The 144,179-nt window shown below is 36.4% G+C and overlaps 4 protein-coding genes across 4 annotated transcripts; 3 read left to right on the top strand and 1 right to left on the bottom strand.

Annotated features, from left to right (window-relative positions):
* Window positions 1-27,179: 27,179 nt before the first annotated feature.
* On the top strand, window positions 27,180-29,766 carry LOC140163493 (uncharacterized). Its single transcript, XM_072186807.1, has 2 exons — window positions 27,180-28,173; window positions 29,717-29,766. The coding sequence occupies exons 1-2, from the start codon at window positions 27,180-27,182 to the stop codon at window positions 29,764-29,766; spliced, it is 1,044 nt and encodes a 347-aa protein (XP_072042908.1).
* A 51-nt stretch (window positions 29,767-29,817) lies between these two features.
* Window positions 29,818-59,747, bottom strand: LOC140164375 (uncharacterized). Its single transcript, XM_072187652.1, is given in 15 exon segments — window positions 29,818-30,482; window positions 32,014-32,133; window positions 32,688-32,748; window positions 33,698-33,787; window positions 34,104-34,323; window positions 37,889-38,234; window positions 38,237-38,719; window positions 40,804-41,115; window positions 42,017-42,157; window positions 43,115-43,164; window positions 44,657-44,752; window positions 51,172-51,255; window positions 52,184-52,247; window positions 53,124-53,282; window positions 59,539-59,747. Coding segments are annotated over 15 exon segments (2,484 nt in total). The 5' UTR covers window positions 59,637-59,747; the 3' UTR covers window positions 29,818-30,322.
* A 6,229-nt stretch (window positions 59,748-65,976) lies between these two features.
* Window positions 65,977-124,798, top strand: LOC140164374 (katanin-interacting protein-like). Its single transcript, XM_072187651.1, is given in 43 exon segments — window positions 65,977-66,161; window positions 75,176-75,234; window positions 76,991-77,064; window positions 77,706-77,866; window positions 78,383-78,507; window positions 79,192-79,255; window positions 80,736-80,869; window positions 81,754-81,921; window positions 83,240-83,296; window positions 84,357-84,537; window positions 85,153-85,183; window positions 85,558-85,673; window positions 86,348-86,544; window positions 87,338-87,540; window positions 92,480-92,672; window positions 93,047-93,271; window positions 93,938-94,084; window positions 94,733-95,354; window positions 96,219-96,348; window positions 98,279-98,386; window positions 99,111-99,161; window positions 101,298-101,368; window positions 101,688-101,751; window positions 102,088-102,170; window positions 102,662-102,874; window positions 103,660-103,729; window positions 104,179-104,320; window positions 105,124-105,176; window positions 105,178-105,319; window positions 105,818-105,912; window positions 106,924-106,966; window positions 107,413-107,556; window positions 108,554-108,743; window positions 109,184-109,361; window positions 109,916-110,081; window positions 110,802-110,977; window positions 111,794-111,858; window positions 112,867-112,977; window positions 113,948-114,087; window positions 116,918-117,019; window positions 119,702-119,862; window positions 122,109-122,209; window positions 122,833-124,798. Coding segments are annotated over 43 exon segments (5,616 nt in total). The 5' UTR covers window positions 65,977-66,154; the 3' UTR covers window positions 122,886-124,798.
* Window positions 124,799-132,183: 7,385 nt separating this feature from the next.
* Window positions 132,184-144,003, top strand: LOC140163934 (uncharacterized). Its single transcript, XM_072187236.1, has 6 exons — window positions 132,184-132,375; window positions 139,484-139,656; window positions 140,066-140,150; window positions 140,847-140,996; window positions 141,617-141,729; window positions 143,812-144,003. The coding sequence occupies exons 1-6, from the start codon at window positions 132,264-132,266 to the stop codon at window positions 143,860-143,862; spliced, it is 684 nt and encodes a 227-aa protein (XP_072043337.1). The 5' UTR covers window positions 132,184-132,263; the 3' UTR covers window positions 143,863-144,003.
* Window positions 144,004-144,179: the final 176 nt, after the last annotated feature.

Below are 144,179 nucleotides of genomic sequence, written 5' to 3'. Positions count from 1 at the left end.
AAATCGGGGTTTAATTGTAAGATATGAACATTTTTCAGCTTTTTCAGCTATTTTTCAGTCTTAAAAATTCCAAAATACAATGGCATGCATTCCTAAAATAAAGATGTGAAAATGAAACATCAACCTCATCATGTTGAGATGATACATCGGTCTTATGAAAAATTTACATTTGAGCTTGGGGAAAAAACATCTGTTTATACAGTGTTGCCAGACATTTTCCTATTTTTTCGAAATTCAGCACAAGTCTTACCTTAAGTTAAATGATGTGAAAATGAAACTTCACCCTTTCAAGGAACATTTTTTAGAAAGAAAGTTAATTTCATATCAAATTTGATCAGTTATTAGGTCAGTGTTGTTCCAAACCACATGGGTGTTGCCAAAATCGGGGTTTAATTGTAAGATATGAACATTTTTTCAGCTTTTTCAGCTATTTTTCAGACTTAAAAATACCAAAATACAATGGCATGCATTCCTAAAATAAAGATGTGAAAATGAAACATCGACCTCATCATGTTGAGATGATACATCGGTCTTATGAAAAATTTACATTTGAGCTTGGGGAAAAACATCTGTTTATACAGTGTTGCCAGATATTTTCCTATTTTTTCGAAATTCAGCACTAGTCTCACCTTAAGTTGAAAATGAAAGTTTATTAGAAAGAGAGTTAATTTCATATCAAATTTGATCAGTTATAAGGTCAGTGTTGTTCCAAACCACATGGGTGTTGCCAAAATCGGGGTTTAATTGTAAGATATGAACATTTTTCAGCTTTTTCAGCTATTTTTCAGTCTTAAAAATTCCAAAATACAATGGCATGCATTCCTAAAATAAAGATGTGAAAATGAAACATCGACCTCATCATGTTGAGATGATACATCGGTCTTATGAAAAATTTACATTTGAGCTTGGGGAAAAACATCTGTTTATACAGTGTTGCCAGATATTTTCCTATTTTTTCGAAATTCAGCACTAGTCTCACCTTAAGTTGAAAATGAAAGTTTATTAGAAAGAAATTTACTTTCATATTAAATTTGATCAGTTGTATAAATGGTCAGTGTTGTTCCAAACCACATGGGTGTTGCCATAATTAGGGTTAAATAGCGATATGTGGTTATTTTCAACTTAACAAGTTTTAAAAATGCCAAAATACCATGGCATGCATTCCTTTAAAAATATGTGAAAGTAAAACATCAACTTCACCATGTTGAAATGATACATATTTGGTCTTATGAAAAATTTACACTTAAGCTTGGGGAAAACATATGTTTATACAGTGTTGCCAGATATTTTCCTTAAGTTAAATGATGCGAAAATGAAACTTCACCTTCACAAGGAAAGTTTATTAGAATGAAATTTACTTTCATATTAAATTTGATCAGTTGTATAAATGGTCAGTGCTGTTCCAAACCACATGGGTGTTGCCATAATTAGGGTTTAATAGTGAGATGTGGATATTTTCAAATTTTTATATGTCTTAAGGTTTCAAATAGCGACGTTTTCACATATTTTTTGTGGACCTGAGAGAACATCAGACATATATTGAAATTTGCGATATAATACAAATTTTATGGCAAATGATTAAAAATTGATATTTTTGAAATTAAACAGATCTCAAAAGTAAATTGTATAAATCTAGTGATATGTACTTAAAGTGTATGTAGCTGGAATGAAAAGCCGTCCATCATATGAAAATTTGACCTTTCGTATTGAAGATATAGATTTTGTCACCAAAACACCTAAAAATGTAGGTCTTTTGGGAAAATATCTATATCTTCACTATGAAATGTCAAATTTTTCAATTAACATTAATTAATTGATTAGTGGTCGGCTTTTCATCCCAGCTACATACACTTTAAGTACACATCATTAGATTTATTAAGTTAACTTTGAGGATAATGTCAAAAAATATAAAATATTCAATATACATAATTTACCCTAAAATTTTTATTGTATCGTGAATTTAAAAAAAAAAAAAGGACATTCCATTCAAAATGCAATTTGGTATGTCTGATGTGCTCTCAGGTCCGACAAAAAATACTGTGCAAAGGTGGGTGACCAACACAGAAAACATATTGAATATATGTGATAATATCTGGCAATACTGTATAGAAGGAAATATTTTTTCCGAACTCAAATTCAAAATTTAAATTCACATACTAAGTGTTCTTAGGTTAATTTTTAACCTTAATATTGCGTTCATTCCACAATAATTGTAAGGATGTGTACTATTTTTAAGACTTGTAAAAAGCTGGAAATATCTAAATTGTCATATTAAATGCCAGCTATGGCAACACCCAGATGGCTTAGAATAACACTGACCATCCCAGATGATCAAATTCTTTCTAAAACGATATGTTCCGTATGAAGGTGAAGTTTCATTTTCATATCTTTTAACTTAGGGCGAGACTTGTGTTGAATTTTGAAAAAATAGGAAAATATCTGGCAACACTGTATAAACTGATGTTTTACCCCCCCCCAGATCAAAATAGCTTTTTCATAAGGCCAATGTATCATCTCAACATGACGAGGTCGATGTTTCTTTCTTTATTATAGAAATGCATTTTGGTATTTTTATGACTTGTAAAAAGTTGAAAATATCCACACCAATTATGGCAACACCCATGTGGTTTATCTGATAACACTGTATAAACTGATGTCTTACCCCGCCCCCAGATCAAAATAACTTTTTCATAAGGCCAATATATCATCTCAACATGACGAGGTCGATGTTTTTCTTTATTATAGAAATGCATTTTGGTATTTTTATGACTTGTAAAAAGTTGAAAATATCCACAAATCACAATTAAACCCCAATTATGGCAACACCCATGTGGTTTAGAACAACACTGACCATTATAACTGATCAAATTTGACATGAATAAAAACTCTCTTTCTAATAAATGTTCCTTGAAAGGATCATGTTTCATTTTCACATCATTTCACTTAAGGTGAGTTTTGTGTTGAATTTCGAAAAATAGGAAAATGCCTGGCAACACTGTATATACAGATGTGTTTTCCCCAAGCTCAAATGTAACTTTTTCATAAGACCAATGTATCATCTCAACATGCTGTGGTCGATGTTGAAATCGGAGCACTACCATATAGTTTATGAGCTATACAAAGTTGGTATATTTTCATACTTTGAAAAAATTGAAAAACACCCTATTTCAAATAAATGGTATAACCCACCCTGACATCTGGTGATTATTTTTTTACTTTCAATGCGGCATCTAAGGTTTTACCTATTCATACCTTATAAAGAAAAAATTATATATATATTGTGTATATTAGTAACACTGGCTTCAAAACTTGACAATTTGACTGCTGAAAAATGCAAAAATTGTGAAAATAGGCCTAAAATTGAAATTTGCCTGTTACCATGGCAACGGGGATATTTTTCCGAAATTTATCCCATGTGTGTTAGTTTGAGGTCAAGGTCCATCAAATATGAAAGTATAAAGAAAATCCATTTTTTGACCGTGGCAACTCTATTCTCAAAAATAACAGATAGTTCCTCTTAAGAACCTGCTGTATGGATGAGCCGCAATGAGGAAATACTGTCAACACATTCCAAAAACTGAAGAACGCACTCCAACCGTCCAATCAAATCCATTTCCAGTATATAATATCAAGATAGTGTTAATCCTAACAATCTGTCTTGATGAAGTCTGAACGAACTATTTGGGCTGAAAGCTTGACTGTCTCTGATACATTGCCCCGAAGGCCCGTATCCACTTTGAATACAACGAAATATTGGTTCTTGTTTATACAACACAAAGATAAAAACAAATATGGCTTATGGATCAAGTTTTATTCCGCCAATTCACTTTCGACAATGTAAGCAATAAATATTTGATTGTATTTTCAAAATCGTATAACGTCCGTATTAATGAATGTTTTTCAAAAAAAACCTTACAATTAAGCACTTAAAACGAATTAATGCTTAATTCAGCAGCAGACGAGCAGAAGTAATTCAATGAAACGGGCTCTTTAAACTACATAAGTGATTGCCAGTCACTCATATCATCCAGACGATCATATAATCAAAATGCAGAAGAAATATTTACTTTAATAATTCAAACAAAGCAATAACAAGCGAAGTACCATGATTTGCATTTCCTCCTCACACAGATCACTTTAATTTTGCATTGCAATGCGTAAATTTTCAAAGGTCATCTGGAAATATATAAATAAAAAGTTACAACTGCAATGCTCAACCACTTTCATGCTGGATACGCAATTCACTTGCGAGGATTTCACACAATGATAAACCAATTTCACGACGCAATGACAGATATGTTTTTCCTGTTACAAACACACTGTAATGTACGGCATTTAATGATAAGCCGAGGTGTTAAGTTAGATGTCAATTGGCAAATCTCGTGTAGCCAATAAAATCCGGTGTAGCTTTAGCTAGGCAAGGTTCTCTAATAGAATAAAAAATGACACCTCATTACAGATATATAGGCGTAGAAAATCATCAATTTGTCAGAAAAGTCGTGACATTCAATCTGTTTAAATCCTCATATATCTGTTCAATTAAATCTTGACCAAGAAAGAGTGTAGATTGACGTGTAGAGTTTCGCGCCAAATTGTATCCAATCAATTAGATCATAGTCATTGAAACACACGATGTTGATGAAGAACTGCGAACCGTTTATTACGCGTCCAATACGGATTTAAAAGTGTGTATTTATTCCGTTCACGAAATTCTATCCAGGGTAGGCCCTACTTCCTACTCGAATGTATAGCCGACCGAGTTCTGCTTGACAAACAAGTAATAAAGCATCAAGAGTCTGGAATATGCTATGTTCCACCAGCCAGGCGAATAAGCATCGTGCACAAGCTAAACACCGACTAGCTTTCTATTATGGCTAAATCGAGTTTTATTAAAAGGCGGTGCCTGTCTCCGCTTACAAAATCTCTGATATATTATGATTATTATGACGAGAGTGTTCAGAGATTGACAAGGAAGGCCGGCTAGGGCACATTTTACTAACAATCCAGACTGATTCGTAGAGGGATACATATTACTTTTACAAAATACAATGACAAATACATGTAAGCACAAATAAACCATCAAACACAGAAATGTTCTTAAAATGCTTATTCAAAACGTTTTAATAACATTTAAATCTCAGATTATATAAAGGTCATTAAACGTTTTTAAAACGTTATTGTAATATATTTTGGGCAAACATGTTATAAATATAAATAAATTTTGGATTTATAAAGCGCCTTTCTCCAGATCTTAGAGGACTCAAAGCGCTGTAATTTTGCTGCAATGGTGAATCATCACAATCAGATCGCATCAACTTATCCGCATTTAGATTGTAACATCCACCAATTATCTGTGCAGCTCCCCAAATTCCATTGGGTGAAGGAAGTTTTTGATAACCAAACAACTAATCACCGATTTTTGCGATACAGGAGGAAACCGGAGATCCCGGAGAAAACCTGCGAGAGCGAGCATGGAATCGGGATAAACCAAGTGCACATGAGTCCTTGGGCCGCGCCGGGGCTTGAACCCGGGACCTCAGTGGTGCAAAGCGAGGGAATTACCGCTGCGCTAACTCGCCCTCCCATGTTTGCAAAATATTTCGTCAACAGAATGCTGTTTAATTATGTTTTTGAAAGTTTTTGAACGTTTTTATACACTTAAGGGCTGGGGTATGAACGTTTGGACAGTATTTATTGTGGGACATTAGAGCACATCAGACATATCGAATTGCATTCTGAATACGAAGAATGTCCTTCTGATATCAAATAATTTTGATTTTTTGAAATTCGCAATTTAATATTTAACAGTACTTGAAGTAAACTTTATAAATCTGATGATTTATACTTAAAGTGTATGTAGGTGGGATGAAAAGCCGACGATCAATTGAAAATTTTAACCTTTCGTATAGAAGATATGGATTTTTTCCCCAAAAAACCCAAAAAAAAATTAGGTCTTTTTGGGAAAAAAATCCATATCTTCAATATGAAAGGTAAAATTTTCAATTGACCGTCGGCTTTTCCTCCTGCTACATACACTTTAAGAATATATCATTAGATTTATATAATTTACTTCGAGGACTGTTATATATCAAAAATTTGAAAAATATCAATTTTTTATAATTTGTCATAAAATTTGTATTATTTCTATATTATGATTTTCAAAAAATGAAAATTATTTGATATCGGAGGTCTGAAGTGCTCTCATGTCCCACAAAAAATACTATCGAAAAGCAATAAACGCTCATTTTAGATCCCTTAATATAACCACACATTTAAACGTTTTCGGTAAAATGTTTTGTGTTTGCTGGGAAGTAACGACTGGTTTCCAGTATACGATAAATCAGTTAAAATGTTAAAAATAAATGTTGGTATTTATACAGCGCCTTTCACATGTGAACATGTACCAAAGCGCTTTACATTTATTCCGCCGTCGTTAGAATATGTCAGCTGCCATACAATGCCCAAGGCATACTCATACCTTTGGGCGGCGCTCAATGGACAGTATTCATAACAGCTCCCCATTTCACACCTGGGTGGAGAGGAGTAATCGAGATAAAGTGCCTTACTCAAGGGCACAACACGATGGCGTCGCCGGGGCTTAAAAACCCCACTGTATAATATAAAAGGATTGAAACCAACTTTTATAGTACTTTCCGAGTCAGTAAAATTCACACGGCTGAACACGTGTCCGTCCAGAGTTCTAAGGTAACACACGAGAAGCAATTTTAATTATTAATTTTTTTGGTTCTGTTACAGATATGCGCATCATTATTCTAAAAATTCAATAGCCATGTGATATTCCATGAGACTATGAATAATACATTCTGAAAGCTTTGCTCACCACTGAATTCTGAAGCAGTCCAGAATAAATGGGTAAGCACTTCCCGATAATAGAAACGCATTCAGCAGTAGAATGGTAAAGGAAGTTTAATATGCGCATATCAAAATGGTTTGAGTGGTTGAATGTGCCACACAATGTGGCATCGTGTGGGACGTCGTGATATCTTAGAGACACTTGACTATACAAATGGTTGAGTATTTTAGCATTTTTTTAAAGTTGACTCTGATTCTACCATTTCTTTTTAAGCGAATTTCAAGTGATTGTACTTTTGAAACAAAAACATTTAAATAGTTGATCAATGTCTTCATCGTGTGTTGTTCTTGTGTTTTTGTATTCTGTTTTCATTCTAAATCTTCTATTTACGTTCTCATCAATTTTAACTTATAATAGGTCACCTTGTTGTAACAAAACTAACAGCTACTAATATGGCTCCCGTAACTTGACATGCTTAGAATAATAATTTTTAAATAAGAGTGTTTGTATAATTATTTAGATGTGAAAATAAGTTCTTTTAAGAACAATAAGATGAAACGTCTCTTTAAAAATAAGATAACGTCTCTTTAAAAAGAGACGTTATCTTATTTTTCAAACAATAGGCATTGTACATCAAATGCCATTCTTACTTTCATCTTGGTCGCACGTTTTACAACCATACCTCACAAATAAACACCCACTCTATTTTTGTATATTCAAAACTTTTCAAGTGCTTTCATTTTAAGTTATTATCCTAGTCTTTATGTCTCTCTTTACTATATAGGCTACCCTTCACCTTCTACTTTCATTTACAAGGTGTCCCTGAAAGAACTCCATCATCTGAAACTTTATTGGTTGGGTATTTTAACGCCACAACTAAACATAACTAAATTACAGGTATAACAGGAATAAATCAGTATTCACATACCTTTTGAATTTTGACAATTAACCACCCGTTCTTAAGAATTTTACGAAACTCCCTCATTTTCAAACCTTTCCACGGATTTAAATATAGAGCAATCGATGATCTGAACTAATCACTGCGCATCATCAGCACATGAAGCGTCGAAACAACAACACTTTTCTAAAACGTACATAACTCATTAACAACAATAAATCAAGCAAGTTTTCGTTTTCAAGCATATGATTTGTAGAATGAAATTTTACAAAGTGTTATTTTTCAATAATATATTGATTTAGATAATGAAAATAGATTTTTCTTTTGTTACTGCTTCGACCAACTATACCTAGTCAACCCTTAAAGCGTACAGTATTAAATATACATTTGTTTCAAGAAACTAGTTGGTCTCGAATTTATATCACATTGTTAGCAACTTTGCTCTAGATAAGATTTGAGAAAGTCTCTCAAATGAGAATAAATTCATTCAGAAGTGAAAATAGTTTTGTCATGTCATATAAAAAGGATTTTTCTTAAAGCGCTGATTATGTACTTTATCTCCCATACGTTTATTGTTCATAAACAAACATTAAACACCGCCATGAAAACCAATGAATAAATGAACCAATGAATCAATGTGACAATATGAAAGACACGTATATTGAGTGTATTGCATGGTGACTTCATTGTCAGATAGCATTTCAGTCTGATTTTGAAAGAAAATATTGTTGAACTTCACTCAATACGATCAATTTCCAAACAAATAATGTGGTTTACGTGTGCGCTAAAATAGCTCATGCCTGTCAGTCGGACTGTTGAGGATAAACTCTTATAAGGCGTAAAAAAATGTTTGCTTGCCATAACCCGACCGACCATAGAAAAAACACGCAACCTAAATACTTTTTATTACTTTTCAAGAGAAAAATTGATTTTTTTTTCAATAAGATATTTTTATTTGAGCATGATTTTATATTGTGTTATTTCATTGCATTTGTAGATTGTGAGTACTTTTTGCGAGTGTTATACAGTCCATAGTATGTGTATTACTCTTTACAAAACACATGCACAGCCGAGACATTGATTCCTTTAGCGAACAGCGACCGACCAACCGATCTAAAGTTCTTTGGCATGTTACGCCAATTAAGCAATATTTCTATGTATAAATAAAACTGAAGTGTCCAAAAGCCTTCAATCGGTCGTTTTAGGTTATGAGTTTCAGGATTGGTTTTGGTTTCCTATTATCCTGCCTAAGCTCTTGACTGATGTCATTACCGATACCGTTGTCTGTGCCCTCTGTTAGAAACTTAAAACTTGTAGAAAGTAGTTTCGGTTTTCATTTCAGTTTGTTACATAATCGTGTGACCGCAGAATACCAGGTTTGAAGTTACCTGTCAAAAGAAGTTTTTAAATTTTGCGGTGTAAAATTCACGAGCAGAAAAGTCGTACAACCCAATCTACATTTGAAAGCGTGGTTTAGATCGCCGAATAATCCAAGGGTTATTTCCCAGTGAAAAAATACAGACCACCGAGATTATAAAAGAATAGACACTGCAAAATCTATTCATATGAATATCGCATGCATGAGGATCGATTGAAGCTATATATATCTTTATTTTTCTTTTGCCTGACATTTATACAATCCGGTGCGCAACAAAAAATGCGTTTCTGCTCAAATTGACGGGCTTAGCGTCATCAATGGCGTGTCGTGTTTTCTGCATATTTTGTATTTCATTTGTGCGTCGGTTTTAGAGAACGTTTTTGACACTCAAACTGCTCCGCATTCGTTGGAAACCCAACTGCTCCATGTTCGTTGGAACCCGCTTTTTATTAGACACCGTGTATAGGAATCAACGGCTAAAATAAAAATTGAACCAAATTTAGACGTTTTGATTTATATTGGTGTTAATGGAGTTGGAATTATAATGAACACGTTGAAAGGTTCTTTAAAAGAAAGTACATGCACAAAGCTAAAAAGCTAATTATAGCATAATGCAAGCTCGTTTGTTGAGTGATTTTACATTTTAATATAAATTATAATTTATTACAGAAGGATATTCAAAGAAGCTTTCTAAATATATATTTCTTGTTTCTTTCAAAGACAGAAGTTCTTTAACATTTCCCAGTAGTTACTTTAATATGTCATACAAATGACTGCTACTTAAGGGCTGGGGTATGAACGTTTGGACGGTATTTATTTTGGGACATTAGAGCACATCAGACATATCGAATTGCATTCTGAATACGAAGAATGTCATTCTGATATCAAATAATTTTGATTTTTGAAATTCGCAATTTAATACACATTTTATGGCAAATCATTAAAAATTGATATTTTTGATATTTAACAGTACTTGAAGTGAACTTTATAAATCTGATGATTTATACTTAAAGTGTATGTAGGTGGGATGAAAAGCCGACGATCAATTGAAAATTTTGACTTTTCGTATTGAAGATATGGATTTTTTTTCCCAAAACACCAAAAAAATTAGGTCTTTTGGGGGAAAAAATCCATATCTTCAACATGAAAGGTCAAAATTTTCAATTGACCGTCGGCTTTTCCTCCCTGCTACATACACTTTAAGAATATATCATTAGATTTATATAATTCACTTCGAGGACTGTTATATGTCAAAATTTGAAAAATATCAAATTTTTATAATTTGTCATAAAATTTGTATTATATTGTGATTTTCAAAAATGAAAATTATTTGATATCAGAAAGACATGCTTCGTATTCAGAATGCAATTCGATAGGTCTGAGGTGCTCTCATGTCGCACAAAAAATACTGTCGAAACGCAATAAACGCTCATTTTAGATCCCTTAAGCCAGGCAGCAAAGGTAAATACATGCTCGATGGAGTTGAACACATTTTGTGCGATGTTGTTCAAATCGGTATTTCCCAGTTTGTTGAATTTCCTGAACACGTGCTGACAGTTACAAGGACAATTCAAATGCTTTGTGAATTTCAATGTGGTATTTGTCTTTACGTCAATGGCCATTGCAGCCTTTCAGCTTCTTTACATAATAGCAAATGTACAAAATAAAATAAAAATAGCTACATCTGAAAGTGAATAGACAATTTTGAAGAAAAAAAAAGGATATGGAATATCTTCCAACTTACATACAATGTCATACGTACATCGTCCCCTTGATGCATCCATGTAAAAAACGAGAACATTATTCATTGTGAATTCTGTTTGTATCCGGTTACGTGACTTAATAAAACATTGGAGCGATTTAAAGAATTACCAGATTGCTTATACATAGCTCAATATATCACGTGATCTTCTTTAAATATCAGGAACTGTACTTTTGATATGTGCCATGCTTCTGGACTTGTTGCTGCGTCTTGTTTTATTAGCGTATAAAAGATTAAATTTACTAGGAACATCACAAAATACTATATTTGTTCGATCTATATCATTATTTTGTGTCACGGAACGTACAAACCCCAACACCCCACCCACCCCATCCCACATACAAAAACTACCTACGTTCAATATTTCAAGGACATATGCATCTAATATCACAAAGTAATGTAGTGTTTCCATCTGTTGGAATATCATAGAGTCAATATTATGATCTTGTAGCCTATCAACAAAATACACAACCCAATACCCAATCAGCACACACTTCACGATGTTCAAACTTCCATAGCCACCCCAGACACTACCAATCGATACGCACCCAACCAACCCCATCACCCAACCAGCAATGACACTCACGCTGCCCAAACATCCCCACCTATCAAACCCAGACACTACCACACGATACACACCCAACCCCAACACCCAATCAGTACACACTCACGCTGCCCAAACATCCCCACCTAGCCAACCCAGACTCTACCACACGATACACACCCAACCAGCAGTGACACTCACGCTGCCCAAACATCCCCACCTAGCCAACCCAGACACTACCACACGATACACATCCAACCCCAATACCCAATCAGTACACACTCACGCTGCCCAAACATCCCACCTAGCCAACCCAGACACTACCACACGATACACACCCAACCCCAACACCCAATCAGTACACACTCACGCTGCCCAAACATCCCCACCTAGCCAACCCAGACACTACCACACGATACACACCCAACCCCAACACCCAATCAGTACACACTCACGCTGCCCAAACATCCCCACCTAGCCAACCCAGACACTACCACACGATACACATCCAACCCCAATACCCAATCAGTACACACTCACGCTGCCCAAACATCCCACCTAGCCAACCCAGACACTACCACACGATACACACCCAACCCCAACACCCAATCAGTACACACTCACGCTGCCCAAACATCCCAACCTAGCCAACCCAGACACTACCACACGATACACACCCAACCCCAACACCCAATCAGTACACACTCATGCTGCCCAAACATCCCCACCTAGCCAACCCAGACACTACCACACGATACACACCCAACCCCAACACCCAATCAGTACACACTCACGCTGCCCAAACATCCCCACCTAGCCAACCCAGACACTACCACACGATACACACCCAACCCCAACACCCAATCAGTACACACTCACGCTGCCCAAACATCCCCACCTAGCCAACCCAGCCACTACCACACGATACACACCCAACCCCAACACCCAATCAGTACACACTCACGCTGCCCAAACATCCCCACCTAGCCAACCCAGACACTACCACACGATACACACCCAACCCCAACACCCAATCAGTACACACTCACGCTGCCCAAACATCCCACCTAGCCAACCCAGACACTACCACACGATACACACCCACCCAACCCCATCACCCAACCAGCAGTGATACTCACGCTGCCCAAACATCCTAACCTAGCCAACCCAGACACTACCAGACAATACACACCCAACCCTAACACCCATTCAGCACACACGCCACACTGCCCAAACATCCAGCCACCCAGACGTTTTGCCAGACACTGTACCACACAAATAAACACAGGCACATCCTAAAGTACTGTAGTTTTTGGTCTATTGAGTACCGTAGATAAAATTATTTTGTATCACGAAAAACAAAACTAAAACACCCCATCCATCCCTACCCACCCCATACACACAAATGACTAATATATAAATATCCAAAACAAACCAGAATAATAATAATAACAGATTAACAGTTATCGTCAAGGTTTCAAGGACAAGCAACATCACAAAGTAATGTAGTTTTTCCATTTCTTGGAATACCATAGAATAACATCCCAATTCCAACAACTACACAGCACACACCCTCACGCCGCCACAATACCCCCACATAACCACCGCACAACACACACTCTGGCAGATACAAAATATATTAAAATCTAATATTAGTGAACAAATTCTGAAAACCTACCGATCTTGCTCCAATAGCAGCAGGTTGACATCTCATCTTGACCAGTCGAAAGAGTCGAAGATAAGTGACCGTCATGATTAAAATAGGTAGGATGACCAAGAGACAAAGCGCTACCATCATGCTCACACCAGTCGGTATCTTGGAAGGGAGATCGGCGTGTATTCTACCCACATCAAACAAGACCATACAAAGAAATGCTGAACAGAACACCAATCCCCAAGCGAGGATAAGAAACTTCTTCACTCGTAGCCTCGATGTTTTATCATTTGTACTTGGTTTGGCAACGACGTAGTACCGATTTAATGATATCACACAGAGACTCATGTTGGATCCGCCACCAAGAAGTACCAGCAGACCAAACTGGATTGTCACCACAATTGGGTGTACGCACGGAGTTGCTGCAACAGCCAGGATGAACACTGTATTAATGGTTGAATGGAGCAGATCGCAACATGCTAAAACAAAGGCGAGTAGATTCCCAGGTTTGGTACCTGCTGTGTTCCAAGTCCGCAGTAAAGTCCCAATAACGACGCCATTGCAAAGGATTGCAATGACCGTTAAAATGGAGAGAATAGTTCCCCAGATTGCCAGTACAACTGGAGAAGGATCAACGATGATGCCGTTACTGCAATTTCGAAAGTCCGATATCTCCTGCATTTTCTGTGTCTCCGTATAGAGCGTGTTATCTATATGGTTTATTGGATGTTTCTAATTTAAAAATTCTCTTTTAAAACACAATTGCTGGATGTATTTTTAATAGTCAACCCGTTGATTTCTCAGTGCAATTTTGTTCTTAATAAAAATACGCACACGTTGGCGTATCCGTGATGAGCACTACGTCAAACCCTGAGGGCATCAGGACACTTAACTCATTGTTGGTAATCCTGGTGGAACAAGTCTTAATTGTGAATAATAATAATATCTTTCCGTTGTCAACAAGTCTCGCTATTGTATGTTTATGAGTGTGTTCATACGTAAAAAAATTCTCATTTCAAATATACAATTCGAAGTACAAAAGAAATATTATAATCGTCGTGTAAGTTCACTATAAAAAGAGACGAAGGACAATATCTTACGTCACGTGATGAGTCACGTATATGATGTAAATAGGAGATCATAGATTAAGAGGATTTGTGTGTAACGAATTGTCCAATGGTAATCTGTTGAATCAGATCCTAAAGAACAGAATCCGTAAGAACCTGCTGTAGGGGTGAGCCACAATGAGGAAATACTGTCAACACATTCCAAAAACTGAAGAACACACTCCAACCGTCTTTATTATTTTATTCGTCACAGCATTCAACCTGCTTAAAAAGCAGCAGTTAAGTCATTCTATTTAACATGGCCATATTCAAATCCATTTCCAGTATATAATAACAAGACAATATTAATCCAAAGAATCTGTCTTGATGAAGTCTGAACGAATTGGGCTGAAAGCTTGACTGTCTCTGATACATTGTCCGAAGGCCCATATTCACTTTGAATACGACGAAATATTGGTTCTTGGTTATACAACACAAAGATAAAAACAAATATGGCTTATGGATCAAGTTTTATTCCGCCAATTCACTTTCGACAATGTAAGCAATAAATATTTGATTGTATTTGCAAAATCGTATAACGTTCGTATTAATGAATGTTTTTCAAAAAAAACCTTACAATTAAGCACTTAAAACGAATTAATGCTTAATTCAGCAGCAGAAGAGCAGAAGTAATTCAATGAAACGGGCTCTTTAAACTACATAAGTGATTGCCAGTCACTCATATCATCCAGACGATCAAATAATCAAAATGCAGAAGAAATATTTACTTTAATAATTCAAACAAAGCAATAACAAGCGAAGTACCATGATTTACATTTCCTCCTCACACAGATCACTTCAATTTTGCATTGCAATGCGTAAATTTTCAAAGGTCATCTGGAAATATATAAATAAAAGGTTACAACTGCAATGCTCAACCACTTTCATGCTGGATACGCAATTCACTTGCGAGGATTTCACACGATGATAAACCAATTTCACGACGCAATGACAGATATGTTTTTCCTGTTACAAACACACTTAGTAATGTACGGCATTTAATGATAAGCCGAGGTGTTAAGTTAGATGTCAATTGGCAAATCTCGTGTAGCCAATAAAATCCGGTGTAGCTTTAGCTAGGCAAGGTTCTCTAATAGAATAAAAAATGACACCTCATTACAGATATAGGCGTAGAAAATCACCAATTTGTCAGAAAAGTCGTGACATTCAATCAGGTTGAATCCCCATTTATCTGTTCAATTAAATCTTGACCAAGATAGAGTGTAGATTGACGTGTAGAGTTTCGCGCCAAGTTGTATCCAATCAATTAGATCATAGTCATTGAAACACAAGATGTTGATGAAGAACTGCAAACCGTTTATTACACATCCAATACGGATTCAAAAGTGAGTATTTATTCCGTTCACGAAATTCTATCTATAGGGTACTTGCTACTCGAATGTATAGCCGACCGAGTTCTGCTTGATAAACAAGTAATAAAGCATCAAACGTCTGGAATATGCTATGTTGCACCAGCCAGGCGAATAAGCATCGCGCACAAGCTAAACATCGACTAGCTTTCTAGATGGCTAAACCGAGTTTTATTAAAAGGCGGTGCCTGTCTCCGCTTACAAAATCACTGATATATTATGATTATTATGACGATGGTGTTTAGAGATTGACAAGAAAGGCCGGCAAGGGCACATTTTACTAATAATCCAGACTGATTCATAGAGGGATTTATATTCCTTTTACAAAATACAATGACAAATATATGTAAGCACAAATAAGGTCATTACACGTTTTTAAAACGTTATTGTGAAATATTTTGGACAAACATGTTTGCAAAATATTTTGTCAACAGAATGCTGTTTAATTATGTTTTTGAACGTTTTTGAACGTTTTACACACTTTATATAACCAGATATTTAAACGTTTTCGGTAAAACGTTTTGTGTTTGCTGGGAAGTAGCGACTGGTTTCCAGTATACAATAAATCAGTTACGCGGTATTTATTGGCGGATTTCATATTAAAGAACAATATACACCAAAACTTAATGATTTTTGCATTTTTCGTAATTTAGTTTTACAAAAGAACTTGAAATAAGACACTTTATAATATATGAAAAGGATTGAAAGCAACTTTTATAGTACTTTCCAAGTTAAGAAAACTCACACTTCTGAGCACGTGTCCGTCCAGAGTTCTAAGGTAACACATGAGAAGCAATTTTTAATTATTAATTAATTTTTAATTTTTTTGGTTCTGTTACAGATATGCGCATCATAATTCTAAAAATTCAATAGGCATGTGATATTCCATGAGACTATGAATGTTTCATTTTTTCTGAAGCAGTCCAGAATAAATGGGTAAGCACTTCCCCATAATAGAAACGCATTCAGCAGTAGAATGGTAAAGGAAGTTTAATATGCGCATATCAAAATGGTTTGAGTGGTTGAATGTTGAAACAAAAACATTGAAATAGTTGATCAATGTCTTCATCGTGTGTTGTTCTTGTATTTTGTATTCTGTTTTCATTCTAAATCTTCTATTTACGTTTTCTTCAATTTTAACTTATAATAGGTCTCCTTGTTGTAACAAAACTAACAGCTACTAATATGGCTCCCGTATCTTGACATGCTTAGAATAATAATTTTTAAATAAGAGTGTTTGTATAATTATTTTGATGTGAAAATAAGTTCTTTTAAGAACAATAAGATGAAACGTCTCTTTAAAAAGAGACGTTTCATCTTATTTTTCAAACAATAGGCATTGTACTTCAAATGCCATTCTTACTTTCATCTTGGCCGCACGTTTTACAACCATACCTTACAAATAAACACCCACTCTATTATTGTATATTCCAAACTTTTCAAGTGCTTTCATTTTAAGTTCATTATTATCCTTTTCTTTGTGTCTCGAATAGCACGTCTTGTTCTCTTCACTATAGGCTACCTTTCACCGTCTCCTTTCATGTATTGGGGAATAACTGCAACAACGTCAATGCCCATTGTTGATTAAAATATCAGCAGGCATAAAAATTATTTTTTATAGAAATAGTTAACAAAAAAATAAAAGTAAAATTCAAAACTATGCAATAACTTGTTGGTTTATATTGTGTTGCCATACTAGAATGGTTCTATTTTGGCAAGCGGCAAGTTCGCCTAAAAGCTTTCAACCAAATTATTTTGGTTAATTCGGGTATGCTAAATTCAAAAATTTGTCTGCCAAGCTATATAGGAACTCCGGTACTCTTGGAACACGACCCCGCAAAAACCGTTCAAAATTCACTAAAAAAACATGACAAAATATTCGTCTGGGTGTAAGGATCACAAAAATATAATAGATTTCGCGGTTCTCGGGTTGGGCGGTTCTCGTGATAGGCCTAGGCCTATCTCTAATTACCCAACACCCGTTACCCATAATTGTCCTGACCTTCCAATCTCCTACGATATACGTCTCTCAATGATTAAGACACAACTTAATCAACTCTGTTTTGTAGCTGTGACGCTTACTTCGGTACCCATAATCTGGTAACCCATCGTTCGCCTCTTCCAAGCCCTGTCCTGCTACCACATTGGAGGACCCAAAAATACCCCGAAATTCTAGTAGAGTCGGGATGTAGGTCGTTTATTCAATCGGGAGAAATGTTAACGCAAACGGGTTATATAGGCCTTACCATAACTGATGGTTTTTATGTTAATCATGTCTTGAAAATAGGCCTATTGGTCCGATGAGATGCACCTGTTAGTCACACTGTAATGCTTTCCGATGCGGTACTCTGCTCTGCGCACACCCAGTTGATACTCCGCGATAGCACACCGCGAGCACGCGATATCGCACCGCGCGTATGCGATAACGCACAGCGCGAAAGCACCCCGCGAACGCGATAGCTCGCAGATGGACGGACGGACGGACGGACGGACACTTTGTGATTAGTATTAAGATATTTGCTCGCAGGATAGCTACTAAATTACGATGCTCAACAGTTCAAAGTCAATTTGCATGTTATACAGGGGTGAAAATTAAAGTTGCTCCGGTTTTCGTAACAATGGATGCAAATTGTTCATCAAGTTCACGGGATTCAGAAAAAGAATCTATACGGTATTTTTCAGTGTACTGAAAAGGGAAAGAAAATAGATCATTCAACGCTTCAAGCTGCTTCAATAAGGTATCAAGAATATCCAATACGGTTATGAAGTCCTACAACTCGCGTCGTTTAATAACTGTTGCACGCCTGTAGCTGTGACACGGCTTCGCATTACAATCCCTTTTGAGCATGTTCAGCAAATTCTATCAAATGCCCCTATATCTAAGGCCACGGGATATTTTGTCAACATCTGTCCTCAATTTGATATATACAGGTAGCCACCATCAAATTTATGATTTTTTTTCTGAAAATAAATATCCCAGGAAGAAAATTCATAGTGCATCTACAATGCAAAGGATTCTTATTTCAGTATAAATATTAATAACAAACACCTCAAAAAAGTAACCACCCTCTTAAATAATGGCCATTATTAAAAAACGGGCTATTGTATTACAAATCTGTAAAATGCGTTGGAAGCAGAATTTATTTCTGCGCATTTTGACACCTCACTTGGTACGATAGCCCAGAAAACAATCAAACACCCGTCAGTTTAATGTAGCGAGGTCCAGATTTGAAAGTTGCACTTGCATACAATACAAAAACACTGAGATATCATTACACAGATTTCCTTCAATTATACTGTATACAAAATCAATACAATAATTACTCCAACTTTCAAATCTTGGGTTACATTGATTTAAATGTACGCTGTGACGTCAATATTTAGTCAATTGCAACAAATGAGGTGTCAAAATGTGCAGACATACATTCTGCTTCCAACGCAATAGAATCTCCCGTTTTTGAATAATGGTCATTTTTTAAGGGGGGGGGGGAGTGGGGGAGTAATTACTTTTTTGAGATGTTTAGTTTATTCTGAGCCAAAGGGACACCTTTATTGCAAGTGTTTAATATTTTACAACTCTGGTCTTTTTTTTTTCCAAATTCACTTCATTTTGGAAAGCTTACTTAGCATCATGGGATTTTGGATATACGTCGTCAACATAATTTTATTAGAAAAACAATTACTGTTAATATGATAAGTATAGTTCCTGATTTGTTTATGACTTCCCGATTTTCAGTTTGCAAAGCTTGGCAAGAAAAAAAAGAGAGGTATTGATGGAAATAATGTCAGTCCGTATCCTTAAAATGTGGATGATTTCTTAGAAACGCCGAGAGACGCTTGGGGAATGAAATTGAAATGAATGCAATAAAAACTAGCTGTCTTGACCGAAATCTCAAATAGTACAGTCTTTTTAAAGCCTTTCTCCCTAGAGGGATTCTCTTCAGAGCCTTTTCCATTTGAAACAGTGTATTAACGTATTCTCTTCAGAGGTTTTTACATTTTCCCTTATTTTCCTCAATATTCTTTAGGAAACATATATTCTGCATTGTATGTTCTTTGCATATAAATTTAGTTTAAAATATGCATTGCAAGACACTTTTTATGCTAAACCATAATTACTATGTTGTTTTTTAAACTTTGCTTGTGTGAATCAGTTTAACTTACCTATAAGGCGACAAAAACAAAAACAAAAAACAAATAAACAAAAAAAAACCCTGTTCTACGGGCACGGTTGTTTGATGGCATGTAACCTGTTGTCATTGGCAAGGAAATAAAAAAAACCGTTTTATCAATAAATGTGAGGCATTACTCATATTATTTAGCTAATTTAAATTTAAAATGTATGTAAATAGCGCCCTCAATTTTCACACAAATGTGCAGTTTATAGAATAAAAATTACAACAAAAAAGCAGAAATAGCGTGAATTTATGTTAAATATAACTATAAAGTATAATGTATATCAGTGGGATAACTGTTGGTATTGGCCAGGTCTAGAATTGAGCATTATATAATGTTTTGTTAGAAAAATTAATAAATAAATGATCACATCAAACAACCGTGTGGGTCGACCGACCCAGAATTTGCATTTTTGGAGATTTTTTTTTAAATGTTGCGAATGTTATTTGACATTTTTGCTGAACCATGAAATGGTATCAGCCTATATGAGTGAATGTTACTAGCTTACTTACTAGCTTACTAACTGACTAACCATGAGTGGTGTCATATGAAAGAGGAAAACATAAAGAATATAATATAACTATTTCCAAACCTCAGAGGTCATCCAGGGGTCACAGGGGTCGAAAAAGGTCATTTTAACCGAAAATGCTCCGATTGAGCTTAAATTTAAATGCAATGATCCTTATGACATTTTAAACATGGGGTCATAAAGGCGTCAAAGGTCAAGGTTTCCAAAATGCTCCAATTGAGCTGAAATTTAAATGCAATGATCCTTATGACATTGTAAACATTTAAAAGATATGTTAATATTCATTTAAGGGGTCATAAAGGGGTTAAAGGTCAAGTTTTTCAAAATGCTCCAATTGTGCTGAAATTTATATGCAATGATCCTTATGACATTCTAAACATTTTAAAAACATTTTAAGGTTCATTTAAGGTCATTAAGGGGTCAAAGGTCAAGTTTTCCAAAATGCTCCGATTGAGCTGAAATTTAAACATAATGATCCTTATGACATTCTAAACATGTTTAAAATATTTTAAAATTCATTTAAGGTCATTAAGGGGCAATAAAGGGGTCAAATGTCAAGTTTTCAAAATGCTTCAGTTGAGCTGAAATTTAAATGCAATACTGCCGAAGCCACATGGTTCAGCTATGGTGCGGTTTTCGCTCTAGTTTAAAATATTATTTTGACCTTATTTTTAAAACGTATACACGCCATGTTATAAAATTCATTCCTGCCGTTTGTTTACTTGCCTGGTTTTTTTTTTTTTTTTGGTTTTTTTTTATTTTCACCGAGGTGAAATTGTATAGTATTTCACAAAATATATAAATTATTATACATTTCTGACTCGGCATAGAAAGCTATTAGTAAAGCACGGTAATGTAGATTTTAAATGGAGTAGCCCAATTGATGTTATTTACTTGTCAATTAGAAAATATGGTTTAACTGTATGCAATTTTAAAATGCACATCTCCCATTACCTGACCATTTATTTGTTACTCTGTTTTTGAATTATTATGAGCTTATGAGCATCTGCGTGGAATAAAGCCCCTCTACATGCTCTATAGAGTTAATTATTTCCCATTTTGATGGAATATTAGCTTGATTACTAAGAAAGACCGACCTCACCATTTTTCCAAGCCATTACTTGCAAATTGCAATAGCTTTTCAGCCTGATGGTCAATCATTCAGGTAGATCAAATTGTTGTACCAAATTATAATTCTGTTGAACTGGACTCACTATTTTTGATAACAATTCAACACCAATCGGCCTGATGATGCGTCATGGAGATGACGTGATACTGTAGCCATCAAAAACAGTAAGTCAAGTTGAACAGAATTATAATTTAGTACAACTGTTCCTCAATAATATTATGATCAGCTACCTGATATGAATCTAAATACCCATAAATACCGCACTAGCTTTCTAATTTTCAAGAACAAATGTAATCGGTAAAATTTCAGTATACTTTTCCAGTATTAACTTAAGAACAACACTGGGTAAGTTTAACTTTTTAAAGACACATTTTTCATTACAGATGAAAAGTAAGCAAAACCAAAATAATTATAATAGTAGAAGATATAAATTTATATAGTTCCTTTCTGATTATTTTATTTTAGATGGCTTTAAGGTGGCACTACACCCTTGATACATTTGTGACTATTTTGCATTTTTCTCAAAAATAATAACACACTGGTAACAAAGTTATGTATATTATAGGGGCAAGGAATACAATTACTACACTGGAATTTCAGCGACTCAAGACAAGCGGTACGTTATTTATGATAAGGAAAGAGGTACCGCTAGAATGTACCTCATTTCATAACATATAATGAACCACTTGTCTTGAATCACTGAAATTTCAGTGAAGTAATTGGATTCCTTACCCCTATAATATACATAACCTTTGTTACCAGTGTGTAGTTATTTGTTGAGAAAAATGCAAAATAAGTCACAAAATTTATCAGGGGGTGTAGTACCACTTTTGTTGCCACCCTAAATGAACAACAATTTGAAAGTGCAAGAAATGTGTACAACAGTGAAAAAAGAGGCACTAAATTTGAACAGTCTCCTTGCATTCTGACAACAATCAATTAACACAGAAAACTAACAACCTGTAAGTACAGAAATATATCTGTTTATTTTGTGTCATCTCACCACAATTTCAACAAATCAAATAGTCTGACAATCATTATTCAAATACAAATGTTCAATGTTGGAGATAATATACTTATAATTCCAATTATGATCATGCTTAATACATAATGATGGGATCGATTTGAGTCATTGAATAGTTTGTACTATTCTACGGCTGGAAAATAACTTGTTTTGTATCGTTATATAAAACAAATACTGCCTGCCTACGTTTGTGCAAAAATGGTATAAATGTATCATTCGGTAAAAGTTGGACTATTCTATTTTACTCGATCGTGAAAATGGAAAAGTCCAAATTTGACTTTGTGCTAAATTTGTACATTAATTGCACACTCAGGCATTCAAAATTTGTATAACATTGACTTATTGTTCATATTAATTTTGTGAAACCAGATACCATAAAACAAATGCTGTCATTCACAAAGCTGAACACAAAGCTGGACTTCGGGCCAATATGTAGTGTGATCAAGCAAAAGCAGTCTGAAGTCAGGCATATTCAATTTTCAGTTTTTAAATGATTGTATAAAGCATTTGCAATGCTATATTTTGCAGAAAACCCCATTGAAATTGAACATTTAGCTCCAAAGATATGAACAGTTAAAGTGTCTCCAAAACCATATGCAACAAAAACAAATTATTCTCTAATCCAACTTCTGACTGATTTTGCTTGATCACTTCACATATATAGGCCTACTCCATATTGGAAGTTGAGTATTCAATGTATGATGCCTTTTTGTGTCATCAAAGAGTATTAATGAAATTCACTGACAAGCCAAGTCGCAAGAGATTAAACAGTACACTATTGATCCTTACCAGTGTTGCCAAAACTTTTCAGCTCCAAGGCGCGGCACATTGGCTCGCCAAGCCGCGGTAAATAAGTTTCAAGTAGCCCAATTTTTAAACTTCCTAAAAAAGCGCCCAATACCAGGTATTTGGGCGGATTTACCCGAATTTAGTACGCTAATCACCCAATTGGGCGGGAAAACACTTGACTTGGGAAGTTAAAGGACCGATCAATAATTGGTTACAAAACCCATTGTATTGCAATTTTGAGCTTCAGAGACTCAAAACCTTTATAAATCGGCTAAATTGAAAGGAAAATACATCAAATTACTGCCGCGGCTTGACACTGGCAAAAGTATTCCAATTTTAGGCAAGTAGCGGCATGCTTTTTTGAGTAGCGGCAAGTGATCGCCAAGTAGCCCAATTGTGCGCCTAAGGCGCGGCATTGGCATCACTGATCCTTACATCCTGTCCCTTCTGAATCCAGCCTTGTAAATATTTACTCTATCAGCTTATTGTTTTTGTTTGATGTTAGGCAAAAACAAACAGTATTACTCTCAAAGCTTGTGACGACTTGAACCCCATTTTTTTCCTTCTTTTTTTTAATCTTTCATTTCCTGAAACTCAATCAATAATCTTGAGATGCTTGGACCTTTCAAAACTTATGTATACATTAAATATTTTCACTAATATGTAGTGTTATTCACATAATTCTTTCAACAAATGCTTTTAAAATGTATTTTTACTGCAATATTGCTAAAAACCAAAAAAAAAAAAATACAGAACTGTGTAAGTGGTGGTTTTATTTTCGCAAATTCCGCAAACAGAGGTCAAATCTAACAATATGCGGATAAGAAATTTGTCATTATGATAACATTGGTCAGGTAGGAAATTTGTGAAAATATCAACATGCACAAGAGTCTTCTGTGTTGGAAATCGCAACTTATATATCTGCACGCAAAAATGACCACTCATACAGTATAACTTTTGTGAATCCAAAGGGCCAATTTCTCAATGCTTGGGCAAGTCTATTCAGTCCTACCGCTTTAATCCCATATTCCCAATACATCATTCCTGTGGATTATCATTATGGTCTGTGCTGCGCTAAATATCCAGAGGTGAGTATTGTGACGCATAATCTGGAAAAGTACTTGATAGGAATGAAGGAAAAAGGTTTGGAGGACAATTTCTATAGTTATTTTTTTATACTATTTAAACATATAAAACGTACTGATGATAATGTCATATATATAACTTTGTAGCTTGTCATATCTTTAATGATGTACAAAATACAGGAAAATCCAGAAAAAGTCCAGATGATAAAGCTAGCCATTAGGTCTATGAAACCATGTCTCCAACTTCAAAAACCATAATGACCATCCATCCACCACCAATGTGCCGTAATGTTGGCAGAACTTGTTCTGAGATATACATGGTCCATTTGAACCTTTCAATGAACAATAGAAAACAAAGCATTTCTCAACCTATTATTGATTTTACTACCTTCCTATAAATAAGCAATATGACATGTAATATATCACTGTAAAGCTTATTATGAGGAGAATTCTCTTGTGCAGTATCTCAGAAAGTGAAAATGATGACTTTACAACTCATTTGTGGTGGACGGTCACCTATGTGTTTTTCCCAGCAACTTGATGGGCTCGATGGTTGAATCAATTAAAACACTTTAAAGTCATGGATACTGGATAACATTGTAGTGACAATACTATAATGTGGTAGCATTTTCCTGTAAATTTCCACTGAAAGATAAGTTCAAAGTCTTCTACCAATGGTCTTAGATTCAAGAGTACAAACCTAGTCTTTTCAGCAGAAAATTGCAGCTAAAAACAGAAAATGCACAATTTATCGCAAATGCAAATATCCACCCACAATGTTGGAGAATAAAAAGTACAGTCCGACATTTCCGTGGATCATGTTCATTGCAGCCAGAGGCGTCCGACATTTCTGTGGATCATGTTCATTGCAGCCAGAGGCGTAGCAAGCAGATGGACAGGGTGGACAAAGTGCAAGGGTTCAGGGCCCCAGGCAAAAGTGAAAATGAAATAAGGCTGATAAAGGAGATGTTAAAAGGGCCAGCATTGCTCTTTGTCCATGGGCCCCCGAGGCTCTTGCTACGCACCTGCTGCGTTTCTGTTCTCCACTCTAATTTTTTTCTCTATACTGCAAATTTTGGTTCTCTGCGGCAGGTTTCTACCGAAATGATTAGGTTTGTTTGAGGCTTTATTCCTCTTTTCAATCTAACATTGCTTCTGATTGGTCAATTTCATGATATTTTCATTTAAATCACTAATCAGAATGAAGCTTTGCAAAAAATTCACCCCAAATTTTCTTTTTGGCCAATCAGCAGGTAATCCTCATGGGGTTAACGATGGCAAAATGCATGCAAACCACTGGAATATATATAAACTACTCTAAAACTATCACAATCTAATACGTTGAACAATTTGTACTTGTTGATCTGTTTTTCAATAATCTGTTATCAACGGTAACACAAATTTACATTTCCACGATTTATCTCCATTCACAAAAGTGAGTATTTTGTTACAGATCATTGATACACAATTGACCTTTTCGGTAAATCACATAAACCTTTGTGAGTACACCTGAGATGTTGTCATTTGACGTCACGCCAACTTGCGATGCACAGTAATGATGTTCGCTAAATAATGTGCACATCGACCAGACGCATACTGACATCAGATGACGTCACCTCAGGTGTACTCGCAAAGGCTTAAAAGGTCAATTGCAGTAAACTCACCAACAAGTTTTCTAACTTACACTTTGTAGACATGTACCCATTAGCAACACTTAGAAACAAATAAATACTGAACAGTGGCGTATGACATGTATGAGGGCTTTTTGAAGGGGGTGTGGTACCGGGTCTTCATGGATTCCACCACAGATCCTCCTCCACTGACTGAATTTTTCTTTCAAAAGTTTTATTTTTTCATTATTAACTACTTTTAACTAAAGAATAATAGCCCCGTAATTTTTTCATTCGATTAGATGCATTTCCACAGAATTTTCCAGCATTTCCCCCAACTGGATCATTCCCAATTGAATGATAAAAAAAGTGTGGCCCCTTTGTGTACGCCACTGATACAGAATGGTCACATCAATGATATAATTTAGCAAAATAAATTCTTGTGCATACTATTTACAAAATATAAAATACATAATTCATTTTCTTCACAAATGGAATAATTACAACAAGATCTTCATAATATAACAATGTACAAGGCTAGCATGAAAGTTCATCTGTGTTGGTAGACATCATAATTTATGATTTTAAACTTTTGATCTCAACACAAGATTAGACATACCTCAAATTTTCGGTCGTAACTTCGACCTTCATCGGCAGACTGGCAACCCAAGTTTGGGATCAATGACCTTTTGGACACTTGACCCCAACACTTGGTCTTTCCGACACCAACACTTATAAGAACTTGGGAAAAAGAGATCCAACAAATAAATTTAAGAAGGAACTTATATCTGTACTTTTTGATATTGAGAAAGAAGGTGGTATTAATCGTGTAGAGTACAGGCAGTTGTATCCCACCACTGAAACTTCGCCAAAATTCTACGGTTTACCCAAAATCCATAAGAAGGACATTCCTCTGAGACCCATTGTCAGTAGCACCGGGTCGATCACTTACAACTGTGCAAAATTACTTGCTGACATTTTGTCACCTTTAGTTGGCAAATCAATCCATCACGTTGCCAATTCGCAGGTTTTTGCTGATCTAATCAAGAACGAGAGAGTTGAAGAGGATGAGGAACTAAGATCATACGACGTCACAGCTCTTTTTACATCAGTGCCAGTTGACAAAGCGCTAAAGATTATCTTAGCTCGATTGGAACTTGACGACACACTTAGCGAGAGAACCCGCTTGTCTGCGATTCAAATTTCCAACCTTCTTGAAGTGTGTATTAAGTGTACTTATTTTGTTTACAATGGAACTTTCTACCAGCAAATCCACGGAGCCGCAATGGGTTCACCCGTTTCTCCGATTGTATGCAATCTGTACATGGAACATTTAGAGCAGGAGGCCATAAAATCAGCGCCCCACCCCCGTTGTGGTGGTATCGTAACGTGGATGACACGCACACAAAGCTTAAGAAACAGTACGCGGAGGAGTTCACTAATCATCTGAATTCCATTGACCCGGACATAAAGTTCACCACAGAAGGAGAAGAGGATAGAGCGCTCGCGTTCCTGGATACACACACGGTTATCCAAGCGGATGGTAGCCTGAGGATCAAGATCTATCGCAAACCAACGCACACAGATCAATATCTCAATTTCGAATCAAATCATCCAGTTCAACATAAATTAGGTGTCATCCAGACCCTACATCACAGGGCAGACAGCATCATCACTGACCAAGAGGAGAAATTACACGTCAATAAAGCATTGGAGAAGTGTACATTTTGTAACTATCCCAAATGGGCTTTTGATCGTGCAAACAAGCCTAAGAAAGCGAGATCTGACAATAACAAGGACAATGCAAACGTAGAGACTAAAGGGCAAATAGTGCTACCTTATATTAAGGGAACATCTGAGGCCCTCAGAAGAACTTTCAGTAACTACGGTGTCAGGGTTTGTTTCAAACCTACTCAAACCCTTAGACAGTTACTTGTGTCACCAAAAGACAAGACTGAAAAAGAGGACATAGCGGGACCAGTGTATTTTATCCCTTGTCAGGGAAAAACACTTAAAGGCCAGTGCTCGGAATCATATATTGGCGAAACAGAACGATCCTTGAAAGCCAGATTCCTGGAGCACCGTCGTCCAAGTTCCAGCTCGTCAGAAGTCTCCAAACACATCCACATCGAATCCCCGGGGCACCAAGTCGACTTGGAGCAAGTTAAGATCCTCGACCGGGAACCTAAGTATTTCGAAAGGGGTGTCAAGGAGGCTATCTACATTAGAGTCAACCAACCTTCACTTAACCGTGACGGGGGCCGATACCAGCTACCAAGAGTCTACGACCAAGTGTTGGGGTCAAGTGTCCAAAAGGTCATTGATCCCAAACTTGGGTTGCCAGTCTCCCGATGAAGGTCGAAGTTACGACCGAAAATTTGAGATATGTGTTGAGATCAAAAGTTTAAAATCATAAATTATGTACAAGGCTGCTTGCATAACAATACATGATGCAGCAAGATAAATTTCTTTTGAATAAAACCAAATATTTACTCACTATTGACGGTTTCGCCTATCATGGTCAATAGGCATCATCAGAATGATGTTGGTATAACCTTACTTCCGGTAAGACGTATCCCGACTGTAGAGGGTGTATTTACAGTCAGGAGAGGATCATATATGTGACTTAGGTAATGGGCCCCTCGTCTCTGTTCATGACGTTGGGTCCTCGTCTCCTGATCCATATTGATTCCTTAACAAATCTGGCATTTGCATCACACTCCTTGCTAAGGATTTTTGCATTGTCCCAATAGAGGTTATCCGTGTTCTATAAGCTGCATATCCTATCAGCCACTGCTATACCTTGTTTAGGACTTTCAAAAGAATTACCTACATGTGCAACCATGACTGTTTCAAAATAGCCCGCCAAAGTCACGCAGGTAACTCAGAGGTCGTGCATTGAATTGGTTTGAATGAGGAATACTACGGGAACCAGCACCTTTTGTTAGAAGTCACACATGAGTAAAGTGGATAACCTCTATTGATAACATGGTTTTGTTGTACTGCATGGTCTGTTATGGCTGACTTAGATTGTTCATTCTCCAATTGTTTTTGGTTTTGTTCAAAAGAAATTTACCTTACTGTATAGCTACAAACCCGATGAATCTATTTAATAATACATGATGCATGTCAAATACATGCATATGCCTCTCAGAAAAACAGGCATCTTTGAGTATACATATATCTACAGGAAAATTAAGTAATTCTTGGCCAAGCTGGAACATGCGTGTTGCGTCCATGTAGCGTGCTAAGCGTGTACGCAATGTAAGGCGTGTGTATGCTTTCTACTGTACCACGCTATCTTCACATGTGTTTATCGCGGAGCCACTAGCGTTCATAATGTTTGAGCTTGGCCAAGAAGTATTTAATTACCTCTACATATAGTGTTTATGAGTGAGATGGTTTTGACATATAATCAAGGTAAAAGTTGGACTGTTCACTAAATAAAACTAGAATTATGCGGTTCGTAATTAAGGTGGCCCCCACACAAAAGGTATGTAAATAACAAAGGTTTGTAAATACAAATAATATGCAATATGCAAATAAGCTCATTACTATTCAGAAATATGCACATAACATGACACAAAACTATGCAGCACATCAGGCCACCATATACTATCACAATGCCAAGTTTGAAGTTGATCGGTTATTGCGTTGGAGCTGCACGGTGGATTAATGAATTTGCTTTCACCCCGGACAGCCAAACACACAGGCAGACAGACACACAGACACCCCGGCAGGCAGGCAACCATTTGATGATAACATAAGCCCCACATATGTGTGGGGCCAAAATAACAAATTACACACTGACATTCCGATTTGCATTTTGTCTTTTTCTGTTATCAAAGTGTGTTTCAGTGTCATGGGACTTCATTTACTCAGAAGTGCAAGTGTCTGAACATTACTGAATTACACTCATCCGATTTACAATATTAATGCTGCCAATCTTGAGATTTGGTTAAATGAGGAGTTAAAAAGTGACGGTTATGAATTTGGTTAGAACATTTGCATCAGTTATATGTCAGGCATTGTGAAAATTCTAACAATTTTGCTTTGGACCTGTGAATATTCCTCGGGCGCAGTCCCAAAGGCAAAATGTTTAGATAACAATGTTTCAAATAACTACACGGTTTAGATTGGGGAAATAAGTAAACTATATTTCATCCGCACTGGCTATGGGCCTATCACCCACAAGTTCAAGGAGATACGCTTGTAGCCAGTACCTCAGGAATAGTTTGCAGTATATAGTATCTTTTGAACTATACTCCTGCGATGGGGATTATTAATTGTAATGTTGCAATGCACATATACAAATATGAGTAAAATGGTATTACGTTAACAGCCCACAGTGACTTGACCAGTTTGGCTTGCCATAGAATGTAGGTGTAACCTACCACCCTGTTAGTAATGTCCAATAGTAATTTGACCCGCTTGGCTTGCTATAGGAGGTAGTGCTACCACCCTGTTGTTATGTCCAATGGTAATTCAACATCTTGGAGGGAGTAGAAAGATATATCACTGTTTGTGTCCACCACAGCCCAAAGTAATTTGACCGGTTTGGCTTGCCGTAGAAGATACGATTGGGTAGCAAGGTCTGGGACAGGATCTTTAACACTGCAAGTATAAACACACAAAGACAGAAGTCATGTTAACAAGATTGACTACTTGATTTTGATTAAAACTTTTGATCCAAACACAAGAAATTAATTCCTACCTCAGAATTTTCAGATGGTACTCCATCTTTCATCAGTGAATGAGTGACCGTATCAGGTCGTGATCTTTTTTACCTTTGACCTGATAACAGACTTGAAGGTTGGCTTTGATGTGAACTGCTTCTTTGACTCCACGTTGGAACCACCTGCTGTCCCTGTCAAGTATGTGAACGAAGTGTCCATGCAGGAGACTCAATGCGAATGTGGTTCGAGACCTCAGATGCTATACTACTAGGCCTCCTATATAAGTTCAAACGTTTAGGAGTCTCTGAGTCTGTTATCTGGTCAAAACGATCACAACCTGATACAGTCACTCACTCGCTGATGAAAAATGGAGTACCATCAGAAAATTCCGAGGTAGGAATTAATTATTTGTGTTGGGATCAAAATTTTAAATCAAAATCATGATTTATACCAACACAGATGAACTTTCATGAAGATTGACTACTGATAGATCATTAAGCTTCATAGTAATAGTTTATAACAGATACACAAAGATAGAAATTTGTTCATTTACATGCACTTTTGCTGGCAGCCATAGTAGAGACTTTCAAATTTTGAACCTTGCTGTTCTACACTACCTGTTTCTTATTATGTCCACCATCGTCAAGGTACAATGTACTAGGCTGGTATTGTGCAATACCAGTTGAGTACTGTATCAGTGTAGTGCCAGTGAAATACCACTGCTGGTAGGTCCTGTGCAGTAACAGCATTGGTACTGTGTAGGTACTCTGTGTGCACCAGTCAGGTACTTTGGCAATGGTGTACCTGTGCATGCAGCTGCAATAGGAATCACATAGTGTACTTGTTGACAATGTACCCAAGTCAAAACTTGTCAAATTAAGCTTTCCACCACTATGCATGAATCCCCAGCATTACAAATGTAGAGATCACAGTTGTATAAACTGTATTTGAATAATGAGGGCAAATAATATATTTATCGTTTACTTTTATACTATATAAGCAGAGAGGGCGGCCTATCTGCTGTGTCCTAGCAGGACTATAATAAAGGAGAGAAAAAATCAGAACCGTTCGGATTTGAACCAGCGCGTACTCACGCTTACATGTCGTCGAGGTCACCCCACATGCCACAACATCTTATTGGGGATCAGCCGGCGAATTAAACAATGATTTTATTCTCTCGGAAATATCTCATGGCTATGTAAATTAATTATATAAACAGAGAAGGTGGCTTATCTGCTGTATCCTTGCAGGATATCAGTCAATATGAGACATTTCCGATATAATAAAATCATATCTTGTTTAATTTGTCGGCTGACCCACCATGAGCCGTTGTGGCGTGTGGGGGTGAACTCAAAGACATGTAATCATGAGTGCGCGCTGGTTGGAATCTGAACAATTCTGATTTCCTCTCTCCTTTATTATAGTGCCAGTTTGCTTGAGCTTCATTTGTTTACTTTTATACCACATACCTAGACACAACAACTTTGAATCCTGGATGTCCTGGTTTAGACTTTTTGTAGCCACAGTCTGGTTGGTAGACATCAAACGCAATTCTACAGTCTTCTGATGCCGAGCTGGAATAGGGCCACCTAAACATATCATAATAAAATTAAACGAGGATGTCAATGTCTGTTATGTTTTAAGTTAGCACTAACCATGAAAAATCTTACAAGGAAAACCAATGCGCAAGCATGCATCTGACATGGTGCCATGAAGCAATCACCCTAAGTCATATATGCATGGAATCCATGTTCCATTATTGGGGGTACTAAGTGACTTCTTTGTTCATCTTCTGTCATTTTTTGTTCCTTCATTGCCTTATGATAGCAAAATACCATGGGCAGGTTATAACTCCAAGGCCATGGCTGGATGTTTGGGTGATGGGCCTCAATGCGAGATAGAAAACACAATGTGTTACAATCAGACCACAATCTGAAGAGAACACAGCCATGCGTCAACTAAAATATGCTCAAAATAGGCCAAATTTTGCTATATAAAACCTGTCGAGCTCCTAAGCCAACCCTGCCTTCTTTGTACATTACAATAAGATTGAGCTTTGAAAATTAGATTGACAAAACCAACATCACTGGATGTTAAACTGGTATTTAGAGAATTCTGTTAGTCACCCAGAATATATACATACCTGACATGTTGAGATGTGAGGTTGGCACTCTGTATGATCTGTAATTTATGCAGTATATAACCTGTGTGAACAAACAAACAAATAAAATTAAGACAGCCCAAATTTTAACAATGATTCCAATGTATTGTCAGTACAGGTGAACATAAATCTAGTCTCTATTCCATATTCTCAAAGATTCCCCCAACTGTATACATGTAGTGGGCATTTTTGATTTCCCATTTTGCAAGGCTATATATAATTCCAGATATTTATTCAAAAGTACCTGACAATATTTTTGACCCATAAGATTGAATGTGTAAATCTTTGAAACAATGGATGAATATACAGCACATCTGATCTGTACACCTAAAATCCCTCAAAATTTAATGTCCAGATGTCAATCTCACCTAAAGGGAAAAAAATATCCCTTAAAGGTGGGTGGTCATATATTTTTGTGTTGTGTTTTGTACCTCAAATTGAAGCTTGCACTAAAATAATCCAATTCCCAAGTTTTGAGGTAAATTGCATTAGCCGTTTTGATATTATAAGTAAAAAACATGTTTCAAAACAGCCCATGCATAGAACAGTGTGTGTGATATACCACAATTTGGGATTAAGCTATCACTTTTTCGTTCATAACATCTAAATGGAATATATTTTGGGCCTAAAAATTTCACCGGGATTATGAGAAAAATATGAGATTTCTTCAGACACCAAAATCTCCATTTTGATAGAAAAAATGGGAGGGTGGGGGGAGTTGATGAGGCTGTCCATTAGGTCACCCATCTTTAAATCCAGTGCTGTGTCTAGGACATTTTGAAAATTAGCAGTTGGGCCTATAATAGCGGAAGATGGACTTGCACCATACAGTTACATTGCTTAAAGGTGCAGGAACTTCCTCACACCAGCCAGCATATTGTTTAATGGTAAATCTAGGCGATTCTTATGGCGTTTGGGTTCATCATGTTTTTGTTGCCACTAATGATGGATGGGAAGGATTGGATTACAATTAACAGGTTAAATGCTCTTACTTGTTGAGACAGCATCACTTGGTCTAACCAGGGGCTGTACCTCTCCTCGCCATAGGTGGGTAACAGGGGATTGAATTACATCAGTTAAACCTGCAATATAGAAACACAAATAATTTATATGTAAATTAATTAAAGAAATGAAAGAAGAACAGGATAAATAAAAAATATATGCAAATTAATTATTAAAGAAAATAAAGAAAACAACAGGATTGCTTGGCAAGTTATTAACCTTCCCTTCAGGTAATCCCATTTCAAATTCACACTCCCTGTGTGGGAGATTAAGACAATCTACTTTTTTAGTTCCCCGAAAGAATCCTAGAGAGGGGATTCACAAAGCATATGTGTATGGAATCTATGGAATCCAACTTCTCTTCCTTTAGTTCTTTCTTTACACAATAAGACCTACCTTTCAATTGGTCAACATTAGTACTCAGCCTCTTGTACTCTCCCCAGTTTGCTGCAGCAGGCTTTGCTGGAAACAGTCGACGTACATTTTCAATGTTTTCAGAGCCAATAGTAGGCACCTGTGATGGTTTCTGTTCATCGCTGACTTCTTGATTTTCCATGTTCAGCATCATTGAGGTCGATTCCATGAGTTCTGTTGATGTCTTTAACAACTGATTTACCTAAAATGAAAACAAAAGGTAATTATACATTCTAAATTTAAACCTCTCTATCTCTATCTAAAATAGAAAAGACAATGACGATGATGATGACAATTTTTGATTGTACTATTTTTAGATGGTACAGACCTCCTCCCTATTTAGCACATTTTATAATTTTGTCTATTCAATAACTAAATTAAGCGAAGAATAAAACACAGAAAATGGAAATGCGAAGAAATGGAAATTCACACCAGTTCAATCATATCCAAGCAAGCCATGCATTATAATCTGGCCGTTTTAATACATATATATACAATATGTGGTGTGATCAAACTATACTAAAATGCAGAAAACCTTTTACGAGCGCGTATTGTAAGGATACATCGCGTATGTACTGCGTTGTACGCACTTGTCTCTGATTGGCTGCTAAGGTGATATCTTGTTGCTGAGTGGAAATTTATGAATGAACTGTGCGCCGTACGCGTTGTTAGCGCCGAATTTGCAACATCACGGTAGTCGCGCTCGTAAAAGGTTTGCTGCATTTTAGTATAACAGTCTGAAGAAGGGCATATTCAATTTTCAGTTTTCTACATGATTGTTTTAAGTAATTTGCAAAGTATTTGCAGAAAACCCCATTGAAATAGAACACTTGGCGATGGTGTATCCAAAGATATGAACAGTTGAAGTGTTTCTGAGAAAGTTTTTCCTTTGTTTGTCTATATCTGGAAATCAATATTTTTGACTTCCGACTGATTTTGTTAGTGATCACATCACATATGAAAAACATATAAACCATGCCAGCAGATTAAACAAGATAACAATGCAATACAAAAGTATACAGCATAGGAGCTGCTCACACTATATTCCCCTAGATCAGCTTACATGTTTTATAGTGATTGTGCTCAGGTGTTTTCAATGACTTAATGTTTTGTGTGCGGGCCATAATAGGTCTCAATATGAAAGTCCAAGTTTTCTCAAAATATCAAGAGCTATATCTCAAGAACCACTGAAGCAATACTGTGCTTGTTTGTACACACTTTAATGCATTTTCAAGCTGATTCCAAATATAGACATTCAAATTGACAATTCCGAAATGTTTGAATTTGTAAAGAAAATTTGGAACTTATCATCTGCAGTCGACACCCACACGATTAATAGTATACACCGTGCACCCATCCAGTCAGACAGGTAATTAATCACTTCACTTCAGCTAACAGGGAAAGAACCCCAGACCTCTCGCTTGTCCGGCGAGCAAGTCCCCACACAGGCAGGTATATCCGGAGCTTTTACTCTGGTATATCTGCCTATGCATTATGTTTCCATATGTAAATTCATGTTTAAATGTGCTAGTGTGCGATGCGTTATTCTTCTTTCCCCTGTATATTGATATATTAAGAATTACAATTAAGCATCATTAATTTGATCTTGTGCGCTAGTTTGTAATGTTTGAATGTTTCCATGTTCCAGTGTATGATGCATAAGCCTCTTCCTCTGTTCACTTCAGCTGAATTTAAAAGTGATCACTTGCAATTGGCAGTTTCATCTTGCAATTCATCACTTTTGTTTTAATTTGACCAAGGACAAAAAGGCATTGAAATTAAAACTAATTGCTGAAATGACATCTGTGAATATAGAATTTGAAAGACAGAAAAAGAAAATTAATACAGGTATCACATTCAGAAATATCACTGATACCAAACAATTTGTCATATTTGACAAATGTGAAGGCCGTGCAAGTCTAACTACTTATATAAAATTGTACTATTTATATAATTGTAATTTTTATATAACTGTTTTGTACCTCGTCCATTGGAGACACCATTACTTACTTTGTATTTATAAAAACAAAGTTCATCCCACAATGAGGAGATTTTCTCAAAATCACACATGTGGAAAATAATTTCAGGGAATTTGTCACAGAAACAACAACTGGGAGGCTCAGTTCTCTGATACAAAACATTTTGTCAAATTTGACAAATGTGAAAGCTGTGCTACTTATATAAACTTGTACTATTTATATAATTGTTTTTTTTATATAACTGTTTTGTACCTCGTCCATTAGAAACAACATTATCTACTTCATATAAAAACAAAGTTAATCGCACAATGAGGAGAATTCTCACAATCACACAACATGTGGTAAATAGTTTCAGAGAATTTGTCACAGAAACAAAAACTGGGAGGCTCAGCTCTGTGAATTTTATAAAGAAAGTAATTTGTACAGTCATATATAATACTGAGAACACTTTGCAATGGTGCAATGATTGTCGATCAATCATTTAGATGCTCTAAAACAGGATATATGTATATCATGGGTGTGAATTTTGCTTTTCTGTAAGTGATCATGTATAAATTCAACTTTATACACCCTATGCATGCAACCTGGTTACAAGGGACACAAAAATGCACAGGCAATTATTATTAGCCTCATCAACCCTAAAAATATATGCCAACCCATTAAGTTTCTAACAATTTCAGGATTTGTTTTTTTCCTCCACCCAACTCCAACTGCAAATCTTCTAACACAAAAGCAACATTTCTTTTAGTATTTGTCTGATATTCAACCCGTAAATATGAATATTTGAGTAATTGTTTGCTATTTTCTACAGAGAGATATCCGATATATCACTCTCAAAATATTGATTACTGGAACAGGAGTGTTAAAAAAATACAAATGGACCTGTTAAAGCAAACAAACAATATATACTGCACACAAAGAGTACCAGTACACTTAAAACAAAAGCAATATCTTATACACTATACACAGTGTATAAACTTAATTACCAAATCAAATAATCAATTAGATGAGAATTTTATTCTGTATGTTTTGTTACTTCATTCAGCAAAATCCAACTTTGTTCCCCCCAAGTTATACCAATTTGAATGGGAAATGAGAGTATTTTAGAAGTGACAAATTTGGAATTTTTCCTCCTTCAGGATGATTCCTATTAACACTCACTTGCTGTGCTCATAATTAGCGTGTTTTGAGAGAAAAGTCTATGTAAATTTTTGTCACTTTTGAAATGCTCTCTTTTTTCATTCAAATTGGTTTCAATTGGGAGAATAAAGTTGCACTATTGCGAATAAGACATTAAAATACGCAGAACAAACTTCTCTGTCTATTGACTGCTTTATGTGGTAATTTAGGTTTAGCATCTGAGATATTACTTTTGTGTAATACTACACCCCTGGCCAATTTTGTGCATTGCATTTTTCTCAAAAATTATAGCACATTAGTGACAGGTAAGATATGTATATTATAGGAGCAAGGACTACAACTACTGTAATGAAAATTTAGCAACTCAAAGCAAGTAGTTATTGATTTATTGATCAAATATTGGTTTTCCCTCATTTTTGACTGTAACTCCACAACTGTTGTCTGTGCTGAAATATAATTTACAGTGCAGTAGTTGTAGTCCTTGTCCCTATAATATACATATCTTACTTGTTCCCAATGCGCTGTAATTTTGGAGAAAAATGCAAAAACAGGCACAAAATTGGGCAGGGGTGTAGTACCCCCTTAAGTATACAGATACTTACTGTGTGCACTATATTTTTAGGCCTTAGTTATCATAAGTTTGCATACCTTCACAAGTTCTTGAAGAATATCTGTCTGTGCCACATGCGCTGCTGTTTCCTTTTGTTTCTTCTTTTCCTCCTCCTCCTTTTTCATTTCTTTCTCCTTCACTACCTGTGCAATCGAATCCGGTAGATACTCCGGCAGCGGTAGGTGCAACTTTTTTTCTTGCGCAAGATTCGGCAGTTGGATCTGTTGGAAGTTCCAGTGAGTGTACTTATACCCTCCTTTCCCAGCTTCTAACATGGAGTCATTTCTAGGCGACGATGGCGAGAGAAGACCCAGGACATCATCGATGTCCACGTCGATGGACGACGGAGACAAAGACAGATCTGTTCCTAAATCTGAGCTTTTAGCCTTCATGGATTTGTCTTGGCCTTCGCCTGCCTTGTCGCGTAATTATTTTGACTGTGATCCGGCGTGCTCTCCATGACAACGCCTTCACAGATGGCGGCTTCTTTTGGCTTCATGGGGAAGTCTTCATCGCTAGACCTTCTACTTTCAGAGTCCTTTCCACTATCATCTTTGGACAAAGTCTTGGCAAGTTTCTTCGATGGAGAACATGACACTTTCAGGAGAGGATCTGTAATGCTTCTATTTTTCTCTCCAATTACAAACTGTTGTTTGTCTTTAGTCCCATTTACTGTAGCCATCGCTGCTTTGTGATCTACTATTTCCACTGCCATCTTCTTCTTTGGTGTGTCCTCGGCCTGATCATCTGTGCTGGTTTCTTGATTTGAGAAGTGTTTGAATTTCCTCTTCCTAGTCTGCTTCATTTTGGATGAGTCTGTAGCTGTGTCTTTTTCCTGTGCTTGTTTCGTATTCATGCTGGTTTGCAACCTATAACATGGATAACCAGATAACACACACACAAATTACCATATGATAAATACAGGCTACACCTTTCCTGGTTTAAGACCGTATTTGAAGAAACTATACGCATTCAAAGCTATACTGAGATATCATGTATTCATTTATATATATATATATATATATATATTTATAGATTCAGTGTTGTAGCTATACCATTTTTCACCCTGATGTGGCAGTGACGTCAGTGCGCATTTCATTGGGTGCAGTCTCAAATTGCTAGCGTTTGCTAAAAGTGCTGGTGTACACACATGCTTAAAGATGCCACATAGATTATGAGCAAGTGAAACAGCTGCTTCAACATCACTGCCACATCAGGGTGAAAAATGGTATAGTGTCCATCCTAATTAATTATTACCTATATCCTAATTAATTATTACCTAATTAATTAATACATGTATGTGTTTCATTATAACATTCAATTGATACATTATATTTTGACCACCCATTTTCTTAATTTAGAAGATGGTTCAATTTCATCAGCTGGTTGGTTGTATGCCCTTTGCGTCTACTCCCCTCCTATTGGACTTTCATGCCAGTATTTCCATCCATGTTGATGTGAGTAGAGTAAATAATGTGGATTTCAAGGTCCCATAGAATACCAGAGGATAATTTGCAGCCATTCCATAATGCAATAAGATTAAAAACAAAATTGAACCTAAATTAGGTAATGTAACCTGACTTAGACAACCTATATTTTAGACAATAAACTGTATTCTATACAGAACATCAAAGTTGTTTTCCTACATTGGGTTTATTTCCTAATTGCATGTGTTTTGAAGTGAATTGATAGCCTGAATATAGGAGTAAATTCATCACACACGTCAATAGATGGTGTGGCTGACCTTGGGCAAGGAGTGGGCTTCACATAAGCTTTCATAAACAAGTAGGGCTAAAACTACAGCATATATAGGGCTAGACTTCTCCGTAGTCCACTTGCCAATTGTTCACTACTCTGGCTATTACATTTAAGCTTAAAACTCTGATTTAATTAATGAGTGCACAATTGATAGATTTTCACAACTGATCTTTTCAGTCACCGTCGCCCTCTGTTTGTTAGCTTCCCAAGTGGACTACTGACTTTGCCTTGAGAGTTAGGCCAATTTCTGGCCTAACTAAAATTGGTGATGATGTAATGCATCTTTAAAAATGAATCTGGCTTGTGATTGGTCGCCCAGATCTCGTTATTGTTTAAATCCTCCCAACGCGTACTGGAACCATTATAACTATACATGGTACACAACTATCTAGGGAATGCGGCGCTTTTGTGCTGGTGGATGAACGTATGCATCTAGCGCGTATTGTACCACCATGCTTAGTCTTGTGGTTAGATTTTATTGATAAACAAGTATGATTGACAGTGTGTGAGTCCCGGGTAAAGTTCTGCTTAAAAGTGAAAGTCCATAGTCGGTTTTTCGATAATAAACTGGCAGATTCTAAAATTAGAATTGTTCAGTATTGAAGTGTCATTATAATTATGCCATTATGATATGTTGCATTCAATAATATAAGCCTACGTAGGGCCTATACTTTACTTTTACTGTCACAAATATAATTATATAGCCTAAACTTTTTCATAACCATTTTATACTAGTATTTTGATGTAGGCCTACTAAATATCAGTATAATTTTGAGTTCAACTGAATGCGTTCATCATGATTAATAACATTTTTATTTATCAAAAATCGACTATGGCATAGTCTAATATAGGGCTAAAGAAACACAGAACATCTATATTCCATTCTGTTTTAACAATGCTACATACTGTGACAACAAATGGAAACCCTGTTCTACAGGCCCACCAGAGATTTTGCATTTGGTGGACTTTTTTTAAGCTTGGGATATTAAAAACAGCTGCTTTTGGCCCAAGTAGATTGATTTTAACAGAAATTTTGTGAACAAACTCAGAAAATTTCCAAAATATGTTTGTAAAAAAATTAATGTCATTTAGCCTCTTCCATAAAAAAAAACCTGACCGCCCAATTCTACATGGCATGTCTGCCCGAAAGTTTTCTTTTTCTGTCGTCTAAAGTACTGAATTATTCCCGCCTTACCTCTGTTTATCCATACTGCCAGTAATGGATGTATCCGAGATGTACTTCTTGTGGAACTCTAATAAATTGATGCTGGGAACATCCGATCCCTTCTTGGGTTCTACCAGCCCGTCTGAGTACACTGAGCTGTCGTCGTTTTCTGCGCTGCTATCAGTTGACACTCCGGAGCCTGGGAGCATTTGAGTCTTATCACCGCTAGAGGAGGATCTGATTTCCGCCTCGATGACTGCTTGACCTGAAACTCCGCTTCCATGAAAACTCATGCTGCCGCTGGATTTGTTACTCTTGATATCCCGTCCACTGTCACCATCACTGAAATGGAATAAAGGTAAGTTTTCCAACATTTAGAAATAGTTTAAGGATTAAGATTTGGATTAGGAATAGAATCAGAATGAACCCCATAAGCACTACTGTCTTTCTACAATGCCATTGATTGGTGAATTACATGATATAATCATGAGTAACCATTCAGCCCTACTGGCTATTCTTACTATACATGTATCTCTGATTGGCTCAATACATGTGATAGCCCTTTTGCAACCAATCAAATTAGTTCTTAGATGCTGATAAATTGGCTGGTAGTGCCATGGGTTAAGATCTCTGATTGGCTCAATACACAAAATAGCCCTCTTTGTAACCAATCAAAATAGTTCTTAGATAAATTGGCCTGTAGTGCCTATGGGTTATGAGATATTGTCAATGAGAATTTGTGATAACAAGTAGCTTAGGGTTAAAGAGGAAGTTCCACCAGAGCAGTTCTTCTTGGGTGAACCAATCCTGCCTGGTTATCAAATTAATCAGTGACAAGGTTATCTCTGAATTTGACAGGTGCTAATTGATGAAACAACATTAAAACATCAATTAGCACCTGTCAAATTCAGAGATAACCTTGTCACTGATTAATTTGATAACAAGGCAAGTTTGGTTCACCCCAGAAGAACTGCTCTGGCAGAGCTTCCTCTTTAAGGGCCAGGTTAGGATTGAGACTATAGACTTGTCTTGTCTCAATTTGAGAGAAGACAAGTGTAATCACTTCCAGGCATGAGACTGCACTTTTCTAAAAAAAACTGAAAATTGCAGAAATTTTGACTAAAAACCCCTGAATTCAGTTTTAAAACTGAAAATTCTCATGCCTCCACTTCTTACTCTGGGGAAACAAACAAACAAACAAACAAACAGACAAAAACCCAAATGCAATAATTGCATAACCAACCTGACTTCAACATCCTGCTGTGTTACATTGGTGGTTTGGTTCATCTGCTGGAACCAGCCCTGTACTTTCTTGTAAGCTTGCTTTTGACGATGACGAAACTGGTCCAGATTGATGCGATACTCATAATCTGATACATCACATCTGTGCAAGAGAGGAAACAAACAGGTTATACCATTTAATATTAAAGTTGTTATAAATCTGAACCGCCTAATTTGAATCGGATGTCTTATGTAAAAGAGATACTGAAAAAGTTTGTTTTATTGATCTGATTTCCCCTTGACCTGGATAACAAAACCGGTTCAAATTGATGTTGTACTCATAATTCAATTGATCACAGGTAAATAAGAAAGAAAGAAAAAGTTGTCTTTTACTTTTTGTTATTCTGAAACCCCTAATTTGAGCTGGATAACAAAACTTGTCCAACTTGCATTGATGCAGTATACATTCAAACTTTGATACAAAGTAAGGAAAAACAATTGTCTATTGATTCCTAGTTTTGTTCATTTTGATCTCATCCATCTAATTTGAGCCAGGTGTCTTTAATGAAATTGGTCCATGAAACTGGTCCAGATTGATATGATACTCATAATCCAATAGAATAGAAATAAGGTGTAATTTTTTACAAATATTAAAACAACAAATGAGCCAGATGTCCCTACAATTAATTGCCAGACACAATTTGTATATCAGGATTGAAAAGTCAAGTATATAGCAGCAGTTTTCAGCATTCTAAATGGAATAACTGATTGACTTGTTGCTGTTGTTGCAAATGTTTTGCAAAACACTAGGGTCATATGCACAAAAGAGTTAGACCGGGTCTAAAGTTAGACCTGGTCTAAGTTGTATCAGGAATGGTCCTTTTCTTCCAATAGTAGCTAGCAAATTAAAAAGATTTTAATGCAAAGTTCAAAAACAATACAAAATAACTTAAGCAAATGCAAATGAAAATGTCTTTTCTCCTGAGACTAAATTCCATTTAGACCAGGTCTAACTTTAGACCTGGTCTAAATTTTTTGCGCATACCGACCTATATGTTTTCCAGGAGAGGTTTTTTGTGTGTACCAAAATAGAGTGAGATTTGTCCATTTTAAAACTTACTCTTTATGTCTTGTAGTAATGTATCCCAGCCTCATCAGATGACAGTAAACCTGCAGACAAATGGTACACGAATCCATTTACTACCCTGGCAAATAAGTCCGTAATAAGTGTATATATTTGACGTGAACTTTTACCAATTGGTTCTATAGGCGCATGGTGGACAACCAGTATGGGCTCAGACACATAATTGGAAGGTTGCGGGTTCGAGCCCCGACGAGGCCCTTAACCTCTATTGCCTCTCTCCACTCAGGTATATAAATGGGCACCAGCATAATATAGTTCTGGGAAGGTAAATCAGACTCTCTGGGCAGGAGGAGTGCATGACAACCTCCTCCCTTCCACAACAATTCAGGGAATCTGGCGAAAACGCCAAGGAAAAAGGAGATGGGCACTTTGGCACCTGAGCATTGCTCTGGCATGATACCTACCCGTGATTTACCCTCAACTGGGAATATCCCCACCTGGCCACCTGTTAAATGCAGTTTCCCAATTATGTGTCAAAACATCCCCAGTTGACAAGCAAAGTTTTACAAAGTTCACACAAAAATGAGACCGTTCAGGCCAACTGGGTATAGTACCGGGGTAGCTCGATCTCCTATATCCTTTTCAAGTGTTTCAACACACACGCACAGACCCATCCCATAGCTTTAAACACAGATCTCTGCTTTAAGGGTACACGATGTATTGTTGGTCGAAGCAGCAAAAAAAATCAATTTTAATATCTAAATCAATATATTATTGAAAAATAACACTTTGATGTTTTGCAAAAGTTCATTCTACAAATCATATACTTTGAAAACTTTCTTGATTTATTGTTGTTAATGAGTTATGTATGTTTTACAAAAGTGTTGTTGTTTCAGCCTTTCATTACAATATAACTCAAGAACCACAGGACATACAAAAGTATATCTGTGATATTTGAATTCTTATACACACTCGCTATGAAATGATCAATGCAATTTTTGCCAAAGCTCACTGCCATTCGCAAGATGCTGTGAACTACCAAATCGCAACAGTTTCAAATAGTTGCTACTAAATGGAACCACAGATATCTTGTTTGACTAACTTGCAGGCTAATTTGTATCATTCATGTCCCCGATTGAACAAAGAATACAAGTTATTTTAGTGCACCCACATACATTTTCAGCACACATTAAGGGTGTACTACACCCCTGGCCAATTTTGTGCCTATTTTTGCATTTTTCTCAAAATTATAGCACATCGGTGACAAGTAAGATATGTATATTATATGGGCAAGGACTACAACTACTGTACTGAAAATTCAGCAACTCAAAGCAAGTAGCTATTGATTTATTGATCAAATATTGGTTTCCCTCATTTTTTACTGTAACTCCACAACTATTGTAAATGTGCTGAAATAAAATGTCCAGTGCAGTAGTTGTAGTCCTTGCCCCTATAATATACATATCTTACTTGTCCCCAATGCGCTATAATTGTTGAGAAAAATGCAAAAATATGCACAAAATTTGGCAGGGGTGTAGTACCCCCTTAAAAGATCAGTACAATATAAAATGTAGTTACCTGATAATGTTCCAATGAAAACTGATAGGGGATCATCAACTCATAGGCTTGTTGTACTGAAAGTGGTACCTTGCCATGTCTTAGTTCCATTATATTCTGTATCAACAAAGAAAATATATATCAACAAAAACTGTATAGATTCACTCGGTCGGACATCCAGGAATATTGTCCCCTTTGCACAAGCAAGCACATAGCAACCAGCTCGAGAAAGGGGAACTGCACATGCGCACACTGGTTTCACAAGGCTATTTCCCCTTTGTGATGTCAGCCTGAGAAAAAGAATGGTGACCTTTTGACCAAACGCAGGGCTTCCAGCCATATCACTTAGAAAATATAAGACAAATTTAGGACAATGGAAGTGGATATCAGTAACTATTGTTAAGGGAAAGTCCCAAAGATATCTTTATGGTATAGGAAGAGTTAAAAAATATAAGAAAAATATTGGAAATATAGAGATGCTTGGAGCCCTGCAAACATTATCTGACATTTGCCTTGATTCATTACATTAAACTTGCAAATTTAAACCTAACAACTGCAAAAGAGATAGGAAACAATCTGATGTAGAAATATTGCAAAATGCTACGGTCAGTAAGACCCCTGGACTTGGCACTGACCACTACAGCCATAGATGAAAAAGGTTTTGATATATTATAATGGGCCTTCTGTGTTATTAACCTTCATCAGTCAGCAAAACATCAAATTTTACAGTCATGTAAATACTATACTGCGCCAATAAAGTATCCTTACACTTGGAAAAATAATCATAATTCCAAAACTGAACAATATTGGGGTAAATTTGTTTTTTTAATAGATGCACTATCTAATCCTGCACATTATGACACCACATTGAATCCAATGTGACCTCTAGAAGTAAAGTTACAAGCAATTGAATAGACGAGGGTCCAGTTTTAAAAGTGACAAACTGGCCTATACAAGGCGCAAAAAGATTCCAACAAGCGAAACAAAGAGACAACACAGTTTCTATTTTCATTTTATTTGTCAGTTCTTTTGTTTCAGTGTTCTTTTGTTCCTTTTGTTTAAAATTAAAGTCAAACGCATAAATTAGCCATTCACCACTCTCAAACCAGATGTCTAGTCTGTGGAGTTTTGAATAGGCCAGTTTGTCACTTTTAAAACTGGACCTTCGCTCTAATCAAATGCTTGTAACTTTGCTTCTTGAAGTTGCATTGTATTCAATGTGGTGTCATAATGTGCAGGATTATGCAGTGCATCTATTAAAAAAACAAATTTACCCCAATATTGTTCAGTTTGCAAATTGTGATTATTTTTCCAAGTGTAAGGATACTTTATTGGCGCAGTATATATGACTGCCCCTGTATACAAACACGTCGACAGCGACATGTACATTTTAGGATGAATTAAGTCCAACCCATCGAATTAGAGAAGGAGAATCGGGACTCGATCGCCATCTTTTATACAGGCATGGCGCAAAAATTGGGGGTATTCGGTTTCCCTCGGAATGTGCTCGAGGCATTCGTTGTCATGCAAGCGCAACATAGATGATGGGCGCATTTGAGAGATGCACTTGATGTGACCTGCACACGAGTACCAAGACGCTTCAGATGAGACGCAGAATTGCTTTCGTTTGTTTCTGCGCGCTGTCGGCAAAGACCTGAATACCCACAATTTTCCCCCCATACCTGACAGCGCGATTGTATTATATGTGGTGGTATAGGGAGTCCCGGTTCTCCTTCTCTAATTCTGTGTTCCAATCTCTCTTATCCGAACCTCTTTAATACAGATCTCTCTGTTATCCAACTGTGAAATCTTTGCAAGAAAACATGTTTTTAATGATTTGACATGCTCTGAATACTTAGAATGACATATGTACATGTTGCATAAAGCACTCAAGTACCATCTTTAATGTTATTGTTCCAAGTTGAAATGCAGAATTACATTCACTAAGCCAGATTTTTTCTCTTATCCATGCAATGCTTGGACCCATCATGGCCATCAAATAAAAGAGGTTAGATTGTACATCTATTATGTGCCCCATCACATCAAAACCGATTTCAACAAGTAAGGTGTCATTTTAAAGCTCAAAATAAATATCCTAGTTTTTAAATCCCCATTTTCATTTCTGAAGACAAATGGTTAGTTTTGATGTGATGGGTCACATACGTTTGTGTATCTATATTCTAGACCGTTTTTTGTAGTTTTTAAAATTATGTTCAATTTTTATTACTTTGGATATTTTTGTTTATTATCTCCTTCAAATCTACCACTCAGAATGATTTTAACCACCCCATACCCCACAATAGGGATACATAATCTGTCTTCCCCTTTTACAGTGGGCTCTTTAAACACTGCATTGCTTCCAGTCAAAGTTAAAGAGAATTGTTTGTGCCATTGTCAATATTCTCACTAATACATGTAATGTAAGTAATACAATGTACTTTTCATATTTTCGGTGAAAACATTTTCAATTCATCCTCATTTATTTTGTGATTTTACGTTTAACATTTTTCTGCGTAAACATTTTCAAGATAATTAGGTAGCTGATATTGTAAGGCTGCAGCAGCTCATTCATTTTAACATATACATATCTATTTAATTAATTTGAAGAAACCTTCCAATTTATTTTCATTTGTGTTATACAAAAACTGTTTTGTTGTTGCTGTTAAAATGCGTCACGTTTCTACAAATGAATTAGAAATGATACCCACAAGTGTTTTAACCCCCATGGACACTACTGGTTACCTAACAGTATTTCTGATTGGTTAATTATTTAAAATGCTCATTTCAATTGCCAATTATGACTAGGCTTTTAACTATTTATGGTCAAACTTGCATTTGCAGGTGATCATATTATTAAATACCCTCCTTGATTGGTTAAAAATTGGACACATCATTTATTTTGGCCAATCGGCAGGTAGTTCTCATAGGGTTAATACTCATAGACTGTATAGCATTTTTAGCCCAGTGAAAATTTGGCGCGCAAGAAATTGCAAATATGCATTACATATTGGCCCAAAATCTGGCCAATTTGGTTAAAAAATACTTTACATGTATTTGGTACACCCCAATTCCAGAGAGCAATCACTGCCACTGAGGCAATGGCTAGTCCCATAAATAAAACCACAAGTAGAGTCAACACTAACTAGAAAATAGATGACGAGATGAAACAAAATTGTGCTTATTTGAACATTTTCATAGTCTTTTCTTTACCTGTGTAAGAGCATAAATTAAAATTTAATACCATTGAAGTTAAAATTGAATACCAAAGTGATTTGCCTAAAATTGCTCCCCCACTTTCAGCATGCCAAATATACATTTTCCCCTTAATTTTCCCCTACCCTGGGGCACACAATTATTGCACAGCCCCTTCGCTGGTGTTATTTTGTCATCCATTTCAGATAACACATATGTGACATGATCTGATCCATGGGGGCCAATTAAAGGAGGCATTTTTGAAAATTTAGTTACTGTAATTATTACATTTTACATACAATATGCTATCATTTACTGAAAACACCAAAGGTCTATCATAAACTTGGTTCTAAAGTTATGAAGTTTTTAAATAATGTCTATTTTCTTTTGTATTTTATTGTTTTTTTACTCGACTCCACATTTTTACCTTTATCTCAGTTTCAAATTTGACGCCTTTGGCCCCCACATATAATATGTGACCGTACACCACGAATGAGCAGTAAATGTCCTCAATTGTATTCTGAGTTACAGTGTAAAATGGGCATGAAGGTCATATTCATAGGTATTTCAATTTGGTGCTACGTGTATCTCATTAAATGCGGTACACGTAGCACCAAATTGAGGTACCTATGAATACGACCTTCATGTCCATTTTACACTGTAACTCAGAATACAATTGAGGACATTTACGGCTCATTCGTGGTGTACGGTCACATATTGTTTAATTTGTTTGAAATTTGGAAGAGTAAGTAAACAGACAATACAATTCAAATAAAGAAATCCCTGTGGTGGATGTCGCTTTTCCAAACCTGGATGATTACTGGACAAGTACCCCCTTTGGCCAATTTCACTCCCAGCTGGCCAGACCCGCCCCCAATGTACGTAAAACCCGGGGGTTCTCAGTACAAATGACCATACGGGACGTGCATAAACATGGGTAGCATTTTCAGCCTTCTGGTATATCAATGACCCCTTTTTCAAAGCCTATTTTGGTATATGAATGGGTCCTTTTTCAAAATTTTCTCAATTTTTTTCGGAAAACAGCCCAATTTTTCCGTAATCTAGCCAAAATTTCCCAAATTTTCCCAAAATTTTTGGAAAATTTGTAAAAACTACGACAATTTTGGTTAAATTTGGCGAAAATTTTGACTTTTGGTATATAAATGGGTCCAAATTTTTTGAAAAATTGGTATATTTATGGGTCCACTTCCAAAATCTAAGCGGCATGTCCCTACCAAAACCAAACTTGAGTACCCCCCCCCGGGGTTAAACCACAAACCAACTGATACAAAAATGTTACTCAATGTTTATCTGTTGGCACACTTTTGTCACACCCTGTTGACAGCCCTGTCAATAGGGGATCAGTACATGTAGGATAATTGGGAGTGATTATTGGTTTTAGGTTTATTGCAGATTCGCGAATATCGCCGTTTCATTTAGTGACCCATCTGCGTCACACATTGTATTAGATTGTATCCCTTTAACATAATGGTGTATGGTCTACGTAAATTTTGTAAAACAGTTTCACAGTGTTGACCATTACACAAATTCAAGTCAGTTAATATAAATTATAACACATATATAAATTCTATTACTTAGGTAAGAAATTAATTTTTCATCATCAATTTATGAGAACACCATGTTTTGCTGTGACACATTTTTGGGTCCACCTCATAACTAATTAGCTAAGAAGGAAGGAAGGAAGGAAGGAAGGAAGGGAAGAAGAAAGGAAGGAAGGAAGGAAGGAAGGAAGGAAGGAAGGAAAGATAGAAGGAAGAAAGAAAGAAAGAAAGAAAGAAAGAAAGAAAGAAAGAAAGAAAGAAAGAAAGAAAGAAAGAAAGAAAGAAAGAAAGAAAGAAAGAAAGAAAGAAAGAAAGAAAGAAAGAAAGAAAGAAAGAAAGAAAAAAAAACAGGGAAAGCATGACAGGAAAAAAACACCTATTAGCTAATCAAGTTTTCACATCTCAAAAGCAATTACACCATAAATCAAGGCTATACTGCCAATGGATATTCTATTCTCTCCAACATCGTTTCTCACAATTTGATTTGCCTTTCCAGTGAATCCAGCTATTTATACCATTACATTTCACATCACATGTTCGTTACAGGTGTCAGTCACATTGACAGTTGGCAGATCTTTGTCTATGATGTGGAATTCATTTGAATTGAATCAGGTCCAAAATTGAGATATTCTATTTCTATTAAACAAGGATGAATGACAATTGCTGATTCCTTTTTTTTCACAAGACAGTCCAATTTTCATTGGGATGAGTTTTTCAACATATTGTAACTTAGAAGATGAATCAATATTAGATGATGTTTGCCAGTGTTTTAACCAGTCCTGTTTAATGCAGCCAGTACCCCAGCAAACCTAACATTTTTGGGTTTTTTTGGTCAAAGTGTTTCATTAACGAATGAAATGAATGCGCCCTGTGGGATTAGGTTAGTGTGAGATTCTAATCTGCCACTGCAAAATCCAACATGGCATTATTCTCAGTCTCAACTTGAGACAAGACCATGGACTAAGGAGACAAAATCCAAACAGTCAAAGTCTCAGCATCACCCGATAATGAGGGCCGATATTGTTACATGAAATGTGACAGGCAAAACTGCTATGCACGTACTGCATATTTTTGCTGTCTTTCATGGAAATAAGAAGAAGGCACGCAAGCGCTGGTGTGATTGTTAGACACGGCACAATCGAATGATCGGCCGGATTCGGCTCTCAATAATATGCAAGAATTCACAGCAGACAATGTACAGGGATTTTAACTGTTGGAATATAGTCTGTATTAGTTTGTGGCCGAGACAGACTATAATATTTTTAAATGCTGCATACCCATTAACCAATCAAATTTAGCAATGTAAACCAAGGCCTCAAGTAGACTGCTGCCCTCAGTCGTCAACCATCTGGATTGACAACTGAAAAAACTATGTGGAAAAAAAGTGACGGATTTTGCAACAGGATTCCTGTGGCATAGAGCATGCGCAGTTGTGTTCAAATTGACCTTTTGACCAAGCTTGTTGTTTTAAGAACTTCAGAGCGCGATCTTGTCACAAATGGCACGGTACAGCGCCGCTAGTCAGTCACGCTATAGCGCACAACCAATGTTGCATTTAATATTTGCAGAAGTCTGTCACGATATGGACTGTAAGTTAATCAGTCATCACTACGAAGCATAAACACAGTACATGCAGAGTTTAGACGGCTGATTGGAATTAGTCTAGGACTCAAGGAGACTGTAACATAACAACCCCTTAACGTAAATCCAAGCTCACTGTGCACACTTCAATACATATTTTGTCTACTGATCTATATTAATTAATGGTTTAAAATACATTACCATTTCTAGTAGAAACAAGCCTTCCTCGGGATACAGATACTTTTTGCCATTAGAATTGTAGCCCATTGTCTGCCAGAATTTGCCCTGAAAATAAAATAAAATATTGCAATATATGGACCATTAAATAACAAGCAATATAGTATAGAATGTGTACTGGCCTGGGAACTCGTATAGAGATGAGGCAAAAATAAAGTGAATGAATGAATGAATGAATGAATGAATGAATGAATGAATGAAAGACATGATGCTAAATAATGTTCCACAAAAGGAATGTGAATTTCAAAAGACGCTACCTGAATGGGTGGCTTTATTTGAAATTCATACACCCCCTATGAAAGACATGGTGCTAATCTTCCACACAAGGAGTGTGAATTTCAAAAGATGTTACCTTACCTGAATGGGTGACTTTATTTGAAATCTATACCCTGTGTGGGAGATTAAGTACTACACCCTGCCCAATTTGTGCCTATTTTTGCATTTTTCTCAAAAATTATAGCGCATTGGGGACAAGTAAGATATGTATATTGAAGGGGCAAGGACTATAACTACTGTACTGAAAATTCAGCAACTCAAAGCAAGTAGTTATTGATTTATTGATCAAATATTGGTTTTCCCTCATTTTTGATTGTTACTCCACAACTATTGTCTGCGCTGAAATAAAATTTCCAGTGCAGTAGTTGTAGTCCTTGCCCCTATAATATACATATCTTACTTGTCCCCAATGCGCTTTAATTTTGAGAAAATGCAAAAATAGGCACAAAATTGGGCAGGGGTGTAAAATTACCCTATAAAGGCTAATCCAGTTGAAATTCATACACCGGTCCCCAATGAAAGACATGGTGCTAATCTTCCACACAAGGAGTGTGAATTTCAAATGTCATAACTGGAATGGGTGACTCCATTTGAAATCTCTACACCCCTGTGTGAGAGATTAAAAGGGTCTAGCCTGCATTCCATAAGGGGAGGGGTATGGATTACAACTATAGCCCATTGAAGAAGGAAAAATGGTTACCTTTTCAACTTTGACCTCTACAAGCTGTTTACTTTGGTTCCATTCTCCAACTGCAACTCTATTTCTGTGGACAATTAAGTAAAGATGTGAGTTCTATGGGAAAGGTTAATAACTTGCATAAAAATTGGCATAGTAGTGCTCCAGTTGTTTCCGAACTTACATACACTTCATCAAACATCTAATTGGTCATATGACAAACTACAACTATACCAAAATAGTAAGATTTGAGTACAATAATTTTGTATTTTAGAAAAAAAACTGAACTTTAAGTTGGGTCTATAAAATACAGGTTCGATCACCCAATGCAGATTCTTAAGTTGCCCATTTTGTGACTAGTGTGCAGCAAATGTTATGTTGCATCAGTGTGTATTGCTTTTAAAGCCATTATTGTCAAATTTTCATAAATTCCATAAAAGGTTAGTTTTTACTGTCAGATATGTCCAAGTTTTATTTTGAGCTGAACAACTAATAAGATCAAGCAAAGAAAATTGCAATCTATTCTAATTCCAGCGCCGAATTCATCACTGTGTGTCATTACATTGATTGTGCTATGGTTGATTCTTTTATAGTGCGATTTGACCATCCCTTGCCAAATACAAACGGCAGAGTGTGAATCAGGCTTAACTATAGCAAGTGCACCGTTTTCTTGGCAGAGTGCAAAATTAGCAACTGATTAATAATGTTCAACATCCAAAAACTGTTTATTAAATATGTACATCATCGATCACCCACAACAATATTACTGATAAAGGTAAATACAAGCAATTTGCACAAAAAAGAAAACAAACAATACACAATTTCACTGGAGACATCATTTGGTATTTAAGGTGAACCATATAAAGCTGTTGACAGGAATGTCCAGACACAACTAGTTTTTAAATTTCTATCTATTATCATAAACAAGAATCATGTGATAGTAGAGCATGGATTATATACTTACACCTTAACCACCCTCTCCTCCTTGAGTAGTTTGTCCTGTTGATCATAAAGTCTTTGTAGTTTTTGTTGTTGGTTGACAGAGCCATTTGGGATTACCTCCTTCTTTCCTCTTGTTGGTAGATTGGCTGGTAGGTTGCAATGATCAGGCAGTTGCTCAGGGCTATACATGTCAAAGAAAATACATAGATAATTCATAACCTCATTAATATACGCGATACATGCGATCCAATCATTTATATTTATTTGGCAAAAGGCAAACACCGTCACTAATAAACAACAGTGGACCTCCGCGCCGTCAGCGTAAATATTAGTAACCTCCACGCGTGCCGTGTTGTGCGTTGTGTCATGTAATCTCGCGTTTTGTTGCACAATTTTTCGCGTTTTAAATTTAGTATCGCGCGTTTTTAAATTTAGTGACGCGACGCGCGCCGTATTTTTTATTTGGAACAGCAGATCAAAAGATGAGTCGAGAGTCAACACACAGTTTTAGCGGTAGGCCTTTTCCAATATGCAAATTGCCTTTTTTACATGTTTCTGAGAAACAAGGTATGTTGAAACTTATATTTAATGATTACATATAAATAGATTTTGTAGATTCTTTTCCTAATTGTGTACTATAGTTAAAATCATTGAAATCCGTATTTTTAGATCATCTCCTGATGTGACTCGTATTTTATATTTAGCATGTTTAGCATTGGTTTTGCATTGCAAGCTTAAATTCATTGTAGCAATACCAATTTCACTTTTAGTCAATTAATAGTTATTTTATGAATATCTTAGGAAGATTTAATTTATTATTTCATTCAGTTCGTGCAAGAAATTGAAAACATTGTATTTTATAAGTCATTCTCTTGTGCATAATTTCTTTTTATATTATTGTTTCAGACCTAAATCACAGTTGTTTTAATAAATCATAACAAGGAAGTAATAAACACACATGCTTCGAAGTTAAATTAATCAACATGAAACAGTTAATCAAGTTTGCCACCGCTATCATCTCATGACAGCATTGAACAAATTGCGAGAGCGCTGGCCGTCATATTTGGATTGCGTGCTACGATATTTGCACAGATTGTGATACGCACTTCTGGTCGTCCTGTTTTAGCCTGATCGATTTTTGAAAAGGCAAAACGTAAAAATTGTGTGATATTTTGTAAAGTGAAGAGATGAAAGTGACAGTTATGAATGAGGTTAATAACTTTGCATCGGTAATATGTCGGGCATTGTGAAAAATCAAAACATTTTGCCAGGCCCGTACGCAGGATTTCATTTCCAGGGGGGTTGCTGATTTTGAAAAAGTGGACCTTTTTTTCCAAATTTTGTGAAAAGTGGACTTTCTTCCTAAAATTTGGACCTTTTTGGTCCAAAAAAGCGTAAAAACCCTGATTTTTTTGGCTCGCTACGCTCGCAAATTCTGAAATTTTTGGACGTTTTTGAATACTTTTCCAAATTTGCGTCGCACTCCCCTGCGTACAGGCCTGTATTTTCCCTTTGGATATCCCTCGGTTCCAAAGGCAAAATGTTTAGATTTTTCACAATGCCCTCCAAATAACCGATCTTGCGCAGTTATTATCTTCTAAATGGTACATAAAATAGGCCTACATGTAAATGAAAACATGTAACAATAAAAGGCAAAAAAAAAGAATGTTTGCTTAGCTTCCATCGACCGACCCTAATCTGGAAAATCTGGAAAAAAGTCTTTTTTGTTTTACTGTACAAATGAATTTATTTTGGAAATTCCAGAAAATTCCTGAAAAGTTTTTTTACAGTGCACTTCTAAACTGTTGAAAGACATGAATGAAGTACTAGTGGTATATACAGTACGAGAAATATCTGAATTCACAACTACAGGGTGAGTAAAAAAAAGTGCAATAGAGAGAAGCATTAAGAACCGAGTCGAACCTTTTAGGTTTCAAAACATTTTATTATTGATATATCCGTCAGTGACCTTGTGTGAACAAATAAAGGAATTAGCATTTACCGTTTTGTTATTATGACACATTTTGTAGCGATACCCAATTTTAATGTTTGTCCAACTAGAGATATAAAATTTGAATGTCTGTGTAAGGTGCATGTAGGAACAACTGCCATTTTTAAACCTCATTGGCATTGAAATAAAATGGAGCATCCAAAGTGTTATTGCCCGTGGTCTTGTTTAAGGAAAAGAAACATTAGTTGTTGTTATTTTCATTTTACCTTTACTTAAAAAGATGTTTATTCTCTATCGAAAACATACAAATTTGTAGGTGGGTTTTTCAAATGTCAAAATTAAATGCGCGCAAATTGAAGTGGAGTGAATTACAAAATAAGTTGGACATACTAGTATTGGGATTAAAAAAAGTTGGAGTTGAGTGCGTTATGAAGGACTTAAAGTAATGTTAGAAAATTTGTTTGAACAGAAAAAAAGAAGTTTAAATAACGCAAAAATCAACCTTATTTAAGTTAAAGTCAATTTCAGAGCTGGTGCCTATAACATGCATTGTGTGCTCTCATTCAAAATACATGGTACCTCGTGGACAAATAACGAAATTGGGTATCGCAGCAAAAGGACATATACAAATTAAACGTAAGTCATGATTCACTTCATATTTTCATAGAAGGTGGCAATTGAGTGTGGCATTTATAGAATCTTTCAATAATGGGAAAGTTCGACTTGGTTCTTGCATAAATATTGATTCTTTGCTCTATTGCACTTTTTTTGACTCACCCTGTATTTGGGCTATTTATTTAAAAGCTAATTTTAAGCATACATGTGCAGTCATGTTTTGGCTATGACCTTTAAAAAGAATATTTAAAAAAAATCCTGATTGACCGACCGACCCAATTCTGAAAAGGTTGTGGAGGATAAGCGAAAAATCTTTTTTTTAAAACTAAGCTTGGTATGGGAAATAGAGCTGCTGCTGTGGCTCAAGAGTCAAGAGCCATAATGAACAATGTATTATTAGGTCAAAAAATATGTATGTTTGGTTGCCCTCAGAGATCGACCCAAAAAATGGAAATCTTGGGTCAGGGTGTTTTTTTTCAATCACTTACTTAGAAAAAACCTTAAATTTGGATAGTATCAAGGGCATTTTATATTTGTTATTCACTTATCGTACTTTATTTATTTAAAAATGTGTAATATAAATAATGATTAAAAACGATTACGAAGTACCGTACGGCTATTTCCATTTAAATTCAGTCCAAAAATGCACAATTTTTTACCATAAAATGATCTAGCCTTGGTCCAAGACTTGGGGGCTCTAAGTCACAGATATTATAGGTCTATCATCATTGCTTGTACCAAAGTATATACCAATATTATACAACCCCCTCATTGCATTGATCAAATCACCAACAAATGTGCTGATAACTCACAGTGGTTTCTTGGATATTTATCACTGTGTAATAGGTAGTCTATAATGGAGCCCATGTTGCACCTAGCACCACTTCTAATAGTTGCCCAACAACTGGTCAAACTCAACATATGGCGTTAGATCTAGGACAAAGTAAATAGGGATAAATAGTGCCCTCATACATAAAGTTTACAGATCAACTGCAATTCTACAAAATGGTCTAGGACAAAGTAAATAGGGATAAATAGTGCCCTCATCATGCTCATAGGCCCTTTAACTCAATATCCAACAACTGGTCTATTTAGGACCAAGTAAAGTGCCCTGGCAAGTACAAATGTAGGCCTATACCTTTATCTTATAATTCATAATGCAAGATATTTTGACTTAATTTTGGTATCTTATAAGGCCTGCATAAATTAAGTATATTAACCATATATAGGCCTATTTTACCATAGTATGCCACATACCCCTCATACCTTAATAATTAAGACATACCGGTAAGGCCTTCATGAATTTTCATTGATTAAATTGTACTATCTTAAGAATGTCAAAAAGACTTGGTCAAGTCTAAAAATGATCAAGCATTTGTCAATTTACTAGCCTTTTCAAAATGTAGGAAAAATGAAGGAACAGCCTAGATTAAAAAAATTATAAAAAAAACACTAGCATTTTGTGGTTCTCGACACAAAGCGTTGGCATAATTAATGCCTCCACCTTGATGCCCAAAAAATCCTATGGAGCTCAAACTTGGTGGGTGGGTGGACCTTGGACTAACAAACAAAAGTTTCCACTGTGACCTTTTTTGTCATACCTCCACGGTTTTAAAGAGGTCATACATGTAGGTCAAGAAAGGTAACAATTTCAAATTGCTCCCATTGAGCTCAAACTTGGTGGGTGGGTGGACCTTGGACTAACAAACAAAAGTTTCCACGGTGATCTTTTCGTCCATGAATGATCCTAGCATTTAGGTCTAGGTCCAGGGACACTACATGTACAAAACCAAAAAAAGAAAAAACGGTAGGTCTCTACACCTTGTCGTTTCGAGAACCGGCCTATTGAAAATTGGGCCAGACCCCTCCTTTTTGCTCACGCGCGTCACAACGTTAATTTTCTTCCTAGTTTAGACAAATTTATCCATATCTTCCCCTTGGGGTAAGCTACAGGGCTACAAATTGGAATTGAGGGTGTTTTTGACCCAAATAACCAGATTCTGGACTCAAAAAAAATGTATCTCACCCCCATTTGAACCCTCAATGGGCTGTTAAGGTCTGGAAAATGTTTTAAATTTCAAATTTAAGAAATTAAGATGTCCAGGCATTTTGATTCAAATGACGGGCAAACCTCAATTTCTAGCTAAGACCCTGCTTAGTGCTGCTGCGCCTGCAAAGTGTGCTGAGGCTTGTGGACCAACATCTATTCTAGACATTGTGTTTCTTTTTAAACCCCAAATTGTACCCCATCCCATGAAATTCACTTTGCCCCCCCCCCCAGCCGAAAAAAAAATTCTGGCACCGCCACTCACTGCACCCCTGGCCTCTGGTTTATATGCAATGCTTCAAAATGAACGCTTCACATGTTTATGCTTACATACATGTTCACTTTTCAATATAGGCCTTTACTATTACTATGTACGATATCACGCAAACATCACGAACGTGCGTGGTACCGTTGTCGGTATCAAGGCGGTAAAGGTAGCGTACATCCTCTTGTTACCCAAGACAGATTATAAGAGATTAAAATCCTTGACCATCGATCTCTGCACTGAGCCCCTGCTGACTATCCCATTTAAACTGACGACATCATGTCATACCCGTGCATCATGAATTAAGTAAATAAATAAATAAATGAATAAATAAATAAGAGAGAAAATAACATGCACTTGCACAAATTTAAACAAATAAATAGGCCTAAAAAATAAATAAATTAGGCCTAATTAATAAGGCTAATGTAATTATGTAAATAATGAATTAAAATAAACAAAATTTAAAGAAAGAATAACATACACATATGCAAATTAAAATAAATATATATAAATAAATAAATATAAAATAAATAAATAAATATAAAATAAACAAGATTAGTGAGCACCCCCCCCTTCCCTTGTCTTTTGGTTATGTTGTGATGTTGATTTATTTTGTTAATTTCATTTGATTTCAGGGAAAGGCTAACTTTCAGACCTTTTTGGTCTTCCAGCCTTTTCCTCCATATGTACCGTGTTTATATATATATATTTTTTTTTTAACGTCTTTGATTTTTATGGAAATAAAATATGAATATATATGAATATGATTAATTTTTAATATTAATATATATATATGCTAAACATGTAAAACAAATGAACAAATGAATTATGATAAAAATAAATAAAGAGAGAGAGAAGAAGATAAACATTTAATATTAAAGCACATAATATGCACAGAACCCGGGCACAATTATAGCTCTAGGAGAACGATGGTCAATATAATCTCTAGTATAATCTGTATTTAGTTCACCACGTAAACTTATGGCTCAAAATTCGGACCGCTCGCCAATAAGTTTACTGCTTTCTATGTTTTGAAATTTGTTGACGTTTTAACGATCCCCGATTCCCGGTCGCTTATTTTAGCCGTGTCACGTCACATGCATGACGCTGGTGGGTACCAACCAAACTTCAGAAAAAAAAACCCTCGATCGTCGATAACGATGTGATATGGGACTTACATAGGATTACACAGAGATATTTCTTGCTAAAATTTGACCATTTCTAGGCAAGTTGGCCCTACTTTGTCTGCGTTATATGAAAAAGGACAGTCTTAAGTAAGTATAAGTTAAACTATTTTGATTTTTTGAGAGATTGAGAAAAAAAAAAAAAAAAAAATGATGGAGCCTATTCTTGACTGTGTAATATTCCTTCAACCAGTTGCCGTGCGGTAACAGTCTTATACGATGGACAGATAGCATCAGTTTGTGAATGAGGACATCGTATAAGTTCCTTGTACTAATCTGTATTGGATAACAAGAGGATGTACGCCCGGGATGTACGCTACCTTTACCGCCTTGTGTACGGTAAAAAAAATTATAAGAAGCCATTTTTAAGCTTACCCCAATATTGGAACCATAACATCAGCCCTCAAGTTCTGCTTCTTTTCCTGGCTATCCTCTTCCATCTCTGTACTATTTGCGTCCATTTCCTCTTCCATTCTGTCAAATTTATGACATTTAAAAAGCAAAAACACACAGTAAAATATCGTAGTACTGTTCTGTGCAGTGTTTATGTTGAACTTGCTGCTTCATACAGCCCGTATTCACATGTTGACACACGTGAATTCCCGTGTAAATCCATTTACGCGCTGTTGGGCAGATTAAAGACTTGTAATTATATCATGGCTATTATGTGAGCTTATGTGCCAAATGGGTCTGGTCACTTCTGGTCCGGCTGCAAACTATTTTTTCCATTTGTATCAAGTTGTAATTTCACGTTTGTGCTAGTGTGCGTCGCACATCCGCACCCCCCCCCCCCTGCGTACGGGTTTGATCATGATCATAGCTTATCATGTTAGGCCTATTATAGGGGCTGTGCAATAATCATGAGCCCCGAGGGGGAGGAAAAAATTGGATACATTTTTGGCCAGCCGAAGGGGGGGAGGGGCAATTTTTGGTCAGCCAAGGGCAGGGGGGAGCCGATTTTTGGCACACATTCATAAACGCTCTAAAAAGGCTTATCAGTACGAAAACGTTTTGATATCCTGCTCGCTGCGCTCGCAACATATATATCTAGATCATTTATAAAGGTTTGCAAATTGGAATCCAAACTAGTGGTAAATGGTGGTCATAGACCACAAACCTAGGTGGGGCATATGTTGTGGAGGTATCTGACTCCTGGAAAATGTTCCAAAAATGTTCCCCTAGTCATGAAGTTTGTTGTCACCGAGTTTTGAGTCCTGTAATCTTTACAGGTGTCCAGAAAATGCAATTCTAAGATTTGACCCCAGATGACCTTTGACCTGCAAGATGTTCCATAATTCCCCCCTGGTCATGAGGTTTGTTGTCAACGAGTTTGAGCCCTGTACCTCTTACAGATGTCCAGATAACGCAATTCTAAGATTTGGCCCCAGAGTGATGTCCTTTGATCTGACCCCTGCAAAATGTTCCAACATGTTCCCCTTGTCATGAGGTTGTCACCGAGATTGAGCCCCGTACCCCTTACAGATGTCCAGATATTGAAATTCGAAGATTTAACCCCAACTGACCTTTGACCTGACCCCTGCAAAATGTTCCAAACAAATGTTACTCTTGTCATCAAGTTTATTGTCACTGAGTTTGAGCCCCGTACCCCTTACATATGGCCAGAAAATGCAGCATTTCTAAGATTTGACCTCTGCATGATCTATGACCTGACCCCCTGCAAAATGTTCCCCTGGTTGTGAGGTTTGGTGTCACTGAGTTTGAGGAGGAGGGGTCCCAAATATACAGGGGTCATAAATTTTGGAAAGAAAAAAAATACGGGGGGGCATAACATTTTGATGACCAAAATGTAGGGAGTCACAAGATGACCACAAAAATAACAAAAAATAATAATGACTGCCCTCGATTCCTCATCATGCTATCATTTTCATCGGATGGGAGGGGGTCCCATATTTAAAAAAATGCAGTTTCAAGTTTGGTCGAGATCGGCACAAGTGCCTGACACTAGGGCTTGACGAATAATAGGTCACACCCCTCATTGACTCGGGGGGCACTTAACACAAATTGTCATACGGGTATGTTCCCCCGAAAAGACCCCCCTTTTTGGATTTCGCAGCTCCGAAAGACCCCTATATTTGACCAAAATAGAGCTCCGAAAGACCCTTGATTTTGATAGTTTCAGCTCTAATTGTACCCTGGCTGGATTAGCCAATATTTAGTAAACCTCCATGCTATTTGTCCCTGTCCCACAAAATGGGTACAAATTCAAAAAGACATACTACAAGTATGCCTGTAAAGCCGCGATTTGTTAGCAAATATGTGCAATTTTGGAAAAGACATCATTAAATTTTAGAAACCAAATCAAAACCCATGATCTACAAATGTTTGGGGCACTGACTGAAAAGCTATTGAAGTAGCTACAGGAAAGAACAAATACTTGCTTAAATAATTTGAGGCTAGACAAGCCAATTGCTAAGCCACCCGTCGAGAAATTCGCCCACTGAGACTGCCCACAATATTAATTAACCCTCGCAGGTTCTAACACACACTATTACCACAGAGGAACAGCCTCTAGTAAACAAAGGCAAAACAAATTTCCATGACATCAACTTGGGTTTCATACTTTAACCCTCAATAGAAATTTTTATAGCAAGTCAAATGTGTACACAAAATTTTGTTTGGGGGTCTCTAGAGACCCAAACGATATGTGATGCGATCAAGCAAAATCAGTCGGAACTCGGATTAAATTTCAGTTTCTTATAGGACAGTAAAAAGCATTTACAAAGCTGGATCATGCAGAAAGCCCCATTGAAATTCAACATACAGTTCCAAAGATATGAGCAATTATAGAGCTTACAAAACAAAAGGAAACGAAAGGAAATATTTCCTTTGTTTGGCTATATCTCAAAATCAATATTTCCGATTTCGGACTGATTTTGCTTGATCGCATCACATATAAGGGGCTGTGCAATAATTATCAGCCCCCCCGGGGGGGTAAAATTTCCGAACAGCTCGCCAAAAATCGCTTGCCCCCCCTCTCGGCCTGCCAAAATTGCTTGCCCCCCTCTCGGCCCGCCAAAATTCTTTGCCCCCCCCTTGAACATGCCAAAATTTTGGGATCCCAAATTCCAAACTTTAAATGGTCTAGATGTATGTTGCGAGCGTAGCGAGCAGGAAAATTTGCATATTTAAGCGTTTCCGTACCGTTTTCCTAAGCCTTTTAGAGCGTTTTGTTAAAAGGCGCCCCGTGAATGCGTGCCAAAATCGCTTGCCCCCCCTCTCGGCTTGCCAAAAATTGGTTGCCCCCCCCCCCCAATTTTACCCTCCCCCAGGGCTCATAATTATTGCACAGCCTGAATGATTTATAATATTCCTTGTATAGCCTGACCCATTGACCCCTTTTGAGCAACTCAACTCAGGCAGAACTGAGAACAGGGAATACCAAATATATAACTTTGTGACCTCCAGTTAGAGAGTATGAGTTTTTTGTACCCAAATTGTCAGGTTATTCAATGAATATATATATATATTGGGGTTCAAGAACTGATAGATGAGCAAAAGGACATATGCATTTTCAATTTGTTGCCAGCGGAAGAACTGCAGGATTATAAAACCTGGGTGGGGGGTGTACCCCCCCCCCACCTAGGTAAATTCCCGGGGGTAAATTTGGCATGTGTAAAGGGGGGGGGAGCAAAGATTTTTTGGCAGGCAGAGAGGGGGCGGCAAGCGATTTTCGGCAGGCCGACTGGCCGAGAGGGGGGGGGCAAGCAATTTTGGCGGGCCGTTCGAAATGGGTGGAAGGGTGCTAATGATTGCAATTTGCACAGCTCCTAATTTCCTTGACCATCTTGACCTTTGGGATGTTACCCGTAACGATACTAACGAAATACCTGATATATAGCATTTATTTATTTATTTATTTATTTATTTATTTATTTATTCATTTATTCATTTATTTATTTATTTATTTATTTATTTATTTATTTATTTATTTATTTATTTATTTATTTATTTATTTATTTATTTATTTATTTATTTATTTATTTATTTATTTATTTATTTATTTATTTATTTATTTATTTATTTATTTATTTATTTATTTATTTATTTATTTATTTATTTATTTATTTAACTTTATACCACAGTCACAAAATTACAAAAATATAGTATTGCACATAAGTTACATCAAGAATAACACAATATAATATCATAAAAGTAACATGAAAAAAAGTCCAGTGAATGGCTGGAGCGAACATGTGCTATGCACCTCTAAAATCACCGTCACCAAAACCAAAAAGAAGGGAAGGGAGAAATAAATTAGAGGGGAAAATTGCAGGTTAAAGGGAGTCTCCGGCAAGCACAACATTATGACTTATACAGGGTGTCCCAGAAAAAATTACCGAGTGAATAAAATTGAACGTAGCTAGACATCAAAATCAAATAATTTAAAATGTAGCGCATAGCCTATTTTATTGTGCATAGGAAAATTTTGCTTGATTCAGCTGAATGATTGCAAAGAAATAAACAATTACATAGGCGCATCAATGCAGTTCATTCAAAGTTTGATCAACAGTCGCTTTTTTATACTCGCTCACCGCTTCCTAAATTAAAGGTTATGTGTCTCATTAAATTAGTCCACTGTTTTCACTGAAGATGAATAACAGTTTGTCCGAGAAAACTTTGATTTCTGCAATTGGAAGCTTTCTAACTTTAATTCTTTAGGTTGTGCAAATATATGTTATATTTTAACTTTCCAAAGAACATTTGAGTCAAGAATGACAAATTGACAATGAACAAGTGCTGACAGCTTTACGTGTGATTTTTGATACCATGCAACATTAATGTTGAAGTTTTAAAAAAGATTCATTGCATTACAATTTCTTGGAAATATTCCAAAAACATTAATGTGTGGGAGAAATTTTTAAAGCCAGATGGAATTCTTTATGCAACATTTATATCAACATTAACGAAAACAGATATTTACAAGTACCGAGCATCATCTTACATTCAAGCTTTCATTTTCAATCTTTCAATGTCGTGCAGGTTTTCAAATTTGAACAAAACCTAATCAAATACGTTAGGCCTACTTGTTTCAATAAAATGACGTTCCAGTCGAAACAATTTGAGACCACTTTGAGGCTAGGGGGCCCGAAGTCACGTGCATCTTATACCTGCATGGTTTTAGGTTAATTGTTTCAATTTTGGCCCAGTGATCATTGACCCATGGCATGTAATGTTGGCATTAAAATTATTACATTTTTGTCGTGGAAATGTCAAAATGGCCAGCCCAAAATGCTTGCCCCTTCCACTTTTGCTCGATGCCAAAAATCTTACCCCTCCCCTCGGCATGACAAAATTTGTTTGCCTATCCCATCTTAATGTTTCTAACAAAGTCCCGTCCCTTTAAAAAACTAATTTAAAGCCATAATGTATATAGATTTTCTTAAGGGCTCGCATAGCGACGTTATCATGGTTATCACTTATTTTTGTGGGACCTGAGAACACATGAGACATTGCATTTTGAATACGAGGAATAAATGTCCTTCTGATATCAATTTTTTTTTTAAATTTGCAATACAAGGCCAAAAAATGTTTGTTTGCCCCCAGAGACCGACCCAAAAATTAGCAATCTTGGGTCGGTTTTTCCCCCAATCACTTTTTTAGGAGAATCCTTAAATTTGGACAGTAGAAGGACATTTTATATTTGTTATTCACTTATTTCATTTATTAAAGGCATATTAATTAAAAGTATTTCCATTTAAATCCAGTCTAAAAACACACAATTTTTTACCATAAAATGATCAAGCATTTGTCAATACTATCCTTTTTAAAATGGAGGAAAAATCAAGGAAGAGCCAATGAAAAAAAATGATCGACCTACCGACCCTCCAAATTTTTGTCTTTGAAGGGCAACCAAACTATTTTTTGGCATACACATATTATGGCAAATGATTAAAAATTTATATTAAAAAAAATTAACAATTCTCGAAGTAAATTGTATAAATCTAAATATGTACTTAAAGTGAAGTTTTTGTAGCTGGGAGGAAAAGCCGACGATCGTATAAAAAGTTTGACCTTTCGTATTGAACACCAAAAATATCTTCACTAAATAGATTGATCAGGTTTGTTGGTCAACATCAGCGTTGGTATTAGTGGCTTGGTGAAGCAAAATAATGCTACTCAATTTTAAATTTGCTACAAAATTTTGGAATTGAATAGCATTTAATCTGTCATAGATTATAGCCTAACACACTGAAATGTGTCAAATATACCAAGAGATATTTTGACAGCAGATTTTGCTACGCATAAAAAATAGAATTTATTTGGGGGAGGGGGGGGCTGATTTTGAAAAAGTGGATGTTTTTTTATCAAAATATGGACTTTTTGTTTTTGGACTGGTGGGGGCGGCGGATTTTGAAAAAGTGGACTTTTTTTTCCAAAAATTGGACCATTTTTGACCAAAAAGGCACAAAACCCCCAATTTTTTCGCTCGCAAATGGGACTTTTGGGCCAGGGACCAGTGATTTTGGGATTGGGACAGGCCGCCCCAGCCCCCCCCTGGTTACGGCCTGTCACCCAGTGACAATTTTGCTATAGCATGCTTATATTGTCTTTTTATGATTTTCTAGTGGATTTTCTGTCTCGAAATTTATCCTGAAAATATTTCTCCGGAGGAGCAGTCCCCGGAGCAGTCCTCCCCTGGTTCTTGTTACGCCATTGAGTTTAAGCTAGTCGACAATCTTTCGCATAGCTTAATTGAATGACAGGTGAAAAATATGGTTCCTGTGTCTGAATAAGCTCCTACGGCAAAAGGAAAATTCTACTGTTGGGTTATTTAATTGCCACAGTTAACCAGCGAAATATCTTGCATACCAAAAACTGAAAACACGAAAGGATTCGATCAACATGAAATGATTTATTCTGTGCCTCAAATCATTTTCAAATGTAGTGTTTTGCTCACCAGTTTTATGTTGGTGTGGTAGCTGAATAAAAGGAAACAAATGAGCGTATTTTGCAAAGAAGCACATCGACCATGGATCGTAAGTATCAAGCCAAAATTACATGACGATTGACGTATCCAGGAACGCTATATGGCCAGTGATGCCAAGGCTTCATAATTTGGAACCCAGTCCCAGTTAATAGTTTGTAATTATTTAAAAAATAAATATAGTTCTTATTGCAGTTTTCAAGTTGTAGCCCGTTGCGTGCAGGCTTCCCGTTAGTGTGCTTCATTGCGTCCAGACGCGTATTTTACAAATTTGGAAGCAAATTCACATGGGATGGCTAATCAAGTAATGGTATTTTATGTCCATGTGGAAAATTTTGAAAATTCATTACCGGTAGTAAATTTTATGGCGATGTTTTTGAAAAAAATTTTGAGGGGAATTAGATCGAGTTAAAAACAGTTCCAAAGCTTACAAGGTCAAGTCAAAAGGTTGAACTTGATCATAACCCGGAAGAGGTCAGATGATTCGCGTGGTCGCGGCAAATTTTGGCGACTTTCTAGTGGGTTTGAAAGTGACGATTTCGATCTAATTTTTTCGGAAATTACTCTCCAAATATCTAAATAACGGAGTTGAGCGGTAAGTTAAATGGAGCACGCGGTGAATAAAGGTAGTTTTTTGTACATAAAAATGTTTGGTTTGATAAGATTGGATGGATGCCTTACGCAAAAAGTGAGTGAACTGGGGACTTTGTGTAGTACGAATTCGACGACTTTTGCCAGTGAGTGAACATGTTTAACCCGGCATGGTTTGCGTATGGTCATGTGTTATATGGTGGGACCCCAAAATAGTGGGAGGTGTTACATTTTTCTCTCCTCTTCCAGATTTAACTTGTTGGTATGTAGCTATTCTTTGTCCAATTGCATAAAGTTTGGGCTCATTATACAGCTTGATTATTCTACTTTTCAAATATGTTTCACAATTTGAAATTATCATTTGTTTAATTAGTGAAAAATATTAAAATGTTAACGAGGATAAACCTGGAGGATAAGCGGTAGAGGATAAGCGGTAGAGGAGTATGTGCAATCTCTATGAGAAATGTTGTGGAAACATGATATCTTTTTGAATTTTAAATTTTATCATTGCCAAATTCTGTGCTATACATGCAAATCATATCTCAAATCAAAGCTTGTTCATTCATTATTCATATTCAACTATTAGTTTGATCTATTTCATGTTTTCAAGTACTCACTGAGAACCGCAAGTCACAAGACCCACAATTTTTCCCTATTCACTACACACAAATGCCAAGATTTTCAGTCACAACATGCGTTTTGGATTTAAATTGTTGTTACTTGAGAATTATACACCCTAAGATAGGAAAAGTATGGTCGTGCGTCATGAATTGGGGTATAGGAAAAGGTGGAGGCGTTACATTTTTTCATTTTATTTGGGACGTTTTGTCCCAGATCTCAAGAATGGAGAGGGGTACTGTTCAGTTTTGGTCTCATTTTGTTGCTTATTTATCTAGCTCAACTTGTGGAAAGAAAGAACTTCACACTTTATTTACTTCTTGAGATATTGCAATTCAAACAATGTGAAGTCAGGGGTGGAGGATCCTACGGTTGAGGATCCTACGGTTGAGGCATGTGTTAAAGTATAGGGAATGTTGATTTTTAGCGGCTCACAAATATATTTTTTACTGCAACTTCATAACCCAGCAAAGTATTGAGATGGATTATGTACCATTGTTTTGGTATTTATGTCTAGTTTGAAATGTGACCAGTTTTACTCCAAGCTAAGTTCATTTGTTGCAAGTGTGCTGCATTTTGTGCCATTGGTTCTAGGCTTTTCTTGTACGTTACTGTGTAAAGTATTCATTTATGCGCCGAAATGTTCTGAAGGTCATATTTCTTGAAAGAATTACCCCACTGCTGTAAAAGTTAACATTTTTTGGATGGAAATTTGATAAGGAATTCAAATATGCCACTGGTTTTTGTGTGGGGCATGGAGGAAAAAAGTTGTGATTGAAAATGTAATAAAAATCATTGAAATTATGTACAACTTTTGAACACCCTGTATCTCAGGTAGGCAACATAACTCATCATTACAAGTTTGCATTTTTTGAAAGCCTACAATGTTATTAGCACATCTAAAAAGGTTTTAGCAGAACAGGTGTTTATGTTAGTAAATAAGAGAGAAACAAAATAGTATACTTTTTGAACCAAAATTCAACTTTCCACCCTATATGACATTTGTGGCACCCTGTATATTGACCTATTGTTTGTATGTGTGTATTCCTGGTACTCTAAGCTTTACAGTGATATATAATTTTATAGGGTTTTGATGAACAGTTTATGAATTAGATCAGTTTAAGTACAAAAACATGTAAATTGCTCAATTTTTTAGTGTGTAACGCATTTGGCCCCCAATTCATGGCGCACGACCGTATACATTTTTGGAAAGCATTTTACCCAGGGAATCCAAATATGCAGTTAAAATAAATGTAGGATACACTCTAAAGAAAATATTTTCAAAAATGTAATCAACATTTGCGCGTAAAGTTATGTACATTTTCACACCCTGTATCACCACTTTGGCCAATCATAACATAGTAAAAGTATACATTTTATTAAAGCTCATAGTGTTGCCTGCCACAAAATTAGATTACATTAGAGGTATTCCATATCAGTAGCAAATGCAATAAATTATCAATTTTCTAGTAAATTTTTTTTTTTTCATGATATCACCCTATATATTTTCTTACACACCCTGTATACCAACATCAATTTTGCATTGTTGGATTCCTTGGAACATTTAGCTTTCCAAAAATGTATAGTTTTGTTGGTTTGAGATGTATAGTTTTAGACATGCATCAATTTAAATGAAAATGAAGACAAATGATCAAAATCAGTGTTTGTAACGCAAATATGCCCCACCATATGACACGTGACCGTATATGGGCTCATGCTGTGGATGCTGGGATAGATTCTCATTCTGTGCCGACTAGAGTCGGGGGAAGAAGCAAATTTGGACCTTTCCTATTCCTATCCCATCATGCTTAGCGCTAGCAGATTTTTGCTATGATAGATGCATGAATGACTGTGGGCACATCGGGTATGATGGCCGGGGGGTGGGTGGACACAGTGTTCGATTTACCACCTGCATACCTGCACCAGTGCATGTAACATTCCCTCTGTGCATGCAGCTTTTCACTACCTGCCTGCACGCGTGCATGTACGATTTTAGCGCTAGCGATATGACAAGGCAATATACAAAAGTAAACAAGCAGTCAGTCCGATTTGGAAAAACCCAATCTATTTTTAGCGCAACATCCTGACTTCATTAGAAGGGCTCGCGCAATTGACAATTCCCGATACCCCTATCACGTGAGAACTGTCACTTTTTTTTCATTGACTTCCCTAGTCTCCTACACAGCCAGTTTGCGTCGGTCTGATACTTGTCGATCCTAACGAACATTCGAGATAGCCACATACAGTCTGGTCCGAGAATATGACTTCCCTTAGAGGGGCTAGCGTAATGTGACGTCATCCACCAATTCCCGATACCCTCGCACATGTAGAAGCTGTCATTTTCATTTCATTGAAAAAAAAGAACCGGAATTTAAACCGTGGGAAATATTTGTTTACGTACGGAAAATAATCATAATAATGTCCAGCAAAAAAGGAAATAGCTCAAAAAACACTTGCATCATTCTGGAAATCGTGCACCTCGTCGGCGACTAGTATTAGAACAGATGAAGCCACAGCATCCAGTGTTTTGGCTAAGAAATCGGCGAGTGATCGGCATAAAAATAACAATGACAGTGGAGCCGGGAATATTATTACAAGCTTAACTGACAATGATCGTGATTCAATGTGATTTTATGTTTGCTTTAATTTTGGTGCATGCACACTTTTTGCTGTGCATGTAGAAATTTTGGGGTACATGCACCAGTGCAGGTAGGAAAAAATTTGTAAATCGGACACTGGGTGGACACATGCCGTTTTTTGGTCATTTTCCTATTTGATTTTCTAGATGTTCAAATTGATGGGGGCGATTCTCCTACATGTATGACGCTACGTCATGGGGGGGGTAACTTGAGCAGGAGTGACCCCATTCTGATGATCAAGTGAACTGGCCCTCGAGTTTCCGCAATGATCTTTGGAATAGGGAGCATGCGCCAGCCAGTGCTCCAAAGGGTGCCTGCTCAAAAACAAAACTTACGCTGGGGGAAAGGGCGGGGTTCATACTTGAGCAGGAGTGACCCCATTCTGATGATCAAGTGAACTGGCCCTCGAGTTTCCGCAATGATCTTCGGAATAGGGAGCATGCGCCAGCCAGTGCTCCAAAGGGTGCCTGCTCAAAGCCAAAACTTAAGCTGGGGGCAGGGGGTTCATACTTGAGCAGGAGTGACCCCCTTCTGATGATCAAGTGAACTGGCCCTCGAGTTTCCGCAATGATCCTCAGAATAGGGAGCATGCGCCAGCCAGTGCTCCAAAGGGTGCCTGCTCAAAAACATTTTTGTGGGGGAGGGGGTGAATGCATCAGCAAGTGCTTATAATAATTAAACATTTTAAAGAAACAAATTACCCCCCCCCTCCCTCCTTGTATCAGTGAAAAGGTGTACTTGGGTGGGTAGTATCAAAACCGTGAGTTTTTCAATGACAAAAAAAATAAAAAAATAAGACACTTCAACACAAATTTCATCTTTTTGAATAAGTTTTTCTTTATTTTTGCATAATTTGCTGTTGGCCCTCACTGTAGTTTCCCAGGGACTGCCTTTTGAGGAGAGCGAGAGCAATCGCTCTCTACTGCTCTCCTTAAATCGGATATAGGAGAGTGATTTTTAGCTTTCCTTAGTTGACCATTCTCTCATTACATTTTATTGTAAATATTCTAAACAGCTCTTGAAGGCTTCAGAAGAGCTATTTAATGCTCTCCTGCAAATTCCAAAAGACAGTCCCTGGTTTCCATCCTCTGTCAAACCTGGAATCTGCATCAAAAAACAGAAATAAAACAAAATGTTACTCATACATGTTCATTTGTATATTAGGGGGCTATCATTTTCTGCGGGGCTCCCAAATTACAAAAAGTGGGCATCAATAAAATTATGACCCCCTATTTCGCAACAAAATTTTATGACCCCCTCCCCACCACCCACTGATACACCTTACATGTACCCCTGAAGAGGCTAAAATTGTATTCAGTCTTTTTGAATAAGATAAACACACTATCTGCACGGTGGTCATCTCGCGACTCCCTACATTTTGGTCATCAACAATTTTATGACCCCCCGTATTTTTTCTTTCCAAAAATTATGACCCCCCTGTATATTTGGGACCCCCCCATTCCAAAGAAAATGATAGGCCCTTAATGTTCACATCAATACAAATTCAATCAATCTAGGATTACATTTACAGTTCAGTACCAGTAAATAGCAAGACAGTTCTTGTTTCTTAAAATTGTGTACTCACAATGCACCGTATAGGCCTATAAAGCATTTTAATATGTGCATGCACAAAAAGTTTGTACAGAAAATTGGCTGAAAAATTGAGCCATTCAAATTAGCATATATCCGCAACCACATGTCGTATGACATTCATTTATGCCTCATCAGTTTTCTTTCATTTAGCTCTTTAATATGAGATTACTTTGATGAGAATCAAAAAAAGTTCAATTTTTTTTGTATTATACCTAATGTGGACACAGACAAAACTTCGAAATTTAATCATTTTTTTAATTGATGATAAAAATAAGACATTTTTATTCTTTTATATTTTTAAGATAATAAAAGCCCCAAAATTTTGACCCACCTGCTTAGAATTGTAGTATATTCTGCAATATTTGTAAATGCAACGTCAGGAAATCGTGCACTTTTTGCAAGCTTTCCGTACGATCGTTGTTTGATGGGAAAGTCCCCATTGATGCTTTGCTGGAGTGATGACGTATGCACCGTGGCAGTTGCTGTTTTATTTAATTATTTATCACAAGCTGACAATATTCAGTTTTTAATGTTTTAAGTTTATTTTCTCATAAATAATCTATGTTTCCTGTATTAGTATTATTGTTACGATGAATAAAAGCAATTTTAAAGACAAAATCCAAATGATAATCTTTTTTTGTATTATTTGTGGTAGCGCGTGTTTTAGCTTTTATATCATCAACAACACGTTTTAAAATTAAAGAAACCCGGAAGTAAAAGTACGAAACTTGGCGAATGTTTTTGCAGCTGTTTCTGACCACGTTTCCGACCAAAACTGACACAGAAATGACAAAAATTATCATAGCGACTGGAGATGGAATATCATGGCAAAAATGCACTTTTATTTTATTTTAACAAGCAACATTTGATGAAGTGTAGACCCGGGGTACGGGTACGTGTGTTAGCAACAAGGGGCTGCCGTTCTGACCATGAAATTCCGCGGCGTTTCCCAGTATGATTGATCGTGAATTTCAGATGGACGCACAAAAATATGTCTGGACGCAAGTTTTTTCAACCTTGTCAGCAAACTTGCGTCACACATGACGCACATTTTAAAATCCTTAACGGGAACCCTGGTTGCGTGTATATGACTCCGGCATTAAGATCATGAGATATTTCAAAATTTGCATTATAGCCAAAATAATAAATTCTCGATCATGAGAGCCAACTTGGGAACGCACAGTAACAGTTATTTGCGCCGAGCGTACTACGCAAAGACCGGCGCTTACAGCGCAAACACAGCTTTTGAGAATTAACCAATCACGCGGTCGTTGCTAGGCAAGGACAGGTCATGGTTCGGTCATGCAGGTCGGGCGATCGTGTTTATTCTATGAAAAATACGCTGACGTAGAAGGTACATCCTCTTAATCTTATGATCGAGAATTTATTATTTTGACTATAGTGTATCCATTTGCTAATCTGGGTCTATTTTTTATTTAATTAAATGTAAATTAAAATTTTTATATTCTCTTGGTCGGGCTGACGTCACAAGTCAGTCAAAGGTGAAATAGCCTTGTAAAACCCAGAGGAGGCTTAAAGGCATTCCTACAATGCACTATGATTGGGAAATTTGATCAATATAACCTAATTTTAAAGGCAAAGTCCCCATTGCCACACACACAAAATGGTCATTTTAAAACTGCAGCCAACAAGCTAATAGTTGAGACTTAGGACTGATATTTGATTTTCTTACAGGAAACATTCATATTGTCCCACTGCATTAATTTTATTCCTAAGTCTCGATGTTATGAATGTTAAATAATAGGATGAAAACACCAGATATTTGCACACAATTCCAATGCAAGGCATGATCAACTGTACCATATGTGTACAAAAGCCAGACATACAAGGTCAGAAACCCCATTGGGTTGTGGGAATGTCTTTAAACATCCTCTGTGTAAAACCAGTGTGTAGGTATGCCAGGTGAATTCAAATTTGCCATCAAACTGCATCATTTAATTCATTTTATATCAAATTAAAGCCCTTGACTCGTAAAGAAAGCCAATATTGAAAACCTTTTTGTCATAGCACTTTCCGTAGCAAAGTTACATCTAGTCAAAGATTGACTTTCATGAAAAAGATTCTGAAAATTCCCCAAAACAGCATTACGGGGGTGTTTCTAGATCTTAGTCTCATGACGATAGCAGCTTTTTTAATGGAACTGCTATCAAAATCCCCAAATCCTCTGAAATTCCATGTGCTAGTCTCTCATCACCAAAAAAATCATATATTTGGGTCAAGTGAAGTATAGACAACATATTTATGAAGGTTTCCTTGAGCAAGCGGTTCTTTTAAATTTCAATGTAAATTTGTATTGCCGGTTTAGGCCATTTTGACTGACTAGCAAATGTGTTAACTGAGGTTTCCCTGTCATACCTACAGTGTGCGCATGTGCAGTTCCCCTTTCTCGAGCTGGTTGCTATGCGCACGTTTGTGCAAAGGGGACGAAGGGGACAATATTCCCGGATGTCCGACCGAGTGAATAGGGAGCCAGCAGTGCAGTGTGCCAGTGATCGAGTCATGAATTTACTTTTTTTTTCCATATGCTAGGTATAGTGTTTTGGGAAAAAAATCCATACCGGTATCTTCAATACGAAAGGTCAAAATTTTCAATTGATCATCGGCTTTTCATCCCACCTACATGCACTTTTTATCATCAGATTTATAAAGTTTACTTCGAGTACTGTTAAATATCAAAAATATCAAATTTTCCGCATGAATTGACTTTCAAAAATGACCCTAAGCGAGGAATGAGGATATCAAAATTTTGGCAAACTAACCCTAAACAAGGATTTGACTGAAATAAAAACACACTAAAGCTGAATTTATACTCAATCGCTTTTGCAGAAAAGCGATTTTCACGCATGCTCAATGTTTACTTACATTTCCAGAGCGCTGTCGATCAATCGATTCAAATCGCAGAGGCAAAAAACGACGTCGCTTTTGCAAGTTGAAGAAATCTCAACTTCCCAGCGATATCGCTTGACACGTGAATGCGTCAACCAATCATAAACAACCATCTGGATCTATTATTTTGCTAATTAGTTTACCTCTCTTGATTATTAATTTTTGGGGACGAATTAATTCAAAGCAATAATTATTGACACCAACTGATGTTTTAAAAATGTATTTTGTGGCATTTTATTCCCCGCATTTAGAATATTTTAATTGTCGTCTGCAATCGCTGTGATAAGTATAAATGCAAAAGCGACGAGCGATGTATCGCAAAATTCGGCGATTGCCCATCGCTTTTCAAAAGCGTTTAATCGCAATCGCTCGGCGATTGAGTATAAATTCAGCTTAAGCGAGGATCATTCTTTAAAAAAACCACCTCTTCTTCCATTAAAATGAGTGTTTTTAGACCCTAATCGTGGATCCGCGGATCCTAATGTTGCTTTTCAAAACCACCCTAAATCCATGAGTGGCCCCCCGGGACCCAGACATGTGACACAGGGCACATTATGAGGGAGCCAGGCCAGGCCCCTCAAGTCAGATAAGTTTGGGGGACTGCCCCTGCCCCCAGTCCAAGTCAACCTGATTCAGCTAAAGTCCAGCCTCATGCCATGATAATTTTTTAATTGAGCATACCATTGATGCTTTCACTTTTGGTTTTTGAATAATTTAGGTGAACATAGAAAGAAATGGAGTCAAAGTGATGTGCCCATGCAACTACCCAGTGATCAGGTAAGCTAATTATTTTGAAATTGCATGAATTATTTATTTAGAATTTGAAAAATATGGTTTTCATCCAAACTCTTAATAAATGAATTGGGATAGAGGGGTAGGGGAGATTGGGGTTAGTTGAAACATTTTTCACAAAATCGTCTTTTTAACGCAAACCGATTACTTTCAAGAAACACTAACCATATCAGTATAAACATATACATACATGCTACAAATACAGGCTTAAACTTTATTGGACCTGCTTATGATTATTCATATAATCCAATTTGAAAAAAAGTGTTTCAACTAACCCCACCCCTGGGGTAAGTTGAAACATAGGGTAGGGTTAGTTGAAACATGGCTTGTAAAAATTTCAAAATAATTATTATTGTGTTGTTAGGGTTATACTTCCCTTGAAGGCACCCTTTAACATACAATCAGTGTGAAAAAATGAATAAATAAATATGTGGAGTGCGGGTCAATACTTTGGACACAAGGTGATGAGTGTCACCATGGACCAAAATATGAGAAGCCTAAAATATTATAAAATGTACTTTCTGTGTGCACTTTTTGTTTGTATTATTGCTTTTTAACCATATTAAAGCAATATTGAAGAAATGGTAAACATGTTACAAATTTTTAAAAAGTCAAATTTTTAACCATATTTTTCTATGCGATTTTCACGTGTCAACTAACCCCACCTCAAAAGTTTCAACTAACCCCGATGCCTATTTTTACATTTCAAAGTTCATTACACAAAATAAGAAATACAATAAAACTTTTATTTAACATTATTCTGGGACTTACTACTAGTGCTTATGATACTCAAAAAAAACCCTGAATCTTCAACAACATGGAGATAATGCATCTTTTCTGAGGGGTATAAAATTAGTCAGTAAGTCAAAAACAGATATTCCTTTCCCAAGCCAACACTGGTGGGGCATCAGTGCTGTTACTAATTTGGTGGATGACCCTTACTAATACCTATTACTAGGTGCCAGTATTTTACCAAATTAATTTTTTGTGTCGGAAAAAAATACAATGTTTCAACTTACCCCGCGTTCCAACTAACCCCAATCTCCCCTATCTGTATTAATTAGCACCCCTACCCTGCAGGCTTGGGCAAATATTTTGATCAATTGAAAGTAATCGATTTATTTTTAAAATCAAGTTTAAGTACCATAATCGATTATTTTAAAAGACCGTACAGTAATCAAAGTATCAACATTTTGATTTTATCAAAAATAATTGATTGTTTTCCTAGAAGAAAAGATTTTTAAGTTTTGTTTTTCAACTGTTACAGTGAATCAAAATCATATTTTGTTTTAAAAAAAAGCCCAATTCTACCAGTACAAGAGTGGTTACTGTATTTACTTTATCTCTGATGCATACCTAAAAATAACTGACTGAGGGGTGCACCTAATAAATAAGCTCATTGAGATGGTGAATGTTTCCAGACCTGTGTATTGCTATTCATTTTTTCCACAGTTCATAGTAAATAAAAAGGCAGTGGGCCTAAAAGGGAACAAGCAGGATGAAATGAAAAATATGTGTCTATTTACTTGCAATTTTCCTTTTTTTTAATACAGTATTATACTTTTTTTTTCATTTTATCCTTTTTTAGCTCACTTTCTTAGGTCCATTTCTCAACTTATTTTTCACTTAATTGTATTCGTAATGGGTTAAACAATGAATATATTGCATAATTTCATTCTTATTATGTTTACCCTTATTAAATTAATATTTTGCATTGTTCTTTGTTTGTTTTTCCAAACAGATGACAACAGTTCCCAAAGAGGCAGTACCTGATAAACTGGATGAGTATCTCTTGAAACTTCAACATAAAAATAGGTAACAGTACTAGTCTGGGATTACACCCAGGGCCACTTGATCAGGCTGTATCAAAATGATTGGTACCCGAAAGTTTCCACTGATTATTAATAAGACTGCCGTATCAAAATACAATAAAGATTCAAATAATATGTAGGTAAATGGTATAAATGGTAAAAGAGGATCCAATGTTATTATGTTACATTTGGGAGAAGCAGGCTTTTCAATAAACATTAAAACTGGTGGGTAACAATCATTTTGATACAGCCTGTTGCCAATACATGAGGCTGAGAGTGATTAGGCCAAGTAAAATAAATAAGCCCCAGCAAAAAATGCAATTTTTAAAGGCAAAAAATAAGATCTATAAAAATAAAAGGCAAGATCCTGCCCCAAATTGCTTTACAAACCGAGATTTTCCCGAAAATCACCACGAAAAAAAAATCCCTGAATATTAAAATTAAAAATAAAATACTGCCCTCTGGATGTCCATTCAGTCCAATGTACAAACATGGCGCCGATTCATGATTGTAGCATGTCAAATTCAACAACCCCGATCGCCAGAATAGTCAGTTTGCTAGAGCATCCTTTGATTTCTAAATTCTGATTTATCTTTGTTCAGATTGTTGATCTTTTCTTTGTTTTGTTTTTATTTTCAAACACAGAGTACTGAAAAAATTAAAAGCTAAAGATGACAAGCAGATTGAGATGGAGCGACGTGAGCAAGGCTTCTCCTTGTACATAAATGGAGCCAATGTGGGATTTGGTGAGACACCAAGGTTTTCTCCAAGAAGACCAACTGCAAAGAAACCTAAGACAGCTGGAGGTATTGGCAGACTTTCGTTTTATTGTAATCTAGTTTGATTCAGGTCCATGTGGATTATATTTTGCAAAGTAAGATAAAAAAATAAAATAAAAAGGCACAGTGATTTATAGTCCGCTACGCACAGGCACAACGCCTAGACGTTGATCCATAAGCCTCAGCACACTTTACAGGTGTAAAGAACATAATTGCATGATTCCCAACCTTATAGCAACCAAGGCACGCCCAAGGCTCGAACTCTCACAGATCGTATTCTTATGGCCGACAGCGCAACGCCATAACCACTCCGCCACCTCACCATCCATGTAGGTTGACATCACCTATAATGACCCACACAAGAATGTTGAAAGCATAGGGCTGTCCACATAACACCTTGAAAACGCATCACCCATAATGTGTCCACACAGAAAGGCAGAGAGGTGAATGAATAAAGTTAGCACACCATTTTCCCATCTTTCAATAATATTTTTTTTCACTTAACGTCTAAAGCATCTACTTTTTTGCTTATATTTATTTCAGATCGGCCGCACAGAACTTACATTGGTCATATGCCTAATCAAGAGGAAGCTAGTGGGGAGCTAGACAGAAGTCCAAGAGCCATCAAGACAGCTCCTAGCAAAGTACACAGAAAAAATTGGGCCAAGGTATGATTGTTATAAAGTTGCCTTACATTTAACAGTCATGCTGCTACTGGTGTTTGAAAATATTCATAGGGATGTCTATGTGCCATATACATGTATGTCAAAGGTCACTAGTGCCTAGGGCCCACATGTAAATGTCAAATAAATGTATTGTTTTCAGTAACTAATGCTTCTCTGCATTATGTGTACTGATTTCACATTACATAATACAATAATTGGAGTGCATGTGCTACATACATGTAGGTGAAAGATCAGGGACCACAGAGACTCAAATGTAAATAATTATTACTCAGCAAATAAAGCGTCCTCCACTTCCAGGCTTAGTATTATACTGATAGCACATACTTCTACTTGGGTACTTAACAGGAGACACAAGGCTGGATGTGACGTCTATGAAACGGGATCATACATGGTGCAAAGTCAAGTAACTGTGAGAAGTTGAAATTTTAGCGCTACATAGCCTACATTTTTTTCGCGCTTTTTGCATTCCAAGCTGCTACCGCGAAAATAACAATGCACAAATATATTCCTTTTCTGTATAGGCCAATGTAAGGAAACTTTTTTGCGAAAAATCAATCGCATGAAAATTTCCACTTTTACAGTACAAAGCCTCAAAACATTTGTAGGATTGGTATAATTTCATTGTATTGTTCAATGTTCATGTAATTTGCCCGTTTTTTTTTTCAGGAATCCATTGACATCAAAACCAACAAAGGTGAAAAAGTGAGAGTGAAGTCTAGGTGGGGAAACAGTAAGTACTCTTATCTTTCATTCATAACCTTATGAAAATATGTGATGTGTGTGATCCAATCATATTTTATTATTTGTAAAAACGCAAAAGCAAGTGCAGGTCATTAGTATCTCACAATTGCGTACTTTTTCCTGCGTAAATATTAGTAATCTCTGCATGCGCTGTGAAGTGCATCAAACAAACTGCACGTACATTGGCCGCCGTATTTGGATTGTGCAGTACCATATTTGTACACATTGTGATGAGCACTTTTGTTATTGGTCGTCCTGTTTTAGCCTGTTTGATTTTTTGGAAAAGGAAAATATAAAAATTGTTTATTTTGCAAACTTTTGAGGATAATTTTGTGTTATTTTGTAAAGTGAAGAGATGAAAGTGATGGTTATGAATGAGATTAATAACTTTGCATCGGTAATATGTCAGGCATTGTGAAAAATCTAAACATTTTGCTTTGGACCTCGGAATATCCCTCGGGCGTAGCCCCTCAAAATATTCCTCAGTTCCAAAGGCAAAATGTTTAGATTTTTCACAATGCGCTCCATATAAGGCCAAAAAAATTGTTTGTTTGTCCACGTCCGACCGACTGCACCCTGGTCCCGACTGTCTTTTTTTTTTTAAATTTTAAATTTACGTTGATTGTGCTTGTAAAACAGTGGTTAGTATAAATTTAAAGAAAGAAAATGTAAAGAAAATGAACAGTAGGGGCCTATAACATGCAGAACCATCTCAAGAGTTAAACCAGTAAAGTGCTGTGTGTTTTGACTTATTTACCAGTCTTCAAATTGTCAGTTTCAAGTGCAATATCTGTAAAAAAAAAAAAAAATTTGACCTACCGACCCAACTGTTTCATAAGCCTCTATGGACAAACAAACAATTTATTTTTTGGCCTAACTGATGCGCAGTTATTAACCTCTAAATATTGGAGGGTCTCACAGACCTGATGACAACATTGCTTTGTCAAACATTGAATTGGGGGGAGCGGGGGAGGCAGAGATTCACCAAAAGACAGTCAAAGTGTGCCAACATCTTTTTCACTGATTGCAGGTGTATTTTAATCATGTTTTTTTTTACTTGTTTGATCTTAAAACGGCATTTCATGATCCACAGCATCATCCCCCCACTTTTCTCCAGTTTGAGATTTTTATACCACTGGAAACCTCTGGCTACATAATGTTTATGTACAAAAATTTCTTGCAGATTAATTCGTTTAGCAAAAATATCATGCAATTTGAATTACGTTCTGGTACACCAGAACGAAATTACAACACATTGTCTATGGAGTAGTGTAATACACATAATCATGCATAACACGCAAACGCAAAATCAGGTAGCAACTGAAATTTTTGGAATAAGCTTTTTTTTGTGGATATCTACTGAAAAACGTCATAAAAACAGGATGCTAGGATCACAAAGTACTCCTTTAAATTGCTGTTTAAATACACCTGTAATGAATGAATGAATAAATATTATTTTGACATCTCAGGAGATGGTGAGGCAGATTACTCTGAAGATTTTGAGCTCTATGATAGCTTACAGGATCAGTCTATCTCAAGGAGTAAAGATGATGGGATGGAGGACAAAGAAAATGATGAAGATGAAGAATTTGATTATGAAAAGGTAAGTGTGATGAAAAATAATCATGATTAAGAATAAGTAAAACTTTTCCCTAATTCTAATCCAAAACAAACAAACAAAACCTTGTGATCCAACATATGCCTCATGCAACAAACAGACACACCCCTGTATGTGTTTGCCAGCATCCGCGGACATTATGTATTGCTTTCAAAACAAGGGCATCTAAATCAACATTTAATCAACAAACGAAGACCAAAATGGTGATTTTTCATCTGTATAGCTGTGTCAGCTGATACACAGTACCAAATACACCTACCATCTGAAGTCGCTATATTCAATGCACAATAGCAGACATATATATGTAAAATATAATTGGCATGTTATTGCGACCTACTGCAGACCTCTACAAAGCGAGGATGGTGCTTGTTTGCAGGCAAGTCCACAGTTTAAATATGGAAAATCTTGTGTGTGTCCTCATTTGCAGGCAAACACTGACACACACCACATAAACACTGCATTCACACACATACACAAACACCTCACTTAATGGAGATCACACACTTGTAATATTTTTTCAATTTTTTTTCCTTATGGAGCAAAATTATCTCTATAAAGTTATACCTGAACCCATAATTGGCTCCAGGGCATACCCAATGGGACCACACACACCATAAAAATACCCACAACCCCACAGGGTATACCCTTGGTGACCTTATCTTTATTGGAGCAATCAATTTATTACAGCAATTTCCAATGCCCTGTGGAACATTTTCCTTATGGAAACAATGCTCTGTGTCTCCACAAGGAAAATTATCTCCATAAGGTTGTTCCAAAACTTATAATTGCCTCCACATGGCATTGGAGATAAGACCATGTTCCATTATACAACCCATACTGATTATTACATTGAATTCTTCTCCTTCTAGATGACTCAACATATGACTTTGATCCTTGAAGGTGCTTCAGATGGTGACAGTGATATAGAAATAGATGCTACTGCCCATGAAAGCAAATCACGCCACCAAGAGGAGGATAGTGATAGTGATGATGAGGAGACCAGTGAACATCTCTTGCTGAGTATTGAAGATGTCAAAGTAAGCATGTTCTGGCGCAGCCATCATTTTATTGGGAAAATCCCATGGTTTGGTGTTGGAATCATACCTGACTGCCAATCACAGTAGTGCTCCTGTAGGGATATACAGTCATTATGCCAGCCAGTAAAATATTTTGATTTTGACATCCTTATTTTAAAACCAAACATTAGAGCTTTTAGTAGGTCACAGTCATGCGCTTATATGTAGGACAGAAAGTCATAACTAAATAGATATAGACTACCCACAATTAAGCAGCCAAAGTCCCTGTGTTTTGTAAGCAGTGTATTTTAGGTGTCAACTGAAATAACTGTATATCCCTTTAAATTTGGATCTGAAGATGAGGTTTACAGAAATTACAGGGAAGACAAACTTGGACAATATTATTATAGAACTAGACATCATTGCCCAGGCAGGGAAGAATTACTGACCCAACTCTTCCCTGTTTTGTGCTGAAGCTTTCCCTGGTTTCCCTCAAAATATTTATTTTTGGGATGGCAATGGGTAAAAGCCAAGGGACATCTCTCTGCTACATGTATGCTTCTTCCCTAAATGACACTTGATGAATTCACCTACCCTGTTAGTCTCTGCCAGCCAGTAACCATCTGTTTCATTCCAAAAATAGCAATAAAATATTTTAAAATTTAATTAATAAAACATAATACTACATGCTCCCTTTATAAACTTTTCCCCAAAATTTCCTTAGCTTCATTTTATTTTAATTATTAGTCAGTCCTGTTGATTTCTTCTTTCTTTCTTCCTCTCTTTTTGTTTCAAAACACAAAATTAAAATTATTCCCTCCCCTTTGGGGGGCGAATAACGGAAGAATAGACACCCCTGAATTCAAAGTCCATAGAATATCTCTATTGGTAGAGGTGGTGGTGTCAAATAATTAGTTATCAATTTGCAATTTATTTATGTTTATACTAGTGTATGCTGTCGCTTGTGTAGGTAAAAGGGCCATTTTATGATCCACAGCCTCATCCACTCACTTTTCAACAACAAAAATTGAGATTTTTATACCACTGGAAACCTCTGGCTACATAATGTTTATGTACAAAATAATTCTTGCAGATTAACTTGTTTAGCAAAAATATTTGTTCTGGTACACCAGAACCAAATTACAACACATGTGGCCTATGTTGCAGGGTAATACACATAATCATGCACAACTCATAAACACAAAATCGGAATCAACTGAAGCTTTTTTTGTGGATATCTACTGAAATGTGTCATAAAAAGAGGATGCTAGGATCACAAAATACTCCTTTAAACAGGTGAAAAGTTCTTTTGATTCTACTTTGTTTTATATTTTCACAGACCCTGCGACAAAGCCTTGAAGCCAATGCTGACATTTTAAAGAGTTTGTCAAATAATGTAAGTATCAAGTTCTACTGTTTTCCAAATTCTGCTCATATTTGCTTAGGAATGGCTTCAAAACCCAACCACCGGGTGACTGCCAGTTCCCTGGCCAACTGCATTTCCTGTACTGTTACACACTTTTAGTTTTACGTATATAGATTGAACACAACATTTTCAATGCACATATGCATCAAAATGTTATGCGTGGCTGAGTAACCCTAGCACCTGTTTCTTTATCAATCTTTGGGTGACCCTGAAAAGATGAGAAGATGTTTTGCAGATTTAATATGTTTATAATTGATTCCATAATTCATTGGAGTGTTGGGAAAAGGTTAAAGGTCATTGGACCTTGTCCATTGTGCGAAATCGGTAACAGAACTAAGTATAGAGGCTCTGCATGCTTTTATCTATTGACTCCAAACAAAGGATTTGAACCGGTGTCCTTCAACGTAATCATGGCACAGTGCAGTCCATTCAGTCAAATGTTGTCATCAACCTATTTCATCATAGTGCAATTGTTATGTGTGTGTGACGAACTGTTGCCGTAGATTGCAATCATGCTTTTGTTCAATGCATTTGAGCCATATTTACGGTATGATACATCATATGCACAACCTCTATTATTGATCTCTTCCTAACTGCATAGTGTGGAGTCAGTGATTCCGTTAATTGATAATAATACCTGCACAAAAATAAAGGTTACGCCAACAAACAGTTGTGGAACATATAATAATAATGTAATGCGCAGAACGTAAAATAATAAAGTAATGTGCAGAACGTATAATAATAATGTAATGTGCAGCATAAATTTGAGTTGTAATTTCTTGTTCGCTCTTTAATTCTGCTACTTGTAGTAAAAGGTAAACCATATTGGTTGCTGTTACACCCGATGACATGCTATCCAGGGACCCATTGTGTTGTTTTTTTTGAAAATTCGGATTGATTTTCATCCCCGGTTTCATGTTGAGAAGTAAACAGAAAAAAATCCAACTGACAACCCTGTCTTCCACAGGGTGTTCGAGGGCAACCAAACAGGTTTTTTTACGTTACTCTAAAATCTTGCCTTTTTTCTTAGTCTGATTCAGAAAGAGACGGCTCATCAAGTTCAGATGAGGACGTTCAACTGGACCAGTCTGGAGATGAAGGCGATGATGAGGAGATAGAGGAGGATATAGCCAGTGATAGGTTGGATGGAAGAAGGAAAAGTCTTGAGCCAGGAGATATGATTGTATTACAGTTTGGTGCTAAACCACAAGGTAATCAGGGTTGATGATTTTTTTGATTTTTAAAATTTTTTTGCTTTAAATCAGATTTTTTAAAATTTAAATCGATTTTTTTGATTTGTTTAATTCCAAGAACTGCTATACCCCATGATAAATTCAAAAGAGGCCAGTGGAATGCTAGACATATGCGCAGTCCTATCCGGTATTCACAAAAATTCAAAATTTGTTTTTACATGTGAATATTTTAGAAAAAATTTGGCAAAAATCATGGGAAAAAAACTGTTGAATTCTGAACCTTGAACATGAATTTATAGCAATAGATAAAATGGCATCATAGAGGTATTTTAATTGTATCCAAAAGTTGTTGAAAAGTTAAATGAAGTAAAACAGTTAATTTAAGGAAAAAATTAACATAGTTAATCAAAAATTAAAAAGTTCATTTAAATCAATGATTTTTGTGAACGGCATGATTTAAATCAAGCAGCTCTGGTAATTAATCTTAAAGTATTGGGGTATAACTTCAATAAAAACAAGCAGACAAAATAAGAAACAAAATTTGACACTTACACATGTAGAAATGTACAAATGTAAGTTCATTTATTTGACATTCCTCTTTACTTACATTATCTTTTTCTTTGTTTCATGCAGGGCCAAGACAAGGGAGGATGTTAGCTGCTAAGTAAGTGAAGTAAAAAATATCGCAACGTATATGCTCTTAAATTTTTACAAACTTATCAGTTAGATGTAGGCAGCTCATAACTGTCTGTCCACCATTTTGTTTCTTTCTCTATTAACCTTTTCGGTAAATCCCATAAGCCTTTACAAGTACACCTGATGGGATGTCGTCATTTGTTGTCACGCCGATGTGCACATAGTTTAGTGAACATTGGTGCTGTGCATTTCAAAACTGTGAAGTGCGCAGTAACAATGTGCGCATTGGTGTAACGACATCTCATGTGTACTCGCACAGGCTTATGGGATTTACTGGATAGGTCAATTATTGTCCATCCTTGATACTCATCCTTGTTTCCTCTATGATTTAATTTTGTTCAGGAGAAAGCCAGATACGGAGGCAGTTTCGATGGTTTCCAGACAGTCTCAGGAGGTATCCCCAGATCAGGATCCAGATAAAACACCTAGAGCCACGTCAGAATTATATATGAGTCCAGGTAGCTATCAAAATATTTTTTCACTCTCTTTAGTTTCATCTTACATCAAAAATACAAAGCTGAAAATTATGTTGCCTTGCACTACACCCAGAACATACAGAATTCATTAAAAGAGTTTTTCAAGAAGAGATTATTTAAGTAATTATTATGTGTGTGGATAACTATTTTATTATTTTTTATACAAATTTATACAATGTATGTACCGGTATAGTATACTATGTAGCAGGGTATTTTAGTGAGGTTCTATTTACCAATTTCGAAATTCGTAAAAATTATATTTGACCCTCAGGGTTGAATGTATAGCTGTTTGTAAACCTACATATAGAAACATGTTGCCTTCCACCGGCCTTAAAACTATACCACCAGGAAAGATGAATACAAATAATCCCTTCTTTCAAGAACAACTCCTGAATGGAATCACCTCCCTGATTGCACTAAAGTCTATGGAGGCGATTGCAGAGTAACTACCAAAACCAGAACCATGTTTTACCCATCACAGCAAACCGCATCTAAAAAAAAAAAAACCACATAAAAAATGGGCAGATCTTGTTTTTCAAGAACCATGCAGTATGTCGCCCAACGACCTCCAAGCTATTGGACATAGATAGATATTATACATACCTAATTACCAGGATAACATAAACTTGTGCTTTTCTTATATACATATATAACAGGCCTACCAGCCAAGCGAAGTAGACCTTTGTCAGCTCAGAAGAAGAAGTCCCCCAGTGGATGGCAAGCATCTAATGATTTATCAGCAATTCAACAAGCTATGCAAGCAGAGAATGAGGCAGCCACATCAGCCCGGGAGAGTGGGACCAAGTCAAGAGGTAGTGGGACAATGAGTGCTCCTCCTAAAAAATCAGACAAGGTATGAAAAAAGAGCCTTTTCCAGTTTTGACACCCTTCTCCTAGTGTCAATATTGGACTTAAGAAATAGCACTTGCTGTGAACAATGTTAGGCCTATAGTATTCATTAAACTGCTAATTTCTCCTTATAGTTTGATCCCGAAGTTTGATCAGCTCGTAATCGGCGGGCTTTATAACATCGCAGATTAATATCCATATATTTTATTTGAAGAATTGTCTTGTGACATCTTGTCAGAAGTATTACAAATTAAAATTTGAAGTAATATACTTTGTCTACTTTCTTTAACACGCAAAATATAGACTAGGCAGATCAATAATATCCTAATAATTCCCGCAGATTACAGGCTGATCAAAGTATAGTTTTTTGTCATTTTTCAACTTGACTTTTACAACATTATGGTACAACCTGTATTGAATTGTGTTTTCATTGTATCTGGTAAAAGAGAAATGGGAAAAATATGTGATGCTATCTGAAAGTTGATCTTTACTTTGTTCACTTCTATTGATGCATTAACATATCATTATCAACCAAAACTTGCACTGGTCACAATGTGTTCGGTTGAAGGGCTTCATGCAACAGTGAGAGCATGTATTGGTATGTTTTTTTGCATTTGTGCACAAAAGAACTTGGCTGTTCCAATAGCTATATCTGGAAAAGGTTCATTAACCCAAACCCTGCTGATTACTATAGAATACTGTAACCGGGGAGCCTCTCCTTTAGCGGGACCTCCAACCAAACCACCATCATAAATTGGTGAGAGGTGTAAGTAATAATGGAACTTGTTTTTTGATAGATGTCCGAGGATATCAGTCCTAGACCAGCCTCTGTCTCTGCCGCGAAAAACAGCCAAGAGTGTCGGGAGTTGTCTTCATCAGATGATGAGAATCTTCCTCCCAGACAAGCATTTGGTTCACCATTAGACTTACTGTCATCACAGAATCTGAATGATCACAAGCTGTCCTTTGTTGTGGAAAAAGTGAAAGGCATGGATGCAAGGTAGGTTGTCTTGGAATAAGTATCATTGAGGTTAAAGCCATATTATAACATTTCCATGAGAAATAGAATTGGTATTTTTTTGGTGTAAAATGTTAGTTTTCACTGTCAGATATGTCCTCTTTTAATTTGGGCCCAAGCAGACAAGGCAATACAAAGAAACTTGCTATTTAATACCAGCGCATATGTCGCCAATGCGAGTCACTCATTCGAAAGTGAGTCGTGTCGGCTCTTTTGATATGTACGACTGCCCGCACGCCATGTACGTACTGTGTTATGCACATCGTGTATGTGTTCGACTAATATTTCCATCGTAATAATAAAACGACGGTTCCTGTGGTTTATTCTTGAATTTCAACAAAACTACAGCACCTAAAGTCTTGATTTTTGCAGGGTATGTTAGATTACTATAACAATGTAAAAAACAGATGTAAAAAATCAGCAAATGTTATAATATGGCTTTAAACTAGGGCAACTCAAACTTGGGTCATTTTACTGAAGGAGATGAAAATAGGATGCCATTGGATTACTTTGTCATGAAATACAAGAAATGTTCTCTTTGTGGATACGTGTGTGCAGTCTGTACATTATGTACATATAATGCATTACATGTGCAAAATGCTGCACGGGCAAACCGTTGTAAGGCAATCTTCGGTTTTAGGGCATAAATTATTTTGCCCAAATGTTAACCCCAACTCTGACCACAAACCTAATCTTAATCCTAATTCTGATGCCTAACCCAAACTAATCGTAACCCTAACACTAAAATATGCAGAATAAATAATGCCCCTAAAAAGCGAGGATTACCCAATGTAACACTGATGCTTGAAGGTGCCAATTTATGGATCAATTCCAGGCCTTTGCCAAAAGTGTTAGAAGTTGTTTTAGTCCCCAATGTGACAATCTACATTTGGTATATTTTCCTTAGGTGCTGTAGCATACAGGGGTACACAGAATCAAAGGTCTTCTATTAGAAATTCACTAGTGATAAGGGAGATACTGATAACAGGGTTTAATTTGGTATCTGCTGGTTGGCAATTGACGCGATTCCAAATACAGCGCGCCACCTACGATCACGCCTGGCTGATCTACTTCGCGCAGAGCATCATGGGTAAAAGTCGACATCCATGACGCGTCGACGATGTTAACCATCGACCGGATTTCCGAGGCGCTTGGGAAAATTCTTTAGGATAAAAAAAAAAAAAAAAAGAAAACACTTTCAGGTCTTTAAGCTTTGTTGTAAGTAGGCCTATAATAGACTTGATTAAAAAAATATGATTGAGGATAGGCCTACTTAGACCCTCATATATGCATATCCTTTAAAAAAAAACCCCAATTTTTAAACCTTGTTTGTTTTAAGTAGGCCTAATTCTCAATATTTAGAATAACGAAATACTAGTATTCAATACATATTTTAACAGCATGGACAGCGGAAAGTTTTTTTTCTGCCTCCTTTTTAAAGTTAATTTCGACAGTTATGGTTTAGGCCTACCTCTGTGAATGTTCAGAGTGTTAGGCCTATTCCCACACAAAATAATGGGCATTAAACCCTTATTTTCAAACTTTTCCGAACCCGATCCGAGGCGCTTGGGACAATACTTTAGGCTCTCGTTTACAAGAAAAAAACACTGAAAAACATGATTGGGGATAGGCCTACTTAAACCCATGAATATATCCTTTAAAAAAAACCCCAATTTTAAACCTTGTTTGTTTAAAGTAAAGTAGGTCTAATCCTCAATATTTAGAATAACGAAATATTCAATACATATTTTAACAGCATGGACAGCGTAAAGTATTTATTTTTGTATAATAGGCCTACGATTAAAACGTTTTTGAATATTATTTCAAATGTAGGGCCTACTCTATTCCTAGTCAACCATCTACGGTTAAAACTCGATGTCAAAAATGTTGATGTCTCTGATCGACCATCTAGGCCTATAAACCCGATGTCAAAATGTCAATTTTCGAGTTTGGGTAGGCCTATAAAAGCAAATGCTTTTGATGCAAGACAATTTCAAACAGGAAATTAAATCTAAAACGCAAATTCGTGCCTTTTTTTATTTCTTGTTTGGATATTTTTCCCATGATTATTACCATGCGTGATACATGATTAAGATAAAAGCTTTTGGTTTTCATAAATCATGTTTTGAACGCTTGTCTTATTTTTATAGGCCTAGATGTTTTACATTTATAACCTTTTACAAACTTGAATAGATATGAATTAATTGTTTTAAAGCATTTTTTAGGTGTGACGTTCCGGGATGACGTTTTGAAACGCTCTTTGTAGCATGATGTAGGCCTACTGTATGATCACGAAAGGTCGTAAATTTAGAAGCCATTTCCTTATAGCCCTATAAACAAAACACTTTCACGGTCCCCAATGTATAATGTCGGGAGAAAATATATACTTGCACTAAACAAATAAACCTGTTAATTTTAAAATAAACTCTCGTGGTGCAATTCTGTCAACCAAATTACATAGGCTTATGAACCGGGGCTGGCGGCTCAGACCCCGCTCAGACCCTCAATAAATTTGGTGCGGGGGCTCTAATAGGACTACCCTTCTGTATGAATAGGCACGTTTTCATTTTCATTTAGCCATATAATGGCCTCCAAACTACATTGTTAAGCATGTTAAGTTATCTTGGTTTTGTCAAAAACATCAACTGCAAATTGCCCCTTATTGTACAGTATATCCTTCACCGTAAGTCGGGGTGTGTGTGTTGGGGGGGGGGTGTCCCGGTTCGCCCCTTCAGTCTCAAATGAAGCAGGCCTAAACAATGCGTTCATTCCTCCAATAAAGTCCATCCCTCTTTACTTTGTAGGTTGAGTCCTTGATCTATGGGCCTGATCCATGATGCAAGAAATGTCGACCCTCCGAATTTAAACCTTTCCAATTTGGTCAAAGTCCACAATGCCGTAAAGGTTCGGCTACACTACAGTTCAGTTCTTTCCACAGTGTTGACTTATAAAAAAACATGTATAGGCCTAGGCCTAGGCCTAGGTGTTTAAAATTATCCAATTGAATATTTAGTCGAAAAAGTTTTGATTTTTCAATGTTGTGCCGACCGATAATATATGACTAAAAAGAAACTCATTCCAACCAACGTGTGCTATTTGGGAGTAGGCCTAGCTAGGCCTACATTAAGAGTAAATTTCCTTGGGTTACCGGGTATAAATAATTAAAGGGGAAAGTTGAAATAAAGATGGTATGACATGCAAGAAAGCGGAAGTAAAAATAAGATATGAAAAAGAAACATGAATTATATTAAAATCGGACATGACAATTGTCAAATTCAAACCTTAATTGTGACACGATCTGGTTCATGGGGGCCAAAGGAGGCATTTTTGAAAATTGTGTTACTGTTATCATTATTATTATTCATTACACGTACAATAGGCTATCATTTTAAACTGAAAACACCAAAGGTCTAGCATACTTGGTTCTAAAGTTATGAAGTTTTTTATGCATATTTTCTTGATATGCCTTAAAATAATGATCTTTTAAAATTCATGTACTCTTTTGCAGTTAGAAATTTTCTTCATCTTTATTATAATGCTAGAACTCTATGAGGTATTATTGAACTTATGCATTAAAGTCTCAAATTGAAATATTAACAAAAAATAAATGTTATTTTTATGCGGTAGGCTATGCCTACAAAGTGTTTTTATTATGATCGTAATTTTTTAATGTTTGATAGTAATATAGGCCTAATTAAAAATACAAATTTAGGCTAAAAATAAAATAAGGACAAATCAAACAATTACAATAATAACAAAAACGGCAAACCAATGTGATGCATGTTTATAAGTAATGAGACATTAAGAATCTTTTTAAAATTTACTCGAATTTCTTTGCTGGGCCTATCCATGTGGCGAAACCGCTATAAGCGCCTTTTCAGCAAAAAAACCACATTTTAGAAAATGTAGGCCGATTACAAAAAAGCAACACCTATAATAGTATGGATGTTCTTAAGTATGCTGGTGTTATATTATTATCGTATTACAATAAATTTAGAAAGAATTAAAACAATTTATTCTTATAACCAAAATAAAACCTATGCGTTTTCCATTTAAAAAAAATTATAGGCCTAGGCCTACTTAGCATTGACTAGGCTCATGCGTATCAGGCTGAAAAGCATCGTAAAGTTTAAAAACAAAACAGGGCGGTATTAGAAAATGAATAACAAAAAGGAAACACATAGGCCTAGTATCAACATCATGTTTGCGGGTTTAGAAAAGGACATCGGTGAATATCAAACTGCAATATTTCACTTCAACACAGAAAATCTCAAAAAATTCAAAAGTACTATAAAACATTGTGTTTTTAGAGTAATAAATAATCATAAGCATGGTCAGCTATGGTTGATGAAAAGGATGTCGACCCCAGACACGGAAATGCCAATTTTCACTGCCGTCGTTGGTGGCGCGCTGTATTTGGAATCGCGAGAATTGAGTTGTAAACATGTTGTCAATTGGCTTTTACTAGCCTGAATGTCTAGTTATAAATTTGTGCCGTAGAGATAAGTTGCATGTATATCCTACTATATTGATTTTGACTGAAAAATATTTCAAAATATGTTTGCCAAAATAATCAGATTTGTTGAAAAATGTGTAAGCTTTATGTAACATTTAGGAAAAAAAATCCCATCAACCAATTCTAAGTATGCCCCCCATTATAAACCAAGTTATTTTTTTGTCGTCTTAGAGATAAAATACATCTCACATGAAGGCACGCTTAAAACAGAAGTCAATGATAATACACAAGTACAACAAAAATATTTATAAGCTATCTGGACAAGTTGAATACTATTAGGCCTTGTGTGGTATATATGGCAACATGGCTTTGTTTTACTTGTATCTTTTTAACATCATTTTCCATTGTGACATGGTAGTATCCATACATTTATATTCTACTGCATATTTTGCTTTTATGTTGCAGATCTCAAAGGAAGCTTCTCCGAGCCCTAGGAAAGCTAGAAGAGTCCACAAAGTCCGGTCAAGGATCAGCATCAAAGTCATCTGAGCTTACACCTAGGAATCAAAGTAGCACGGCTGGTGCTGGACATGAGGGAACAACGAGTGAGGAAGGTGTGGGCATGTTCAAGACACCTAGGCTAGCTCCAAGAGCAAAGGTAATAGAATTTGTGTTAGACCATGTGCAATTCACTCACAATGACAGCCTCAGTTTTTCTTGAATTAAATTGTTTTTTTGTTTTGATTTTTGGCAATTTAGGCTTGACTAGTGCGCACAAATTTACTAATGTGCACGGGATCTTTGATACAAACTAATGTTGCCTTACCAACTGGAACATTTTCTTTTCAAGGCAGTATGTAAGTTTTGTATCAATTCTGATTTTTTGTTGCTCACATGTCACTCTGTAAGAGTATGATGTCAGTAGGCCTGATACAAATGGGCTACATGTACATGTATTTTGATTATAGTAATAATGCTGTATTCCATGCTCACAATCTATATTTTACCTTTTACCTTGTTACCTTTGCGTAGAGTGCTGGTGCAAGTCGTCAGTCGATGCCATCCACAACAAACACCCTCAAGCTGACCCTTGACCTCTATACAAATTGGGGTCACAATAATCGTGTTGGGTTGACCGAGGTGCAGGTGTATGGAAGTAATGGAAAGCGTTTAGTACTCAGGGCAGATGATGTGTCAGTCAACGGTGCTATGCAAACCAAGGGTGACTTGGGAAATATTGTAAACGGCAAAACAAAGGTAGGGAAATTATTATGTTCAGGTTCTAGAAGGTAATGTAGCATCTTGGCAATGTTTTCAGATTCAAGTAAACTGAACAAGTATTGTTATCAAAACTTAAGGAATAGCAATTTTCCTGTGTGTATTAATTACATTAAGGAATGTTCTCTGTATTCCTAAACCATGTAACTTGGGGATGATTTGAAGTGACCTCCACTAGAACTTAATCAGAGCCCTCATGATATGACATAAGTTCACTCATTGTGAGTCCAGTCTAGGACTAGGGTGCAAACCAGGCACAAATGATCACCACAGGTCCTGAGACTGCCCCTCCTCTCTGATGGCGAAATATTTAGTCACCACCGCTTTGATTCACAGGCACATCTAGAACAGCTCAGAGAGGGTAGTTCATGGTTTTCACATTTTGTATTTAAAATGACAACTTTATTGAGGACTAATATCAAGCCTCAGAATCTGAGCTAACCTGCACTTGAGATGAGTCTGGTATATATTCCTAACTATTATGTAAAAAGAGACTCGTTTAGCAGCCGACAATTGCATCATTTTGATATGGATGTGCACATATTTTTGTTTATCGATTGCTATTTTCACCTGTATGTCAATTTCGCAATTGCTGTCTTTTACATGTTTGGATCAGATTGCTCTATGACAATTTTTTTTTTACAGACAACGAAAGAAAGAAGCATGTGGAGTTGTGTATTTAATGAGGATCTCCCAGTGCAGTTGGTATTGAGTGTACCAGTACCTACTGGTGCTACACTAGAGCAGAGTATATCCAAGGTGCAAATATGGAATTACAACAGAAGTCTTAAGGTAGGTTGGCATTTACTGCCTAATTGAAAGGTAGAATTTTAATCTTGTATGCATGGAAGATACAGTCATGTGCCATTGAAAAGCATTATGTGACAATCCACCATAAATGGGTGTAATGTCGGCAGAGCTTGGTTTGAGGAATGGTCCATTGAACGTCTCAAAAACGTCACAGAAAACAAAGGTTTCCCAAATCTTTTACTGATATTTACTACCTTGAAAACAAGCAACATTATAGTCCATTTGTGGTAGACTGTCACATATACATGTATGGGTGTGTACAACAACATTTAATTTACATGTAGTCCATCTGAATAACATCAGATTACCCAAAGTGCTGAATGTTCTACTCTAACACTAACCTTAACCCTAATCCTTGGTCTACCCCTCATCCTAACCCTCATTTTAACTCAACCTACATGTATATCGGGCAAGCGTAAGCCCTACCCCAAACTTTAACATTAACCCTAAAACACAAAAGGTGTTCTGAGGTTAAATAATGCATTCAATTCCCATACAGGGAATTTGTAGACCGAAAATGCATGTGGTTCAAACATTTTATATTGGTACCAGCATCAATTTAAGGGTGTGCTTCTGGTAAACATGATTAATGCTTAATTAAAAACTTTTTTCATATTTTTTTTCTTTCAGGACCTTAGCATTGGTGCAAAACATGCAGTACTGTTCATTAATGGCAAACATATATGGGAAGGCACCATAGACAAAGGATGTGGCAACCAAGTGTTTGACTACAGCACAACGATAAAAATCCATGATCCTATTGAAACACATGATAAACCTAAGCCTACAAGTACACCAAATCAAGGTGTTTCACCTCAACCTGGCAACCTGGCTGGAATGTCAGACACTATGAAAGCAATATCCGATGAGATAGACAGGGATTTGTTTCCTAGTGGTACACCAACTCCTAGTCCAGGTAGATTAAAGACTGGGGATGATGGTACTCCACGTCAAGCCAGTGATGATGAAGATGATAGTGCAATATTATATACAGGTGATGCAAGATGTAAAACAAGAATTTTGCAGCCAAGAAGTAGTGATGAAACAGGACCAGCGGTATCTAGATCACAAACAAGAGTATTACAGCGTCCGGAGGATGATGATTTTGAAGATAAAAATGAGGGGATGGTTTTGGAGCCAGAGAGGTGTAAGACTAGAATATTGAGAGAATCAACAGACGGGTTGCCTATTCCAATGGTCGATGATTCCATTCAGATATATTCAACACGGACATCGATGGAATTCTCTGAAGGTGGGTTATTGTGGTGGTATGTAGTCGGTCACATCACATACAGACCTATATAAGTTTAATACCATTTTAAACAAAATCATTTCACATACAGAGCTATAACATTAATGCCATGTTACACAATGTTGCTCGAAAGATTGGCATGTAGAATTCACCAAAATTAAAAACTTTTAGTGTCTTTTTCATAAAAATACCCTTTGAGGAAAATTAATTTAGCAAAATCTAAAATCAGTATTGTATAGCTCTGTATGTGAAACACTTTTGTCCCTTTTCATACCGACGATGTGTTTGAATGATAATTACCATGATTATTTGTGTATTAATACTTTCCCATATTTGATAATAACAATCATAATATTAATAAGGAATCACCATCTACAGGCTGCATGTTAAATGCTCTCTCTGTCCATGTCCCTGCTATCAGGCCTTGGGCTAGTTCCAGCAAAGAGGGTTGGTGAAAAGTCTTTAGTAATTTTTGCCTTGGGCACATAGTAAAGCCAATTGCACACAAAAATGCATGAAATTGTGCAAGGGAGAAAATAAAATTATAACAATACCTTGATTCTAATTCTTCTCATATGTTGACTTACTTAAGACTTACTTACTGACTTAATTAAGTTCCCCCAGATAGTTTCTTCTTTGACTTAATAGTGATTTAGATGTTGAAGGTAATTTTGCATTTTATCTGGAATTGTAGTTGTGACTACCTCAATCCTGACTTATCAATGCTGTGTTGTTTTGCAGTTATTCCCAAGACCTCAAGCTGATCAGAAAGATATTGGAGCTAAAGCATTTTATCTGGAATTGTAGTTGGGACTTTAGAGTCCTGCCTCAGTCCTGACTTATTAATGTTCTGTTATTTTGCAGTGACTCCAAGACCTCAAGCTGACCAGAAGGATATAGGAGCTAAAGCGTTCTCTCATCAGCAGCCATCTCATATTCAAGACATGCCATCATTACAACAAAAACCTAATGTGCAATCAAAAACATCTAGTGTGTAAGTATCTATAGGCAATGTGGCTTCATCGGTCTATTCTAGATAATGGATACCCTCTCTATTCCATAGGATGTGAGTTCCAGATATCCCTCTGCAATTGAATTCCAGACTTGCCTTGTTCCTTATACATGTAGCCTGTTGAATAATATATGCTTCTTACAATGATGTAGAACCAAGGAGTACCAACTCTGCCATGTTCGTGTTTCATTCATGAAGGGCAAAATAGTGCAACTCTGGATAATTTTGAATGCGCCCGGCAAGCCTTGATTCCAAGTGCTTTGTTGTTCTTGTTCTGCGTGTAGCCCAAAATGCCCCGTAAGTGAGTGCCGAGTGCACAAAGGCACAAGCTTAAAGACGCAAATTATTGTTCAAAAATGCCGGAGGTACACTTTTTGCCTTCCATGAGGGACAAACCAAATATGATGGATTTACCATAGCTTGACACAGGGCAATTTTAAGTCAGTACTCATTGGGTATAATCTCGTTGGCGTATTACTCTCTTAGGCTGGCATAGAAAATAGAGGCGATTTATATACAATATTAATTTTTTTATACTTTTGCTAAGATCGCTGATTAGGACATTGACAATAATATCCAGACATTCATCAGCAGATTATCGGGAATCAACCTTGTTGTGGAGATAGACAACAACATATCTGGTTACCATACTCTGGTATTCCACCTCTAATATCTGGAATTCTGACATACTCTAAGGGGGAGGCCGTAAAAGTGAAGGACATGTCATTAAAATTGTCATTAGATATTTCTGAAATGAAAAATTTGGGCAAAAAAACCCAAGGAAACAGCATTATTGACAAAGTTGAAGCCCTATTGAATTACATTTATATACTGTCAGTATATAAATTCCAGATCCATGTAAAATGTCTTATTTTGTCTTTTATACACGGCTTTCAGCTGAACTACTAGCAGCCTATTGAATAATATATGCTTCTTACAATGATGTAGAACCAAGGAGTACCAACTCTGCCATGTTTGTGTTTCATTCATGGAGGGTCAAAATAGTGCAACTCTGGATCATTTTGAATGCGCCCGGCAAGCCTTGATTCCAAGTGCTTTGTTGTTCTTGTTCTGTGTGTAGCCCAAAATGCCCCATAAATGAGTGCCGAGTACACAAAGGCACAAGCTTAAAGACGCAAATTATTGTTCAAAAATGCCGGAGGTACACTTTTTGCCTTCCATGAGGGACAAAACAAATATGATGGATTTACTATAGCTTGACACAGGGCAATTTTAAGTCAGTACTCATTGGGTATAATCTCTTTGGCGTATTACTCTCTTAGGCTGGCATAGAAAATAGAGGCGATTTATATACAATATTAATTTTTTTTATACTTTTGCTAAGATCGCTGATTAGGACATTGACAATAATATCCAGACATTCATCAGCAGATTATCGGGAATCAACCTCGTTGTGGAGATAGACAACAACATATCTGGTTACCATACTCTGGTATTCCACCTCTAAAGGTTGGGAATATCTGGAATTCTGACATACTCTAAGGGGGGGAGGAGGACATGTCATTAAAATTGTCATTAGATATTTCTGAAATAAAAAATTTGGGCACAAAAAACCCCAAGGAAACAGCATTATTGAGAAAGTTGAAGCCCTATTGAATAACATTTATATACTCACTAAATAAATTCATCAGATTTATATACTGGACTTTTTTTTTTTTTTTACTGTCAGTATATAAATTCCAGATCCATGTAAAATGTCTTATTTTGTCGATTATACACGGCTTTCGTCTGAACTACTAGCAGCCTATGTTAGCACATCTATGCCAATGACAAAGGTACCAAAATCTGAATTTTGATGATTTTTACGATCAAAACTACATCAATTTGAACTCTTAGTTTAGTAAATAGTACAAAGAATCTTTAACATAAATTTATGTGCTCTTTGCTACAGGTCACAGATAACCAAATCAGAAGATAATGAAATTGTAGATAAAACAGCAGAGCTTTCTATCAGCCCAGAGGAGCCTTCTATGCTTCATCAGTTGCAAGAACTGACAGGGTAAGAGTCTTAACGTATGTTTTGTTGGCATTCCCATTATACATTTGTCAATAACAATGTACTGTTGTCGGCTGGAGTATGAAATGAAATAAAAGCATTTTTCTTGAACACCTTTCTATTTTCACCTTTTTTATTCTTAGCATCTAGATGTGTTTATGGGTGTGTTTTGGGAGGGATATGAAACATTACATCATTTGGTATTTCTTCCAGCATTTTCAAAAGACTTCATGTGATAGGTAACATTGTGATTTACTTGTTTTGCCTGCCAATAAATCATATGAAATAAAAAACAATTCAGAATTAATAGTGGGACTCAAACAAGTCCTTGTCTCCCCATTCACAAGTTGTACAATTGTACCACATGAGTCTATAATTGAAGACTGAATTATAAAGACTAATTTGCGTATGACGTCCTGTCAACCAGACCAAAAATGCTGTACTGTGCAGGTCAGCAATCAATCGCATTGCGCCTTTGCTCTGACGTTAGACGCCAACTATACTTTTTATTTCAGTCTTTAACTATACCACACTGGGTAGTCTTACCTTGGTAGCCATGATTTATTGTTTTTCTTACAAGTGTTTCAGTGGCCAATTTAATCAACTTTTTCCCGGTTCAGGATAGCATCATTCATTCAAATTGTGTCACATTATGTTGTTTTTCTCCATATTCTTTCAGTGTGTTACATTCTTAGTTTATATGTTCCTCTTTATTTTGCCGATCTAGAAGCAAAAAGAGGCCCTTATGGCTTACCAATGGGTCTAAGCAATCAACAGTGTAAGTTGCATTGGAAAGATTGTCAAGGATCTTTTAAATGTTTTAATTCTGGCATGAGCATGCATATTATGGGCGTATACCATTACCAGGATACAGAAGTGCATAGCTTTCAATAGGGATTAAGGACACTACTCAAAATTTTTTAAAGGATCAGAATCTGCCAATCCTATTTTGTTGACCAAAGTGTTTTTCAGTGCCATGGGAATGCAGTACTCGACAGTGCAGTACTTGGCAGTGCAAATGTTCTGTTGCCTAAATATTACTGAATGAAACAACACTCATCTGATTTAAAATACAATACTGCTTTGAAAATGATAATAAATAAGTCTTATCCTTCAGATATTTTGAGTAGTGTACATACATTAATTATATAGGCAGCAGCTATTTATGGTGGAAAGAGGTAGTTGGGATGCATGTGGAAATATCAATTGAAATACTTTTAGCTGTACTTTTGAATTCTGTAAACTAATCCACTTTGATTACGATAGGTGCTAGATGGGATTGAGAAATACGGCAGTCAGCCAGTTTCCAATTACACCATAATTTGTTAGTGTTTCCCAACATTGTTGTTTGCCATTAAGCAAGTCAGGGTTGCAAGTCAACTCATTTTGACTACTTTTAAGCTTTAGTCAGGTCAAGTCACCTGAGCCACTGTACAAATTCAATGGGGTAGAGTCGCCCAATATCATTCAATCGCCCGGATTTTAGATACCTTGATTGATAAGTCATGACTCATTATAACTCTGAAGTAGCTACAGCTTCACTAGTGAAGGATGCACCTTGGTAACTTGGTATTGGCCCATTATATACCACTTTATAATTAACCCCTCCCCTCTGCTGTTGCATGCTGGTTATAGAAAATTGACTTTGGTTGATATCTTGTATACTAATTAGTATCTATTTTAATAACTATTTTTTATTTGAAAGTTTTCAATGTAAAAAATGGCAACAGGAATTAACAATATTTCTTTCCAACTTTTGTTACATTATGATGTTGTAAAGTTAACACAATATTGCATGTGGTGTATCTTCAGGATACGTGAAATTTTGTTACATAATTCTGGTGTCAGAAGCATCAAGCAGCATCAGATATCAATATCACACAACTTAAAATGGAGTCAATCACTCTAATGCATGTCTTAAAGTCAACACCTCCAGCACAGATGTCAATGATGCCAATATATGCTTTCTGGCAGTGCTTGACCTTTTCTGACAAAACTGAAAAGCATTTTAGTTCCCCTATAGTGCATTAACTTGGCAAAGCTGATCTTTTTAAACTATGCTACATTAAATTTTCATGATATTTTTATGCATTATAATACTCCTGCATGACTAACACTGTTGCCTGTAGATTATATAATGCAAGTTAGCTCACTTATTCTGATGTTATGTTTTCCTGTCCAAGAACGTAACATTTCATTCAAATGATGGGTTAAGAATGAATTTGCCTGTATTATGCATGATTGATGATGTAGTCTTTTTTGTTGGTTTGGAATTGTTGGTTCAAATGAAGCAGTTTCTTTAGCTTGTTAAAAACCTTAATGTACACAGCATGCTTTGTCTCCATTTGTATTATGATTTTATGTTCGACCATTTTTAAGTTTACTGCATAATTTGTTACATGTCATGTGACAGGTTATCTTGTATGATATGTGAATTAGGAGCTGGGGCTGACGCAAAGTTCTCTAATTGTCCAGAAAGTGGGTGTATTGATGCAGCTAATTAAAAAGAATTACTAAAACTACTTTTCGGCTGCTAACAGCTAGCATATGCTCAAACTAACCAATGCAGAGCCAATAGTCTATTCCCAGCAAGAAAATGAAAATAAAATACTACTAATAAAGTAAAAAACAGAATAAACTGTTATTTTCACATATCAAATAAATAAAATTAATTTCATACATAGTTAACTAACCATAGAGATAATCCTTTGACTGGAATCATGGATGCAGCATACGCAGACACTCTTATTTACAAATCTTTTATGTATAGGTATTTTATTTTGCTTGGTTGTGCATTTCCACTGACACCAAGACTTGGGGTGTGTCAAACTTCAGTCACTCAGAAACTGAAGCACACTGATATTTGAAAATAACAGTTACGCTTATAATTATATATGATATTTTTATGTTTCAGACCAAAGTCACTGACAAGCAAGCCACCAGTGAGACCTCCGTTGGTAAAACCTCCATGGTTGGCAGAAGCAGGTAATTGCACTTACAGCTCAAAATGATGGACAAATATCAGTTTCTAGCTAAGACACTGATTATTGCCCCATAACTTTATTTTATTCAATTATATTGCATTATGTCAAAGAGCTTATATCAGCATCTTTATCAGAACAGTTTACAGAGTATTATGACTGTATTTTGAAGATACGCTTTGATCCATGAAAGAAAAACATCCTGAATGACTTCACAAAAGGTTTAGTACATTCTTAAAGTCTTGAAACCTTATTGTAAAAGCTTAACTTGATTATTAACTATGTGCATGTATTTCATGATTAATATGTTTTTGTTTTCGTAGAATCTCAAGACAATCCATGTGTGACATCGCAATCATTGCAGTTTGATTGGAAAGGCAATATCAGGTTAGTTGGATATTTGAGACTCACTGTAATGCTTTTTATTTCTTTGAGAGCACCAATTGCCTGATAAGACAATAATTCATTCAAGTTGTTGTGAAATGAAAGATACATAGATGGGTCCAAAATCACTGAGATGTTTATCCCATGGAGGGAAACACAATTAATAAAGGACTCTCTTAGTTGTCATAATTTCCGTCCAGATTTCACCTGAAAATATTTTTCCTGAGTGATAATCATACCCGGATGCCCCTGCCTGTAGTATACAGCTTAACTTTTTATCACCATGTTTTTTGAAATGGTACTTATATAATTTATTTATTTATTTATTTTTTTTTACAGTGGTGAAGATGACTCACCAAGGAGAGGAGCTCTTGATGATGAAGGTCGAGCATCACGCAGAAGAAAAGCTCAAGAGAGGCTCGGTAAGATGTTATACTGTCAAACATCTTTTTTGGTTCAAACTTAAACATATTTACATTATACAGAATACATTGTAGGTACATCGGCAACAATTTCACAGCAGTCCATCTCTCTCAGGGGCAGATCTAAGGGGATACGGAAAAGGTGTTGGGGTATTTCAAGCTCTGGGTTAACTGGCCCCAGACCTGGTTGGTATGCTGCTGGGCCACATCAGGCCTGCAGGATTACTTATGTAAGCAGGGGCCCCTTTTCAAAAAGTCATACGATTGATCTTATGATTGGTTTACCACCCGTAATCTCCTATTAAATCAATTGATTGTAAGTCTTTGTGAAATTTGGCCCAGTGGCTCATCTTATAGCAATACTTGACTATGAAGTATGATATGATGTTTACAATGCGTTATATTAGGGCTTAACAGCATCCCCAATATTTCATAAATAATGTCTTTTAATGTCTTCTAATCTGATTTTAATATTGTGTTGATGTGATTAGGTCAAATGGCAGATGAATATGAAGATTCTAGGTATATACAACAAGCTGTTGCCATGGATATGGAGTTTAGTGATGACCAATCAGAGCCTGTTAAACATCAACGTAATCCTCGCCCCAAAGGTCTAAGTCTGGAAGAGTCGTGGACCTCACTGTCACTGTTTGAGAAGTCTCAAAAAGGCAGAATATCATCAAATTTTAATGCAGAACTTGAAGGTATAGTTAAACTATATCAGAAGAATGTGGTTTATTTTATTTTTTCCCATCTAAAATTGATGATTTTAATAACCTTAAATTACTCTCTTTTAGAAATGAAATTATATATATTGGTTTAATAACGTAGGAACACAATTATATCCGAAATAAATACATGGTAGAATCAAATGTATTCGAAGAATAAAATGGTATTTCTTCAAGTACGAGTTTGTGATGCACCAATTCCAGCTAAGATCTGAATCTACTGATCACTGATCATTTCCTTCCTAAATTGGTCAATCTGATCCCAGTCTTCATCTGTACTATACCAAAAAGAAAGCGTCCTACATTCCTTGAGAAATAGGGCATCCTCTCGATAAGTGGTAATTATCAACTGTAACTGATGGGAAAAGTTAAAACAAGGAAAATCAGTTTAAACCACCTGCCTTTGATAAACACCATCAGGGCTTGTATTGACAAAGACAAAGCATGCTCGTATGGATCGGGTTGTATAAAATGCGAAGTTGGGATGTACCATTTTATTCTCTTGAAGAAAAGGGATGAGTTTGTGTTGACAGAGCTAATCATTGGCAAAATGTAGATTTAATGCCTTATCTACTGCAAAGCAAGTATTACAAACTAAAATCGTCTTTCAATCAAGATTACCTGTGTGTAATGAACAATGTAATGTGCAGCACATGTACTCACCTATTAATTGGGCAATACTTATAAGTAAAATAAAAAGCTGATTGATTTTGTGTGACAAGCCGCTTATTTGTCCCACATATTGGTATTTTGTTACTCAGGTGATAGTCTTGATGTATATGCCAGTGGTCATCTATCAAACCAAGAAGAGGATGCCAAAGACGATAGCAGGTATGTACAGATTGATAAAAATGATGGTATGGTGATTGATAATGAATTGTGAAGTAAGCTCACCGGTTGGCTCACACATGAAAACTCAGTCATCAACTAATTTTAACTGGAAGAAGTGGACATTTTAAACACAGACTACAGATGATTCCAACAGGGGGTCAAAGATTCCATAAAATGTTGCTGTTCACAACTTGGATCTCAACAAGGACATGGGCTGCCGCCACTTACCAGCTGTCTACCAACCTGTCATCATGTCATGTGACTCAGACATATCTAAGTCGCATGACAAAAATTCCACTCCAGTCAACCACTCTTGAAAAAGTCTCATCAGATGATGACGACAATTTGAGTATCAAGTTTTTTCGTTGTGCTGTCCAACACAGATATTTTGTGTTTACATTGGAAGCAAAAGTTAACAGATTTTAATTGCTTCACATTCCATTTTGCAGTGATGAGTTTGAGATACCAGTGTTACCATTTGGCCGAACTCTGACCTTCAACATAAGGACGACATGGGGTGACAAACATTATGTGGGCCTTAATGGCATTGAAGTATTTCAAAGCAGCGGTGAACTTGTTAATATAACTCAAGTAAGTTATGACTTGTGCTCCCTCCTGTCTCTGGTACTAATTACACCCCGGAATTACACCTTTACTTTTTAAAGTTATGGAATGATCGATATACCAAAAATGGGCTCCAATATGTGTTAGTTTCTGCATTTTACTCTGTGGATGATTGTCGCTTCATATGCTCGTGGAACCGCATAGCCAATCGGCAAGAATGTGGACTGTTTGGAAGAAGTTGTATAATTGCACTCTGTATACATTACACGTGTGCAGTGCTTTTGACACAAGTGCATATTGCATATAGGGTTGATTCATTACATTTTCCTTGGATATGGATGCATTTATATTGCGTGCATTTTTTGATATGTTTGGGAATATTTTGCTCTAAAAATAGCAAAAATGACAGGATTTCTTATTTGTGTATGAAATAAGTTAAAAACTGTAAATTACCTGTTGCTCAAGAAATAAGACAAATCAGTGAGTTGCCCTGAATGTTGATGCTTAAAGTGTGCTCACCTGGGCTTGTGTATCAGAAACATTGACATTTTAGTTTTGATTGATTTGCTCGATTTCTCTCTCAACAAGCAAGTAAAACAGTACATGTTTTAACATATAATTAAGTATTGCTTAGTAATGTAATTACTGAAGTGAAACACATGCTCCAAAAAGATGTTCAGGGTTTGAAACTTTGCTCAAAAGGTCCAGTTATTATAAGCATCCATTTTAAACGTAAAGTGCATACATTACAGGCCTTGTCATTAACCTTTTTTGTAGCTAACAACATTACCTGCATGTATTACATGTTTCACGCTTTTGTATGTGTGCAGATATCAGCTGAACCGTCAGACATCAATGTGTTACAAGGATACAACAGGGATCCGTGTAGTCACCAATCTTATAGATGGAATCAATAGGACAAGGGATGACACACACATGTGGCTAGCACCATATACACCTGGTGGTAAACACTGGATTAAACTCACATTTGACAAGTCTGTTGAAGTGGCAATGGTCAGAATATGGGTAGGTATTGTAAGAAAGAGCGTGGAAAAAATTAAACAAAGCTAACAAAGAGAAAAACCCATGAAAGTGAAAACAGTTGTGTGAGTAGTATGTTTATTAAAGTTAATGTAAGTGGTGAAAGACTCCATACCCTGCCCAGTGTACCATTTGCGGAAAAGTATTGAATTTAGAAGTATTTTTTGATCTTTCAAATAAAGAAATTCATAAAGATATACATGTTGCCATCTTGTGGCTTTGTTTGTGGGAAATGATTTTTACCCCATGCCTGTTCAAGGGAGACACTTTCTGAACACTACCATTTTCCTCCTGATGTGGCAGTGTCGTCAGTGTGCATTTCATTGGGCGCTGCCACATCAGGGTGAAAAAATGGTATAGATGATTCCCTCAGGTTAAATGAGAATGAAAGAATAACCTTAACATGAAGGTGACTCTCTGGAGCTATTTTATCTAACATATTTTGTATCATATTATTATCCTTGCTTTGTTCTTCCTCAACAGAACTATAATAAATCTCGCATACATTCATTCCGAGGTGCTAAAGATATTGAGATGTTATTGGATGGACAGTGCATATTCAAAGGAGAAATTGTCAAGTAAGTGTCAAGGTCTTTTCCATTCCAGGAAAAAGGAAGGCCAGATTTCACCACATGATGTTTCACCTTGATTGAATGGCTTTCAATCTCCCCCGAGGGATATTCCGAGGTCCAAAGCCTCGAGGGATATTCTGAAGTCCAAAGCAAAATGTTTAGATTTTTCACAATGCCCGACATATTACCGATGCAAACTTATTAACCTATATTCATAACTGTCACTTTCATCGCTTCACCTTACAAAATAACACAAAATTTTGCTCATAACTTTATAAAAATAGATGATTTTTACATCATCCCTTTCCAAAAATCGATCAGGCTAAACAGGACGACCAATAACAAAAGTGCATATCACAATCTGTGCAAATATGGTAGCGTGCAATCCAAATATGGCAGCCAGCGTGCGCGCAGTTTGTTCGACGCACAACAACACGCAAACGCCGGTCAATTATGTGCGACATTGGAACAATTACGCATTTTGCGGTCAATTGTGAGATATTAATGACCTTGATTTGCGTTCGCGTTTTAACAAATAACTAAATGTAATTGGATCGCACGCATCACGTTTATTTATTAATGAGGTTATGAATAGATAATTATCTAAAGTTATTTCAGTCCTAATAGTTAACAGGGTCAGTGAGATAAATATGGGCTTTCTGCTGATACCCAAATCTAATTTCTAATGAAAAATGGCTATGAGTTTATTAAGCTTCTGATATCTCACCCCATGCATGATTCTCTTGGTCAGGTTGATGTCACAAAGGGGACAAAAACTTGTAAAACGAGTGTGCACATGTGCAGTTCCCTTCCGACCAAGTGAATTAAATAACCAACTAGTCTTAAGTATCATTTTCTTGCTTTAGGTATGAATTGAAAGCATGATTAAATGATTTAAGAATTTCAGAAAATTGCTGATCTATCTTTTGTATTTTACATGATAATGATATCACATATACTGTTTTAGTATGCATATATAGTATATTAATAATTTTCTGATGTCATTAACTCCAACAGGGCCTCTGGTGTGTTACAAGGAGGTACAGAAGCAATGGGAGATGTAAGTGTATGGAGTGGTAATAACTGAAGTTATAAAGCAAAATATTTGGATTTAGGTGTTTCTGTAAGAAGAAGTTAAAACAAGTTTTTGGCAATCAATTGAAAAATTGAATTCAGGATTGCCTGTTAACATCTTGCTTACATCCATGACATAGTAGCAGTGAAGGGTCCCTACCCAACCAGCAAAAGGACTTTAGCTGAAGTGCTGATAAATGAGAAATGGGATTGCAGTATGTTATTCTATTTATTTAAAGATGACTAGAATACCCTACTGTAATGACTTCCCAAACCTTACTGTTTCTGTCAAAGTCCAAACGAATGAACATTGTAATGTTGGGTATTTGCAATGAAATCAAAGATGGGCTCTCTGGCTATGAGCATATGCATAACTAGATTTGGGGATATTCATTAAGCATAAATCAGCATATTTTTTGTCTTTATTTGCAGACCATCTTGTTCACAGAGGATGAAGATATCCTGGAATTGATTTCAAGAAATGATGAAGCGTTTATCCCAGAAGAAGACTGGTTTAGCTCAAGTCTAGATGATGATACTATGATGCCAAGACCAAAAACAGCTGATCAAGGAGAGGTAAGACTACTGCATATTCCCTGTTTATTGTATGAAATGAAACAGGCCATAGATAATTCATGCGGTATATTCATTGGTCAATTTAATAATTATGGGTGAGCAGTTCTGTGCCGCTGATGATAGATTTTCATCATTTTTGTATACCCCAACAACAAAATACCTTATGATGTTTATGAATGAGATTAATGATTAAATATGATTTTGTTAACACCAAGAGATGTGCAGTTTGGCCCAAAAATATTGTTGTGTTGCCCTCAAGTGGGAAAAAAAGTGAAATTTCGGTCGGGCGGTCGGATTATTTTATTTTTTTTAACCATCAGTTTTTTTAAAAATCCCCTCAAATATTAAATAATGCTTCTTCAATTCGGGGACATTTGTCAATTTTGACTTCTGAATACATGTTAGACATATTAGATAATCAATTTAAGACTTGTCTTTCAATAAAATATTAATTTTAAGTGAAAAACATTGATTTCTTGAACAAATCTGTAAAAATCATCATTCAAAAAAAAAATTGCGAGCCTGATTTTTCAGGCTTTGGGGTCGGTCGGTTGAGGGCAACACAACAATGTTTTTTTGGCCTTATACTCCAGCAAAGGTCTTGTACACAGTACTATTGGAAGATGATGGTGATGACAAAAATCAATTCACTTGCACTTTAATTTTTTCCCATGGAACAATTAAGGGACAAGTGCATTGATTTTTGTCATTTGCACTACAAATAAAATAATATTCAGTCATTAACCTCTAATTCATGCATAGTTCAATAAGCCAAGTAGGACACCATTCGTAAAATGTGTGAAAGAACTTGGATAGAGGGTGTAGTATGAGGTTATTGGGGTAATGATGCCTGTATGCTTTTATTTGATTGGGACACATACAATTATGTATTGTAAAATAATATTTCTTGAACACACTGTTTATGTATTTGTGAAGCAATAGATGAACATATAATGTATATGAACGTAACCTAACTGTGTTGACTTTTCAATCATAGAAGAGACCACACACAACGGCAAGAATGCATAGGGTTAGGAAGTCAGCAGACATGGAAGATGACCCAATAGAAGGTATGGAGTTAGAGACACAAGACACTATGCATCATGGACTAAAGGAGAATCAGGAGGATGTTGGAGGAGTGGTACACATGGAGGAATGGAGCCCAGAAGAAGTCTATTGTGGCCAATGTGAGTACATACATTATATTCAGATATATGCAAGACATTTGATTGCAAAAGATGTTAAGTTTGTGCAAATATGCATGTCATTGGCAATGTGCAAAGTTAAATGAAATGAGGTTTAAAATGTTCTTTAGTTAGTGTTGGAATGTTTGTGTGTCTGGGGGGGGGTGGGGTGGGGGGGGGGGGGTCTATTTGTTTGTCAGCCTATTTATTTATTTTAACTACACAATGTCACAGATTGGGACCAGCAAATGTGATCCATAGACCAAAGGGCAGATGGGCATTCAAACATGTGATCACAGCTTTGTAAAAACACAATGTTTACTTAATTAAAAGGTCCCCATGAATGTAAAATCAATCATGTTCAACAAGCAATTTGTTAATTTACATGTGCACTTTTATTAATAAATGTTATTTGAATTTTGTTTCTTTTTTTCTTCCCACAGGTCTGAAACTGAACTTCACCACCACATGGGGTGATAGTCACTACCTGGGTTTAACAGGTCTGGAAGTCATGGATCTTGAAGGGGAACCAATTATGATGGAGTTATCCATGCTAGATGCAAACCCAAGCGATTTGAACCATCTACCTGGATATGGTGAAGATGATAGGACATTAGATAAGTAAGTACTACACTACCTTCCAGAGTAGCATTTTGCTCTGATTGATGTGAGCGCCCTGTTAATGAATGACATACACAGATCTTTGTGTTTCCTTTGAGAGCACCACTCTGCACCGACCGATGCTTTGACGCGTAGTCGGGCAATCGGATTATCGATTTGTTGGTATGATTGTCAGACAATTGAATCAGCCAATCAGAACCCTACTGCAGTATTTACGCTATGCATGCTCTCAAATTTGAACAAGTGCCAATCGTCTCTGCCTGGGACTGTAATAAACATGTTCAAAAGATATAACAGCTGGCCAACCAATGTTAAGCTTTCAACCAATATCAAGCTTTGCATAAAATGGGTAGTGACTCACACAGGACTACTATCCTGATATTTTGCACCAACTTACAAAGATTAGAATGTGTGCTTGTGATGGCTTGCTAAGTAGTCTGTTTAATGTGTAAAGATATATTGCACCAATGGACCAACCAAACAATGTGTATTTGAATAATGTACCCTCTGGGCAGTAGAATATGTTATATAACATTTCTTTCTTGTTATTTTAGGTTAATAGATGGATTGAATGTGACAATGTGTGATGAACACATGTGGTTGATACCATTCACAGAGGGTCAGGATCATAGTCTTAGTATTGATTTTGGCAGAGATGTCCAGATATCAGGACTCAGGTTATGGAATTACAACAAGACACCTGAAGACACCTATAGAGGAGTGAGTAGAGATATTAATACTTGATAAATTATTATTCCTTGGAAGTTAACATATTGTCACACTCATTGAGGTATACAAGATCAAAGACAATGAACTTTGATCATGGTGAATGGCTCTCTGATTGAGTGTGGTAATTTTGTTGGGGGAAAGCAAAAATGTGTCAGTGACAATGAAATATATATGTACTTGAGATGTTCTTGCATTCTGGCAAGTTTATTTTCCATTTTTATTTGTTATTTGAATTACCAGGAGTATTACTTATCATTGTTGAGAGTTCATATTTGAATTCAAGATACCTGGTTAGATTTGGTATTATTTATACCTGGTTAGACTTGGTACATTGTGCAGTATTTTGATATGATCGCGCCTTGCGAATTGGCTTCTATAAAACATATAATTCCTGCAGCTAAACTCTCATCAGTAGATGTACCAACTGCTTTATCTATAGATCCTATCAAATAAACTCAACAGGAACGGAATAACAATTGAAATGGCAGACATGTTGGTACTAAGTTCTAAGTGACAAGAGAGACAGGTCTCTAGTTCAATTCTGCAACCATTCATACCTATCACTTTCTGTATTATGTGAATTGCCCCATGGTACCTGATGGAGGGCAGAATTTTATTTAAAATGAGGACGAGTGTGATAGTATTCGATAGGTTCTATTCAATAAATGCATGAATATCTAATTGTCTTTTCATGTTCATTTTTAAACACAGGCCAAGATAGTTCATGTGTGGATTGATGACAAGGTCATATCTCCACCTGAGGGTTACTTGATCAGGAAAGGCCCTGGCAGTATCCATTTTGATTTTGCTCAAGAGATCAGCTTTGGTACACATAGAGTACAACCTGGACAAAGTGCTTCAAATAAACCAGTTACAGAGCTGTTGAGGTGAGATATTGTATAATTTAGTTGCAGTAAACATTTAGAATCTTACAGTAGTATTTTGTAATAGGGGCAGCACTATTTTTTCAAATCCATTCTGGGTTAAATCACAAAAAATATACTGAATATTCACAGATGCTAATCTTGGCCTGATTTATCAAATTATGTCACATGTGAAATAATATGGGACAGTCAATAAATTCATGTTAACTATGTTTTGTGAAATAACTTTCATACACTTCTAGATAGTGAGAACCAATCAGTGCAAACATTAGTAAATTACTAGCCCTGCATAAATATTGTATAATTGCACGGGCGTGCACGTCGCATCGTACGCACATTGCTCTCAGCGCGTTCAATATTTTTGCGGGTGGATGATTTATATTTGCTTCTATTTTTCAACATTTTATATTTGTTATAAAAATAGTAAAAATCACAGGAGTTTTTTCTTGTGTATGAAATTAGGTTAATAAATGCATATCACTTGTTGCTCGAGAAACTTGTACTGTGTGAATAATTTTGTACTGAGATAATGATGTGTCTTTTGCACTCCTCCCCTCGGGGCTTGTGCATTAGACGCATCAACCTCTCAGTACATGTGCATTATTTTGTACAATTTCACTCCCAACAACTGATACACATTTATTAACCTATAAGTATTCCAGCTTTGGGATCCATGACATTAGTTTTCGGTCTTAGACTTTGTACAACTTGAAGAATTTCTCCACTTAAAAATGATCAAAGATTTTAAATTACCTTTCATTAATCAAATTAATTGCTGCGATTTTCTCACTTTCATTATTGTTATTTTTCTGTATGCAGGCAAAGTCATGTAGCACTGGAAGAAGCAAGCCAGGAATATGTTCCTATGCATATGCCATGTGGATGTATCCTTATGGAATTAGTTGTCATGCTTGTGTTCTCTTTCTTACGTAATAATATATCAGTGTGAAGACTCCAGAATGGTTGCCTCCCTACACCTGTATGTGCCCCTTGGAAGTGATCTCCAGCAATATTGAAATAAGAGAAAAGCTGTGCATGAAATCCATAAAGTAATAAGAAGAATGACAGTAGGCTGGAATTTTTGGTTGGGATTCTTTCCTGTGATGCCTCTCTCCTATGTGCTGGAAGTTCATGCAATTCATGGGGGAAAAGGTTTTGTGCTCCCCACCCCATGTCAGAACAACTTTCTCCACTTCCTGCAGCGTAGTGTAGTTATGTCACTGCCTTGTTTACGGAGTTATGGTAAATAACACAGAGGTCGGTATACACAAGAGCCGAACTACTGTACATGTCCACGTAACCGCCTGAACTCATTTGTATAAGTTTGGAGGTGGGCTGATCGTATTTTGATTTGTCGAACACCTAATTTGCATAGGTTTGGAGGTTTCCATATTTGGGTTTACCTAATTAATTATTAACGACCCGCACGGTGTCTACATCATGACGTCAATAGAGCTGGTCACTTCGTCAAACTCCGACGAACGAACCTTTGCAGTTTTCTTTTTATTACTGTTATATCGTGAAATACCATGTAGCTGACGTGTTAGTCCAATATGATAGGAAAATATTATAACCGATGACCCCATTTTCACATTGGCTAAATAAGCTGTATTTTTGCTGGAAAGGGGCTGGGATGAGTCGGCCATTTTGTTTGCAAAAGGCATGTTCTTCTCCCGCGTTACCCGGAAATGGCAGCACCAGAACAAATGACGTCCTGGATTTCAGCCGGAACGGTTATGTTCACTGCCGTGCATCAGTATAGGCGTCAGCGTATCTAGGTTTTACTAAAGTAAAACATCTTTGGATAAATACACATTGTTTCCATGATTCTTATTTTGTACCATGTGATGTCACTTTACAACCATATGTTCCTTAACTCTAGAATAACACAGTTGTATTTCAGCTTCAGTTAATCTGTACTTGGGGTGATCCATACTATGTTGGTCTGAATGGTCTGGAGTTCTACGATGCACAGGGAGAGAAGATCAAACTCACTGAGAGCAGTATCCTTTTTATAATATTAGATGTGAATGTTGTGGTCTAAAATAATTGTGACATATTATGGAAAATGGGTCGATTGAAAAGCTAAGCTAGAAATGGTACATGTACGAAGGGGAATCATATTTGAAAAGCAAACACATGCATTGACAGGTATTTGCCATTGAAGAGTAGGATTGACTGATAAATAGCATGTGATCAAAGCGGGCTGTTTAAAGTTGATATCTGCACTTTAAATATGGAAATATTTGGGCCTCTATCAGCTTGATTGTTGAAAGTATAAAAGTATACATATTTTGAATGACAAAAATTTGACGAATCCAAATGTGATGTCAGATTGCTTAGTTTTGAAGAAAATCATAAATAACATTATTTGACTGAAACTGTGGAAATAACCATGAGGAGAACATACCAAAATGTTATTTTTTCCCTGGACAAGACTCTGGAGGATTTCAATGATACCGGCATGAAATTCTTTATTTCATGGAATATCAGTGCCATGTAATATTGAGGGGTTTTCAATCTATTGTAATTCAAAGCAAATTCATTAATAAGCATATGTGCCTATTAACAAGTTGTTTTAATTAAACCTCTGTCTCATGCCTGTTCGGACAAAACCAAACTTTTTCTTTTCTTTTTTTCTTTTAAATTACAGATGTCTGTAAAACAGATATGTATATTAATAGAAAAAAAATGAAAAAAGTTTAACAAACTACCCTGAAAATTCTTTCTTATCCGAGCAACTCGTTAATAAGCACATATACCTAATAACAATTTGTTTTACATGATTACAGTTCTGTGAATGCTCAAATTTAGCAAATGTATACTAGGGGAACTAATTGGTGGAATGAGTTCAACAAAATTTGGCTCTAAGGATTGCTGATAAATGGCACATTTTGAAGGTCATAACATAATGTGATGATATGGTATAGATAAATAGAGCACATTTTGTTTTCCTTAATGAGAATTCTTCAGACATAGCAGCATACCCGTCTAGTGTGAATTTGTTAGATGGAGTAACTGATGATATAAGAACACCTGATAAGCTAATTGATGGTGTCAATGACACACATGATGGCAGGCATATGTGGCTAGCACCTATGCTACCATATACTGTAAGTTGAAGTTCTCATAGAACTGAATGATATTACTGGACTTTATGAAAAATAAAAATAAAATAAAACAAAATATTCACTAAAATGTTGGAAAAATAAAAGCAATACAAATGCATCCGCCTCAAAGGAAAATTAATTATCATAATCAAAAGCACTTCACATAATGCAATTAAACATTTTCAATACAATGCACATATTTTTCTTACGTCTTTACTGATTGGCAATGTGGTCTAGGAGTGTATGAAAACTTGTAGTTAAAGGTGAACCTCATTGAAAATAAAGTTATATATCAATGGAAAGCTTATGATGTCAGGATATTAAAAATTATTTTTCCCAATTTTTTTGATGGCCAATAAAGCTGAAAAATTAAAAAAATGATTGAATTTTTGGTCTTTTTTAAGGCGCCCAAAAAGCACCCAAATCAATCGTCTATGACCTTGAGAATGCTCGTGGCGTAAGCTCAGGGTTCGCAGTCACGTGATCTTACTCGGAAGCGTGTAAACAAGACTTGCTTCCTGTACTTTGCAAGCTGCCCGGCAAGTCTGATTTTCACAATAAAACTTGAAATTAGAGGAATCTTCAAGTTGCTGGTTCCTTCTATATATATTAGAAATAATAGAATTATTGTCAACACATAAATTTTCCGTAAATTTTTGACAAAATCAGTCATAACTGGCTGGGTATAACTGGGTAATAATTGAGTTTGAATTTCGCTGGGATCAATCCCATGCGCAAATGCTTGCTGCTACCGTTCATGTCATGGACTGAATAAACATGATCGAATAACAAATTAAATACTTGTTTGTTACATTCCCTATATATTCTTGATTCATTGTAAAATGTCTGATTAAAAAAATATCGTCTTGCAGTAATCCAAAAATTAATAAAAAAACGCCGATTTCATCAAATCCAGCCCATATAAAGGTTTTCATATTTAGCGCATTGCAGTAATACGTACGTTCTTTCCACACAATCACGATTGAAAGAAATAGATACTTTATTATGAAATAAATACAATTTAGACTTAGTAGACCGTTATTTGATGGAATTCTGAAATCTGAATAAAATTAAAATATTGTCGCTTGTGTCATGATTCTTTAATGATAGTACAATCAGTGTACGGTACTGAAAAAGTGAAACATTCATGTTTTATGGATTACCGAACACGATGCGTAAATTGCTGCTGAAGTGCAGGGACGGATATGCACAAACACAGCGACTCACTTCGGTGCTTCGTCCTCTGTGTTTCATGGGGTGTTTCAGCAAATTTGATCAATCGTTCCCTTATATTTGGAACATTTACAGGAATAAATTTTGCTGATGAAGTAGCAATAAGTTGGAATTATCAGAATGTGAATATCAAATTGGTCATTTTGTCTGCAAGTACAGTACAGTCGCGGATACTGAACACTCGGCGTAGTGAGACTCAGTCAGTCACTGAGCTCATCCCGTATGTATCTATAATGAGTTAAGCCTATCATACATGACCGGATGTAAAGCTAAGAAATAATTAAAAATCCTGTACATGTACCTTATTCTATTCCTTCATTTTCTCATTGTGATAAGTTCATCTCAACTTGGTGTGACGATCTGAACTGGTAGCACTAGCAGTTATTTTTTGTAATGTTTTCATTCCGGTTCTTCGCTAATCTTAAGCTCTTAGTGCTTTACTGTAATATTCCCTATGCATATCGTGGGATGGCTTGGCCTATCCCAAATCACCCCGGCCAGCACTTTTCCCATATTTAAATCCACACACTTTATTCAGGAACTTCATTCTTAATTTGATCATGATATTTCCTTCATGTTATTCTTATTTTATTGAAGATATTTTTCATGTAAAGTAAGTTGACAATGACTGAATTCGTGCATTGGCCCGATGCATGCCACAGTAATACACGGACATTGTGTTTACAATCAAACCCGGAAGTAACTGTGTGTCCCTGGGCTGACGTCATCAACTAAAGCGCCCAATTTGAACGATTTCGTTTTGTAATTTAGGGGGTGCCAATATCCAATCTTTGCATGGAGATTATGTCTAGCCTGGTACGCTATGCAAATAAAAAATATTCTTTTCTGCTTCCTGACATCATAAGCTTTCCATTGATATATAACTTTATTTTCAATGAGGTTCACCTTTAAGGGAGTATATTTTTGACAACATTTAGACTATTCAGTTTTGAAAACAGCAGTAATAATATGGGTGCAACTGTGATTGCTATTTGCAAATAGGTTAAGCTAAATTGCAGGTTTTTGATTTGTGACACGATCTGGTCCATGGAGGCCAAAGGAGGCATTTTTGAAAATTGAGTTACCATAATTATTACCTTACACAAACATTAGGCTATATACTGAAAACACCAAAGTGATGACGTTTTGTGATGTCTATTTTCTTATGTATTTTATTGTTTTTTAATCCATATTTTTGCCTTTATCTCAATTTCAAATTTGCCGCCTTTGGCCTCCATGGACCAGATTGTTTCACATTTGTAGATAAAAGGTTTTATCACAGCAGAAACCATTTGCGTAGTGTTGGGGAGGTCGAGGACCTTAAGCCAGTTCTGTCAACCAAACTTTTACTTTTTTATTTTGTTTGTAAACTAAAAGGTTTTTAATCAAGCCATTATGCAAAGAAATATCTATCAAAGAAACTCAACTCAAATAAGACAAAGACAACAATTCTTGGCTGTTATATATTCACCTTTTATTTTACTGTATCAAATCCCTCCAACAAGTTGTTATATATTTAAACAAGAACATTAAATTGCCATACTGTATAATCAAATTTTGTTAATTATTCATTGTTTCATCCTACCTGTTTGTTTTACAGATCAACAGAGTGTATGTAGTGTTTGATCAACCTATGACTGTCTCACTAATCAAACTATGGAACTATAGTAAAACTCCTCAAAGAGGTGTCAAAGAGTTTGGAGTAAGTATTAGGTATTATTATGATTAGTTACTAGGTGAAGTTGAGGTATGATAAGATCAAAGATGTTTTACTTTAGTAAAACCTAGATAAGCTGATGCCTATACTGATGCACGGCAGTGAACGTAACCGTTCCGGCTGAAATCCAGAAATGACGTCATTTGTTCTGGTGCTGCCACTTCCGGGTAACGCGGAGAAGAACATGCCTTTTGCAAACAAAATTGCCGACTCGTCCCCGCCCCTTTCCAGCGAAAATACAGCTTATTTAGCCAATGTGAACATGGGTCATCGCCAGAAATATTTTCCTATGCATATTGGACTAACACCTCAGCTATATGGTATTTCACGATATAACAGTAATTAAAAAAAACTGCAAACGTTAGATTTATCGGATGTTTGACGAAGTGACCAGCTCTAATGGCGTCACTATGTAAACAACATAGAGGTATAAATAATTAATTAGGTAATACCAAATATGGAGGTATCCAAAAGTATGCTAATTAGAACAGGTTAGAAGGAACGACCAATCAGAATACGATCCTGGTATCCAACTCTATGCAAATGAGTTGAAGGAGGTTACGTGAACATGTAAACTTATGCGACTCTTGTGTATACCGACCTCTGTGGATAAGATGAATTACCATGTACAATGAACCTGTTATGGATTTAAGCACATGATAATTCCCACATGGTAAATCCCTGTATCATATCAATGCAAAACCCAATGAGACAGTGATCATACCACTAAATCATTCTAAATATGTTTTTAATAATGTAATGTTTGTAATAATGTACTATATCTATTATTTATAAAATGCTAATATTGTTATCTCATAATTTTATTTTATATCTCATAATCTGGAAAATTATATTGAAGCAAGTTCATTTAACCAATGCGTAGAAGAAGACATGTATACCTGCCTACTATTAGTAGTAAATGGATCAGGCAGGTCTGCAGTCATTGACTTAATATAACGCTTAGTACGTACTGGGTAATAGTGGGTACATAAACTGGTTAGATACAAGAAATATCCTGGCAGGTGACATCTTTGCATGGTCTATTTTAAATTCATAACCTCATTAATAAACGCGATGTGTGCGATCCAACCACATTTGGTTATTTGTGAAAACACGAACACAAATCAAGGTCATTAATATCTCACAATTGACTGCAAAATGCGTAATTGTTCGAAAGTAAATATTAGTAACCTCGCTGAAGCGCCACTGTATTGTGCATCGCACAAACTCTTGTAGCGCTGGCTGCTATTTGGATTATGCGGCGCTACCATATTTAGTGCTTGCGTCGCTGGCTGCCGTATTTGGATTGCGCGCTACCATATTTGCACATATTGTGATAAGCGCTTTTGTTATTGGTCGTCCTGTTTTAAAATACTACTATAGAAACTACTATATACATACAATTCTAATTTTATTATATTGTATTTTAAGCTAATAACATGCTGTTTTGAGTGAAAAATCCCAATAGATCTACATGCATGTACATCATCAAAATTTAAGTTTTGGATTTTTGATACAAAAAGACAAGTTATCAGACATATAAATAAATATATATATTATTAAGCATAATCTGAGTACATAGTGAAATTGCTATTATGAATAGGTGACATGGTCTTGATGTATGTATTTCACATCACTTATACATTCCTATTTTTATGTATATATCAAAAGTACAATAACTCACCCATTAATACCTAAAGTTACTTAGATTAATTGAAATTTTCATTTTACTTGAGGATTATTAAGCATACATGTTTAGTGATATTACATGGTTATACCATGTGTGACACATGTCACTACTTTCTATGTTATAGCTATGTCATACAGTTTAATAATCGATCTACCTAATGTTACACAATTGATATCAATTGTTTTACATTCAAAATATACTGGGTATAATGACTATACAGTAAACCACAACAAGTTTGGATTAAGTAGTTCATAATTATATTGGTAATAATTGATAATATATATGGTAATTAGTTGTATTTGCAATCCATTTTAAACAGAGAGCCACAAAGAAATCTACAATCATGCACAAAAGTAACTGTGATGCACTGCTACTGCTTACACGTCCCTGCCCCAAACATATTGATTAGAGTTAAGCAAAAGTGGCATAACGTGTCAAAGGAGTTGGTACTTGGTAGTGGTTTACTCTGCGTAAGCATTTATGTTTTACATACTATACAACTCCAATGGGTGACCTTCTTATGTCTTTTTTTTTCTTTTGATAGTCCAGTATTTTATTTTGTGCTTACAATAATAGGAAAACTAGGCACATTGATGTCAGGCATTATAGGGTTATACAGTCATTTTGCCAGCAACATAAATTTCAATTTTGACTTCCTTAAAGGTGTTCTGTGTGGTCCACAGGCTCATCGCTCCAGCTTACTCTAAAAAAGACGAGATTTTCATACCATCAGGACTTAGGAGTTGGTCGTAGATGTGCGGAAGAAAGTAGTTCCTAAATGTTGGATTTGTACTCTGAATCTCTGAATTATCAGTAACTGGGTCCATTTATTTTTTTAAATTACAACTTGCACATTCTATTTTAATATCAATAAGTTGCTCTTACGTTTCGGGTGTTAATGACTGTATAGCCCTTTAATCTAACCTCTTTTAAAGTCCATGTCATTAATAACATAATATTTTGTGTTTGATTTGTAGCTACTAGTGGATGACCTTCTTGTATACAATGGTATTCTGGGTCAGGTGCATATAGCAGCCAGGGGTATCTTACCTACATGTGATATGCCTACACCATATCATACTATACTGTTTACTGATGATGCAGAGTTACTACGTAAAGAGAGGCACACAATAATCAGGTAGGCTGAATTGTTCTTATGGTAGCACTGAATATGAACTTTGTATATCATCTTTTTATGCTGAGATTATATATTTTCCACCCTGAAGCAATATTACACCTTAAAGAAAATTATTGTGATCAAATTGACCAATAATTGCAAGTGGTGGAGCTATTACTATTTTGTAAGTGGAAATCAGATTGGTCTGTTAAAATGTTTCCATAACAATGCCTCATATGATAGTACATACCCATGTTAGTGGTTACCAGTTATTTTTCACAATTTTTTCACACCATCTAAACAAAACATTTCGGATTTTATATTTACTGGGGTAAAGAGGAAAGTATTCATGAGCTTTGAAGAAAGGAGAAAAATAGGAGATACCAAAATCTCAGTTTTAAAGTATTTATTACATGAAATTTTGCTCAAATCCACATGTACCTTCCAAAAATCTGATTTTATTAGTATATTGAATGGTTGGAAGTATAGGCTTGGCAGAAAATTAAGATTTTGTGATAATCTTTTTAAAATGTATAATAACTTTGTTGTAATGATTTTTATATTCCTATCACCTCATCCTAGTTCAATATCTTTAGTTTTGTGTATTTCTTTTTTGCAAAGTGTAGATGATATCAATATTTTTACAACTGGTGATCAAATTGATATGTAGTTGAAACAAATTCATCAGGTTTGGTAATAAACAAATTAAGAGTGTTTTTCTTTTGTCAAAACCAATTTGAAGAAAACTTACTAGTTTTTCTTGCTGACAGTTTCGTCAGTGAGCCACTGACTTTATCAAAGCATGGTGTTGTTGTGATGATCCAACAGCTGATGACTGGTGGGAAGTTATGTCACTTCTGGTAGCGATGTTAGTCTTGCTTGCAGTCTTCAGAAGTGGATCATACACGTGACTAAGATTGTAGACCCCCTCGTCTCTGTTCATTACTCCTCGCCCTCTCTTCCTGATCTGAATTGATTCCTTAATCCATCTTGCTTTCCTATCACTCTCTCTCTCTCTAAGATTTTAGACTCCCCCCCCAATTGATAATATGATTAGCCCTGGCTACGTGATCATTTATTGCTGAGTTCTTAAATTGGCTCTAGGATTCTTTTCTGTTTGACCTTGTGTATTTTTGTTGACTCGCTTTCTCCGCCTCCATCTGTGTTCAGCCAGTCGCGTACCGAAAGTTCTTTTGGTTCCGACGTGGGTTAGCTCACAACTTCCACATGGAACTTCATAAACACAGTTGGGGGTTTTGACTGGATCTTGTTTACCTCCATTTTCTGGATTGTAGTATGGGGTCTGATAGCGGTCGCGATGTTGTGTTTCTTGAGAGTTCTACTAATTATTTTCGACACACCCACTACGTAAGGTATCACCATCAAACCTTTACTTTTTTGATCAGATGTTGTGCTCTTATTTATCTTTGTCTTTCCTTGATGTTTGGCTTCCATTTGTTTCTTGACTTCATCAATTGTCCATGTGGGATAACCACACTTAGCTAGAGCCTGTCTTATGTGTTCTTCCTTTTTGACCTTATCATCCGCTTCCGTAACTATTCTGTCTTTTCTATCTAGTAACATGCGCACAACTCCCATTTTCTGATGAAGAGGGTGATGGGACGTGAAAGACAGATATTGGTCTGTATGGGTCTTTTTTCTGTAGACCATAAGCTTGATAGAATTGTCGGGTTAACGGATTATAAGGGTGTCCAAAAAAGGAATTTGGTGGTCTTGTTCTTCCTCATATGTAAATTTGATACTACCAGTAGTGTCGACTTGGTTCAGGTGTTCCGTCAGTGTTTCGGCCGTGTCTGTTTGAACTATTTCTAGAATGTTGTCTACATAGCGTTTCCAGAGGCGGGGTTTACACTGTAGGGGGGCAGTAAGGATGGCGTGCTGTTCTAACCATTCCATGAAAATGTTCGCTAGGGGGGCTACAATCTTAGTCATGTGTATGATCCACTTCTGAAGACTGCAAGCAAGACTAACATCGCTACTGGAAGTGACATAACTTCCCGCCAGTCATCAGCTGTTGGATCATCACAACAACACCAAGCTTTGATAAAGTCATTGGCTCACTGACGAAACTGTCAGCAAGAAAAACTAGTAAGTTTATTTCAAATTGGTTTTGACAAAAGAAAAACACTCTTAAAATTGATATGTAATTCTTCCTCTTTATTTTATAAATGGATGTATTGCGTAAATGTAGATGATCTTTGGATAAAGCATTGTAATTTAAACAGAAATGTAATCTCATTTTACAGAAATCAACCCCATGATCAGGATGTACAGATGACCAATGATTCCAGAGTGATGACCCATTACAATGACCCCACTCAAGCTTCTAATAGACCTGCTGACCAATGTAAGTCTCAACCTCATATACCTCTTTACTCGCATCCAGGACAGTCATGACTACAAACGTAACTGTTTATATCGTGTCCCACATACATATATTTGTTAAATTAGTATTTTGTTCATATTGCTTCATTTTATTTTCAGGTTTTTAATAATTTATTTTTTGTAATTGCCTTGAGGGGGTGGACCAAATTGCAAGAAAAAAAAGAGAAATACCGCATAGCCTTTCTAATAAACATCAAAATCCAAAATGCATCATATATTTAAGGTTTCAGGCAAGAGTCACTTGAACTTTTTTGAGGGGGACCTTTACCAGAGATAGTCTGTGAAAGAAATCATGTGTAACGTAGAGTGCAGTATATAGTGTGACATCAGTATATAGTGTGACATTGCTTGTGTGCATATTTTCCCATCAACACGCACTGTATTTTTTATTCTCCACTGGAATGTTTGGTTCTCTGCTTTGATTTGCTGCACAATTAATGATCAGCTCTGTTGAAGGCTTTGTTTTGCTCTCTGTTAGCTGAAAAAAATGTGGCGGAAAATGCAGGCAAATGTATACAATGTGTGTTTTTTTCAATCTGTCTGATTTATTCATTTTTATTTTATGATTCATTTATATTTATACAGCATTGAGACCCAAGACAAGTGTACCAGCTCGTGGAGGAGCAAGAAAGAGGTGACAGATGTGCATCATAGACAACGCTAACCCGAGACAGAAGTTAAATGCAACTTAATTTTTGTGGACGGTCTTAATTTTGTCAATTACTTTGCACCTTGACAACTTAGATATAATTGAACTTTTGAAACTGCAAAGGTCAACAAGTAAATATATGGCTTTACATTAAAGCAATTGAAATGCAGCTATTAAATGTCAACTTAATTTGGTCATGTGTGTGCAATTCTACTAACACCTTGCTAGTTTTAGATGTCTACACCTGGAGATGCTTTCACTTATATGTGTAGTTGAATTCAAGTTTATATTAAACAGGTAGTGCTGAAAATTATTTTCTTCTTACATAGTACATGTATATGAAATAAATGAGTATATATATACATTATAGTTTGTAATTTACACTACAAAATATATAAGTGAGATGAAAGAAATGAAAGTGGATTCACCCATTTGTGATGCAGCACATCAGAAGGGTGAACTTTGCAGGTGAAGTCAATTTTGAGTTCAGTATTTCTGCTTTGCAAGCATGTTGCAAGCTTTAAAATGACACCTCATTTGCTAAAATTGATCAAGGCATTCATATTTTATAAGTTAAAAAGCATCCCAATTTCTAACCTTGTTCAAGGCCCTCTAATTTCCTCCCTCATGACCATTGCCCAGCACTTGAATCGGTAGTTTTGGGCTCGCCAAGCCCATGAAGGCCACAGACTGCGGCTACTTATAATCAAGTTTAAGGACCGAACCCGGGTTGAACCTACATATCTAGGGACTGATTTTTATGAGCATTTAAAAAATAGCATTATTGGTACAATTAAATTGTTTAACAAAAGAGAAGAGGTTCAAGAGAGAACATCAGATTTTAATGTGATTTTGGGTTTTATTTAAACACCTCATCAAAGGAAGTCCTCATTTGTGTGAGTGGTCACCGTTTTGTTAGCTCAATTATGATACCACACTTGTATAAAAAAGAAAAAGGATGAAGGATGAAATTTTGTGCGATTTGAAAAGTTGCTGTGTCTTTTCTTTTGTACTGTTTCAATGGGTAAATATTTGTCTTTGAATTAAAAAGACAGCAGTCAGTGTTTGTTATGACACACGCTGACTGCCATTCACTTCAGGTAAGTGGAACATTTAGGCTATGAAATTTTACACGGCATGATCTGTTTGAATGTGCAACCATTCAAATCGAAAGTGTGCTGTCATATTGCAGTTAGCTAACAGACTTCTAATCAAGTTCATTATTGCTTTTGATTATTTGTTCACGAAGTCAAAGCCATGCCCAGTCAACAAGTGGTGATTTTCTCTGAGGTGTTTTTAGTGGGGACATTCCTTTTTGAAATGTTTACATACATGGCTAGTATATATATCTCGTGTAAGGTCATAAGCCCAGCGACATGATTTATCCTATAGAATTCTTAACATAATACTCAAGAACAAAAAACAACTTACGCATCCCACAGAGGAAATCTGACATGGAATTAAATATATTGCAAGTACAATTTGATGGGCATCTTGTTGTTGAGTAGAAACCAAACATGTGTCCTATTTTAAATTTAAATATTTAAGGAGCGTACATACCAAATGCAAATTTTAAACCCCTGAGCCCTCACAAACTACAATAAGAAAACCTAAAAATGATTCCTAATGTGTGATTATGTGTCATGCAAAACTTGTACATATGTACATAATGTTTTCAACCCCTCTCTCCGATGAGGTACGTTCTTCTGTGCATTACATAGACTTATGCCATATTAAATTGCTCCACCTGCCCCCAACCTGGGAAATGTTGGGTCTTGTAATTTTCAGAAAAATTACATTTAGTAATTTAATCTCTGGCAGTGCTAGTTACTAGTGCTACTTGTTTTTACCTTGTAAAAGGGATGTTTTTATGCTCGCGAAACGTCGGTTGTTGTGGCTTTTGAACCCTAAATTTTGGATGTTGTTACATATTAAACAGTTTTTAACATTTATTTTCCTTGGTTATGTACACTACTTGAATCTTTTTAAGATCCATTCAAAGTTTCTCTGCTGGTCAGTTGGTACTGTTTCAGTTTGCTTTTTTGCTCTTGTAAGGCCAAAAAAAAAAGGTTTGTCTCAAAGCTCACAAATGCGAAATGCGATTTTTTTTTTTATTCCCAACTTTTTTTTATGGTATTTTGAGAAAATTTTCGCCCAATTTTTCTGGAAAAAACTATAAATTTTTTTTTTTTTGAAATAAAAAAAAATGTCTGTATTTCTTTTTTTGTCAAATCAGCGATTTTACAAATGCGCTGAGAGCTTTGAGACAAACCTTTTTTTGGCCTAATTACATTTAAGTATTTTCGCTGACCCTTGGCAGTGGCATAGCATCATAGGGGCAGGGGGGAACATGCCCCCCCCCCATTAGAAAAACCCATAGGAAAATTGCCGAAAAATGGCTTGTGCTCCACCCCTCAATCAGACCTGGTGCCTCCAATCATGGTTGGTGCCCCCTCCCCCCAATGTGATGACCCACGCTATGCCACTGACCCTTGGGAATCCCTGTAGGCATTACATGGCCTCACTATCTTGTTGTTTCTACAACAACAAGGTGCTTTAAAATATCTTAATATATCTGCCAACGGCTGAAAACGGCCTCCAGACTCTTTGGGACCTGAGAGCAAAGATGACATATCCAGATCATGAGATGGCTTCTTTCACAAGATATACGAATGGCCCCTCCTATGGAAAAATAACATAATAATGCGTATGGACCCTTCATTCTTTGACCTGGCAGGTTATAACATGTACTTCTTATCATTGTCAGAAGATCGAGTGTTGCTGCACAGAAGTACAACAGGAACGATATAAAAATAATTATGACTTCACCAATGGAAGAGAAGATTAATCAAGTAAATGAAAGCAGGTTAGGCTCCTGGATCCAACATCATTCCTCTGGATTCCTCTTAAATGCAGGTGAAACTGTGCGTCTTTAAGCAGATAATAAATCCATACCCGTTATACTCCATGGAAAGGTATAAAACGGTAGATCATTGTATTGCTCTTCCTAAGCCCAACAAGCCCTGCGATGACCCCAAGGGTTACAGGGCCATCTCTCTGCGGGTTATTTCCATAGTATCTCTTCAAAGGAGGCCGATTCATGGATGTGCTATCAACATCATCATTGACCCGTGGATCCATATCACGGCCATTGATCAACGGCAGATCAAGAACCTTTTTATTTATTTATTTATTGCATCATATTTACCCAGGGTGGCCCGATCAGCTAAAATGCTGTTCTTACACGGGGCCCTGCATAACATTAAAAAACATACAGATACATGAGTATTATAATAAAGCATAAACATATAAATCACAATTTAAATAGAGTATACCAATTTACAAGCACTTAAACTAATACAATGTTAAGAACAAATCATTATAAAGTAGGCCTACTACTAATATTGGTAACTCTACACGGCACAAAATTATAAGTTAATATATTGCACAAATCCGATTCAAAAGCAAACTCATATTGAACTCATGTTCTCCTATCGCCCTCAAATATCCACCACTGCACTACTCTCCACACAACATTATCGTCCTCATATCCCCACTACCGCACAAACATACACATCCCACACTACTCCACCCCTCACGTAAAAACTCACACCCTATACACTCACCCCCCCACACACACACACACCCACATAATTATATACAAACATAAAATGAAGATCATGTTTATCATGATGTTTTGTGCGCATCAACCATGATGAAATGATTAACAATAACATAAAATAAGATACAAGTAACAACCAAATTCATCAACATTAACCAAAATATACGATATACTCTTAATGCAAAATAGACCAATATTGGTCCTAAAGCAACAAATGTTATGTTCATCATAAATTGTACATGCGCTTGAAACATTGAATACTTGGTGACTTTCTAATGTCAAGATTAATTTTGTTCCATACTTGAACACCACTATAGGAAAATGAAGACTTGAAATATTCAGTATCATTGCCATTGGAACATGGTGGTAGCGCCAGCAGATCAGCTGCGGCTTGTCTCGTATTAACACAATGTCTATCTGAAATATAATTGAATTTTGAAGAGAGATATGATGGAGCCAAACCATTTAGAGATTTATACATCAATAAAGCCTTACAATAGTTACAACGGTCTTGAAGTGACTTCCATCCTAACATTGGAAACATAATATCAGATGAAGTTAGATAATTAACACTTAATATAATTCTGGCACAACGTTTTTGTAATACACTGAGTTTATGGACATCCTCGTTGTATCTACCAAACCATACAGCACTGCAGTAGTCAAACTGGGGCTGACTCATTGACTTATACGACATATTTAAAATATTGGCATCAAGAAATGTGCTAAGACGCCTTAGAAGAGCTATCTTACAGAAAACTTTCTGAGCAACACCATTTACTTGTTTGTGCCACAGCAACTCATCGTCAATTATCACACCCAAACATTTAGCCTTATTTACCCTGTCAAGTTTACAACCATTTACCATAACTGAAAACGAATCATCATGAACATTGCGTAATTTTGAACTACTGCCCAATAGCATAACATTTGTTTTGTCAGTATTGAGAAAAAGCATGTTATTACGAAGCCACTTAGTAATTTCTTGCATGTGAGGAAACTGGTGCTGTTCATATGTACATGACCACTGCATATGATAGGCCTACAGCATATCGTCAGCCTGCTACGCTAATTGCCAAAGTCATTTTTACATCTTTGAACAGTTCATTAGGAATGTAGATTTCAACTGTAAATTTTTACATGTTTTTCATTTGCAATTTTGATTTTTGATTAAAACCCATAATTAATCAAATTTCCAGCCGCATTCTTCATTAACTTGTGGAATACATCGAAAGGATATTATTGCAGCAAGGGTGAAGTGGGGTACGACTAACTTCTCTGTTGCTTCACAGTGTGTTTACTGCAGCAGGACTAGAATTTCTTTGTTGGTTTATGACATTTGTTCAAAGATAACACTTTTAATAGGAATACACTTAGGCCTATTTTATTTATTTAATATGAATACACTTGGGGGGGGGGGGGCGCTAGGGATTCCAGGGCTTAGTTTCTTAAGGTTATTTGACCATATGTGATCCTCTCTGATAAAAGTTAGAATGCCTTGTTGGCTGCTAGGGTATTATTGCAGCAACGGTGAAGTGAGGTTGAACTAACTTCGCTGTTGCTTCACAGTGATAATCTATGGTTTACTGCAGCAGGACTAGAATTGCTTTGTTTGATGTATGACATTTGTTCAAAGATGACACTTTTAATAGGAATACACTTAGGCCTATGGGGGAAATATCTAATATGGCGGCTAAACATGCCGTAGTGTTCAAGACTGGAGGATTTAGCCTAACTCAGTATTTTTGAGTGTCGTCTCTCATAGTTTAAGTTCTCTAGACCCCTATCGCAGTTTTAGAGCCCTATTCGGATGTTACACCCCTTCTGACATGTATACTCCGATTATACCCACATTTTGAGCTTTAGACCCCTTTTAGGGTTTTGCACCCGTTTCTGAATTTTTATACACCGATTAGACGCACCCCTTTCTCGGCCGGTTTTACATCCCGTTACTGCGTTTAGACCCCTTTCCGAGTTCTAGAGCCATTATGTAAAATTATGATCCCTTTCTAAATTTTAGACACTTTTTTGGAATTTACACCCCTTTCTGAGTTTTAGACCCCTTTTGGATTGTACACCCCTTTCTGTGCTTAGACCCTTTTGGAGTTAACACCCCTTTATGAGTTTTAGAACCCAGGGATGTAAGTTTTCAGGATTTTTACAGAATTCAGGTTTTTTTGTAGTCCAGATTTACGCAATTTCTTTTATTTTCAGCCCGATTTGGGGATTTTAGCCTGAATTTACCCGCTTTTTCCCCAATTTTTAGTTTTTTTTCTTTAGGCTTACTTACATCCCTGGAACCCTTTCTGTGTATAGACCCCTTTCTGCGCTTTAGACCCTTTTTGGATTTTACACCCTTTCTGAACTTTATACCCTTTTGGAGTTAACACCCTTTTTGAGTTTTAGACCCCTTTTGTGTGTATAGACCACTTTCTGCGTTTTAGACCACTTTTTGGATTTTACACCCCTTTCTGTATTTAGACCCCTTTCTGAGTCTTAGACCCCATTTTGGATTTTACACCCCTTTCTGAACTTTAGACCCTTTTTGGAGTTAACACCCCTTTCTGAGTTTTAGACCCCTTTCTGTGTATAGACCCTTTCTGAGTTTTAGAGCCCTTTTTGAGTTTTAGACCCTTTCTGATGTGTATAGACCCTTTCTGCGTTTTAGACCACTTTTGGAATTGACACCCCTTTCTGGGTTTAGACCCCTTTCTGAGTCTTAGACCCCTTTTTGGATCTTACACCCCTTTCTTAGTCTTAGACCCTTTTTGACCCATGTAGCCGCCCATACAAAAATGTTTTTGTGAGGATACCCAGATTTAGGTAAGTATACCTGGCTGTGACATAAAAATGTTTCTTTATGCCCAATGGTGTAATTAAACCCCCTGTCAAAGAATAAGACTAAAGTGCTTTAGTACTGTGATCCCGGTGGTTTATTCACTATAAACAGCGCCGGAAGAAAACATTTGGTAGATTCTTCATTCACCATATGCAAATCGACTGCTCAGTGCCAGAAGTGGGTAAGTGCAATAGCTGCCCTGTGAACATTTGACAATTGACATACAGTATATTGTACTCATCTAAAAATGGCTAATACACATGGCAGCTACTGCACTTACTCATTATTTTATTTGTACATTGAGGATTATTGAATGAAGCAACTACCAGATTTTATTGAACATAAACTTATTAAACTCAGTCGTTGACGTCTAAAAGACTATTCGTAGAGGGTGTCCCAAAAAACAGAGGCCCCTCATTGCGCCCTCTTTTTCGCCTATTTCTGAAAAGTTAATCAAATATATTTTGGTATATAAAGAAACCTTTAATTGTTAGCTTGAATTAACCAAAACAATTATTGCAATCGGCTCACAACTTTTGAAGATATGCCCTTTTAAAGACAAGTAGCCGTTTTCACTCTGTCCACGGATAGCAAACAGAGTGGTTGGGATGGGTCGTGCTGTGGAGTGGCCTGCAAAATCGCCAGACCTCACACCACTTGATTTCTTCATTTGTGGCAAAATCCAAGATCTTTGCAAACGTATTACTGCTATATTCACAAGTATCCGGCGCACAAGGTTGGTACGCAACGCAATTGATGCAATGAGGACTCTGAAACCTGTATTCGTCAAGGAGGCAACCAGGTAGGGGGCAGAGCAGCACAGTAAACTCACTTCAAAAGAACCAAAACAAACTAAACAGCCCTTTTCAGGGCTACCTTTTATTCAAAAAGAGAAAGTAAGAAACAAAAAAAAAAAAAAAGGCATAAAATAACCGAGAAAAACATAAGTAATTGCAAGTATAGCAAAAGAAGTCCCATCCCACATCAACTTCGCCCAAATTAATGACACTTAATTAACAAAATCCATAACCCATAAGCCCACCGGTAAAGCCCATTCCCTATATAAAATAAAGTTGTTATTTTATAAAGTTATCATCGAGGAATGTTTTATATTCATGCATGGTATATGCACTTTTCAATCTTTGAAGTAGCCAAACCTCCTCCGTGGACAGAGTAAAAAACGGATTTAAAAGGGCATATCTTCAAAAGTTATGAGCTGATTGAAATAATTGTTTCGGGTTATTAAAGCTAACGGGTAAAGGCTTCTTTACATACCAACATACACTTGATCAACTTTTCTAAAATAGGAGAAAAAGAGGGCGCAATGAGGGGCGTCACCCTGTATATTAGGCCTCCTAAATGCGTCATTATGTTATACGCCTTAATTATGTGTATATTAATTTGGCTGTGTAGGCCTAAATGTCAAAAGTATATTAAAAAACCTACACATTTGTTATTTATGTTAGCCTATAGGCTAATTTCAATTAATTTATGATTTAATGTATGCAAAGACATGAATAATTTTTCATTTATTTTATTTTATAGCTCTATAGCAAGGTAGCCAGTTTAAAGTCAACGCACTGATTTTGTGCAAATAGTTGGTTATTTTTCGGTTTTAGTATGGTGCGGCGACCGCATGCGATTATGGCAAGCCAAGGGGTCCAAAAGCGTGGAACTGCTACGCGTAGCTTCTTTCTCGTTACGAGCAGCTGTTTGACCAATCCAAATAGTCAAATTTAATCACGTGGTTGGGTCGTTAGCTGCGCGTAGTATAGTGCTAGGTATCCTCTTTCACAATTATTATCTTGTAATTAATTTACGGAATTAGCATAGATAACGAGCGGGTAAGGAGGCCAAATCACAGCACGTGTCAAGAGAACATGTTGCTAATGCCTGGCTAAAATGACACAAAGCATATTTATTTAGTGTTTCCAAGTTTACACCGTGTTTAATAGCAAGTAACTTTATACTCGGGCTGTATTAGCGGTGCAGGGGATATGAAGGTCAAACAACAACTACTACTGATGTAAAGCGCTGTGTAAAAATGATTGCAGGGAAAGCGATATCACATGCCACTGTGTAAATATGGAGAGAGTAAAATGGGTCATCATTTTTTTCGGAACGGGGGGGTCCTAAATTTACAAAAGTCGGCGTCAATAAAATTGCGGCCCTCACTATTTCGGCATCAAAAATGTTATGAACCCCGACTCCCACCACCGATGCACCTTACCTCCTAGACAGGCTAAAATTGTATTGAAATCAGTCTTTTTGAATACAATAAACACACTATCTGTAGTCATCTAATGACTCCCTACATTTTGTCATTATCAATTTATGACCCCCTCCCCCTTATTTTTCTTTCCAAAAAAGTATGACCCTCTATATTTGGGATCCCCTTCCGAAGAAAATGATAGCACCCTAAATATAGAACAATCATCATTCTGTTCAGATATTACTTTAATAGCACCTATACCATTTTTGGCTGATATACCATGTATAGGCCTACTACAGATATTTTCATTTACAAAAATTAACAACGTAATATTTGTGAGAGAGGATGTTTACATCAGCTCCACGTGTTTAAAATCGCGAATCTGATTGGTTAATAAGCTGCACGTAACGAGAAAGAAGCTACGCGTAGCAGTTCCACGCTTTTGGACCCCATGGCTTGCCATATGCGATCACCTGATTTGTCCCATGGCTTGCGCAAGCGTTGTATATTTATAGGCATGACGGTGCAATGAGTAGATATCACGTGCGTGCAGTTGTTGTGTGTATATTATTTTCTACGGTCAAAAGTCACTTTGTATAATGGTAACAGATGGTGATACATGTAGGCCTAGTCGTGCAGCTTGTTGATATTGTTTTCAATCGGATTTCATTTTTTTGGTTCAAAAGTAAAAACCATGGCAAGTTTCTGCAAATTGGTTACAGTGGTTCTGCTATCTGTATTTTTGTTGGTTACTCCCCAAGCACCAAAGCCTTGCTGTACCCCACATGTCTTTACCACTGGCCTAGGTAAGTAATCATAACGATATGTGTAGGAATCTGTACGTGTCCTCTTATCCTGTGGAGAATGGAAGTACGTTCATTATGTTTACTTAAAAGATACGCGAATGGGCCTACAATCCATCTGGGTTCGGTTCATCTTGATCTGGAGAGACACACTTATATTATGACTTGATCGAAAGACGTTAAGACAACATAGTATTGAGAATGGCAAAATGGCCGTTGCTGAATACAAAAATTAAAACGCCGCGAGCTATACTTGGTTATAATAGAAGACAAAAATAGACATCCATTGACATTTATCACATGTGATTAATCAAAAGCATGAATGAAATCAACCGCTACAATGTAAAGATGGGACTGTCTTTTGAGCCATGAGCGAGGACGAATTCTACATATTAATGAACAACCTCTATGTCACTTAATTAACCGCTACTAGGCAAAACAAATGATGCGAGCGTGTACAATTTGTTTTTAAGGGAATAAAAATTTTTTCACCGCAAAAAAAATTAACCGCTACAGTAAAACCTGTTAGATGCCGAGCGTGTACAATTTTTGAATGCGCATAGATTGTAATGTGATGTCAATAGATGTCAAATTAACTAATTATAATATAAGAAAGGCTACCACACCTGAATCAGGCGATATACATAATATGGAAGTGTCTAGCACTTAAACATCATTATCATTTCTTGTTAATGAAATATAAGAAAAGTTTCTAACTTTACCACCGTTGTGGAAACATTATTGTCGCATATCACAAATAACTAAACACAGTGCACAATTGATAGATTTTCACATCTGATCTTTTCAGTCACCCTACTCCCTCTGTTTGTTAGCTTCCCAAGTGGACTACTGACATTGGATTGCGGTTTACATGCTTAACACGGCTGTCTATGAGCTTCTATGGATGAGATTGTCGGAAATCTGGCCTACTAAAATTGGCGATGATGTAATGCATCTTTAAATGGATCTGGCTTGTGATTGGTCGCCCAGATCTCGTTATGGTTTAAATCCTCCGGGTACCTGTCATTACCATTAATAACTACATGGTACACAAGTATGTGGCCTACGCCGCCTTTGTGTTGTGTAATTGCATGAACGCGTCAGTAAGTCAATGAGCGCGTCTTGTATTTGCTTGCGGTTAAATTTGATTGATAAACAAGTATGATTGACAGTGTGAGTGTTAGGGACTTTGCCTGTTCAAAATCACGTTTTAATTGAATGTCCATAGTCTATTTTAACCTGGAATTTGGCGATTAATAAACTGGCAGATTCTAAAATCAGAATTGTTCAGTACTGAAGTGCCAATACAATTATGACATTATGATATGTTGCATTCAATAATATAAGCCACTTTACTTTTACTGTCACTAATATAATTATATTAACTTTTTCATAACAATTTTATACTAGTATTTTGATGTATTAAATATCAGTATAATTTCGAGTTCAACTGAATGCTTTCATCATGATTAACATGCTTTTATTTATCAAAAATAGACTATGGCATAGTCTATGACTCATGAGATTCCAGAGTATGTGTAACATTTGATTCACAGTATTAAAAGAGATACAATTTCATGCTGCTACTTGACACATGTGAGCATGAAAAAGATGTACTTTAACTAGTGGAACCCTGCGTCTATTTATAGCACGATTGAACTGCGTAGTTCCCACGTGTATGTCCTAATAATACTATCAATCTCCCTTAAAAACACTTATAACCGCTGAGAGCTATATACTTTGAGTGAAGTTAAAGAAATTGTGAGTTAGTGGGAATGATCGCGCAAAACGACAATTTATTTTCACAAGATATAACAAATGTTTGGAGAAAGGTGGCATAAGATTTTAGTCACTTATTTTGTAGTGATGTTTGAAAGTCCACTAACGTTTAAAACATATAGTCCAAATATTTCCACGTTTCTTGCACTGACATTTCTGAAAGCATATACATATGTTTTTAGTCAGTGGAAGATGGCTGGTTCGATCCAACTGGGCCTTGTGGATATGAACTAGTGTCTGGGATGGAGTGAGCCACGTCACCCAAACCAACTGGGATTTCTGGCGGCTCGAACCCAGGTATGGAGCGTATATCTATTGACGTAGTATATATGTGAGACACAATTGGTGCCTAGAAACAGCAGGAATTGTTTGTGGAATTTCACTACAAGTATATGAGACTAGTTGACATCTGCCACCTAAAAACCCTAATATATAGGCACAATGGGTATGATCCAACACTGTAAAAAGAACTTGAGTATCTACTCGACAATAAACAACATTGTTCCGAGAGGTTCTAGGGTACCTGCAGGTAATATGGGACCATTAAGGACGTTTAGCTTATGTGCATAAAAACTATAGAAGATATGCCCAAAAGAGATTGTTATGATATACAAACTGTCCTTTAAGATTAATAAAACAGGCAATGCTATCTTATTTTTATGTTTGTTTGGACGCTATGACGTCAAAATGACGTCATCGTCAAGTGTCCCATATTACCTGCATGTGCAGGTAATATGGGACACTGTGTTATCTCTATGGTGAAAATCAAAATGTTCAGAAAATCACTCTTTTGTTCTAAAAACATTTTTGTTACATGATTTTGAATGTTAAATGCAAATTTCAACAAGAAAATTCAATTTTCTAAATAGTTTTGCTTTTCGCATTGACAATGCACACAATTTCCTATGTGTCCCATATTACCTGCACCCATTCAGTTGAAAATCAGAGAAAATAATCATTTATAAAAGGAAAGTGCCGCTTTTCAGTGGAATTTTACCTGCTGATAAGCTTAACCCATCACCTAAAGATCATAAAAAGTGACAAATGCACCCTCAGTACCAGAGTATTTGGATACACAATCATAAAATGTGGCGTCATTGATTTTATATCAGGCCAAAAAACGACGTAAATTTTGGGCAATTTCACTCTTTTGGCATTGATTTCCAAGAGTTTGATACACAGACTTCAAAACTGCATTTCTAGAAGCACAATTGATGTCTCTAAACACTTAACAAATCAACTTATAGTGTGTACCTTCTCTAAGCTACTTTTTGTTAAAATGAAAACAGGTGTCCCATATTACCTGCTGTCCCATATTACCTGCAGTTACCCTATATTGTAATTTTGTCCAAATAAACTGACCTTGGTACGGAAGTGGCCATGGACAGGAAATTAATACATTGAGCATTATTAATGACCTGAAAAATCATTGAATAATCATTACACTATCAACTTCAACCAAACTGCAAATGAAATATTTTATATGCCACTTTGAAAAAAAAATTTGCCACTAATACTCATTGCTAATTGTCATTATTTCATACGTTCACTCACCCCTGCGCGTTGGTTTTTTCTTCAGATTTTTCTCCATTCCTCATACACACTTCTGCTCCAAAATCAAAATAAGCCCTCAAATTGGGCACCAGTTGTAGGAATCTGTACGTGTCCTCTTATCCTGTGGAGAATGGAAGTACGTTCATTATGTTTACTTAAAAGATACGCGAATGGGCCTACAATCCATCTGGGTTCGGTTCATCTTGATCTGGAGACCCTTACAAAAATGGCACACAGTTTTTGAACGCATGCAGCATGCAAGCAGCACGCGTGCCGCACCGCATGCAGCACGCGTGCAGTTGGTAGCGTGCGGATGCGTATATTTGGAACGAGGCACGCATGCAGGGAAGCGTGCAGATGCTTGCTGCATGCGTGCAGGTCATGAGCGTGTGCAGTTTGCATGCAGCATGCAAATCCATTAGCGTGCACTGCATGCGTGCAGCACGTACTGGCCATATATATGCGAGACAAAATCATGAAAAAAAAAATTAAAAATAATGGTTAACAGTGTATACTCTCCTTACAATTACTCTTACATAACCTGGCTATCCATTTCACAATGAACCAAAATTGCCTAGCTTAATTTTATACAAGTCACTTATCTAACTTAACCTACCTGATTTTGAACCTGGGACCTTCTGCATGGGAGTCTGATGCTTTACCATTTGAGCTATTGGGGTATACACATTTGATTAAGTGTTTTAAGTTAATATAAGCAATATTTTGATGACTAAACCGGCCAAAGTGCATCATTTTATGAATATTGATCAAATTTACTGTGAATATTGATAACATTCACTATAAAAATGTTGAATTTTGTTTTGATTTTTGCAGTGCCAATTAACTGTTGATTCATGAATGGCATTCCAACATTGGCCCAATATTGCAATGCCAACTATCGAAAAAGAAATGGCATTCCAACATTGGGCCAATGATGCAATGCCTACTATTGAAACAGGAATGGAATTCCAACATTGGCCCAATGTTGCAATATCAACTTTCGAAACAGGAATGACATTCCAACATCGGCCTAATGTTGCAATGCCAACTATCGAAACAGGAATGGCATTCCAACATTGGCCCAGTGTTTCAATGCCATTACTATCAAAACAGGAATGGCATTCCAACATTGGCCCAAAGTTGAAATGCCAACTATCGAAACAAGAATTTGCTTGCCCTCCCCTCTAGACCTGCCAAAAAATGCTTGCCCCCCCCCCTGTTGGCCTGCCAAAAATTGCTTGCCGCCCCCCCCCCCTCTTTGACTGCCAAAAAATCTTGGTCTGAAGGTTAAATACTTAGAAAATTTTGGTCCGAAGGCTAACTTATTTATTCATTGTAAACATTTAAATATTTTCACTTCTAGATCATTGCCAAATTGTGACTTGATGTCAGTTGTGTAAAGGTGAATTAGTCATTGAATATCCTGCATGCATGCAGCATTTTACCTTTACTGCTTCTGGAAACCCTGTATGCGTGCAGCATTCTAACTTTGTGATCTGGAAATCCTGCATGCATGCAGCAATATGCGTGCTGCATGCAAGATGCGTGCAATTTGCATGCAGTCCTACAGTCCGCACACAAGTGTAGTCTGCACGTAATTTGCGTACAGATTGGTAGTCTGCACGCAGGTTCTGCAAGCAAATTGTGTGCGCGGTGGATATTTGTGTGCAGTGCCTGCATGCACACAGCTGGTTCGCACACATGAACACGCTACCAGCAGGCCTTGCTTGCATGCTGCATACATCTGCACGTGTGCTGCACACTGCCGCACGCGTGCTGCATGCTTCCGCATACATTTTTCATTGCTTGCATTTTCGTAAGGGGAGACACACTTATGACTTGATCGAAAGACGTTAAGACAACATTCTTTTAGTTACTACTGTCGAGATACCTCTTTCCCAGTGATGGTCTTAGCTCATTCCCTGTTGAATAGCAACACACGACTCTCACTCTACTGTCTGTGTATCCTACTTTTGAATGGCATATTTTCTAAGGAGAGGGCAGTGCCACTGAAAACACGTGGACTTAGCTAGTAGAAGCTAAGAGTAATAAATGTTGACACATCACTTTCCTCCGAATCTGAACTATATATGACCTATCTATCCAGGTACTTCTTATATGAAGGATTATTACATATGCATATAAACATATCAAAAAAAGTAACTAACCCCCAGGTAAGTAATCATAACGATACGCATATAAACATATCAAAAAAAGTAACTAACCCCCTTAAGTAATGACCATTATTCAAAAAGGGGTTATTGTATTACAAATCTGTATGAATCAGAAGCAGAATTTATTTCTGCGCATTTTGACACCTCATTTGATACGATAGCTCAGAAAACAATAAATCACCGGTTAATTTAATGTAGTGAGGTCCAGATTTGAAAGTTGCACTTACATACAAATTTTTACAATACAAAAACACTCAGATATCATTACACAGATTTCCTTCCATTACACTGAATGCAAAATCAATAGAATTTACTGCAACTTTCAAATCTTGGGCTACATTGATTTAAATGTACGCTGTGATGTCAATATTTAGCCAATTGCTACAAACGAGGTGTCAAAATGTACTATGTGCAGGAATAAATTCTGCTTCCAACGCATTTTAATGATTTGTAATACAATCGCCCCTTTCTGAATAATGGTCATTATTTCAGGGGGTTTAGTTACTTTTTTTGATATGTTTAGCTACTATATATCCATTGGTACCAAATAAGGACAACTTTGGGGTTTAAAATGTAGAATTCCAGGAGGAAGATTGTACAAACCAACTTGGTAAGCATGAAACCAAAAATGTTGCACTCTTTCTAATTCTGCACCGTAAGAACAGTGTTTAGATTGCAATTTAATTTCTAAACACGTGTTTAGTTCCAAAACACCAATACCGTATCAAATTCTAAGATCGACTTCATATGTTTGAAGTCAAGTCCTATAAAACAATTCTCGCTATTCGCAATAAGGGCGCCGCCAGCGGTTTGCGATGTAATCGTGATGTATCATGGGAAAATCGTGATGTATCATTGGTAAATCGTGATGTATCATGGGAAAAGGTCGACATCAAGTCCGCGCAATACGAATATTACCATGCTATTACATAGGAACACGTGACAATATTTTTAGTTTGTCAATATAACGGTATTACACGCAAATCGATAGAGAAAAAATTAATTGTGCACATTTCAAATCACATTATTAAGTATTATTGAGTATCGATTCGCGTGTAACACCTTTATTTTGATAAACTAAAAAAATATTGTCACGTGTTCCTATGTCGACCTATGTAATAGCATGGTAATATTCGTATTGCGCGGACTTGGATGTCGACCTTTTCCCATGATACATCACGATTACATCGCAAACCGCTGGCGGCGCCCTTATTGCGAATAGCGAGAATTAAGTTTATCATTTCAACATAATTATTAAGAAACGTGGTGCATTATTGGTGTTTACACAAATTGCTCATAACTCAGTAACCAGATGTCCGATTTTGATGGGGTTTGCATCATAATGTAGCATTTGTAAACTGGCAGAAAATGATGTAAAAACTGCTAATTGAAAACTGCCGACATGTGACTCATTTCCCTTGATCATGTCACAAATGTTTAAAGTCTAAACACTGTATTTACAGTGCATTGTCCAAAAACATTCGAATTTCCAGAGGTTTAGGAGTATGGTGATTTACTGAGGTGAAAAAGGGGCGAGGATTGGATTATTAATCCCGCCCAACTGTGTTTTACTCACGTAATCTCATTATTTTCATTTTTTAAAGCTACTTTGACTCTTGCTCCACAACAATCGGGCCAACCAGACGCGCTGATTTCACAAGAAGGTGATTACTACTTTGATGGACCTAACAAACGTGTTGCGATTAACGTAACTGTGCAAGTACTGGACAGTCAACAACCATCTCAGCAAATTTACCAAATAAACGATTTTAACAAGGTATGAATGGTCATTTATTTTTTTTGTATATTGAGGGGAATATTCAATGAAAATTGCATGTTCGTAGAATTTTTAGCCTAACATCAATTTGGCCAGAATTTCCACAATTTGAAAGGGTGCCCTCACATTATGATATCATAGTGACATTATGTGGGGAATGTATGTACTTATTCTGGTATCACTGGATAGAAGAGATCCAAATATATAGGATAGGTATAGGACGTTTATATTTGAAAATCAGGGGTGCAACATTCCCTTGGTACTCCGTATTACAAAAGATACCTCAGTAGTTGTCAAGTAATTTTAGGATTTTTGTTAAGTTGGGTACAGATCATTTTGACTCACACTGTAATTATAACAAAACTTGAATAACCATTAATAATAATATTCACTTGCTTTCTTTTATTAGAAAATGATGTACATCATTGTTGATAATACAACTTGTCAAAAGAGCCCTCTGAGTGGAGACTTTCCCAACAATGATTGTATTCCAGGTAAGAGCATCAGATACTGTCTTTTGAGAGACCAGAGGCTTTAACCCTAGAACTACGCCCCCTAAGAACTTTAATCCGTCATAAAAAAAACCGCGCTAGTTTACGCCCAAACCACCTAAGCTAATCGTAGATTCATCCCTTGCACTCATTTTAGTGATATTTTCCCCCAGCACTTTACCCGGGGTAGGACCGTACAACATCAATGACCATGGGGGGGGGGGGGCAGAATTTTTAGCCGAAAATAAATTTTGTACACAGAATATCGCAAATATGCATGGGCGCCCTTCTATTATGACGTCACAGCGACGTATAATGTGGGGAATGTTTACTCATTTTGATAGAGGAGACCTAGACCACTGGATAGAGGAGACCTAGAGCTCCTCTTATATGGAATACAGAAGAGCGATAGAAGGGCCAACTTTTAAAATTTTAATGTCCGAACAGCTCCTCTTAACTATTCTTGAGATTTGGAAGACTGGAGGAGCATTATAAAGCTCTTCACATCATTTCAAATGACAGCGTCGTGTATATCGAAAATAATGTTGTTTATCAAATTACAATTATTATTAGAATTTCCATATTATACTATGTGAAGTTATTTACCAAAACCAGTAGAAAACCAGTATAAAAGATACATTGGTGAAATTTCACCAGGCAGTTGAAAATCTATTTTTTCTCAAACCAATATTATTCCAGACAATGCAACCTTTCTAGGAACTGTAAAGCTGGGTGAAAGTTACGCTGTAAATCGGTGGTTGATTGACGCACCGCCAATAAGGCAGGATGTGACGATGACAGTGGACCAGTGCATCCCTGTAACATCTGTTCTGACAGCACAAGAAGCGGGTAAGTGGACGAAAAAGGAAAAAGAAGAAAATTGAAAAAAGGTAAAAGATAAGATGTGGCAAATCTATGCATTGTGCACAAATTAATACTAACTGGGTTTATGTATAAATATAGGTATATACTAGATGGGCCATTGGACTTCAGATAAGTCTATTAAAGCACGTCAATGAAAAAAGCAAATTAGGGGCTGTGTAATAACAATGAGCCCTAGGGGAGGGTAAAATGGGGGGCTTTTTGGCGAGCCGGGGAGGGGCAATTTTGGCAAGCAAATGGGGGGGCAGGCGATTTTGGCACACATTCATGGAGCGCCTTTTAAATAAAACGCTCTAAAAAGGCTAAGGAAAACAGTATGGATACGCTTAAATATGCAAATTTTCCTGCTCGCTGCGTATGTATATAGACCATTTAAAATTTGTAAATTGGAATCCCAAAAAGTTGGCATGCGCAAAGGGCGATTTTTGGTGAGCCGTTTTGAAATTTTACACCCTCGGATGCTCATAATTATTGCACAGCCCCTAAGAAACCGTGCGAATAAAATAACCAAAACAAGGAAGCGAGAGGGATGTAGAAAGAAAGTTAACGATGCTGGTCTAATAATCACTTATTTTTATTTCTTGCAGGGATAACTATGACAAGCCAAGAATATTACAATTTCAAGACAAGTATTGATAATCCCGACGAGAAGTTCACCCCACCGTCTATTTGCAACACAGCATCTCTTTTTACAAGGAGTGTACGTTTTTTACAATCATTATCTGCACAAACTTAACACTAACATAATACTAATACTAAACTGGGAATCTCAAGCAGAAGAATCAAAATATCTGCAACAAAGTAATACATATTGCACAAGTTTATCAATATCAGTGGGGGTTTATCAATATGGGTGGGGGTGGTGGGTGTGTGTGTGTGGGGGGGGGGGGGGTTGAGTGAACAGGTGATGTCTGTATGGGCGTATATATGCGGAGTGATGAAGGACTTGTGTGCATATTTTGGGTGTGTGTTGAGCCTTGGTGGTGTATGATGAACGTTAGTGGGGTGCCCATGAAGGTGTGTCAGGTATGTCGTGGGGTGTGTAGCAAAGTTTTGTGTTTGTGTGCGGATATTGTATGTCTTTTTCGGCTTAGTGTGTTGTGACAGAGGTGTGTATTTGGAGCTCTGATGGGGGGAGGGAACTTGTGTGTAATGTGTGTGTTAGGTGTATATTATTGGTGCGCTGTTGTCTTGTGGTTGGAGAGGTTGGTATGTGTCAGGGTGCATGTGCATTTTATCGGGTATGAAATGAAGTGAAGAGTGATTGTATCTGTTTAATTTTTTGTCTGGGTGCTATAATATATTTTTAACTTAATGAATGATTTGTGTATTGTTGTATGATACTTGTATCCCTTTGGTGCTACTTATTTTGTTCTGTGCTTTTAAAAAATTTCTGTTTCTTTTAATGCCTATTTATAATGTATTTATAATGTAACTTTGTAACCTAATTTGTACTTGTATTTTTTTGATGTCATTGTACAGAGGGCCCTTGTGTAAAGCAGTGCTGGACCACTGATCTTGGCTACCCTCTTTAAATATGTCTGAAATAAAAAAATAAAAAAATATCAAAATGGCATTACTCGACATGCGTCGTACCAAAATGCTTCAACAGCTAAAAATGCCACTGATTGCATCAAAATGTAGGTAATGCAGACCGCAAAAGAATTAAGATACCAGATATGTTCACCACTGCTTATCCTAAAGCTAAACAAAGACAAATATTTGAAAACGGTGACCTAAAACCTAGGAAGGAACCAAATAAATATGGCATTTCAACCCTAAAACTACGAACTGGTACGAACCTAAGATTTTCATCCGTCATAAAAAACGCACTCGTTTACGCCCGAACGAACTAAGCTAATCGTAGATACATCCTTTGCGCTCATTTTGTTGATACAATTTTCACCCCAGCATCAATTTTACCTATAGACGAATCCAACGAGCCAAGTCATGGTCAGGATTTGGTCGGCCATCTTTGGTTTCCCGCTAGCACCAACCTGGTGCTTTGAGCGCCCGATTGTGCAAATTAAAGCCGCCTAACACCTAGAGAATGCAAAGACGAGGAGGGTTAATAGAATAATATATACAATAGAGGTAATCCTGTCGCATCTATTCATACATAGTCCTTTTGTTCATCCATTTGTACATCTATGAATAGATGCGACGGGATTACCTGTGGAATTATCTCTATTGTATTATTATGGAATGCAGTTTAAAATTTCCGCCAAGGCCGAATCATTTCACATTTTGGATGCATTGTAGCCGACGGGGACCCAACTAAAGGCTGCTAGTCAGGTGTAGGAATGCGTGTATTTGGATTCGTCTATACTTTCGTACATAGCCAGAATTTCCCAAATTTGCATGGGCGCCCTCACATTATGACATTATGTGGGGAATGTTTGCACTTAATTTGGTATCACTTGATGGAGGAGACCCATAGCTATACATTAGTACCAAATATAACGGTAAAGGACTCACCTTTATAATTGAAAATTAAAGTGGTGTTGTCGCAACAACCTCCCTCTTCGTAGTTCGTGTTACAAAATATGGCTCAGTAGTTCTAGGGTTAATTAATTCTCTAAACAATTCAAAGCACGGTGCTACACAGCAAATACAATATTGTTTGCATAAAACGTTATAAACATGTTATAAATACGTTTGGGTTTTATTCAAAACGTTTTAAAAACATCCTTTACAACTTTACCAAAATATGTTAATGACAAGAATAATGACTGCTAAATTCTCTTTTCCATTTTCTTTATTTCTTTATTTCTTCCTGCAGATATCCAGAATTCATAGATCAACTATCAAAAGCCCGTTCATGGCGCTGTGAAGAACCAAGCTTGAGACTATAGTTTTCAACTTGATAATACCCATTTAAAGGGACATTCAGAGAGTTATATCAAACCAGATTTATCTATATTTTTCGGGTTTAATTGAATGTTCACAACCATTTAACAACATTTATTTTCATTTTAGACTTTTTTATAGTCTATATTTTCTTCATTTCAGCTTAATTTAGCAGTTGTCATGGTTGTGTGCAAATTCCTATTACTATTAGATACGTTGTAATAAAACATGATTTTAAACATATGTATATTACTTTTCTCTGAGGGCTTGCAGCAAAATTGATATTTTATTTTCCTTGGT

This window comes from Amphiura filiformis, chromosome 11, assembly GCF_039555335.1.
Source record: "Amphiura filiformis chromosome 11, Afil_fr2py, whole genome shotgun sequence".
Classification (NCBI taxonomy): domain Eukaryota; kingdom Metazoa; phylum Echinodermata; class Ophiuroidea; order Amphilepidida; family Amphiuridae; genus Amphiura; species Amphiura filiformis.
Note: the sequence above shows the minus strand (reverse complement) of the source record. Positions and strands in the feature narration are given on the sequence as shown.

Excerpts from the sequence above, each read along its gene's own strand:
- LOC140163493 (XM_072186807.1), top strand. The coding sequence starts at position 27,180 with ATGCAATCTGTACATGGAACATTTAGAGCAGGAGGCCATAAAATCAGC. Across the intron at positions 28,174-29,716 it reads CGACCAAGTGTTGGGGTCAA|TGTGTTTCAGTGTCATGGGA; the intron begins GTGTCCAAAAGG and ends CTGTTATCAAAG.
- LOC140163934 (XM_072187236.1), top strand. The coding sequence starts at position 132,264 with ATGGCAAGTTTCTGCAAATTGGTTACAGTGGTTCTGCTATCTGTATTT. Across the intron at positions 140,997-141,616 it reads TCTGACAGCACAAGAAGCGG|GGATAACTATGACAAGCCAA; the intron begins GTAAGTGGACGA and ends TATTTCTTGCAG. Across the intron at positions 141,730-143,811 it reads CATCTCTTTTTACAAGGAGT|ATATCCAGAATTCATAGATC; the intron begins GTACGTTTTTTA and ends TTCTTCCTGCAG.